Source organism: Styela clava, chromosome 1 (assembly GCF_964204865.1).
Source record: "Styela clava chromosome 1, kaStyClav1.hap1.2, whole genome shotgun sequence".
NCBI classification, from domain to species: domain Eukaryota; kingdom Metazoa; phylum Chordata; class Ascidiacea; order Stolidobranchia; family Styelidae; genus Styela; species Styela clava.
The window spans coordinates 28,567,420-28,673,754 of NC_135250.1; the positions used below are offsets into that span (position 1 = coordinate 28,567,420).

Genomic DNA, 106,335 nt, shown 5'->3' on the forward strand with positions numbered 1-106,335 from the left:
TATATATGTCAAACTTGGAAAAACGGCGACTTCGACTTTGAAGAAATTGTGTGATGTTTATGGAGATTCTTCCATGTCCAGAACAAGAGTTTTTGAATGGCACAAGCGATTTGTGGGATGCAGGGAGGATGTGGAGGATGATTCGAAGTCAGGAAGGCCTTGCACTTCCACAACTGATACCAACATCGAAAAGGTATCAGTTGTGAGTTCAGTTGTGAAAGGCAGTTGATTCGCAGCGACCGTCGCTCAACAATTCGCGTCATTGCGAAGTTGGAAAAGACCAAAAAAAAACGGTTCGCACCAGTTTGGTTGACACTTTTGGCTTGTGAAAGGTGAGTGCCAAAATGGTGCCAAGGCTGTTGACTGAGGAGCAGAAAGCTCAACGATTAAATGTTGCCCAGTTGACATGCATTTTTCCAAGTTTGACACAAAATTTAATGTTAATTCATTGCTCAATCGTCATTCTGCAATTGAACCCCCTATCGCCAAAAAACTCAATCAGATCTCGCACGGCAATTTTTTTTTCAACAAGCAATTAATCACATTCACCTATGGCTCCTAAAGAGCAAAAATAATTGCGATATTGTGTCAAAAAAGCTGTTGAACAAAGAACACATATTACACCACACTGTAAAAGTGTTGATTACCAATGGTTAATCGTGTTGCGCAATCTGTGACGTCAGTCTCGTTTCTTTTTAGCTACACCTCGTATATATATCACAAATTCTCAAATCAGAATTATGGTAACCCGAAAAATCATGGGGAAAACAAAAATAGCTCGGCATAGAAGGCAAGAACCGGTTCTTGATGTAATACGAGAGCAGGATCGGGAAATTTTATACGATTCCACCGCACTGAAGAGTAAAACTAGAGCCACAATAATTCAGAAAAATGATTCATATATACATTTTGTGTCTTGTAAATTAGATGTTGAAGTAATCTATTTGTAATCTCTGTCGACAAACCTTTTTGAGTTCTTCAAAATAGCTACTTTACAGTTTATGAACAAGTAGGTGGCGCTAGAGTATTGAGGTTGTTGAAATAGGTTAACATGTTACAATGTTACCATGGCAACAAATGGAATGTATTTATAAGAGACGAGAAGGATTAGTAAGACAATGCTACTACCTGTAAGACTATTGTGAGAAGAATGATAGGTTTTAAACAAGTAAATTGGTGATAGTGATTCGAGGTGATACACCGAATTAGCAAGCAACAACTTGAAAGACAAAAATGAATTGGCATGAATTATAGGCATTTTATTGTAATATTACCATACTCTCATGTACTTTTAATTTACAACAACTAAAGCCTTACGTACAAAATCAATTTTATGGTTAAAATAAATATGCCATGAGTATAATAAAATGGCAAATTGTTTGATGTCCCACAAAATTAGGCCACTATTAAACTCAGATACTTATCAATGTGTATATCAGATTGATACAGCATACAGATCATCATACAGTTTGTGAGTGGTCAGTTTGCAATTCAACTACTGTTCAATAAATTAAAACCGTGCGCAAAGAAGTATTTCAGGTTTCTAAATATGACAATCGGAAACTCTTATCAAAACGTGATGTAAAAAAAATTATGATCAAGTAAAACAACAACAGCAAAAATAACAACAATAATTTAACAAAATGCCTCACACATTTTGTGTCTAGTGAGTTATAAGTTAGAGTAAACGTTGTAATTTTTATCGACAACACGACAAGTCGTTTTCTTATTAATAGGTAGGTGGCGCTAGAGGATCGAAGTTGTCGAAAAAGCTTGACATGCTGCAGTGTTACCATGTCAACAAATGGGATGTGTTTAGAAGAGACGGAAAGATTAGTGAGAGAATGCTATCACATGTAAAACTATTGTGAGTAGAATAAGATGTTTTGGAACAGTTAACGAAATTGGTTGTAGTTAGTTCAAATTATACTGTGAACTAGCAAGTGACATTTTGTTGGAAAGAATAAAATGACTCGATGAATGATAGGAAATTTATTGTGATATTATTATGCCGTAGAAAGTATTTTGCAACACCTACAAAATCAATTTTTAGCTAAAATGAATAGGACATAAATATAATGAAACTTTATGAGAAATTGTTTTATGTCCCGCAAAATTTGGCCACTATTACACTCAGATGCTAATCAATGTATATGTGTATATCAGATCGATACAGCATGCAGATCATCATACAGTTTGTGTGTGGTCAGTTTGCAATTCGTCCATCAGAGAAAGATATTTCATTTCATAACCATAACAAATTAGGAAAATAAAAATAATAAAATATTTTGCATATATGAAGCTATTTTTGGAACAAAAATGTTTTTATCTCCAACTTACGTTTGGCAAAGCAGAAATGCGCCATATGAAACTGATTTTTAAATTAAAAAATTGCGCCTGTCTAACAGGAATCATTGAATTAAGTTATTTAATATTAAAGCAAAATAGATTGCCGGCAAATTCCGATTAAGTAATAAACATCTATTAACTTCGTCTTTGTGCAAACACTAAGTCTCTCGTGCCAATCATTACGCATTTGTCAACAAAAAACTGTCACGACATCATAATATAAATCACATTTGTTACGAAATAGGCTGTGTCACATTTTGACTAGTGTTTACCAGTTTGTTGTTCTATTAAGTGCCAGTATTCAAGATCGTCGCCGCTGGATATATCAACCTCAAGCCCTCATATAGAGATCAATTTTAATTGTAGCGCTGTTTCATATTTACTGAGTATCGCTTATTTGATTGACATTTGCGTCTCTTACAGTTTTGAATACATTTTTACGACTAATACAACTAATTTACGATTTGTACGATTTATAATTAACCTGAAGTAATATTTTTTCACAAATAGAAATATACTGAGGTTTAGAACTTAATCGGAATTTAGCATAAATCTATTCTAAATATTTAAACGAATTAGAAATAAATGAGCTCCTGGAAGTTCTTTTCAATTTATTTAAATCACAACTTTGTGGTGAAACTATTCAGAAGAGTTCTTGCTGTAAACCGACATAAATCTTTGGTTTTTATGTTTGTTTTTTTTAATTTTTCTCTTCTTGTCATTGTTATAAACTGCTTGTCTGAGTAAGTCTTATTTTGGTCAGACGAAATGTCGAAGAAATACATTAGTTCTATAGTGCAGCTGGACTATTGAATTGTATAGTTTTGACTGAAAGTTCCAAATTGGGTCATTTTGACCTGGTAGTCCTGGCACACTCTGAAAGTGAAACTGAAATCGAGTTTAGAAAAATTACAAAATCTAGTGTTTTCGTCGGAATTTTAGGATTTTACATTTTAGAAGTATTGATAACTGAATCGAATAAGGGGCATGTTAACGCAAAAAGCGTTGTGTAGAATTTTTGCAATTTAGAAACAGTCAAAGAATTCATCCTCTTCTAATACCACGCTTTATTTCGAAATGAAAACTCGAAATAGTGAATGCTTCAGTTATATTTAATTCGATGCTATATTTCCTAATAGTTTTTTTTCGCTATATTCCTATTAACTTGAAGGATATGTAAACACGTCTCAAGCCTGAACAAGATAAGATCGACGTTAACAATCAACTATGGTAAACTAGAAATGAGAAGATGTTATCGTAAACAAAACTGAAGTTCCAAAAAGAAAGTGAAGTAAGATTAAACGTTATATTTTTACATTTATACATGTTTAAATTTGGATTGGATGTAATGTTGGTTAGAACTTTGATGCACCACAGTGATATTCCAATTGACTACGCTTTTACATTTTGTAATTTAGTGAAAATTATATTTTTCATGATTAAAATGAATTACTACAAGAATATTTTAAAAATCAATACATTACGTTGTTTATGTACATAATCACAATTCGTGCTTCTCTCTCAAGGTTAATTTGTCTTATGTGGTACTTGTGTAAAAGAATATTTAAATAAAACATTTACTTAATTTTTCTTTTTTCTGAAAACTACAAAATTGTATATTCAACTTTCAGATAATTTATATTAGCTTCTTTTAAATCGGAATTACCGTTTTGGACATATTAAATTTTTTTTTATTTTTTCACAGATTGTACGTCGGTTTGTGAAATGGAAAACCAGGCTCAACAAGGAGAGCAACAGCCCGCCGTCATTGTACAGGGTAAAAGATTTGATTTTTTATGATCTGTCTTCTTTTCAGGAAAAGTCATATGCGGAAATTGAATTATTAAATTAAAAAATGTATATGAAAATGTACTCATGGGCGAAATTGTTATATAAATAAGCGATTTTATACATATTTCTCAAATTTGAAGAGTCAATCTCTATTTCTGAGGGGTCAAAAGTTGTGTATGTTGACTCTAGTAACATAATTATATTATTTGTATTGTTCCTGTGTTTTCTTATCCAAGTATGGTGGCGTCAGCAGATAAATGTAATAATGCCCGCCTTTCTCCGGTAAGTTTCAAATGAAAAGTTGATAAAGTATATATTTACAGAGACAAACATCACTAATTCTGAAATTGGTCATATTTCCACCCAGAGAATTAATGCCGATCATATTAGTCATGTTCACACGGATCAAGTCGTCATCTATGGTAATATATTATTTAAATATTTTGTCTGGCTCATTTCATCGTTAAACCCATATCTGATACTTAATGATTATGTAAACAACTAATAAAAAACATGAAAAAATTGTGACTTTTGAAACATATTTTATAAGTTTGGCCTTATTTAACTAATATGCAAAATTAAGAAATAAATTTGATAAATTGATCCGCCTAGAAATTCTGAAAATATGATACAATTCAATATGATATTAACTAGATAAATTTAGAAAACTTAATGTTATGAAAGTGTCAATGGATATATGACAAAATGACAGCATATATGACAGAAGGATATAACATACGATCGCTTTGTTAGCAATCCTTCTATGTAGAGCTGTGCAGGGTTAAAATTTTAATTTCGTTTTATAATTTTTTTTTTTTAAATTAGAAGGCTGGATGTATATTTCAATATTAATAGCCTAAATCAAAATTTCAATTTTGTCAAATGGACTTTGGGGTAATCTTTTAAATTGAAATGCAACATAGTTTAGAATCGCTCGAAAATATCTCCCTGCCCTATTTCAATACGTTACTTTAATCTTTTTTAGTTGTGCCACATCCACCTGGTCAGCAACCAGTACAACCAGATACTTCCGCAGGAGTGCATTCTGGTGTTTTTCATGAATCTGCCCAAGGAGCATCTTTTTTATCATCGGGTACGTAAGATCGATACCTTATTTCTTTACTCGGTTTGACCAGATACAAGGCGAGTGATAGTGGCTTATGTGGCGCAATTACTAATCTTATAATAATATAACATTCCCATTAGTATTTTCTCTTATACTAAATTACCCAAGTGCGTATTATAATACCAAATTGAAAGAAACCTTTGCTAAGTAATATTGCTCAAATGTCATCTCCGCACACTTTGAGTATGTTTGCTGATAAGATATTGGCACGGTCGGTAATATGAGGAACTGAAGAGAATTTAAATAATCAGATGTCGTGAACGTAGTCACAAAATTTTGTTTGTTTTAAATCAAGCAGCAATCATTTTCCAGTGAAAATCAACAACATTGTTTGAACAACGAATAGAATAAGGGATTCGGCGTAGATTTTTTTATTGACTAACGAATGCGCACTGAGCAAAATGTCTAGATTTAAAATTCATGATTACTACTGTTAAAAAGTTTGAACAAATCATTTGTAATATCCATGTCGCGCATTCAAAATTGATATGCCACATTGGCTTCATTGCGCTACGGTAGCATTGACATGCCACCATAAAATGTTCCTTAAAAAGTCTCTCAACTGTCATGTTGACGTCATAGACCATAAATCTAATGTTTGAAGAATGTTTCCCCATAAATGTCTATATCGCCCACTTCTGGGCCAGGAAAACGTTTTCAGGGGGGCCACAACCCTGCAAAAATATACTGGAGTTATTGATAAATTACTTAAACTTTGATTGTGATAGCAAAAATTAATGATGTTGTTTAGAAAATATGGCGCAGTACGTCGTAATGTAAGGGCCAAAAATATTTTAAGTAATCAGATATTGTTGGTTTGGTCGCGATATTTTTGTTTACCCTCAAAGATAAAATCAAGCAGCAATGACTTGAACAAAAAATAATAATTTAACGAAACATAATTTGAATTAAAACATGGTTTAGAATGCTCGAAAATATACCTTTGAATAATTTCAATTTATTACTTTTATCAGAGGTCGCAGAGGTCAGAGGGGCAGAGGTCGATTCAAGTATTCAGTTGTCGTGGGCTTAGTCACGATATTTTGTTGACCCTCAAACATAATATCAAACAGCAATCTTTTTCTCAGTCGAAATCAACAACAATATTTGAACAAAGAATAAGATACGTGATTCGGCGTTAATTTATTTGACTATCAACTGAGCACTGTCCATAATGTCTGGAATCTTTGATTGTAGTGGCAATTATTAATGATGAGGTTCAGAAAAAATTTTGCGCACTCAGTCGGTAATGTAATAACTAAAAATATTTTAGGTATTCAAAACTCGTGGGCGTAGTCACGATATGTTTGTTTACCACTAAAATAAAATCAAGCATCAATTATTTTCCCAGTTGAAATCAAACAACATTATTTAAACAAAAAATAATATTAGAATTAAAACAGAATTCGAATTAAAACATAGTTTAGAATCACTCGAAAATATAACTTTGACCAAATTCAATATATTACTTTAATCTTTTTAATTGGGCCGCGTCTCCCTGGTCACCCACAAGTAAAGCCGGATACTTCCTCGGGAGTGAATTCCGATGCTTTTTGTGAATCTGCCCAAGGAGCATCATTTTTATCATCGGGTACGTAAGGTCGATACCATATACGCTTATTTCTTTACTCGGTTTGACCAGATACAAGGCGAGTGATAGTGGCACATGACTTATCTAATAAAAGGCATCTCTTAAGCATTTTCATTAGTATTCTCTCTTATACTAACCTACCCAAGTGAAAATACTAATACCAAATTGAAGCAAAATTTTGCTAACTCCTATTGCTAAAATTTCATATCAGCACATTAATTATTAAATCGATCCAAAACTTTGCAAATGTTTGTTTAGAAGATATGGCGCAGTCGGTAATATAAGGGGCAGAGGTCGATTCAAGTATTCAGTTGTCGTGGGCGTAGTCACGTTATTTTGTTGACCCTCAAACATAATATCAAACAGCAATCTTTTTCTCAGTCGAAATCAAAAACAATATTTGAACAAAGAATAAGATACGTGATTCGGCGTTAATTTTCATTTGACTATCAACTGAGCACTATCTATAACGTCTGGAACTTTCATTAGTACTACAGTTAAAATGTTTGAAAAAAAAATTAGCAATATCCATGTCGCGCATCAAAAATTCATATGTCACATTGACTTCCTTACGCCACGTACCATTGACATGCCACAATAAAGAGCTCCCTTAACCATTGTCTCATAAATTGTATGTTTGTTGTTATAGATAGACCATAAATCTATTGTTCGAGGAATGGTTCCCAAGAAATGTCTAAATCAAGGGTCACCAAACTTTTTTGACCGCGGGCCGGGTATAACTCACTCTGTGTTGAAACGGGCCGGATGAATATTTTCGTCAATGCAATACAATAAATTCACAAAAGTTGGGAAATCCATTCAATTCATTCAACAATATATATTTTACATTTCTGAGGACTTGAATATTAAATTCTATTTATATCGCAGAATAAAGATCGAGAACATCCCAGGAAAACAAATAAACAAGATTTCTATATCTAGACAACTATGCTGAGTTTAGCTGTTATTAAAACGTTGCTGTCATGAATTAGAAATGTTACAAAATCCGCTTTTTCGCGCCAAAAAATGTACGCTACACGTCTGCCTATTACCGTTACGCCGTGTTGGAATACCGCTCATAAAAATGTCTACGGATTGCCTGCTGTATCTTGGAATTCCATGAAATTGACATAGTTTGGATAAAATAAATAACTATTATCTGGTATTTGAATTTTTCCATTAGCGCATAAATTTTCCAACATTCGGAGATTTTAAAAATTACGCTCCAGTTATACGTAGTGCAAATTAATGATATTGTCTATGGACACATATAAAATTTATATGGACGTGTGTATTTCTTGCCTAACTTGATAGTTACCAATTTTTATGAAGTTTGTAGAATCAGAACATCGTTAATTATAACCCACAATTACCACTGTTAAACTATCATGCACAACTCTTGCGACGATCTTTCGGCGGTGTCAATGACCGTTGCCAGAATAAAATCCTGGAATAGTCTCAATATACCATTGATGTGACGCACATCGAAAGATTGGTGATTGATAAGTGTTCTTTTTTCATATTTATTACAGTTCTTATCGAAAAAGTAATACAATCCTTATGGAAATAATTGGCCTGTCGGGCGGTACTAAAATTCCTATATCTCCGTTATTTCTTGACCGTTTTTATAAAACTTTTTTCTTAAACTTTTTATAAAACGTTGCGTGCCGGTAGACAATTTTAGCCTATTTTGTCACAACTATTTCCAGACTAATTTTTCATTACTATACTATTAAAACTACAACTCTTAAGGAGTCAAATGATGATTGACTTACTTGATTCATACTCCAATTTCCGAAACACAACCAAAAACTAACGAATAGCAATAAAATCCGCAAAAACGAAGTATTGTTCACAACCACGACTGAAAATCTGTCAGGGTGACAAAAGTGTCTGAGAGGATGCAAAAAGACCTATTATTACGTCACTTTTTTGCATCTTGCGGATTGGCCTTTGTTACGAAATAAACGAGGAAGACGATGATGGGGAAAATCTCCATCGGTAAAAAATTCAGCCATTTTTGCGTGTTATTGCGGGCCGGATAAATGACGCCGCGGGCCAGATCCGGCCCGTGGGCCGTAGTTTGGTAACTACTGGTCTAGATCAACATTTAACAAAAAGAGTAAACAATGTCGTTTGCAGCCATTTTCGTATGGCTGCAAATGTTGATGGCTACAAATTTCAATGAGAGCAAATGTTTTATGTGCACACATTCTTGTATGCTATCCACCATGGGTGCAAATTGTAGAAAATGTCTGTGGGTACTGAAAGTCCATGGATAGAAATTACCAGGTGCTTGATTAAGTGGTATCTGAGCGCAAATGTTTATGAATATAAAAAATTTATACCAATGTCCTGATTGCACTGTAACTGATGTAAATATAATGCAATGCGCAGATACGAAATGTTAATTAGAGCTTAAAACAAATCAGCACTCAAAGAAATCTTTGATGTTGTTGGCGAGGCCAATCACAAATCCAGTCACATATAATCCTTTTAACCTTATGATATTGTTATTGAATCCTCGTAGGATATTCAGATGTGCTAGGGCAAAAGATTCATTTAAATAAACTAAAACTTAAAAGATCTTTTGAAAGAAAAGATCATAGCTTTTCCGATATTACACAACATTGGCGAGTGTTGTATTAAGCTCTTCAAATAAATATTTTTATGCAGATATCTGATGTTAAGAGTTTTGTTGTAGGTGCGACGCAGCGAGAACAAATGTTTGTTAAAGACTCTATCAAATCTTTGTCTGTCGCGGATGGTTATCCTTGCACCGTATACGAAGAAAAAGTTTCGTCAGGTTCGTCCACAATAAATATTTATGTTTTGAATTTTTCAAATATGTTAAAGTGGCTCACCTATTCAAATCCTCATAGCCCAGTTAAAAATCATTTTTGTATACACATATCTAATAAGACTTCAAATATTTCGATTGTTATTGAAAACAGGATAAGGGACCCAAATGCATTAGTATCAATAAAATTCGTGTTAATTAAAAATTGTAACTCAAACCTTTTGTGAGTTTCAAGTTAGCTATCATATCATTTTTATGTTAAAAATTCTTGTTTTTCTATAAATCGAATTTCATTTATTATAAAATTTATTAACATGAATAATATATTATGGATCCCCGCTCTAGCATACCCTTGGAATTCGTTGTGACTGTCTGTCTGTATGTCTTTCTGTGTGTGTGTTTATCTATAGCTTTTGAACGACTGGACCGATCTAGATAAAATTTCAAATGTGGGTTAAGCTGTAACCTTGGTTATGTGCGTTCAACGGAAAGTCCAGATTGATGTTCCGTGTCTATGACATCGGTAAAAAACGCGCCGAGTGTTTTGAAATTTCTAGTTTTTTTCATATTCTGTCGCCTTCTTATCGTTTAGTCGGAAATTGAAATTACGAGATTGCTACCCTCCGCAGAAGTGAATACTCTTTCAAAAGAGCCATTTTTCATCTCGTTAATTCATAAACTGAGGAGCCCTTACTAATGTTAGTGAACATGATTAGGTATTAGCCGTAGAAAACAGCTCACGAAAAGAATACCTAAGAAACACGCGCTCAAAAGGAACTAACAGTTCCGGAACCCCGGTCACTGCAATACGCTGTTGTCATGGGTGTAATTTTACGTGGATGGTAACAGTTTATTTTTGTCCGGGTCGCTTCATGTGCCGGCGAAATTACTGGGCGCCTCCCGTTTTGTCAAACACACACAAGATTATGTATATATTTTTTTGTCCCACTTACAGTCATTACATTATCGAATTTCAGCAAATTTATTTATACTCAAACGTTACTTCTAGTTTATATTTTCAATGTTTAATTGTATCTTTTGGTGGAAAAGTATACTTGATAACAGAATAGGAACGCATGCAGCGACTTCTTAAAACAAAGTTCAGGTTCCGGATTTGTTAATGTTGTGTGAAAATGTAGAATAATGAGTATTTAGAAAAAATATCTCCCCTAAGCCTGCAGTTATAAAATCAATTTGTTAGCAGATTTTGGCCTTTGTTGCCAAAGAATATTTTGTACATTGAGAAACCGTAAATTGCATATGTTGAGTAGGTCGAAATATTTTGCTTTGAAGAGAAGATGTGCTTATGGGGTCTGGTCTGAAATCTTGTTTTAGACTTTTTTAGTTAATTTGAGCAGTAATTTTAATAAGTTGTGGAATATAATCTTTTAAATGAAACTCGAATGTTTTTTAATAATGTCTTCGGCCGAATTATTTTAATGCTAAAATAGTTGTTATTATGTTTGTTTGTGCTAATTGGAGCTACGAGAGAATTTTTTAGTTTTAATTCCAAATATTAGAATCGATTACACCAGTCTCAATTGGTCTGAGGTAATTTAATATAAAGACAAAATAAATGAGGAAATGTCTAAACGAAAATTTAATATGACTTTTATTTTTTATTTCATTCTCGTATATAAAATCTCTTATGATTTTGATTTTCGCCCAGAATCTTGAAATCGACTTGTCGCTTTAAACCGCTTTGAATTGTTCGATTTCAAAATTTAATAAATATTCTAAAACACGGATTTTTCAACAATGTTTGACACGTGACTTCACTTGGCTCAAGACTCAGATATTTATTAATTTAATTACACTACATATTTGATAATTAACTTTCTTAGATTAGAATATAACTTTAAAAATTTATCTGCAGGTTTACCGAAGAAAGTACATAGCACGATATTTGGAGGTAAACAAAATAGCTTTGTGTATTACATAAGACAATTTATACATTGTAACATTTAAATATTGTATTTTTTTCATTGATAGATACAGATAGATGTATAGATGTAGATGTTTCTTTGTTTTGTTCTTCTGTTTAATTTTTTAAAAAGACAGCACATACAAAAAAAATTTGCTTAATCTGTCCATATTAAAACGACATAATCAGAAAAGCATCTTAAAATTTTAGGAAAACACGAAAGAAATTTTGTTGAATATTTCAACAAACGAACTTTGCAGCAAACAGAAGTTAATATAACAGAAAGATATAAAGAACAGAATTTACACGAGCCAGACTTCATAGTTAATCCTCAAATTAAAAAAGTGGATCGCTTCTACCAGGGAGAAATGGCCCCTGGTGTGACCGAATATAAAATTGAATCTAGTCTTTCACTCAAACCGAACGATGTAGGAATTGGTAAATTTATTTCTTTACAAGAGTTTGCCATGGAATTAGCAAAAAAAGACTGCAATCGAATTGCTTTGATTGGTCAAGCTGGAAGCGGAAAAACCACAACCATGAAACGTCTTGTCCAAGTTCTTTATGAGATAAAACAAGACAAAAAAGGCAACTTGTTTTTAAATAAAGAATTTACTGATGACAATTTTTCTACCGAAACGCCTTCTTTGGAAACTTTTTCTGATTCGTTATCCACTTCAGAAAATTCAACTTCTGAAAACTCTTTTGTTGAAACGTCATCTATTGGGGAAATTTCACAAAAACCATCAGCTAATACCTCTCTTAGAAAAAGAAAAAAATCGAAATATTTCTTTTTATTCATATATCACATGAACATCAGAGATATTCCAAGTTTCAAAGGAAACAGTCGAGATGAAGCTATAAGTTCATGTGACTTACTTTTCGGAAGAAATAATTCTGAGCTGTCGCGTCAAGATTTGGACGGAGGCTATGAATGGTTACACAAAAACCAATCACGTTGTATTCTTCTACTTGATGGTCTAGATCAGGCAACTTGGAGTCTCCACGGGGTACATAACAAAATGGGATGCAATGATAAATCTAGCACGGGTACAATTATGTACAATTTCATAAAACTATTTCCCGATATGACCATTGTTATTTCTTCACGTGAGCATCGAGTTGCGTCCCTTCCTTATGATCTGCGACCTTCGTTGATATTCGCCCTTGCTGGTTTGAATTCAAACGACATCAAAAGACTGTTCATTGCAGTGGTGGGTGATAATGGAGAACAAACGTGGGAGAAACTAGCCATCCAATCACCTGCACTTGTTTCATTCTCTTCCGTTCCAATTTTCCTAATTTTCAATGCAATCGTTCACAAATTCAATCCCAAAAATTCACCCAGTACAATCACTGAAGTAATGCTACAAATAATTCACATCTTTATGCGATGCGACCACACATTGGAAAAACATATTGTCGAAATAATTCGAAGATTGATGAAAATGTCGTTCGAAGGCACGCAAGAGAAACGAGTGATTTTCAATATAAACGATCTCAAAAAAGTCAAACTCCATTCAGATGAAGTTCGTGACATCATCATAAAAGTACCCGGAAACAACATGCTAAGCCAACAACTGATGGAAGGAGACCATCTGATGTTTTTCAGTCATCAAATCTTACAAGAAGTGTTAACCGCTCTTTATATAGCAGACATGGAGCCCAGCAAATTCCATGAATTTATTACAAATAATATGCATTCCGATCATTGGGGCGTTGTTCTGCGTTTACTAGGTGGAGCAGTTCTAAATCCAGATATAGAACATAAATTTATACAAGATTTTTCTGATGGTAAGTTATTCCAACATTACCAGCTGATTGAAATTTTCGAGCCACTAGATACTGCTATGATGTTCAATCAATCTTCCTATATTTTTAAATGTTACTTGATTCAAATTTGTATCTAAGTAAGTAACTTTTTCAAACAAGATCGCATTGTTTTATCATCTTTATCAAATGATTCTCCTTTGGCTCCTTTTATTCCAGAAGTTTATTGTTCAATGTAGTGATGTTGCTTCTGTCTTCGGTTTTTTTTCATAACTCCTATTATCTTCAATTGTAATGAGCTTCCAATAGTTATTAATTGACGATTGTCTCAACATTGTCGAGTCCTCGTTGTCTCGTCTGCCCCACGCTTGTCTGTCACTTTTCTCACTTATTTACTAATTAGATAAATATGTTTCCTTAATTCTACCTTTTTTCGCATTTGTCCAAATTGTCCTATATTTGTCCAACTTGTCCAAAAAATGTCCCACTCAATCATTTTGTAAGGGTCTTACTTTATCTTATATAATTATAGATCAAGGATGACCTATACAATTGCCTGATTTTCACTTCAACCATTTCTCCAACAATATATTTAATTGGTAAAGGTGGGGGATTGAGACAAGTATGGACGATTTCTTTAAAAACAGAGTGACCACACAAAAAAAGAACCCATAAATATCTTAATTTTTTATGGGAAATGGAATAAATTATTGGTTTTTGTTCATACTTGAACTTGAACTATTTGTGTAGAATTGTACGAAAAAACTTCAGAAATCGAGGATGTTTCACACAAAAATTATGTTTTCTCTAATCTAATCCCCTCTTAGGCATAGGAGACAAACTTATATCCGCTGAGCAAAATTGTGAAACCCCAATTCAGTTTTTTGCTGAAGTGCCCATCCTGCTGCCTGGTTATTTAAATGGCCAATTTATTGATTACCTGGGTACAACGAAAAAGTATAGTGCCCAGCATGGGAATACATTTCCAAGCATTCATATCTGGTTCAAATTGGTTAAAAAAATATGGAGCATTATGGTACTGAAAAAGTGCTGGACATCATTTGGGCAACGAGCAGGAATTGATTGAGTTGATTAGTGGTTCCAGCAAAACAGAGACTACACTTCTTCACATTGCAAATCACTGGATAAGAAAATGATTTCAAAAAAGTTTGATCAGCAGTAAGTGTGACATTGAGTGGGCATCTCATTCGTTAGACTTGAATCTATCTGATTTTTATCTGTAGGGGAATTCGAAGGACAATGTGTTTCAGAACATTTCCCAAACAATAGGTGGACTCAAAACTGCAATTGCAACAAAAATCAAATTATTTTCATAGAGGTTTGTGTGTGTGTGAGTGATTTGACAATTTTGCGCAACGCATGCAATTCTGTCTCCTATGCTTTGTAGATGATTTGGAACATATATCGGAACATAACTTTTGAGCAAATCGTCTTAGATTTCTTATACTTTTGGGTACAATCATGCACAAACCTGGGTTGGACCACAAACAAAATCTAACGAATTTTTTGGAAATTAATCATTAATTTTGTGGGTTTCGTTTTAATTATGGATCACCATGTATAGAAGTATTGGACGAAAGTGAGGCATGAGTAACTAGGCATTTTTGAGGCACGGTATAATAATTGTGTTTTGCAAATTTAATCAAAATAACGTCTTACGAATGTATTTCCATATTATATGTCAGTGACAAGATACGAAGAAAAAAGGAATATCTTGAAAGCATTCCTGATAACACATATAAGCAAAAGTAAGTTGCCATACCAGCAGTTGAGCCTTTTTGGAACCTTATATGAAGCCAATGACGTCACCCTAATTCGCTCAGCCGTCAAAAGAATAGATTTTGTCGGCGCTACCTTAACTGTAGAAGGAATCTATGCAATGTCTTTTGTGATGCGACAATGCAGGCAACTAGATCTACTCCGCCTCGCTAAATGCGGCCTTTCTGGTGAGCTATTTCGAAGAATGGAGCAGAATTTGATTGGTTCAGAATTGAAGGTAATTGTGATTATACATAAAATCATCTTTATTTGAGTAACCGAGGAGGAAAAGTTAACATTTATGACATTCTAAAAAAGTGTTTTGAATATTTTGGTTCGATTTATTTTATTGTGGTTTTTTATTTGTAAGTATTTTTCATTTCACAGCATAGAAATATAAAAATATGACTGAATTTACATTCAATTATATTGTAAGAATATGATCATACAGGTAACAGAATTGGACATCAGCGGGAATACAATGTACAATGAATATTGCAGTGCTTTCAGTGCTTTCCTATCACATATTGAAGTTGGTAAACTCACCATGAAATATTGCAAACTAACGGTGAACGGATTTCGAGAAATGCAACAACACTCTGGATCAAAGGTTATTGAATTTATTGTTTTGTTATTTAATCCCAATACAAATTTCTGATTTATGATAAGGAAAGCGCAAAATAGATAAATGAGATTTATCCAATAAAGCCATTTTCATATAATCAATAATTAATTAAAATATTAAAATAAATAATTGAATAATATTGTAAGTGTGTTTTTCAGAAGACGTTCAGAAGACCCCCAAGTCATCATTATTTCGTATTTCATTTATTCGATAAGTTTGATAAAATCACCAATGTGACAAAATCATAATATTTTAACCTATTGTATCGTAAATGTGATTCATTTCATTTTAAGGTTCCAAACAAGTTAAATAAAATTTTGAATACATTTTTTATCTCTAATATAATGGTAAATCGAAATGCAAAATATCAAAGTTAATTCTTATACATGTCAACCTTAAGTGCATTGGGTATATTCAAATTTCGTCACTATTATTACTTATATTATTACTATTATTATTACTATTATTACTATTATTATTACTATTATTATTACTATTATTATTACTATTATTATTACTATTATTATTACTATATATTATTACTATTAAGGCTTCCCCTATGATAAAACATTTCGTTTATTTTTTCCGAATTTATTGCCTGTTTTTCAGTATAAGAAGGCAAGTTTGTGAACGATTTGAGCTTTTCGTGTAATTAATACCGAAAATGTAATTTTTTTAATTTCAGATTCACACATTGGATGTTCGATTTAATGGTGCAATGACCTTTGAACTGTATCATGCAATCGCCTCATTTGCAAAATACAGAGAAGTCGAAGAACTATTCATTGATCGATGGAATATCTTTAAAGCAAATGAAAATAAACTTTCCACAATTTTTGAATTGAATGTATTGGGCAATGTGAGAACACTACAATTTATATTTTATATTCATTCATGTGTTATGATAAAGATAGAATTAAAAGTATTTCATATTCTTCAAATATGTGAAATTTATTTTTACCATTATTTCAAAATATCCTATTTTTTTTTAGGTAAATATGTTTGATATCAGTGGCGTAAAAAATCTTGGCCCTGCTGGTTTTGCTAAAATTGGATCTGTCGTTTCGCGATGTCAACCAAAAGTTCTTCGGGCTCGGGAATGCAATTTGACATCAACGGAAATGGAGTCATTGAGACAAAACATATTTGATATAAAGGTTTGCATTTAAAATGATATTTTCAGATTTGAACAATGATATTGAAATGTATACGTCAATGCCTTGATAATCTGAAACATTATCAAATCTCGGGTATATAAAAGCTTCAATTTATTTCAAAAATTTATCTTATAACTCCTTAGTCTTAATTGTAAAGAATAGATTTGAAATATTAACTCATCGGTATTCGTTTATGCCACGAAAGATGATGTGCAATGTGATGATTGTTTTATAAGGTTAAACAAATTATTTGTTAAAAGTAAAACATGATGATGGAAGGTAAAATATCCTTTTCAAAGGTACTCAAAATTCGCATAATAATATTTACATATTTGGGTCAATGGAAAGCATATAAAAAAATGCAATACTTTTTTTTAAATAAAGTCTCAATGATGTGAACCACGGCTAACTTATTTGAATTTAAAACTGTTCATCATCTCCATTCCTAAAATTGTTTCAATTAATTTAAAATTTGTAATAGATATACAATATGTTAGAACAGATTTTCATTTTAAATATTATTGACATGACAAATCCAATTCCGCAGAACTTTTGACCAGGATAATATTTGACCTAAACTTAACTTGTCCAAAATTTAACCCAGGCTTCAAATACCTTTATTTACGAGGTAATATTAGCAAACGATATAAGATGTCAACACCTAGGGTACATATTGCGCCATAATTTGACGTAGCTATTTCTATAATGTTTGTTTGTAATGGATATTTAATATATAATTGGTTCAAGGGGATTTTTGCTTTAAAATATCACAAAGAGGTGCGTCTACACAATGGCATGTTACAACATGCTCACTGTAACCAATGTTTTACCACATTGCTTCAACCGTAATGTCTTCAATAATTAATATATCTATTCTTAATCAATGATATTGCTCATGGTATGAAATCGACACCCACCAAGTTATCCCCTGGGGTATATCAAATGAATTGCACAAGTCGGTATAAAAATATTGCAATAAATTGAAACTATAATATTGGTATGTGACAGGTTTATGAATTATATTCTGCGTTTGAAGTAAAAAGACCCACTTTCACATTTTTATGAAATCAAATAATTTTATTTATTTTCAGCTAATGGAACTGAATGTTAGTGGTAACAAAAGACTAGGAACTAATGGCTTTGGTGAAGTTGGATCAGTTGCTTCTCTGACTCAAACTAAAGTTCTTTCTGCCTGGGAATGTAATTTAACAGCGGAAGGAATTAAAGCTTTCAGGAAAAACACTAAAAATGCAACGGTAAAAAAGTTTTTGATTTTTTTATATCTTTGTATAAAGTATATTTCCCCACCTTCCTTATCCGTAATATGAACAAATGAAAAATAACCTATATATCAACCATGTTGTTGATAGTCCCCTTTCATATATATCTGTACCTGTCATACGTTTATTCAATAATGCTCTCGAGATAAATGGATTGTTTGATCAATTAAGTCATCAAGTAGAATTCTTATTCCTTCCGCGGCGTTATTTTGACGACATCGCTTTTGTTTGGATTGTAAACAAGTTACTTTTAACTGAACAAATAAACCTTTTATATTTCGTTATCTTCATAATTTCGTGAGTAAATTTATTTCGTACGTAATGTAAACAAAATAACATTTTTTAATAGTTCAAAGAACTGGTAATCGGCGGAAACACCGACCTCGGCAAAGCAGGTTTTGGCGAAATTGGTTTAGTCACTTCACAATGTAACGTAAGAAAACTGAATGCTTGCGAATGCAATATTACAGCAAGAGGAATGAAAGCTTTCAAGGAAAACACTCCCAATGCAAAGGTGACAGACACATGCTCAGTTATTTGATTTTTCGGTAGCATCAGTAAAGTAAACCTCCGGATGTTTTTAGCACATAGTAAAATAAGCATATTATTCAGAATATTTCAGTCTAATATTTATGTTCCAAGAAATAAATTAAAACCCCCAAAGACAAATTGAATTCTAATTTTTTTTTACATGTTAAGTGATATCGTACATATCTTGATATTTGTTGCTTACAAATTATATGATGATATTAATAACTACACAATTCCAAAACATTTTACAAGTTGTATTTTCCAACAAAACTATTGTTCCTCTAGTTTGGAGTATCATGATTTGACTATTTAAATTTTTACTGTAATGGCCTTTATAAGTCAATAAAAAAATGCTCGAAATATAGACGCACAACCTTATCGGTATGGTTACAACTGAGACACGAATTGCTAAAAATAAGGACAAGCGTGATAGAATAAACTGTTTTTAGAAGTAATAAAAGATTTTTGGTGCCAAAACGAAAGAACATGTTACAACGTGCAGTTCTGAAAGTTTAGAATAGATGGTGCTCCCGAAGTATGTGTACTAAGATGGCGCAACACATGAAAATAGTATGTGCACCAGGTTAGGGTTATCAGGTTGTGCGCCAAATGACGCACACCATTCTGGTGCGACGATTGGTCTGTCAATTGCGGGAAAAACTTTTTTTCGGCAATAACAACAACAACATTAACAATTAACCCCAGCAACAACAATTTAGCAAAGCAATCCAAATGCCATTTTTTTACTCTTTCAGATTAATGGAGATTTTCCTCTATCATTGAACTTGCATAGCAATATAGTCAAAATTAATTGTTTTATTTCTAAATAAATTTACATTTTTTTTATTTTTTTTATTATCAGATGGAAACTCTTGTTATCAGCGGTAACAAAAATCTGGGTACTGATGGCTTCGCCGAATTTGGCCTCGTTGTTACACAATGTCAGATCAAAAAAGTTAGTGCTCAAGAATGCGACGTGACAGCATATGATCTAAGAGCTTTTCAAGAAAATACACGTAATACCGAGGTCAGTTTGTCTGAAATATACATTAAATATCACTTTTATCGTTGAGTAAAACCCACGTTAGTCGTCGATCGATAAAGGCTGAGCATTTCAAATACCTGAAATTATTGGAAACATAGTATCCGTCACTCTAGGCAGTTCGATAAGTTGTCACTCATAATAAGAATCATTTTTTAACAATATTTCGCTAGAAATTAAAAATCCAGATGTCATAACATCGTTTTGAAAAATATATTTCTATAACAAAGTCTGGGATTCATATAGAAATAATATAATTGCAATTTGTAATTTTTGTCTCGACCGATTAGAATAATTTGTAATTAGATTCGATATTTGATTCAAAATGCCCAGTCATAGATACGACCGTTTTAACCATTTTACGCGACGAGGTCTAGACATTTTTTAGACACCTTTTTTTGCTTTTAAAAAATAATCAAATCTAGTTATCAATTGTAATTGTTGGGAACTGCAAACATTCTGCGTTGGCACACATACCCGATTTGCTATATATCACAAGGTTTCTTTCACCATTTTTTGACTTGTAAAACCAACATCTCTCAAACCTTGATCTCTCGCGCCAGTCCATGGCCCTCACATGGCTAACCCAGACAGTCCCCGAACTTGTAATAGAACTAGAATAAGGATAATCGGAATAAAATTATGGCCTAACCTGGTACACATACTACGGAAGTACATCACTGTAACCATCAATATTAAACGTGTCTATTTTTCAACGTTTTAGATAAAGAGATTGGATCTAAGCTGGAACAGCGTCGAATTAATGGGACAAGAAGGATTGTCTGCAATCAGGGATATTGTCCAGCAATGCAAAGTTGAAAAACTAGAAATGTATAATTGTGACTGGAAATTGCTCGATTTGGAAAGATTTGAAAAATCGATTGCCGACATTGATGTTAACTTCAAGCATTAGATTTTGCGCTGAAAATCCATTTTTTACGCGAATAATAGCTTCTAAATATTTATATTATAAATTTTTCTATCAAGCCAGACGGTTATGTGTCGTGTTGAATCGATGAATCAAAATTAAAATTTGGAAAAAATTATTCATTAGTCTAGACTAAAAATCATTGACTAAAAAGTTAATTGTTTCTTCATTTAAACTCAAACTCACTTTTTGAGATCGTTGCTTCAGTCCAATTTCGCCAACCTCGGGATAATAGCGCCAACACGCGGATGTTTATTTATAGATTTATTCGAGCTATTTATAAGTAAACTATTGGAAGAGATAGGAACGTCGTTATCACTATTGCATTGGTTTTGTAATATCACATTTCTTAAATATATTAGTTTTGTTCAATTAATGCTTTATTATAAAATGTTTTGTGGAGTCCCAAAAAAGTTTCATGCTTAATCTTTCGATTGCAAAGCTATATTAATTAAGTAATTATAACAACCTTGAAACTCTACACTCAGTTTTGAAATACCAATATTTCTTTAATGAATAAAATTGATTATTTTTGAATAAAAAATAATGGAATTTATTAGACGGTATGAATTTGACTCTGAATTTTAAATTTCATCGGAATAAACTCCATAGTTACACGAAAAAAACTTCAAAGTTGAACATTTTGTCTTTTTTCTCTTAATGTCTCTTTGGTTAATTTCACCTATTCAACACATGTTGTAATATTCCTCAGCACTTATATATTTGGATTCCGTGAGTTGAAAATACTTATTTCAAATATTTCATAGTTTCAAATATTTATTGTCAATTATTGTCATTTCTGAGTTTCATTTTTTGATATTATTTCAACTTTCTGGCGACCGGGCCCCTTCCAAGTTTCTGAAGTCATGCCACGGTTATCAGTTGATAAAAAGTACCTTATGTAAGATGTGGGATGTTCCAATAATAGCAATTATTTTGAGCTGTCTGTATTAACTTTTCTGGATTTGCATTAATGTTTGCTGGAGTAATTTGATCATGTTCAAATTCTTTTCCGATAACAGCAAGTACCCTACCCTATTCTCTCGTTTCGAAAAAAAAGAGATTAAGCGCGGATACAATGTGGTCAACGGTTTTATAAAACGATTGGCATATTTTTCATTTTGAATAAATGTTCAGTTTTATGATTTTATGCTTGTGAGCGTTGGTCGAGATACTTTGGTTGTAAGCAACAATTTTAACCCTTCCATGGACGGTTTCAGACCCTAAATTTGAAGCCATCTGTACGTTTGATGTTCATTCACGTCATGTGAACAAATCCTAGTGGGATATTTTACATGTAATGGTTTATCATGCCAAGTTTTAGCCTCTGCTTTTCAATTTCTTTCTTATAATTGAGTTTGAAATCTTTTGCCGTCATGTTTGCAGTTTTTTCTTACTTATGAAATTATCAATACCAATTTCCTTATATTTCCTTAATTTCCATAAATTTTTCAGTGTTACTGAAGAAACAGTCAAATCACCAATTTTTATTTTTATTTAAAAATCTCGCACGATACGCATCAAAGAATCTTATGTTTCGGTCAAGTAATTTTTCAGTCCTACTGTAGATGCATTATAACTTTTCTGAAATTGAAGCAGATATCGGTCGCCTTGACTTGAATCTAATTACAAACCTTCAGTGCTTGCTTGAGGGAGGTGTATTGTTTTTATCGTCATCGATTTTTGCGTTTTTGTATCAAATTGTCCAAATATTTTTTTATTATCATTATGCTTTATTATCAAATATACAATAAATAATATCAGCGGTGAACAAAGAAGAGCTTAAAAATGGGCGACAAATGAATACGACAAGACAAGCGTACAAGTCGATCTTAAAGTAGATTTTGGGCAACCCGCACTGCTTTATTAAATAATCCCAGCGCGCCCGCACCACTTTTCATATGCAGATGGGAGAATCACAAAATAATACATGAGTTTTTATTGAATGAGGTTAAATTTATAACAGATTAAACACAAATTAACACATTTTCGACACAACTCGACCATGCTGCAATCAATTAATATGATACTTTGCAATAACTTAACACGAGACAGCGTCTCATTGCTGATCATGACCGTCGTTCCTGAGGAATCCACTTTGGACGTTTAAGAGTATTCAATGTAGGGTTCAAGTGTTGTCCGTGAGCTAGTGAGGAATAGATTGTGAACAACGCAGAAATACGATAAAGAAGGTTTCAGCGATCCTATAAGTAATATAATATAAGTTTGGGGTGTAGGCATGAGTCATTCTAGAACAAATCGCATAATAATTGACAGTAATCAATCGAACCCGTTTCAGTTGATAAAATCTGTTACGAAAATATAATATTACAATATTAACTGAAAAATTTTAAACTTTGTGAAGTGTGAACCCAGCGGATTGGTTTTAGCACCTACCTAGTCCACACTTGGAAGATGGATTTTGAGATTATTGACTGAGTTGAACTGAAATATTACGAGGCCTCCGACCTCTTGATACAAACAAAACTCTTGAAAAGCATGACATGAAAGAAGCTGCTATTTGTAGACCGGAATCTATCCGGATCGGCTTTCTATTTATTGCAACTCTGTTGTGATAATGCAATAATTGTGTTTTTCAGCTGTCACCACAACGTAGTCTAGCGCTAGACCAAGTCATGCGATACCCACAATATCGCCCCACTCGCAAACTTTCCAAATTGCTCGTCGTCACTGAAGCACGGAAAACGCAGCGAAGTATAGATATACAACCCGCTTTTACTTGCTGTGAATTTTGTGTATAAATTGTGCCAGGAATCTGAAGCAATACCAAGGATATGCAATTAGTTTCCATAAATTACAAAAACTGTTTTGATAAATCTATCCAACCACTCTTTTGATGTTATAATATTTGAATACATTGAAAAATAACAAATAGGTTTTGTACTGTGTTCAATTTGATTCATCCTTCTACAAATCAATTCATTTGTTTATAACTATATGAACCAAAATATAAATATGTAATTTCCATTCTTTCGACAATGTCATTAATATTTTCTTCCTATATTTTTGCTCGACAGGTGATAATCACACTTTAGCGACTGAAATTTTTTTTAGTATATAAGTTACTAATAATGTGGTCAATTTGGGACATCGATTATGCAACCCATAATTATTGTTGGTTTTTCAACTTTTTTACTATGCTATTATGTGTTAAAAAGACCCAGAAACTTTCCACCATGCCCCCGAGGACTTCATTACTAGGATATGTTGTTTCACAATGTCAGATCAAAAAAGTTAGTGCTCAAGAATGCGACGTGACAGCATATGATCTAAGAGCTTTTCAAGAGAACACGCGTGATACCGAGGTAAGTTTGTCAGAAATTAACTTTAAAAATCAATTATTTCGATGAGTAAAACCCATGTTGGTCGTCGATCGATAAACACTGGACGTTTTCAAATACCTGAAATAATTGAAAACATAACATCCATCACTCTAGGCAGTTCGATAAGTTGTCACACACGATGAGAAACATTTTTTAGGTGTTGGCCGCCCCTGCTCTAGTCCATCGTTTCCCAAACTGTGAACCAAGGAACACTAGTGTTCCGCGAGCGTCTTCCGAGTGTTCCGTGGAAAGTAAATAAAAAATACGTCTTAATGGGTCGCATGGCAATAGGACTAACTAAGGTATGGTAGTGGGCAGTCGCATTTTCGTTAACCGTCGGCCTAGTGTTTTGACTGTTAAGTTCATTATCAAGTTTGCAGCAATCATTTTGATTTTGTTATAGGCAAACAGGTAGGTCTAAAGATTAAAGGCAAATGGTCAACTCTTCTTCCGCCATCTCTGCCAGGATTTACTTTCAAATGCTAAAAAAAAATACTCACGTTTGCTAACCTTGATCCAGCAGATAAATATATTGCATCTCGCGAAGTTGCTGCAGGTACTTCTATCTTCATTAGACTTAAAATTAGAGGCAAATACTACGTAATGGAAAGTAAACGACATAGAAAGGTGAAATGAATTTGTTGATTCATATACACAGCATTCAAATTAAGAAACAACAAAACATTTATAATAAATTAAATATGTAAAATATTCAATCATATTTTTCAGAAAACGAACGAAGAAGCGATTTTACATGGATATACTATCCCGAAAAATACAACGGTGCGTTTTGCTTTGATAACCAAATTTAAAGCAAATTTGAGAGAAAATAGTTGCTGCGTAAATAGTAATGTATAGTTTTATGATAAATAGAAGAAGGCATGTGAAAACTGACATCCAACTCCGTTTCCAGCCACGAATCCACGCAACTCTGGTTGGAAAAATACTGAACTCAAACTTAAGTTTTGAACTGGACAAAATTCTAATTTTAATAACAAAAGTTTTTGATATTCTCAAAGCATACACATTGAGTCGTTACTGCCGAGTTCAACCGAAAAAAAAAAAAATGATAAAGGTGGTGAATATTTTTGTCTTACATTGTGCCCTAATTAGATGTCCTTCATTTCAGGTTTGCCCTAACTACTTATGGGCAGTTAATCACGACCCAGAATATTTTGAAACCCCAGACGAATTTCGACCTGAGAGATTGATTTCTCAACCGTGACGGAAAATGTATCCAATCAAATCACGTGATCCCGTTTTCTGTCGGCCCTCGTCGCTGTTTTGGAGAACAACTTGCAAGAATGGAAATTTTCCTTTTTATAACAGTAATTTTACAGAAGTTGAAAGTCGTGCCGGATCCGGAAAATCCCCATCCCATCAATTAATGAGGGTGGTAACAGTATAGTCACATATGAGCCACCTCAATTTGAGATCCTTTTTGAGAATAGATAAAAAAAAACTTTGGTTTTTACAAATAATTCATTGTTAAAGTATATGAATGTATAATCTCACTTTTTGACTTACCAATAATAAGTTTTGATGTATTCATATGTATATGTACACGTGATAACTCCGGTTTATTGGATAGATAGAAACAACCATGTGGATATCAATAATTATGCATTTCGTTGTATGAAGTAAGCATGGTTATGAAATTTTAAAAATGTACAATTTGACTCTTTCAATTACAAAGAAATATCAATGTTGTATATTTACACGTGCTAAGTACAATTCAATATGTGGTACCCTCGCAGTATGTGAACCAAGATGGCGGACACAGGCACGTAGTATGTGTACCAGGTTAGGGTTGGGCCTTAATTTCAGGTACAAATACTACAGGGGTCGCTTGGCTAATCCCCAAACCTCATGTGATAAATTTAATTTGATATATTTACTATATGAATAAAAAAAAAAACGTCAAAATAAAACCACGTATATAGATTTGTATTTGTTTCAGATGATAGTCTGGAATTACAGAAACTTTTTGCGGTTTCAATTGAGGAGGAATTGTAAGATTTAAGACACCACACATTGAATCTGGTGTTTGAAATGTGATTCTTTTCTGGTATAAACTTAATCATGAGAAAAATTTCTATCGTCAATGTTGAGCATTTTGCTCTGAATAAAGTTATGCGGTTCCCCCTGCAGTATGCGCATGTGTTTTCCATTTTAGATAAGTTTGCATTGGTGTTGGAACTATTCAAATATCATCAGTGTTCATTTCCGTCCTGGAGATGAAATTATGGTAGCAATATTTGTACTGTATGAACAAGATTGTAATGCTCAATTATATGGACATGAAGATTTGGAATCGGTAGAGTTACCGAGAAGCTTTAGAACACTAAGTTTCTTGAAAGAATTGGCGGGCAAGTGCAATGGGGGTGTGTTTCCCCCTTATTCAAGATAAAACAGCAAAATTGTTTGTAAATTATTAGATCTCATATGATCCCTGAAGAATTTGAAAAAATGAATAACAGTAGTAGCCTTTTGGCAATTTCAATCGCCATAATTGCCTTTCTGAAATTTTTTGTTTGAAGCCATATAATTTGAATTTGAGGCACTTCGAGCACATGCACTTCCCAAGTATGCGATCCAAGATAGCGGACACTGGAACGTAGTATGTGTGCCAGATTAGGATCAAGCCATAATTTTATTCCAATTTACTTTTTTTGGTTCTATTACAAGTTCGGGGACTAGACAGGTGACTTCCGTAGTATTTGTACCTGAAATTATGGACTAACCATAATCTGGTACACATTCTACGTTCCAGTGTCCGCCATATTGGTGCACATACTTCGGGATTATCCGTTATTATGGTAAATCATTTAAATTTTAAATCATCTGCCAAATATTTTCCCAAAAATCATTAATCCTGATAAGCTATATACGCATTCAAGGAACATAGAGGGATATAAAGAGTAGGCAGATTAGAATGATGGCCTCATCAGTCTATGTATAAAAAAACATGTATAAGTCATTTCACTTCTATGTTTCATACTTAGTACACCGTCTTCACCTATTGAATTTGCCTGAAAATTAGTTTAGTTTTAAAATAGGGAAATTATTTGATAATAATAATTTACATTTTTATTTCGTCAGTTTATCATTTATTTGTATTATATTCTAGATTTCTTATTCACGTTTGATTTTGATGAAGTAAATGAACTAAATTACGAAATTCAATCTAAAAAGTTGAATTTTAGGACAAAGCATATGAATCATGAATTTCAGATTTAAATAAATTAATTAAAGATCAAAAAATTGCTTACTTCTGTCGACAATTTGCAACATCGTATATATATGATAACCGTGTATAAGGTATTCGTCTGTTCCCTATATACAGGGTGATCAGACCAAGTGTAAACAAATTTTTATTAAAATATATACAATATATATAAATGTAATAGGGGAATAGAGAAAAAAAATATTTTTCAGAAAAAGATATTTTTTCTTTCTTTCATTTATATCAATAAATTATTAATAATTATTCATTTTTAAATGAAAACAACATCAACATCAACCCTACGATTAAATTAAAGTATTTGGTACTCCCGTATTAGCTGTGCTAGGTTGTCGTCATTTTGTTCAGATTTCCCTTATTTAAGTTGTATTACGAGTTCGTAGACCGTTTGTGTTGCCCATAGGATTTTGTCCTTTTACACAACTTGATTGTAAAGTAGGCAAACAAAATTAATTATCTCCATATTGGCACACATACTTCTGGAGCGACAAATATTTAATAAATGAAGGTATTTTTCCTATAATTGGTGTTTTCATAACTTCATCCGCTGTTCCATTTTGGCATTTTGGATAAAATTCAAAGCACAACAATGTCCAAGCTAAGGTTGTGTTTGTCGTTTCTGATCCAGCATCAAGCGATTTCCGGATGTATTGAATGAGCAAGTTTATGAAATATATTGCTTTTGAGTAATATGAGTGGGCCATATATATTATGTACGATAAACAAAGAGAATGTTCGATCAATAAACAATTCTCCTTTTTTCAAATTAAAAGCTACACAAAATAATTATACCAATGAATCCTTGCTCCGACTTGAGTTGATACATCCAATATAGAAGAAATTGAAATTTCCTAGCTGATCTAAATGTGACTCTGAATTATAAATTTCAGAAAACTAAAACCCCATAATTACAGGAAGAAATTGAAAATAATATTTCAGATTAAATTAAAACACTTCAAGGTTTGAACCCTGTGTTTATTTTCTATTTTTTTTCGTTGTTTGGTTCATTTACCATTTTCAATATATGATGTAATGTTTCAGAGCCATTGTATATTATCATTCAAATATTAATCCCACATATTTCATAGCGTAAAATAGAAGTTGTCTATTGTCATTAATTACTATTATTAACATTGTTATCGTTAATTAAGTTTAATAACTAAAAACAGTTCAACCGAAACCCAACGAGAACAAACGAAAGCTTTTGTGCTTTAAACTTTTTTGAGTTTTGATTTCAGTTAACCTACTAAGTTAAGTTATGTGCAACCACTAAAATACAGCATCCTGATTGAAGTGGTGGATTTTATCGCGAGATCTTAAAGCTGCGACTCACCAATAGCACAGTTTTATATTTGGTCCCCATATATATTTCACCGATTTATCTTTCTCATTTATTCTTCAATCTACTTCAATAAGCGTGAAGTTTTATGTTTATTTTTAAATGATTCTATCATATTTCTGTCAACAAAATAAGACGCCTATCAGAGCTAACAAAAATGGGCTTTAACACCTGTATAATAATCAATAGGACAGCTTTTTATCAAAATTAAACTTTTTATTGCCAAAAGTCATAAGATTGTTGCAGCCATTGTTGTCTTTGCCTTTGTATTCCCAATGCATTATGATTGAAAATGCAAGAAATAATATCAAAAAAATCAAAATACGTTTGTTAATTTTGCAACAGGTTTGCCACTCATGTGTGACACAAGTACTCAAACAATTCAACCATTGTCAGCGTCAGCGTTTTATTTGGGCAACATTTAGTTTAGTCCTACACAAATAAGAGCTTGAATTTAAAAAGGGCACAAATGAATACGACAAGACCTGCGTACAATTCGGTCTTTCAGTAGATTATGGGCCAGCTGCACCGCTTTATGAAATTCCCAGCGCGCCCACCACCCCTTTTTTGCGCCTACAACACAATAACAAAATATTACGAACCTATTTTTTAATATTGTCGAATTTATAATAGGTTAATACAAATTGACACACTTTGATTTGGAATTTATTTTATTTAATGCATTTTAACATTCTAATGATGGATATTGGAACTCGTTTTTTGTTCTTTTTAAAGCTCGTCTTCGTGTACCTCTTACCTTATATAATGTCAATACTTAAGCAGACAGCAACTTGTGCTCAAACAATTTTGTGGGTTGTGTGTTTCGTGAGTTCAACCATGCTGCCTTGTTGAAAATGATATTATGCAAACATTGAACGAGACAGAGTCGCATTGCCGATCGTTACCGTCGTTCAAATATAGAATGGTGAAGGGAGTTTAAAGTGGATATTGTTAGCAATAAGAACTGAAGAATGAACGTTGGACGTTTAATAGTATTCACAGTAGGTATTTGGTGGTTTGCTGAGAAAGTGTGAACCTAAACCATTGGTCGTACCGCCTACACAACTGGAAGTTGGACATTGCATTTTAATGACCTAGTTGAGCTGAATTTTTTTATTGCATCCTCCTACTATTGCTAAAAACTCTGAAAAATAAATGCTTACAAGAAGCTTCTATTTGTAGACCACAATGTATCCACCACGGCATTCTATTTATTGCAACCTGGTAGTGGTATTGTAGGGTTGTGTTTTTAGGCTGTAAACACAACGTTAGATCAAGTCAAGCAGTCAATCAATCACAATGTTGTTCCACTCGCAAACATTCGAAATTGCTTGGAGTTTTTTAAGATAAGTACTTGTTTTCATTTTTGTCGTAATATCTTGCGACGAATTTGAAGCAATATAAAGTATATGCAATTAGTTATTATCGTTTATAAAAATTGTTTGAATAAATCTATCTGTCTCTTTCGATGTTATATTGTGTAAATACATTAAAAAATGACAAATAGGTTTTATACTGTGTTTAATTAGATTCATTATTCTAACATTTGTTTCTTTACCCTTCTGTTCGACAGGGGATAATTACACATTAGTGGCTGAAATTGTTTTTGGTAGATAACTTAATAATGATGTTGTCAATTCAAGACATCGATTATCCAACCTATTTTATTGGGATTTCAACATTTTTGATATGCTATTATTTGTTGAAAAGACCAAAAAACTTCCCACCTGGCCCTCGCGGACTTCCCCTGTTAGGATATGTTCCATTTTTGGGAAGCAACACTGCTGAATCTTTGCGGCAGTTGAAAGAGAAATATGGATCGGTTATGTCTATTCAATTTGGACGTGAACATTGGGTTATTTTAAACGATTTTAACGCTATCAATGAGGTGAGACAACTTTATTATTGTATAGTATTGTAGTGTGTAATAAAAATGTATTTAAACTTCGTAATATTCGAGGATTCTCAGTGAAAAATGCTAGATGAAGGCAAACTACTTCAAGGAAACATCCTGGGCCTTCACTATAGCTTATATATTAAGTTTCAAATAAATTGTAAATTCAATGAATTGTTTGTAACGACTAATATTGAGATTCAGAATTTCAAAAACAAATTCTCCTTTTTATCGACTCACCAAAACCAACAACAGTTCTCTTATACCTTAAAATGTTAGTATGTCATCTTCGAAACGCTACTATCAAGATAGTCGTCAGTATGGTATGGTCGTTTAAATTCTTAAACAAATCACAAGAAAGAATATGCTAATTACCACAAAATTCCAAGAAGCGGTTTTTGAGATACCCTTGGATCACACATCGGGTAACATCATAACATGCATTGTGTCGTCAGTAAAATATGCTTGATGGTAATATCCCGGCTTGTATAAAATTTGAATTGCTTAAACGCAACGATTAAATTTGAGTTATTTAATTTTGGGACTGGACTTTGATATTTGGCGTCAAAAATTTCCAACCGCGTAGACAATGCTACACTATGGCTGAGAATGACAGAATTGTAGATATGAATTTTTCATAAATTTATTCTCATCATTAAAGTAGAGACTTCTTTTCACAAAGAAATGACATCTATTCAACATGTAATTATTCACAGGCACTGGTAAAACAAGGACACAAGTTTTCTGGACGGCCCGTCAATTTTGTATTTGATTTGATCACTAAAGAACATGGATTCCTTTCAATGGACTACGGCCCCACATGGAAAGCTTTACAGAAATTTGGCCTCATGAAATTGAGAGGGTAAAAATTCCACTTGTAATCCCAATTATAAACATTCACATATTAAATAAAATTCTACTAGTGTATTAAAATACAGGTTCCTTCTTCTTGTCTTATTTCCATTTAGGATCCCTGTCTGGAGGTTTCAAAGACAATTATTGAACTTGAACTTTAATCATAATAAACATGAATTTTAATTTTACTGTATATTACAGAATTTTTTCATTCTTCAAGTTAATACTAATAATAAAAGTTAAATCAATAATTTATATAGTTTCATTATGCCTCCGGCAGGTATCGTGGAATAAAACAGACCTCATAACTGTCGGATAGATTATACAGTACACATTCTGAAGTGATTTGTTTATTTATAATTGAAACAAATGTAAATTTACGTAGTCTTCCACTGTTTTTTAACATTGTTTACGACGATTAGGTTACATTTCTCTTTATCAGATTTGGTGTAGGCAGAAAAGGAATGGAAGAACATATTATTGAGGAAACTCCTTACCTGATTGAAAGCTTGACCAAGGCTAAAGATTGTACTTCACAAGTAATCTTACTAAAATTTATCTTTACAATATCCCTGAGTTTGAATCAATTTTTTTCATGGTTGCTATGGATTAATTTATAGAAGACGTTAGTGATTAGATAAAGAAATTCCTAATTGACATATACAAAAAATGTTGCACCACGCTCAAGAGAAATATTTTGCTGTACCAAACTACACTATACATGGTTGTCTGTCGTACTGAAAAGATAAAAAATTACGTTTATCAAGCACCGATTTCGCAATTTCATAATCGGGGTTTAACACTTGGTACAATAGCAAACGTTACCCCATGAAAATAAATAAAACAGGAAAAATTTGGATAAAATATCAGATCTCATAGAACTCATATAGTAAATATAATAATAAATAAAAGAAATAAACTTTTAATAGAACAAAAACTTCAATTATATAAAATGTCAAAGTAAATGGACCAGTCGTAAAAGAAAACAGGTTTTTTTCACAACAACAAAAAACGAGAAATGAAAAACAGAGAACAACAACAATAAAATACTGACAACAACAACATGATAAAAAAGTTCCACAAGTTCTACGTCGTGTCCAATAAATCAACAAAACATTTTTCTAAAAAACTGTTTTAGATGAAAGTTGCACTTAGCGATATTGTTTATTATTTTTTGATTGCGTTATACTGTATTTATTACATTATGCTTCAGCCCTAAACAAAATCGGAAGCTCCATTTGTGCAACCTATACTTGAATGACTTTTTTATATGATTATAATCGTAAATCCTATTGGTTTGTCGCTATTTTCAGATGAAACTTACATTTGCCGTATCAAATATTATATGTCGTGTTGTGCTGGGATCGAGGTTTGAATACGACGACAAAAAATTTCTTCATATGATCGAAATTATACAGAGATTGTAAGTATAAGTTTTTATCTGACAATGATCATACAAAACGTTAGAAAAATATTTTTGTGAAAATAGACAGGAAGATTTTCGAATCAATTAGAATAGTTACCTTTACTCTTGCTACAGCATCCTTTCATTATACACATACGATCCACCGGCGCAAAAGCATGCAAGAATGATAAGCATTAGGTACCACAAAAACCCTTTCGACAATCACATGTAACCCATGTTGACATACCAATAGTAAGTTACTCGTTCCGGGTCAAAAACCTTCAGCATTGAAAGAGCTATTTGGCACCGTTCGCATCAAACTCAAACCTACTCGGAGCCGCAACATTTAGTCTAATGTTAGTGGCTATTGCAACTCTCGTAAAACCATTTATGATGCAATAATTCATTCAATAGTTATTACTAAGAAGAAGCAAATTGATATACGTATCACCTCAAAATGCGACCCGTTTATACCGCTCGTGGCTTATACGTTGGGAACCGCGGTGGTGTGTAATAAATTAGGCGAACACATGAATATTTTTAATCCAGGTATAACTCGCACGATCGAGGTAAAACCGCACGAGTATTGTATTGCACTTTTGTTAAAGAAGAACCCATGATACCGTAGACCAGAGATCAGAAATTTGTCTTTATGCCTTCAACTGTCAAAAAATGCTCCTAACAAAAAACTGCTGTAACCACTTCGATTTACGTGAGCTAGAGCTCCTAGAACAAAGAGCCTCACGCAGCTCCGGAGACACAGATTGCCGATTTCTGATCTAGCGTATTGAATTTTTTCCTACCGTTGCGGAGTTTGAAATAAATCCCTCCGCCCTAATATTTTTTGAAACCTTTTCGCATTTAATGAACAGGGGCACGCTATGATGTAAGAGAAATGTTTTGTTTGTCTCCAAATACAACTTTAAATTTTGTTTATGATTACAGGGTTTTGAGTGAAAATCACTATGGTGGTCTCCAAAATTTAAAATCAAAATTAAAACTATTGGTTTTCTGTCAAAACTGGGCGTTTAATATTAAGACTTCGTCTCTTGTTGAAATCGTGCCTGCGAAACAGCACAACTTCGATTGCCGACGCTTAATGAGATATCTCGATCGTTCGACGACCTATGATCCAAAAGCTCGATAATAATATAATTGGTTACCATTGGTTACCATTCTACTAGACACTCCAGGAGATATTGAGTTTGCCTGATTGTATATTAGAACTTCATCCATTTTATTGGCTGTTCCTCCTCGATGGAACAGAGGCGTGGGATTACTCATATAGTCTAGGATGACTGTGAAAGTAGTGTTTGGAACCTACTTCAGCGACTTATGTCAGAAACTATATGAGAATGATCTTAGAGTTTTAAGAGTTCTCCCTGAACAATAAAAGCCGATAAAATATTATATCAACAGCAAATAAGCAAGTTTTTATTACTAACCTCATTTTAACACCCTTTAAATTCAAAGCTCTGAAGATTCAACGCACACACATTTGTTGGCATCATTGACGTTGGCACCGATATTGAGATTTATTCCGCCGTTCCGAAATGCCGTAAAGATCACATCTGATGATGCGGACTGTTTCATGGGTAATGCATATTTTTAAACATGTGGAACAAAACGTGATATTTTGCAGAGAATCACTGACGGATATATGTGACAAAAATTTATACGTATATTTCAAATGAGAAAAAAATTCATGAAACAGCCAAAAATGTGATAAACCTCGGCCACTTGTATGCATTAACAAACAAGTCTTTGGGTTGTCATTCTGCCAGAACAAAAGTACTCAAATGAAATCAAGCATAATTTTGTATATACATGAATTGAACTCTGAGGTCCGCGCAGGTTGATCAGAGTGACATAAATCGTAATCGGTAATTGTTGATTTACTTTTCACTATGCTTAAAACAAACTTTACAAAAGCATATTTTTCATCTTTGCCCTATTTGCGGAACACAGTTTTTTAAATTTTCTAATATTTTCGTTAAATATGTCAAATATTCCATTACATTTGAACAGAATATTTACGTGAATTCGTGGAAGAACACAAATCAAACTTTGATCAAAACAACATCCGAGACTTCATTGATGCATTTCTTCTTGAAATAAAGAAAAGTCCAAAAGATGATTCTGTTTTTAATGTGAGATGCTGCCAAGCATAATATTGTATATTCAATTACATTTGTTTAATTCCATGGCCCAAAAGCTATTTTGCAAGAATATCAGCGAAATTTCTATTTTTTATTACTGGAAATTTGTACAAATGGATGGTTTTGCTCAATTCTTGTTGCTGTTGTTGGCAATTAAATGTGGCTTCTTGTGGGTAATCGCGTTTCAAGACAACAATTGACTAATTCCTAATTATTAATATATGATTGGAGAACAAAGGACAGAAATCCCATAAAAGCTTTTATTCTGGTATTACTTTGATCAGAGGCATACGGAACCCAATGTTTCATATAAAAAAAATTTTAATTCACGAAAACAATTTATAACATTTTTTTCGACTAGTCAACTATTTTGAGACAAGTTTGGTGTTGAGGTCGAAAAGTTTATAAAGCAATTTTTATCGATTTTTAATATTTTTCTCTATTCCACACAGAAATTCCAACTCATTCAATTCATAAGAGATCTCCTTGACGCTGGATCAGTAACAGTCAGCAGTACTTTGGCCTGGGCATTACTCGCCCTTGCTACTTTCCCAGAATGCCAAGAAAAAATATCTCAAGAAATTTCAGAAACATTGGGTGAGGATACATTGGCACAAGAAATATGAGTCTTTTTGCAATTGTTTTGAATGGAAAATTTAAAAGACTATCACACGTCTTAAAAAATAAAAAATCTTTGTGAATCCTTGATTTGAATATAGAAGTTTAAAGGATTCTCATGGGTGGTAATATTTATATCCATTGGTACCTTTTAGGTAATTTATAGATTCGTCCGTATACTCACAGTGAATTTTATTTTAAATATTTTAGTTTGGGCATGTTTGGAACCCCTGATTTGGAGCGATAAAACTAATCCGACGAAATGTTTTGTAATCGAAGGGCTTTATTTAAGATTTTTAATAAACAAGAGCCAGGATTTAATGACAAAATTGTAATATTTGTACCATTGATACCTAAAACATAAAAAACAAATATATATTTTCTAGGATTAGTTTGCTTTGAGTCACGAGAGCGAACTCATAAATGAAAAAAAGGGTAATCAGCGTTGTCCACTAAAATACCAAAAGCTACTGATACATTAATACAATAAAAACATCTATAGCGAGTGTTCTAAGTCAACCGATATGAAAGGTATATTTGTTTCCATTTATCAAAGCCAGCTAATAAAAACAAACTATGGAAGCTATAAATATTGTTAATATTTTTTATTTGACAATGGTATTTTTATATTAGGTGAAGACGGATTGCCAAGTATGAAGCATAGAGATGACATGCCTTACACTTGTGCCTTCATACAGGAACTGATGAGACATAGAACAGTTGTTCCAATGAGTATTTTTCGCAAAACTAACGAGGAAGCAATTTTGAACGGCTACACCATTCCTAAAAACACAACGGTAAGTTGTATAAAAGCTCGTCATAATAGTTGGCAACATCTGGAAAACAATATTTGAAGAACGACTATTAAATGAATTTAAATTTAATTTTGAGTTTTTTGGTATTTGGCGCCACATGAATAAGCCCTATTATCGGTTTTCCGCTTACCGGGATAAATATGAAAATCCTATTTTATTATCCTATTTTGCGTGTGACATAACATATCATATAGAATTAAAAATAATAAATACTTTTAAGATGAATATTACTGAAATGTTAATCATGGGGTAAATCAATCATAGTTATTGTTCAGATTACTCCAAATTTGTGGGCCGTCCATTTTGATTCCGATCACTTTGAAAACCCGCAAGAATTTCTACCTGAAAGATTTATCGATCGTGATGGAAAATTTATCAAATCAAATCATGTGATCCCGTTTTCGATCGGTCAAAGAGGTTGTATAGGGCAACAACTGGCCAAAATGGAAGTTTTCATTTTCCTAACAGGAATAGTGCAAAAATTGAAAGTGATTCCTGACCCTGAAAGGCCACTTCCATCTTTCTATATAGGTGGGAATAGTGTGGCAACATATGAGCCTCCAAAATTTGAAGTTATTTTTGAGCGACGTTAACTCAACATGTCAGCTTGCTTTCTTCGACATTGTTTAGTCAATTATAATTCAATTCAAAGACAATTCAATATTTTAATCTACCGGTATATGTTTTTGGTGATTCTGATATCAGGACGGTCTTATTTTTTACAACTAAATCATCAAAACTCTTTAGACTTGAATTCGATGATTCTGAAAATTTTCTTTGAAAAATATTTTGCTATTTAGTTACACCTGTTCAAGAAATATAGCGCAGCTTTGGAGTGCAAATTGTTATCAATGTCTTATAAATATATTAAAGTGTATTCAATTCATAGAGTGACGTTTTGGATTTACCTTTTCAAGCTTTCTTTAAAATCAATCCGATATGATCACTATAAACAAAAAATTTCGCGTTGAAAAGATTCATATTGCTATCAGAGAAACAGCAACGAAATATTCTCTGCAACAGAGATAGCGAACTTCTCATTCCTAGCAACGTTACATGTTTTTTTGCTTGGACTATCGCATTTGGGAGAACAATTTCTTTTCAGTGAACATTGAATCATAAGTTCTCCAAACAAGTCTGTTAGTGTATTTCACAAAACATTGTAAATAATGAATAAAACGCAACAACTTTCAAGTAACGTTATAATTGGAACCCAGATATAAAAAAGCCAATTTTTTTTAAATCTGTTACGCATTTTATTTATAATTATGATAAAAGTAGTATTTCTGACCTAAATCCTAAATATGTCTTCCTGATATTGAATAATATTTCACATAAGATTAATATTCCTGTAACAACCTTTTGTTTGATAAATCCCTATTTGAAATCCGAAAATATAATATCTGAATTGTTGGAATTGGAATAGAATTGAGTGAATTGATTCTTTTTTAAAATAAAAGCCTCTAAAAATGTATTTTGTATTTTTTTGCTTAGGGCCTATGTTTTTACGTGGTTAGCATGTCGTTTATTAGACATGAAATGATATGTTAGAGCCTACTATTTGTACAACCTTCCATACATTTTACCTTCGTTGAATATCGCACAGATAGATGTATTATGCTAGAACTCGCTTTAGTCGCACCGCATCTCTAACGCCATAATATAAAACAGTAAAGTATGTCTAACTAATGAAGCATAAACAGTGCCACTCCAACGACGGTAAATAAATAAGGGCTCTGCATACTAGCAACGACCTCGCTTTATATATGACAACTTCATCATTTCGGGGAATTAATGATTAGTGTGCAGCACGTATATTCAAATGCAATTTTAGCACAAGAATTGTAAACACACATTTTTTTAACTTATAATGTAGTTGAAGCAATAAATATTGAAATACTCAAATGTTCATCGAAATATTTCATTTCGATACCAAAACTTGGAAGTAAAGTTTAATTATCTTTGAATGGTCTACATGGCAATACCGGAACTGTTGAATACACATGGTAAAGCTTTATTATTACATTCCAGTGAACTTAATGTCTGTTTAGGTGTTTGTCTAAAAAAATAAACAGTAGTTCGTGTTCCCGAGGTATTATCAGTCGTTGCGGTCCATTTGCCATGATAATAAGAAGTTTGCAATTTAATAATATACCTGGCAGACTTTTGTATTAGAATTCCTACTAAATTTCAATTCCATGACAATTTCACATTTTAATATCAAAATTTTTTTTAATAAACATTATAGCGATTGCATGTGTCTATAACGAACTTATTTCTAAGAACCACAAAATCGAAATTTTCAATTTTTTATTTGTGATTTGTAACCATTCAATTGAAGACCGTTTCGCCTATTCATGTTAAGGTGTGCAGGAAATATTGTACACCTTCCGAGCACCAACTTTCATCAGTAGTAAACTCTCCAATATAGAGATATCCTATAAATATATATTCACTGTATTCAAACAATCGATCCCTTTTTTTATTTATCTCCCTTTTAAAACATACCTTAAAAGGAATCTTATATATAGGCATTTTGAAATAAATATTCTCCGTTTGAAAAATTTCTATTGCTGATAAAGAAACAGTAATAGAATAAGCTAAATATACCAGAGATGGCAAACTTTTAGCAACAAGTACACGTTAGCATTTTTTTGCAGAAACTATTGTTTTAAAAAAAACGATTTCGTTTTAGTGAACCTTGAGCCAGAAGTTTTTTAAATATGTAAGTTATTGTATTTCTCACAATTTCGTCAAATTTGAAAAATAGGCATAAAATGCAATAAAGTTACAACGAGAATATCGGTCGGAGACCGAAGACTTATCCATCGAAACTGCTGTTTCGATTCACTACTCTATAGTGACACCACGTGTCTTATCACCAATTAATTAATAACTCGCTAATTATACTATATAATTCATCCAAAATCAATAGGCTTCTGGCCCGAGATATGATGAATGCACATGCAAAATTTCAGCAGATTCAACTTCGCCTTCGTGAGATATCGCGTTCATCTAGCTGACAAACAGACATACAGACAGACAAATACCTATCAACATACTTACCGATCTTAAGATCGATAAATAATAATCTAACAGTAAAGTTATAAGCAAAACACAGTTAAGTGTAAGCCAAAAATTTTGAATTCTGTGATCAACTTTATTTTTAATAATGATAAAAATATTATTTGTGACCAAGCTTCTAAAAATGTTCCCTTAATATAATATGATATAGCGAACAACATTGATTTTCAACAATCCCCAACAATCTTTTGTTTCATAAATCCCCATGTGAAATCTTAAAATATTATGAAAATGTTTAAATTTGAATTTAGAATGAATTAGTTTTCTTTTTTTATCAATAAAATTAAGTAACGCTGCATTTTTGTCTTTCTTTTACATAGGGCCTACCCTCCATGCTTCATATCTTCGTTAAATGTCGAACAGGCGTGTTTTGTCATAACACGCTTTGGTCGCGCTACATATTCAACAGTAAAATATTAAACAGTCAAGCACGTTTAATGAGTGAAGCCTGCAGCGGGTATCGATTGAATGCAATTATAGCACAACAATTGTGAACAAACAATTTTTTTTTATGTCGACTCAATATCCCTGGTTTTCGGTCGATTTTATCTGTAGCTGAAGACTTGATTATTCATCAAATAATTGACAATATGTTACTTACCGGTGAAGATTCTAAGAATGAATTGAAAAAAAAATTAAAATTTTAGGAAAATACTAAACACGCGCCATGGATACAGCAAAATAGTAACTTATGATGCAGTTGAAGAGATAAATAGTGGAATCTAATATTTTTGTATAATTTTTATGGAAATTTTTATTTCGATTCATAAATTAAAAAAAAAAAAGTTTAATAATCTTTGAGGGGTCTGTAAGGCAATACCGGGACGGTTGAGTGAACATGGTCAAGCAGTATTAGAACATTCCAGTGAAGGCAATGCTTGTTTAAGTGTTTGTCTGAAAATAACCAGTAGTTCGTGTTCCCGAGATATTATCAGTCGTTAAGGTTAATTCGGAACGAAAATAATCAGGTTGCAATATAGGCGTATGGCGTAGACAGGCTTTTCTATTGGAGGCCAAGTATTAAGGTTGGCTCATCATAATAGGACGCTACAAGTAGTTGTTTTCAAAAAACATTTAGAATATCTGAGATAGACATTAAGTTTGGTTGTTTTTATTTTTTTAATATTCTTTCTTTGAGTGATTTTGACTTTCCGTGACCTGGTATATATTAAATGTGACAAATCGAGTTCTAGTTTCGCAATAATCAAAATGTTTATAAAGGACGCGTACGTAGGCTACGCATAGATGGGAGAGTAATCATCGAATCTTAGCGTAATATTGAGCATTTTGCTCTGCATAAAGTAATATGACGTAATTAAAACTAAAAAAAAAAGACCAATTATGTCTGCGTTCTATTAATAACGAGTTTTTCTTTAAATGTTATCGGATTTACAAGCTTATGTTTATGGTTTGCATCACACACATAATTAAGCATTTAAAACCTATCACGGTATAAACTTTTCATCTATTCAGGCATAAATTATTTATAAGTAAATTGGTGTTGTTTGTCATACGCGTGAGCTTGGTAGTTTTACATTAATAAGCGTTCCATAAGTATTTGAGCCAATATGGAAGTAACTAATATTGTTCGCCTACTTTACATCTATTTGTGTAAAGGGCCTGAAGTATATGGATGGGAGGTATGATCACTTGGCTAACGCAGACAGTCCCCGAAACTGTAACAGAACTGAAATGAAAAAAAATTTGAATATAATTATGGCCTAACCCTAACCAGGTACACAAACAACGGGAGTACCATTAAATATTCATTAGCGGCGTTGCCAATTAGCTGCGACAAATTTAGCTTATATTTGTTTTTAGTCTGTTTCTTGTAATTTAATTTTTTTTAACGAAATGATTTCATGTAGGAATGACTTTGGAAATATAGACATATACAGTAAGTAGAACTGTGTCATGAAGAATTTATACCATATCAAATAAAATTCGCGAAATACTAGTTTTCTAAATACTTTTTGTCAATTTTGATCTTTTCATCATATAGATGCAAAATATGAAGACCGAAATCTCAACAAAAGTCGTACCGTACTCGGAACATGCAGTTCAAAACATATTTCCGTTTTTGTTAAGACAATTTCAAAAGTTTGATGAAAATATATGAAATATTCTAGAAACAAAATGGCTATTTAAATATATTTGAAACAAAAGAACTCGTATTGGCACCTGTACGTTAAGGCACGAGAGCATCGAATAGTTTAAAAGGACGGCAGACGAACAATATGTAAGGGCTCAACAACAGTAGTATAGTCAGCAACATTTATTTTTTTAATCGCCTTTGCAATATACATACAACATCATGGACTAGAAAAATCAAGTAGATTTCTAGAAAAATATTTGTGATTGAGAATACTGTATGACTACAATCCATCTAAATTCAAAATCATTGGAGTTATTGCCTGAAGTATATCTTAATTAGGACGCATGCTTGTCGGAATCAGAGCACAAGTCATTACACCTCCAACACATAAGTATATTTTCGTTATACATTGTTTGCCACGAGTCTGCAATATATAATGATATACAGGCACAGTACCGACGTTTTATATAATTTTATAATTAGCTAAATGAAATTACCTAGTTGGTCTGTCTCGAACATACATGATTGAAATTTTCGTAAAAATTTGCTCAAAACGTGTTTTAAAACTTTACATTGCAATGAGCAAATAACGGAAAAGACGTTGCTAGACATTTTACATACCGATATTAATCCGCAGGCAATCACCAGAAATCTATTACAGTAGCGTTGCTAGGAATTACGGATTATGGTATATCGTTTAGTCTTGCTAACTCACATCATAACGCCCCAGGACATCATGTTGATTGTACTTGGAATACGTAATATGTATTACATACATGAGGGCTTAACAAACGTAAAATATATGAAAAATATGTTCACATATTTAAACTAAAAGTACAATGTAAATAATATTTTATGCTTGTAAAGTATTGAATCGTAAAATGTATCATATGCTTCCAGTCTCTTATTGGAGTAAATAGTGTTCCCCTCAAGTCAAAATAAAATATAAAATTGTTGAAAAAATAGCGTTTCCCATAGGAGTCAAATGGAAAGTAATATCATTCTTACGGCTACCGCAAAGAATAAAAACTGAAAATATGAAGACTATTGATTTATTAGTATCTGAAAAACGTTATTTTTACCAACAAGAACAACCGCAACAATAATCTAGCAAAACACTCCATTATTCCACTAATTACGTAATGCTCTCTATGAAATGTTGTGGCATATTTTGAACAATGTGAATAAAATTCAATACCAAAACGAAAGTCTATTGTGGTCTGAGTCCTTTTAATAGGAATTTTTCTATTAAAATCAAAATGAGAAATATTGTTTTTTAATATACCTCACAACACTTGTATACCGCCATGAAACACTTGAGTCATATTTTGGTGTTAAACTGAACACTCTGAATCTCCGCTTATACGATAAATTACTATTTATATAGTTTGATTTGGTCTCGTTTTTAAAATTGCTGTCATTCAATTTGAGTACCGTATCAAGTATTAGGTCTATAAATTTATTAAAATATTCAATTACCATCGATAACTAGAGGTGGATAATTACTAAAGAAGTGCGATTCGGTGAAACAGTTCGTTAAATTTTGAAGGTGACCTATATGAAAAAAGTATAATTATTTCACAGACTTCAACGTTCTGAGTAATTCAGGAAATAAAAGTAAATGTTTTTCAACAGGCAAACTAATAAATGTCAAAGAAAAAAAAAATAATTTCGATTTTTAGTTATTTATTGTTCGCAAGAGGTTGATAGCTGCGGCTTTAAGTATTAAGTAGGCGTTAAAACGGCCTCTGAGGTAACCCATATTTTAAAAAATGGCAGCAAATATCCATTTATTGCAAAGATTTCGTATCTTTTTCAAATAGCTTCCAAGGTAAGAGTGATCGCTTTTTAGGAATTTTTTGAGGAGAGAGTGAACATACGACTCGTGAAATATTATCACAAATGCTCAACTCTTTACGATAAAAATGTTGCATTCATAATATTGAAAATTTACTTAGGGTTTTACGGGGGATTGCAAATTGCGCTGCATTAGAATGGTTACAAGTCTTCTCTATTTTTCTCATTTTTTTAATGAAATATGAAATAACGGATAAAAGAGTAACCCAATTATATTAAATAACTCTATTATTGGAATAATTTTAGATTTCACTGTAATTAATGACGTAATTTTTACTAACCGTAAAAGTACCAGTCATTGAAATCGTTGGGCTGTACACGAAGAAGAGTGAAACGAAAGTAAATAGCGCATTGCGCATATTTTATTTATATTGTGCTAGATATTCTATTGTCTTGAATGAACTCATTTTAATTAATTTTATTATATTACAATTCCACGGGATTCATGTTATAAAAATATCTAATTCCAGATAAGTGATATTTTTGTACATGACAAAGCACCTATTATGGAAAAAAAAAAAGGGAATTTCATGTCAAATCTTAATTCCTATTTCTTTTCTCTGTGTATAGTTCTCATGAATCTTTTTCATTGAATAAAAATCAGGATGGAGCATTTAACATTTAATGGCACTATTTGAACTGATTTGGATAAGACTATTTTTAACGTGTTTTATAAATGTCAAACTATAAAAACAGACATTCAGAACTTGACCGAAAATAAATTACTGCCATTAATAAGATAAATAATGAAAATCATCTTATATTCTCAAAAGAAATGGTTGTAAATAATTACATTTTGTACAGTTTGTAGTGTTTACCTTGAAATTGCAAAATATTGACCACTTACAGCTTGCTTGTTCACTCCGCATGTTTTCACGGTATACATCATAATTATGAGATAAACATTGTCAAAATGGAAGTGCAATCAACTTGTTGCACGTTAATTTGCGTTTGATACATCCTTAAGGCGTTTTAAATATGAACTAACACATACACGCAAAACCACAATCCGCAGATCTGCGGAACGGTAATCTAACAAATATTTCTTTGAAAAGTTATTTTCATTTATTACTTAACTTAACTGATAGTTGATTAGATAAGTCTGACGAAGGCTTGTTAAAATGAGTCGAAACAAACAAAACATCATAATCCGTAGTTCTACGGAACGCTAATTTGTAAAAATACCTTTTAAACGTTTTATTTTATATCGCAATGATGAATTTGTTGTTGACTCGAGCGCAGTGATTTGAGTGATAAAAAAATTGCAAAGCAATTGTGCTTGGTACTTTAATCAAGTACAACCACAAACCGCTTTACAAAAATTCAATTTACTCTGTACTATTAGTTATACTACATGAACTTATTTTAAGCTATTATTTTAAGTTTGTCGACACCTCTTGTGTGTAATATATATTACACATTGTGTCGTACAATTAGCATAATTATGAATCGTAAGGCGTCATGATGTCAGCACGCATAAAATATATACCGTAATCTGCAGTTCTAGGAAAAGCTACTTCATTATTTTTTTGCTTGGTACTTGCAAATAACAATCTATAAGTATTTAAAAAAAATGTATATTGTTCTTTCAGGCATTTTACCTTATACTCTACCTAATATCGTTATGTAAAATTTCTAGTAACTTCATTTCATTTTTTTGCAAAATTTCGATGGAAAGTTTAAACATGTTTTGAGCAAATATTTATAAAAAAAATAATTTTGGTATTTATATATTCTATGAAATGTTTGCACTGAGTTTAAATATCTCAGACTCTTAGAAAATAACATATTAACGACTTAATATGTTCGTGTGGGAAGTGTAGTGACTTGCGCTTTGAATCTGATTGGCATGGGCCTCAATTGAAATATACTACATGCAATAACAATCGGGATTTCAATTTACATTAATTGTATGTGAATCATTTAGTATTCTAGTTTGAAAAAAAATTCTAGAAACATAGTAGATTCTGTATGCTATATTGTTTGTATATTAGAAAAGGAGAAAATTTGACTAAGTGCTGTTGAGCGCATACATATTGCTTATTTGCCGAACTTTTAAACTATTCGCGGCTCTCATACCATACCGTACAGATATCGATACAATTGGCAACTTTTTATTTTATACATATTCAAATTTCTATTTTGTTTCTAGAATATATCGTATTTTTTATCACACTTTTTGAATTTTTTTTACAAAAACGAAAAAATGTCTTGGACTGTCTCTTTCGATTATTCTACGAGTTTTGTTTGTATTTCGACGTTTATATTCTGCTTCTATATGATGAAAAGACCGAAAAGGTTTCCACCTGGTCCTTATGGACTTCCGATCGTCGGGTATATCCCTTTCATAGGAACAAATCCCGCGGCCACATTGTGGCAAATGAAGGAAAAATACGGATCGGTGATGTCTGTACAAATGGGGCAGGACGATTGGGTTATATTGAATGACTTCGACATTATTAACGAGGTACGGATTCACAGTATTTGTTGTATTTTAACGCACATTGAAAATGATAGTTCGAACCCAATGCATACAACTTCAGTGAATAGGAATACTTTGAATCTATCAAAAAGAATAGCTCGATATTTCTGAATTATAATCCATATTCAAGTTTCGCAAGTTTGTTATTTTTTTATGGTTCTTTGTCTGTTTTTAGACAATTAATAACAATTCCTAAAAATGTTGTCTTTTCGCTAACACAGTAATCAGCATTGCGTTGATCCTATGATTTTCTAATTCATTATTTCGCTCTTCTATTTATTATTTATGACGAGAATTTTATATCTTCATCACATATCATGAGCATCTTTTTTCTTGTTTTACAAGTTAATTATTCACGCCTTTGGCACCGAAGAGTATTCATACAATCAGCCTCTGATATATCCTGATATGTAACGTGTCACTTGGTCGGTCGATTTTATTACATCTTGGGTGATCTTGTGAAAATGAAATTTGAACCCGATATATGCCATATGTGATGCCAAAACATTTGAGCGTAACGCATTAAAGTTAAACGATAAGCCATCGGACCCACCAAGCTTGTTATAAAACGCAATTAAGTTTGCTATCTCTGAGAGAATGCAAACCATTATGCACTAAAATTGAACTCCGCCCAACACCATTTTGCTGTTTCTATAACTGTTTCAGAACGAAACTGAAACTCTGGGCTTCAATGTTTGTCTATTTTGTGGCCAACTAATAGGTCCAACTACCATTTTCATATTGCTAGCTCACAATTTCATTTAAAGGCACTGGTGAAACAAGCGGATAAATTTTCTGGACGCCCTGAAAATTACGTTTTCGATCTGATAACCACAGGCCGAGGTCTAACCACAAGAGATTATGGATCTATATGGAAAGAGTTGCACAAGTTTGGATTGATGACTTTGAGAGGGTAAACCTTTATACAAACATTTGCAACTTGTTCTAAACTAATTTAACTTGTGGGAAGTAATTTGAAAGCAAGAGGTTTAAATCTGCGACTCCGACACAGTCAAGTTTAAAGTTTTAACAGAAGGCAGACAAAATCTGACATCGCAGTATAACAACTGTATGATTGCCTTTGCCATTTGATGTTTACCGATATCCCGCGGAACAGAAGCTAGACACTGGTCTCAACAAAAAATAAATAAATAAGATGCGTGAGAGACTTTCTAATGAATCAGAATCTGCCTTGCAAATGGAAGTAATTTACTATAAAAATCTTTGATTCAGATTCGGAGTCGGCAAGAAAGGAATGGAGGCAAATATAATCGAGGAAACGCCTTTTTTAATTGAAAGTTTGACGACCAATAACGGGAAGAGATTGCATGTATGACATTATTGTTATTCTTAACTTTGACTGTAACAAAATAAATATGATAACATGTGATAAATTCAGGTTAATGTGGCTCATTACTGAATAAATGTTGATAATAAAAGTCGAACCAATTTGTTTTTTTGATTCAATAAAATAAAAAAATCGTGGTCAATGCAAATTTGTCATTCAAATTCGGTATTATTTGTTAAAGCGAATATCATACCGATCGAATTGCACTGCAAGAAACGAGTCATTGATTTAACAATATCGTTAATCTAATCCAATGTTTTACACTATTGGAAAATTCGTGTCCGTATATTTGAGCATCACTCTCTTTTTTCGCCCATAATTGTTTTCATTTTTTTTTACACTATAGGCAAAGCTTTTCCTTGCCGTGTCGAACATTATTAGCCGTGTAATATTGGGTTCTCGGTTTGAATATGATGACAAAAAGTTTATTCACATGATGGAAATCGTCCAGAAATAGTAAGTTTGTAATTAAGTTTAATATTGGGTGTCCATAAATTCTCCCATTTTTCAAAATTGCACAGTGAATTGTTTTGACCATCACGGATATTTTAAATAAAATAAAAAATCTAAACAATTATTGATTGAAAACAGCAAATCTGGTTAAGGTTATGGAGAACTGAATTCATGACAAAGTTGAAATTGCAAAGAGACTTTATGGACACCATGTATATAACTTTGAGCAGTAAATATTGTAATTGTTTTCATTCACGTCACTCACTCCGAAAAAGGCTTTATACCAGCATCAACCGATATGCAATGGGTGGCTATTTCAAGATTTGATCATTTTGCATCCAATCTATTTTTTGGGGGTTGAGGTGGCGGGCATGAAAGTCGAATGTGTAAGGTATTAGCTAAGATGTCAATATAGTGAATTCTAACCTCAACGCCATGACGCTTGTGTAAAGTCGTTCGGATAATTTTGAACTTATGCCAAGCTGAAACCCCAAAAGTTCTTGAACCTAACCCTTAAGTTTTAAACCCTCATTGATACAAACCAAATTCCAGAAATAAAAATAACATAATAATTAAAGAAGAAGATATGTGCAAATGGTTCTAAAATGTAGTTGAAAAATTAAATATTTTATTTATATAGTCTATATTACATGTAATTACGCTAAAAGTTTTAATAGTCTCAGTAACTTTGATACTGAAGTGATCGCCCGTAACTTTCAGAGATCGATGCATATTATTTCCGAAACAATACGTGTGGCCATAATTTGAGCAAACTCCCTATGCGTGTATATAGTCCGGCAGAAGCGGGCCTTAACATTGTTTTGGGACATAAAGTTTTTTTTATTGTTTAGATATAATGTATATGACATATATAATGATACCCAGCTGGGTGTGGAGTATAAAATGTTGAGCAATTTTTTTTAAGTGGATTTAAAGTATTCGGCCCAAAATGACGCACATCCTGAACCCTAACCTGGTGAACATACAATGTTCAGGTTGTGCGCCATCTTGGTACGAATACTTCAGGAGCGCCTTTTTGTTAAAAACAATTATTTCATAACTATATGGTTTAGTTTTGCATACATAGTAACATTGAATCTCCTTACATTGTCAGAAATTCAATTTTAGTAGAACAAATGGTAGTTTATTTCACTAATACAAGCCAGGATCCATCGACAGAATCTATCCACTTTCTATTGCGCTCTTCAAACTACATTTGCGTTGCCGCGCGCTTTTCGTTTTCCTAGTTTAAGCTTAGGGACTTGGGAAATATTTTATTTTATTAATTGGATTGGAATATTTGACCTCGTTATTCACTTCGAACAAGGGCATGTAAAACCATCCACTGGTATCTAAAGATGTGTAACGTGTTTTTTTTTTGGAAGAACCGCAGCCTTTCAGTACTGCATTGACTTTGGCAAAATTAATATATCCTTGTGGAAATAGAAGGTATGCATATGCGAAACCGAAACCTGTTATGCCAACATAGTTGAATCAAACGTTTTGAATACTATAGTACATCACACACATTTTCCTGCGTGCTTCGGTTGTACGTAGTAACGCGCACATTTTTGCGCACATGCATCAAATTCTACTTGATTATTGAGCTATAGGTTTTTGACGAGCTTTTGTGTGTGATTTCATTCCATAGAATTTGTATGCTGTTCTAAAGGATAAAATTTCAGCTTTTTCATTCATTCAAACCGCATGTTGAAAGTAAGTTTTGTAATATTGCGTGTTGGTTTCCAACATTCTTGAATCGGTGATGCCAGTAAATCTTTAATACAAAAAGATCAGTAACATCTGCAATAAAAACAGCAGTACCCACTCAAATGACAGCTGGGGGATGGATACTCTTAGTATCTGCTCCATCGCGTGCTTCTTATAGTCTTACCAGTTTACATGAGTGCCAATTGGTATCTAAGCTCAGCCAGAGACAAAAAGTTTCGGACTGCAGTTGGCGTGACGAAATGTTTTTAAATATATATTCTACAATAAGATTATTTGATTGCATACTACTGAAAGTTCCGCCTTATATGTCTTTTCCCATTGCACTATTCCTTTACTGATATTCGATAATATGACGTTCATCTGACATAGTTCTTAAAGTGTGTAGATGGGTATAATCTTTTCCACGCTGTTCAGATGGGAATGCGCGAATATATATAAGAATTGCTAATATTGGTTTGCAATGCGATGAAATCCCATCTTGACATTTCTGCCTCTCGCAATTGCTGCGTATACTTATCGGGGAAGTTCTGTGGCGTGGTTATCAAATGAAAAAAAACATGGGAGTATTTTTTGTACTTCTCTACTACTATCAAACCTTGATATTTTGTGAAAACTTTTTTCCATGCAACCCCTTTTTAAAACATCCCTAACAACCACAACTAATTCTGTTATTAAACTTCCGAAACAAACACATAAAATCATCAACAGATGCATATCACCAAGTAAATATTGCTGAATTGATCTTTATTTTACCATGTTTCATGTAATTCTTTTTGGTAAACCTGTTATCCATGGTAAATACAGCACATTTGACAATGTTGTAGTGTGACTTTTTTGGCCTCACATTTTTGATATTTGTAGTTACAGCTCTTGGGCCTCTGTCAAACAAAGTTACATACAAAATATTGGTTGTAAATTGCAAAACATGATCATGTTGTTGGAATAACTTGGGATTTTACCACCCGTATATCATTCATTGTTGAGAATATTAATAAAATCATGAAATTTAAAAATCTGTTTTTTTGAAATTTTTGTTGTAGCTGAATTCCAAGGACAGCATGACAACAGGCAAGAGAAGCACAGTCGCATCTTTTAGTTTATGACAGGGTTTCTTAAGAGGGGACCCCTTCCTGCGAATATAGGATGCGAATATATAATAACAATGTATTTTTATAGAAGAAAAGCAGCAAAACTGTTGAGAGTTTTTGGTAGCTTGGAAAGCATTGGCATGGAACATAAGAATGAACTACATTCTTTCCCAGGGATATACTATGAAATGTAGCAATTTTCTCATTCTTGTTCTCGTGATATCATTATCTTTCACTGCGTCGTCTTGATCATCCCGCTGCATAACAATTCTCGCTAACATATAATTGACTGTTCTCCACTGGGTGTATATCCACTTGAACCACTGGCGACTGCATTAGCAGGATTGTATTGTTAATTGCAACAAAAACGGGTATTTTGAAATAGTACTCTTTATTTTACGCGTATGTTTCGACAGTATTTCCATATACTGTATATGGGTCGCGACCCAAAGCTGGGCTCAACAAATACCTAAAAGTTATTGATTTTATTTCCTAGTACATTTGGTGCTTGCGTAGTTTGTGCACCAAGATTGCGCACAACCTGAACATAGTATTGTAATAGGTTATGGTTCAGGTTGTGCGTCATTATGAGGCGCAAGTTTGACGAAAAACACTAATAGAAATATCTCAACAAATACCTAAAACTTATTGATTTTATTTTCTAATAAATTTGGTGCTTGCGTAGTTTGCGCACCAAGATTGCGCACAACCTGAACATAGTATTGTAACAGGTTATGGTTCAGGTTGTGCGTCATTATGATGCACAGGTTTGACGAAAAACACCAATACAAATATTGAGCAGTAAAAAAAATTGCTCAAGGCTGCAAACTCCACACCCATGTAGAAATGATGGGCAATGACCCCAAGATGAATAATCACAAATAAAAAAAACTTTATGTCTGAAATCAAACTTGGGCCAAAAAGGTCCCCTTATCTGCCGGAATAATATACAAATTGTTTTCAACAACGAAGAATGATCAACTATTCCAAGTTGATATATGCGGATCTACTATATACAAAGCAAAATTTACATTTTGCTGTCACTGTTGAGTCAAGAGCCACTATTTTTGCATATAAATTATTTTATTTTTCGGAATCGCCTACCAAATTCATTACACCACGGTAATACTGTTATTTTAAAATCACAGTGCCGAAATCACAACACATTCCAAACTCTTGACAGCGTTGTCATTGGCCCCAATGTTACGATTCATTCCGCCATTCAAAGGAGTTGCAAAGATAACCAAAGAAGATTCAGACAGTATGTTAGGTGAGATTTGTTTTGGTATTTGGGTGATATAATTCTACTTACATCGTAAAAGTTTTAAGCTGAGCATTTACTCGGTTTGTTTTTAAAGTTTGGTAGTTCAGTTTGTGATTAATTGATCTTGCTGAAACACGCTAAGTATAGAGATACTACTATACATTGAAAGGACCGAAATCTTTCGATTTGAAATTGTCTACCAAGTTTATTATACCCCGGGCGAAGTGGTTTACGTGGGATTTATTTCTAAGAGTTTCTACATACGATAACACCTCAGATAAGTCAAAAACTCACAATCGTAGAGTATTGTACCTGATATATTGCATTGTATGGTTTTAGGATATTTACGTGAGATAGTCGAGAAGCATGAATCCAACTTTGAAAAAAACGACATCCATGACTTTATTGATGCATTTCTAGTTGAGATTGAAAAAAGCAAAAAAAACGATAAAACCTTTAACGTGAGTTGCGTTCGTTTTTATTTAACAATTCTAATTAGAAAATTTAACATTTTCTCAAAGATTAGAAAATAACAAGAACAAAACAATCATTCATATTAATTTAAAAATAAATTAATAGAAAAAAAATTATTGTTTTAAAGTAATGTTCTTTATGCAAGATAATTTTACTCGCAGCCACCAATTTTGCACGAATCTGTCTTAAAAAGAACTTTATTGGATAAATAAAACTTTATATATATTTATATTTTGTGATATATTCGTACATAATATATATGATTAAACAATATCACCTATAAACACTATATTTCAAATACTATATTCAGAAACAAATGCTCATTCAATACATTCGAGATCTGCTTGACGCTGGATCAGAAACGACGAGCACAACCTTAGGTTGGGCATTGCTGTGCTTTGGAAATTATCCAGAATGCCAGAAACAAATATCGGATGAAGTAATGAAAACATTAGGTAATAGAATAAATTCATTTTTTCAAGTTTTCAATTTAATCGTTCGGAAATCCTTATTTCGTGTTCATTCAAATCAAAGTACGTGATCCCCTTTTCAATCGGTCCAAGAAGTTGCATCGGAAAACAACTGGCCAAGATGGAGATTTTCATCTTTCTAACTGGGATAGTACAAAAGCTAAAGGTTTTGCCCAACCCGAAGAAACCCCTCCCGTCTTTTAATGACGGTGGATTCAGCTTACTCACTTACCAACCTCAGAATTTTGAAGTCATTTTTGAAAGACGCTGAATGAATTGCTTGATATCTTATACATAAGAACATTATAAAACGGGTGCTTTGACTAACCCAAGAGTGCAAAAATTTACTAAACGTATATTATAGACTTTTAGACTCGTGTAACCGTGTAACTTTTTATTAAAATACTCTGATAAAGATTGATCGAATCTCCTCTGACTAGTTACTAGATAAACTGATACATATATTTTGTAATATTATCGAATAGTCTTTTTTCGAAATTTCTTTATCATGAAACTGTCTAACGTGCTTCTGTCATTACAGTGAGCAAAAATAGAGCTGAATCTTTTATTACTCCGAAACTTGTAATTTGTTTGATGTGGGTTCAAATTTATATAAATAATTGTATAAAAATTACAAAGATTTTATTTACGAAAGTTGCAGTAACAGATATAAGTGTTTCAACTACCACTAAAATAAAGTTAACAATCATGGGAGCTCCGATGATAAACAAATTTAGATGTATATTTCGGTAATAATTTTATGCCTATTTGCAGAATCAAATAACAAAAATAGATACTCTTAAGCAGTATAAAGTATTAACGTGCCGCGCCCTATAAGTGTGTGTATCAATAGGGGGATCAATAATTTTGTTCGCGTACTATACATCAAGTTCTGTAAAGGAACTGGAACCTGTGGCGGAGGTATATCCACTTGAATAACATAGACAGTCCCCGAACTCGTAATAGAACTAAAATGGAGAAAATCGGAATAAAAGTATGGCCCCTTCCTAAGCAGGTGCACACACTACGGTAGTACCAAATTACCTATATAAAAAGTATCAATGAAATATGATAAGATTTAAATCATATATAATGATTTTATGAATAATTTTATCCCATCAGGCCTCGATTGTCTAACAATTTTCCTTCAACATATTATCTTCTTAGGGATTCAGATCTGCGAACTCATGAATTGCAATCTGTGGTTCAATATGCTTCATACTTTCAATGAGTAAAATGCCGCGTAATTTGTGCGCTGTGCAGTTTAATTCCGAAGCCATATCTGAATATTTTAAATATTTCATTTGCCTGGTAAAGGAAGACCGAAAATATAGAACTCAAATCATTTGGAACATATTTGAGATAGAACTCAACTTTTGTGCAAATCGTCCAAGATTTCTTAAATTCTGGGTGCAATATACACAATTACAAAATCAGAAAGTCAAGTTTTTCGGGGGGCACCCTGCTAATTTAAAACATCTTTATTCTACTGTGAGTTGTCATACTTGTTCAAGCACTTGTAAGGCAAGGTGAGAAGATTTCTGGATGACCTCAAAACATTGCATTCGATCTCATATCGTACAGGAGTTACAGGCTTAAACGTCTTTAGTAAGGCAGGAATTAGAATAAATATTTTTCACCAGGCAAACTGACAAATATAAAAAAGAAGATTTGATTCGTATTTATTGTTCCTATCTGTTGGCAAGGGATGTAGCATTGAATTTAAATAAGTCCTTGTTGTAGGTAATCGGACCGCCCGTGTTTTACCCAATTTTTTAAAATTGGCAGCAAATATTAATAGATTGTAAAGATGTAGTATCATTTTCCATCCGTTTCCAAGGTATTAGTGACCACTTTTCTAAAACTTGTTCGGAAAGTAAATCAAAAAACTCATAAGAGTATTAATAAAAATGGAAATCTCATTACAATCAAAATTTTACATTTATAATATTAGAACAATTACGATTTATTCTAACTAATTCAAGAGTCTTGCTGCACACTAACACAAATATTATATTTCTGTAACGATTCGTCTAACCAAGGACAGACTTTTTCAGACATACATAGTTCAAATAAAGCATAGAAGAAGGATAAGTAGTTAGTCTCGCAGAAACGAAAGCGGTAGTAATTTACGATTTACTCTTGGTTTTATGGAGGATTGACAATTGTGTTGCATAGGAATGGCTATAATTCTAATCTATTTATCTCATTTGTTTGAATAAAATATGAAATTGCGAATAGAATATACTTGCAATTATATTGGATATTCTATTATTGGAAATGTTCCAGAAATCACTGCAAGAAATGACGTAATTTTCACTAATCTTGAAAGTCAACGAGAGCGTTTATATTTTCGCAAGGGGGCAGTACATGGAGAAGAATGAAACGAAAGTAAATAGCGCATTACGCATATTCTATCTAAATCGAATACCCTTTTATAATATTATCATATAACTATATCACGCGATTCATGTTATAAAATTATTGAGTTTAAGATAAAGGATATTTTTGTATATGACAGGGCATCTGATTTAGACGAAAAATAGATTTTATTTTCACTTTGAAGTAGTTCTTTTTTGATTGATAACGTTCTATATGCGCGTTTCATACTTGCAATATTTGGATTAATTTGTGGGAGTTTATCATTGGGTTATTTCATAAATATTAAATTGTAGTAACAAACAGACATTCATGTCTTGACAAAACATAAATCACTGACAAAAATAAACATTATTTAATATTCACGTAATAAGAAGCTTTAAATAAATAAATTGTGTACATTTTGTTTTTTTTTTGAACTCCAAATGCGAAGTATATACATTTAAGAGTTAAACATTGCCTAAATGGAAGTACAATCAACACGTTATACGTCAATATGCGTTTGATGAATCCCTAAGGCGTATTAAATATGAATTTTTACATACAAAAAAATTACCATAATCCTCAGTTCGACTAAACGTTAAACTAACAAATATTTCTTTTAAAACTTTTTTTTACCAAATTTCTCATTTAATGATAGATTTGCTGTTGAATTGAGCATTCACGTATGGGCGGTTCATAAAGTTTTTAATTGAATGGAACGGAATGAAAACCGCATTACGTAAATCCAATTTCGATATACTGATCATATTTGAATATGTATTATCTTAGGTTGGTTTAAACCTCATGTACGCAATATACAAGCACTATACAACTTGACGTCGGTACAAGTCTGATGAAGCCTTCTTATGTATTACACATTGTCATGTACAATCAGCATGGTCTATGAGTCCTAAGGCGTCATGACGTAAGCACGCATAAAAGATATACCATAATCCGTATTTCTATGGAACGCTACTTTATTAAATTTTTGAAATGTGCTTGCCGATTTGAATCTTTAACAATTTGAGAAATATATTTATTGTGTGTTTCAGCATTTTCACGTCACACTATACTTATATCGTAAATGTCGAGCAACGTCATTTCAATTTTTGCGTATTGCAATGAAAAGTTTTAAAACATTGAGCAAATATTTCCGAAAATTTCAATCGTGTATATTCGAGGCAGACCAAATAACGTACACAATATAGTTAGTCAGTCAATCGTTTATTTGTCGTTACAAAAAAAAATAAAGAATAAATAAAGTAATTTAATTTAGCGATTCATAAAATTATATTAAACTTTTGCATTGAGCTTATATATCGCAGACTCAAAGAAAACAACGTATAACGAATTTATACTTATGTGTGGAAGTGTAATGACTTGCTCTTTGAACCTGGTTAGTATGAGCCTCAACTAAGGCATACTTCATGCAATACGTTTGAGATTTTTAATTCACATGGTTTGTATGTATTGCTCCAGAACTGTATATTGCTCCGGCAATGCAGAAATGGAATTAGTTTGACTACATAGTGATACCGTCGACCTCTTACATATTGCTTGTCTGCCGATCTTTTAAACTATTGCCGTACTGATACGATACTCGACATTTTGGCTTTAAATAAATTTAAGTTTCACCTTTGTTTATAAAATATATATCCTATATTTTATCGAACGATTGACGTTATCTCAACGAAAACGGATATATGTCTTGGACTGCCTCTTTCGATCACGCCACGAGTTTTGTTGGTGTTTCGACCTTTATATTCTGCTTCTATATGATGAAAAGACCAAAGGGTTTTCCACCTGGTCCATATGGACTTCCGATCGTCGGTTATATCCCATTCATTGGATTAAATCCCGCAGAAACTTTGCGACAGTTGAAGGAAAAATATGGATCTGTGATGTCTGTACAAATGGGGCGAGACGATTGGGTTATATTAAATGACTTCGACACTATTAAACGAGGTAAGAATTGACAGTATTTGTTTTATTTGAACGCAGATTAAAAATTGAAAGTTCGAACTCCATGCAAACAACGTCGGTAAATGGGGTTATTTTGAATATGTCGAAACGAGTAGTATGATGTTTGTAAATTATAATTCATTTTTGAATCTTCCAGTTGCGCAAGTTTCTCATTTGCCGAAGATTGTTTAGCCACTTTCAGACCAGGGGTCGGCAACCTACGACCCACGGGACGGATTCGGCCCGCGACGCTTCTCTGAAGTATAGTAACAAAACAGCTGTTTTGATGATTATATTCATTACGTAACAGAATTTATTGTTAGACACAGTAGACTAAATTATATAATACCCTGACAAATAGATAATTCACAATTACTCGTTTAATGAGCCTATAATTTAATTAGAATTAGACAAATGAGAACAACACGCAGAAAAGTGCAAAGGGTTCAATGGCGCCAGAAATATTCTAATGGAATTTTTTGAGATGTATTGCAGTGGGGAAATAAATCTATATTCTATTCTAGAGATTTATCACTGATTGTTTTCTATTGTAAAACATATCACGCGTCGGTTTCCAACTTTCTAAAAATATGTGTGGCCCGCCAATGACTTGCAACCCTTAATTATGGCCCACGAGCTACAAAAGATTGCCGACCTCTGTTTTAGACATACAGCAATTCAAAAAAATTTTGTTGAATACGCTATTCGACCTGAGAAGAAACATTGGGTTGATTCTACGATTTTTTACTTCATTTTATCACTCCTCTATGCCAGGGCTACTCAACTATTTTCACCAAAGGTCCGTTTAAAAAAAAACCAAAATACTGGGGTCCGGATATTACAGAAAATTTATTTCATCAAATAAGCAAAGTTTTTAATGCAATATTAATTAAATACAAGAGCAATGAATGGCTCACAACTATGGATACACATGCGGCACATCGGCACCACTACGGCAACTGTATGGATGTTTCCCCGAGCATCGTTTTGCTCGTTTATATCCGTAACAATGACCAATCAGCAAAAAGTCAACAATGACGTGTAACAATTAAATTTTTCGAAGTCGCTCAGACAGTTCGTTCGCTCAGAGAGATATTCGAGTTTTTACGGATTCGAGTCCCAGGGAAGCTGAAATAGACTATGCTTAAATGAGCGTGTAAGCGGCACGCGGTTGTATATTTTTGGACACTTAGTAGACATAGCGATCGTTTCAATATTATGTTCTTGTTGTTATAATTCTTTTTGTTCTTGTTCTTTGACACATTTTTAAAAAGTCGTTTTTCTCTTTGATTACTGGACCAATTGCTTTTAAATTTTCAGTTACTAAAGATTTTTTTTGCTAGAGGGCTATTACTTTTATTTTTTGCTATGACGTCATCAAAATTATGTGGTGCTACGTGTCCATATATTTGAGCATAGCTATCTTGTTATAAAAATAAAGGTTTTGAGCATGTAAATCAGTTTGTAAATGTCAACTATCTGAAACACTCGCAAAATACGCGTCCAAAATTTTGCAATAACAAAGGATAGGGAAAATGTTTTCGAGGTCAAAGGTCAGGGAAACATCCTATGGATCTTCCCATAATGTGTATGTAAATGGTATCAAAATCATCTGAAACTATAAAACGATACTTGTGCTGCCAAAATAAACAAGCAGACGCGGTCCAAATTGAATGGTCAAGAGGTCCGGATTCGGACAGCGGTCCGCCAGTTGAGTAGCCCTGCTCTATGCAACGTTTCTGACAAGAATTTTAGTTCTTTATTACATATCTTAGGTAGATTTTTTTATGATTTACATGTCGATTATTCACGCCTTCCGCCCCAAAGAGTATTTATAAAATTAGCCACCGATATCTCACGATATGTAAATTGTTACTTGGTCCGTCGATGCCCACCCTATTAATTACATCTTGAGTGATCTTGTGGAAATGAGATTTGAACCCGATATAAATCATTTGTGATGCCAAATCATTGGTGTAACGCTTTAAACAATAAGCTATCGCGTTATACAAGCCTGTTGTAAAACACAGGTAAGTTTGCAATCTCCGAAAGAATGCGAACCAATATGCATTCAAATTTGACCCTGCCCAACATCACGTGCTCCTTACGACTATTTTGATACTAACCGGAAACGCTGGGCTTCAATCTTCTCGATTATATGGCCAAAACGCTATTGCTGACACATCACACTTTCTTTTTACAGGCACTGGTAAAACAAGGCGATAAATGTTCTGGACGACCAGAAAATTATGTTTTTGATCTCATAACAACAGGCCGAGGTCTAACCACAAGAGATTATGGATCTATATGGAAAGATTTGCATAAGTTTGGATTGATGACTTTAAGAGGGTAAACCTTTATACAAACTATTTGATATTGTATGACAATTTTCGACTGATTTTTACATGACATTACACGTCTTTCATTTTGAACAATTATTTAATCCTTCACTCATTCCATAAGAGGTGAATTTCAATATTTTATTTAGGCCGCAGTTTTTCGGTTCGGCATCGCTCACCTAAATTTTTCCAATTTATGGGTAATATATTGAAACGGAGATATTTTAATCTGCGATGGCGACAAAGTTACGTTTACGTTTAACGACAAAAGCATCAGTCGCATAATTTGGTAACTTTGCCAATTAATGTTCACCTGTATCCCGCTGAAAATCAGCTAGACATCGGTCTCTCCAGAAGGTAAATACATGAGATGTATAAGAGTCTTTCTGAAAAATCTAAATTTGTCCTTCGAACGGAAGCAATTTACTATAAATTTTTTTTTTTCAGATTCGGAGTCGGCAAGAAAGGAATGGAGGCAAATGTAATCGAAGAGACACCTTTTCTGATTGAAAATTTAACAAGTAAAAACGGACAAAGATTGCATGTATGATACTATTGTTATACCTAATCCTTGATAAATATGATAAAATTTCAAATGTAAATGTGATATTTTAATAAATAAATGTTGATAAAAGTCAAAACAAATTCCTTTAATTCAATGAAATATAAAAATCAGAGCCACTATTTGGTCATTTGAAATTAAATAAATCGACGTTATTCAATTTTTATAACGATTATCTTACTTATCAAAATATACTGAAAAAATAAGGTATCATTATAACAATACTAGGGGAACTTGGATATTTTGTATTGAACTGCAGGTCCATTCTCCTTGATTACACTCAACTTCAGATCCGTATGTAAAATGATTAGATTAGATTAAATTAAAAATATTTCAAAAATACTTTTATTTCAATCCAATCTAATTTATTTACACGATTTGAATCTCCGTGTCCATATATGTGAGCATCACTATCTTTCTTTCTTTATATTTGTTTTCAATAATCTTATTTATTAAATTTTAGGCGAAGCTTTTTCTAGCCGTGTCAAATATTATTTGTCGAGTCATATTGGGTTCGAGGTTTGAATATGATGACAAAACATTCAATCACATGATGGAAATCGTTCAGAAATAGTGGGAATACTAATTTTGTTTATATAATTTTATTTGTAAATTTTTTGAATTTTTTGACACTCACTTCATTGACCTCAAAACGCCGTATACTGAAACTCATTGTCAATGAGCTACTATTTAAGGATTCCGCCATTACCTATACCCAGTCTAGTGCCAGTTGGATTGCGTAGCGGGCATGAGAGTTGAAGACGTGAGGTATTACTTTTGGTGACAACATAGTGAATTCTAACGCATTGACCATTACGCCATGACAATAATAGGAAGTTGTTCAGCTAATTTCTAACTCATGCCAAGCTGTAATTCCTGTCGGGAACCCCAGAAGTTCTTGGAAATTGTTAACTTAATCGATGATTGAAAGATGATATGTCCTAATGTCGCTGAAATGTACTAAAATTGTAAATGGTGTAGAAAACGCCAAATTAATCAGTTTATTTTATATATATAGATTATACATATATTTTTCTCATAGTATTTATAGTCTCATTAGCTTTGGTCCTGAAGTGATTGCCCGTAACTTTTAGAGATCGATGCATATCATCTTCGTTTGGGTGCGCGTGACCATGATTTGTGCGAATGTTCATGTACATGTCGTTCATGTACTTTAAACCTAATATTAACAACGAAGAACCATAAAATGTTCATAGTAAAATAGTAAAGAGTATCCATTGATACGCGGAGAACTACTAAATACAACGCAAAAAACGACAATCTACTAGCAGTCACTGCTAAGACATGGTCACTATTTTTGCAGTACAAATTGTTTTAATTTTACCATCGCCTACCAAATTCATTAGACCCCGGTAATACTGTTATTTTCCCCTGACAGTTCCGAAAACACAACGCATTCCAAACTATTGACAGCGTTGTCATTTGCCCCAATGTTACGATTCTTCCGGCCATTCAAAGGAGTTGCAAAGATTACCAAAGATGATTCAGACAGTATGTTAGGTGAGATTTATTTTGGTATTAGGGTGCAATATTTCTACTTGCACCGTGGAAGTCCTAAGCTGAGCTCTTACTCGTTTCGTCACAAATTGGTAGTTCAATTAGTCATCAATTGAATTCGAGAAACACGGTTGGGCGTATCACTCGTTCCATATATATTAGATAATATATAACCTATGATTTTGCAATAGACAAAATTGTCTAGTACCTCTTTTTTGGTATGAAATGTTGATATATCTATACACTGAAATATTTTAATAAACTGTGAAAGAGTAGATACATTTCGTATTGATCTGGTAAAACTAAGTTATTTTATACGATCATCAAGGTATACTGTGCAATCATCAACTGCTAGGTATTGAGCTATTTTATATTAAAAGGACCGAAACTTTCCAGTTTGACATTGTCTACCAAATTTATAACACCCTGGATGAGGTGGTTGGCATGGAATTTGATTTCACGACTTTCCATAAACCATAGCAACTAGTTAAGTCAAAAACTCACAATCGTAGAATATTGCACCTGATATAACGCATTGTACGGTTTTAGGATATATACGTGAGATAGTCGAGAAGCATAAATCCAACTTTAAAGAAAACGACATCCATGACTTCATCGATGCATTTCTAGTTGAGATTGAAAAAAGCAAAAAAAACGATAAAACCTTTAACGTGAGTTGCGTTCGTTTTTATTTAAATATTCTAATTAAAAAATTAAACATTCGTTTTGAAGATTTTCTATTTACTGATAAGTACTTAGATAATACCAAGAATAAAACAATCATTTATATTAATTTCAAACTGAAACTTTGAGCATGCAAAATGTAAAAAATTTATTGAGTTAATGTAATCTCGATTACAATGGTATTTTATGCAAGATAATTTTAGACGCGGCTACCAATTTTGTCACGAAGCTGACTTAAAAAAAACTTTATTTGATGGTTAAAACCTTTATATGAATATTTATATTTGGTATATTCGTACATAATATATATGGTTTAATAATATTATCTATAAGCACTATATTTCAAATACTGTATTCAGAAACAAATGCTCATTCAATACATTCGAGATCTATTCGACGCTGGATCAGAAACGACGAGCACAACCTTAGGTTGGGCATTGCTGTGCTTTGAAAATTATCCAGAATGTCAAGAACGAATAGCGGATGAAGTTAAAAAAACATTAGGTAATAAAAAAATTTCATTTTTTCAAGGTTTTAATTTAATCGTATGGAAAGCTTGATTTCGTGTTCATTTAAATGTGGCATTAGTTAATTATAGCAACAGTCGAAAATAACAAACAAAAACCGGTTACCATATAATGTTATAACTAGGGATGTAAGTTTCAGAATTCCGAATCGAAGCGATTCGAATCAACATCAATTCGAAGCGATTCGAAGCAATTTAAGAAAAAGAACCTTTTTAAAATTTAAATTCTATTTAAAAAAGAATTTTATAGATAACACAAAGCAATTGCACGACACAGCGGCGCTGCCATGATATCGACCAAGAGCGTTTTTTTCCTTACATTTACACTGTTTAGCTTTAGAGCTTCCCTTCCCAAGGTTTTAATTTAATCGTATGGAAAGCTTGATTTCGTATTCATTCAAATGTGGCATTAGTTAATTATAGCAACAGTCGAAAATAACAAACAAAAACCGGTTACCATATAATGTTATAACTAGGGATGTGTGTTTCAGAATTCCGAATCGAAGCGATTCGAATCAACATCAATTCGAAGCGATTCGAAGCAATTTAATAAAAAGAGGCTTTTTAAAATTTAAATTCTATTTAAAAAAGAATTTTATAGATAACACAAAGCAATTGCACGACACAGCGGCGCTGCCATCGACTAAAAGCGTTTTTTTCCTTACATTTACACTGTTTAGCTTTAGAGCTTCCCAAAGCCGCGACAGTCCCAGAGCCGTTATATTTCATATTCAGATATTCGTAGCAGCTTTTGAGGGACTAATGGTTTGAGTGGAAGTGGTGACTCCTCTACGGCCCATGGGCCGCAGCCACGGCCCGTCAAATTGGGACTCGGACCATCAAGTTGTATAAAGGGACTATTCACTTGGCTAACACAGACAGTCCCCGAACTCATAATAGAACTATAATGTGAAAAATATGAACGGAATTTTGTCCTAACCCTTACCTGGTACACATGCTACAGAAGAATCCTTTTCTGGTATTTTGCTTTATTTCTATATAAAGGCTTATCTTAAGAAAAAAATTTGGTGAAATCCCGTGATTTTTTTGGTTCGAATATTGACAATTTTGAAAAAATTGAAAATTTGGGTAGTATAATTGTATTTTTCCTGATTAGGCCGCGGCCTATAGATTGAGTGGCCACGACCCATGTGGCATAATTGGATGGGCTGTGGCTCCGGCCCATGGGTCACAGAGGAGTCACCACCCCTGTAGAATGGTTTCGCTTAATTTTGTTCAACTACAAAGTTTCACAAATATTTTATTATATAAACGTTTCTTCAAATTATCTGCATAAAAATATTATAATAAAACATCATTGTTTCAAACCTTATTAAAAACATGTCTGCGATGCTTTATTTCTATATAAAGGCTTATCTTAAGAAAAAAATTTGGTGAAATCCCGTGATTTTTTTGGTTCGAATATTGACAATTTTGAAAAAATTGAAAATTTGGGTAGTATAATTGTATTTTTCCTGATTAGGCCGCGGCCTATAGATTGAGTGGCCACGACCCATGTGGCATAATTGGATGGGCTGTGGCTCCGGCCCATGGGTCACAGAGGAGTCACCACCCCTGTAGAATGGTTTCGCTTAATTTTGTTCAACTACAAAGTTTCACAAATATTTTATTATATAAACGTTTCTTCAAATTATCTGCATAAAAATATTATAATAAAACATCATTGTTTCAAACCTTATTAAAAACATGTCTGCGATGCTTCTCTCGTTAACATTGCTTCTTTAAAATCATGGCGCACGCGGTACTAACTGGCGTTTATTATTTGGATGAATTTTGGTGGTCAATTTTAATAATAATAATAAACAATCGCTGCTATACATCCGGCATTATTGCAAACGTAATTGTATGTAAGTAAATATGTAAATGAGTATACCTTTATGTAACAAAACAAAAATCTCGTCCGTAATATATTTGGTAGTTGATACATCCATGCAATGTGTTTTTCTAGTAACTTTCTTCATTCTTTAAGCTCATTATTGTTATTTTATCAAAATGTATGCTATATTTCTTCCAAATTTGAGGAAAGGTAACGTATATGATAATATACTAAATAGAATCAGATTCGGAAATATTCGAATCGAAACATTGTGATTCGAAATTTCATTCGAAAATAAAATATTCGAAACCTGCTTTGAGAGGCTTCTGATCACTTTTACGATGGGATGTACTATTTTAGTTTATTCAGTTTACCTAAATCAAACTCGAAAAATAAATTCAGAATAATAAACAATATATTGGTAAACTGGAGAATTAATTGGGAAAATTAATATTTGTTAAATAAAGTTAGCTTATTTTTAAACTTAACAACAAATTTTCACGATTATTTAACGGGTGAAGACGGTTTACCAAGTATGAAACATCAAAAAGACATGCCTTATACATGTGCTTTTATACATGAACTTATGAAACATCGAACGTTGGTCCCATTGAGTGTATATCACAAGACCAACGAAGAAGCGACTCTCGATGGATACATAATTCCTAAAAGCACGACGGTATGTAAATAAAAAATGTTGTGTATAAAACTGTACATTTCAAGAAGAAACTAAAACTATGATTTTATGCATGTTAATGATGTGGTTGCTAAATATAAATCCTAAAATAAGTTTAATGATATTTACGTTGGCAACAAATATTAAAGAAATTTGGAGCCATAAGCTGGCCTACCTTTATATTCCAAATATTAAAGAAATGTGGAGCCATAAGCTGGCCTACCTTTATATTCCTTTATGTTCATTAAATTCGTATAAAGCTTTTTTACAATGAAATATTTTTTTGGAAAATATTTCATTGATGTACTTAAATGCTTCACAACCCTTATATTGGTATCATTTCACATTGTACTGGCCGCTAGATGCCAAGCTTTGAGTAAATAGTACAAAATATATATAAATATGCTCAGAAGCACATTTTAAATATGAGCTATAAAAATGCCGGAACAGCATATATAATATTTTCAACAAGAACTATTTCTATACAAAACAAGCTTGTCAAAGAAATTGACTTATACTAGAATCATTACTTTTTCAGGTCGCTCCAAATTTATGGGCAGTTCATTTTGACCCTAAACACTTTGCAAACCCGGAAGAATTTCGACCTGAGAGATTTCTCGATCGTGAGGGAAAATTCATAAAATCAAATTACGTGATCCCTTTTTCAATAGGTCCTAGAAGTTGGATCGGAAAACAACTGGCCAAGATGGAGATTTTTATCTTTCTAACTGGGATAGTACAAAAGCTAAAGGTTTTGCCCAACTCGAAGAAACCCCTCCCGTCCTTTCATGACGGTGGATTCAGCTTAATCAGTTACCAACCTCAGAATTTTGAAGTCATTTTTGAAAAACGCTGAACAAATTTTGTTATATCTTGTACATAAGAACATTATAAAACGGGTGCTTTAACTAACCCAAAAGTGCGAAACTTGGAAAATTTACTAAACGTATATTACAGACCTTTAGACTCGTGTAACCGTGTAACTTTATATTAAAATACTCTGATAAAGATTGATCGAATCCCTGACTAGATACTAGATAAAAGGATACTTATTTTTTTGTAATATTTTTGAATAGTCTTTTTTTGAAATATCTTTATCATGAAACTATATAACGTGCTTCTGCCATTACAGTGAGTAAAAATAGAGCTGAATCGTTTATTACTCCGAAACTTGAAATTTGTTTGATGTGGGTTCAAATGTATAGGAATAACTGTATGAAAATTACAAAGATTTTATTTACGAAAGTTGCAGAAACTGACAAAGCTCCGATAATAAACAAACTTAGATGTATATTTCGGTATTAATTTTATGCATATTTGCAGAATTAAATAGATAAATACTCTTAAGGAGTATAAAGAAAAAAATTGCCGCCGCCCTAGAAGTGATAATTTTGTTTGCGTACTATACTTCAAGTTGTGTAGACGGACTGGAACCTGTGGCAGAGGTATATCCACTTGGCTATCACAGACAGTCTCTGAACTCGTAATATAACTAAAATAAGGAAAATCGGAATAAAATTATGGCCCATTCCTAAGCAGGTGCACACACTACGGGAGTACCAAATTGCCTATATAAAAAGTATCAATGAAATATGATAAGATTTAAATCATATATAATGATTTTATGAATAATTTTATCCCATCAGGCCTCGATTGTCTAACAATTTTTCTTCAACTTATAATCTTCTTAGGGATTCAGATCTGCGAAACCATGAAGTGCAATCTGCGGCTCGAGATGTTTTATACTTTCAGCACAATGAGTAAAAATCCGCGTAATTTGTGCGTTGTACAGTCAAATTCCGAAGCCATATCTGAATATTTTAAATACTTCATATGCCTGGTAAAGGAAGACCGAAAATATGGAACTTAGATCATTTGGAACATATTTGAGATAGAACTAAACTTTTGTGCAAATCATCCAAGATTTCTTAAACTTTTTGGTGCAATATACACAATTAAAAAATCAGAAATTCAAGTTTTTCGGGGGGCACCCTGCTAACTTAAAATAAATTTATTCTACTGTGTCTTGTCATAATTATTCAAGCACTTGTAAGGCAAGGTGAGAAGATTTCTGGATGACCTCAAAACATTGCATTCGATCTCATATCGTACAGGAGTTACATACAGGCTTTAACGTCTTGTGTAAGGCAGGAATTAGAATTAAATATTTTCCATCAGGCAAACTAACAAATATCGAAAAGAAGAAATAATTCGGAATTATTGTTCCAATCTGTTGGCAAGGGATTAGCAGTTGTAGCATTGAATTCAAATAGGTCTTTGTTGTAGTTGATCAAACCGCCCGTGTTTTACCCAGATTGTAAAAATTTGTAGCAAATATCAATTTATTGTAAAGATGTCGTATCATTTTCCATTTGTTTCCAAGGTATTACTGACCGCTTTGAGTATTAATATTTTCATTAATAAAAATGGTAATCTCATTACAATCAAAATTTTACATTTATAATATTAGAACATATACGATTTATCCTAAATGATTCAAGAGTCTTGCTGCACACTATAACATCAATATATTTCTGTAACGTTTCGTCTGATCAAGGTTAGACTTCTTCAGACATACATAGTTCAAAAAAAGCATAGAAGAAAGATAAGTAGTTATTCTCGCAGAAACCAAAGCGATAGTATTAATTTACGATTTGCTCTTGGTTTTATGGAGGAATGTCAATTGTGTTGGATTGGAATGGCTATACGTCTTATCTATTTATCTCATTTGTTTGAATGGAATATGAAATTGCGAATAGAATTTTTTGCAATTATATTGGATAATTAATATTGGAAATGTTCTAGATATCACTGTAAGAAATGACGTAATCCTAAAAGTCAACGAGAGCGTTTATATTCACGCAAGGGGGCAGTACATAAAGTAGAATGAAACGAAAGTAAATAGCGCATTACGCAAATTCTATCTGCATCAATTGAAACTTATTCATTATTATCATATTACGATATCACGTGATTCATGTTATAAACTATATCGAGTTATTCTTATGTAGTACACGTTTTCATGTACAATCAACATGGTCTATGAGTCGTAAGCCGTCATGACGTGAGCACGCATAAAAGATATACCATAATCCGTATTTCTAAGGAACGCTACTTTATTACTTATCAATTTTAATTGGTAAGTATGTTGCTAGGTATTTGTCTGTCTGTCTGTCTGTCTGTCTGTCTGTCTGTCTGTCTGTCTGTCTGTCTGTCTGTCTGTCTGTCTGTCTGTCTGTCTGTCTGTCTGTCTGTCTGTCTGTCTGTCTGTCTGTCTGTCTGTCTGTCTGTCTGTCTGTCTGTCTGTCTGTCTGTCTGTCTGTCTGTCTGTCTGTCTGTCTGTCTGTCTGTCTGTCTGTCTGTCTGTCTGTCTGTCTGTCTGTCTGTCTGTCTGTCTGTCTGTCTGTCTGTCTGTCTGTCTGTCTGTCTGTCTGCGTGCGTGCGTGCGTGCGTTCGTGTGTGTTGTATGTATGTATGTATGTATGTATGTATGTATGTATGTATGTATGTATGTATGTATGTATGTATGTATGTATGTATGTATGTATGTATGTATGTATGTATGTATGTATGTATGTATGTATGTATGTATGTATGTATGTATGTATGTATGTATGTATGTATGTATGTATGTATGTATGCACGCGATATCTCACTAAAGCGAGATTGAATCTGCTCCAGATTTTGCATGTGCATTCATCATATGTCGGACCAGAAGCCTTTTGATTTTGAATGAATTATGTCGTATAATTAGCGAGTTATTAATTAATTAGTGATGGTACACAAGGTGTCATTATGGAGTAAGAGCGCTTTTTTGGTGGGATCCCCTAACTTTCGATCGATAAATCTTCGGTCTCTGACCGATATTCTCGTTAAATTTTGGAAGGTGCTTGCCGATTTCAATCTTTAACAATTTGAGAAAAATGTTTATTGTGCGTTTCAGCATTTTCACGTCAGACTATACTTATATCGTAAATGTCGAGCAAAGTTTTAAAACATGTATTGAACAAATATTTACGAAAATTTGAACCGTGTATATTCGAGGCAGACCAAATAACGCACACAATATACTCAGTCAGTCAATCGTTTATTTGTCGTCACAAAAAAAAAAATTAATAAAGTTATTTAATTTAGCGATTCGTAAAATTATATAAAACGTTTGCATTGAACTTATATATCGCAGACTCAGAGGAAACAACGTATAACAAATTTATACTTATGTGTGAAAGTGTAATGACTTGCGCTTTGAACCTGATTAGTATGATATTCAACTAAGACATACTTAAGGCAATACGTTGGAGATTTTTAATTCACATGGATTGTATGTATTTCTCTAGAACTGTATATTTCTCCGACAATGCAGAAATGATAATTAGTTTGACTACGTAGTGATACTGTCGTCCTCTACCTATTGATTGTCTGCCGATCTTATGAACTATTCGGGGCTTTCAGGCCTTATCGTACTGTTACGAAACGCGACTATTTGCTTTATATATATTTAAGTTTTACCTTTGTTCATAGAATATATCGTATATTTTATCGAAGGATTGACGTTATCTTAACGAAAACGAAAATATGTCTTGGACTGCCTCTTTCGATTACGCTACGAGTTTTGTTGGTGTTTCGACCTTTATATTCTGCTTCTATATGATGAAAAGACCAAAGGGTTTCCCACCTGGTCCTTATGGACTTCCAATTGTCGGGTATATCCCATTCATTGGAATAAATCCCGGAGAAACTTTGCGACAATTGAAGGAAAAATATGGATCTGTGATGTCTGTACAAATGGGGCGAGATGATTGGGTTATATTGAATGACTTCGACACTATTAACGAGGTAAGAATTGACAGTATTTGTTTTATTTGAACGCAGATTAAAAATTGAAAGTTCGAACTACATGCAAACAACGTCGGTAAATGGGATTATTTTGAATATGTCGAAACGAGTAGTATGACGTTTGTAAATTATAATTCACTTTCTTTTTACAGGCACTCGTGAAACAAGGAGATAAATTTTCTGGACGTCCAGAAAATTATGTTTTTGATCTTATAACAACAGGTCGTGCTCTAGTCACTAGAGATTTTGGATCTATTTGGAAAGAGTTGCATAAGTTTGGATTGATGACTTTAAAAGGGTAAATATTTATACAAACTATTATTGTAGAACAATTTTCGACTGATTTTTACATGACATTACACGTCTTTCATTTTCACGACTGATTTTTACATGACATTTTCTCACGCTTTTGATTCTGATTATGTAATCCCACACTCATTCCTGAAAAATGAAGTTCAATATTTCATTGGGGCTGCAGTTTTTCGGTTCACCATGGCTTACCCACATTTTTGCAAACTGATCCCAACTTGTGGGGAGTAAATTGAAACCGATATATTTTAATCTGCGATTGAGACCAAATCAAGTTAACGCTTTAACAAAGTTAAAAACAGTGATCGCATAAATCGCTAATTTTGCCGATTTATGTTCACCGGTATCCCGCCGAAAAGCAGCTAGACATCGGTCTCCCCAAAAAGTGAATAAATGAGAGGGATAAGACCCTTTCTAATAAATCAAAATCTGTCTTCCGAACATAAGCAGTTCACTATGAAAAAAAATTCAGATTTGGTGTCGGCAAGAAAGGAATGGAGGCAAATGTTATCGAAGAAACACCTTTTCTAATAGAAAATTTGACAAGTAAAAACGGACAAAGATTGCATGTATGATACTATTGTCATACTTAATCCTTGATAAATATGATAAAATGTAGGAAATAAATGTGAATTTGATTTTTTTTGATAAATGAATGTTGATAATAGTCAATCAAAATTCTTTTTTAATTTAATAAAATATAAAAGTTGGAGTCACTATTTGGTCATTTGAATTCAATTTTCAAAACGATTATCTTACTTATCAAAAAGTACTACAAAAACGAGATATCAATTAAACAATACCTTTAATCTAGTATAATATTTTTAAAACGATGTGAGTCATCGTGTTCCAATATGTGAGCATCACTCACTTTCTTCCTTTAAATTTGTATTCAATTTTCTTGTTTATATTTTAGGCGAAGCTATTTCTAGCTGTGTCAAATATTATTTGCCGAGTCATATTAGGTTCGAGGTTTGAATATAATGACAAAAAATTCAATCACATGCTGGAAATCGTTCAGAAATAGTAAGTTTATACTAATTTTGTTTATATAATTTTTGTTGTAAATTTCGGATTTTTTTACATCCACGTCATTTGCCTCAAAATGTCCGCAAACTGAAATTCATTGATAAGTTATGAGCTGCTATCATATGATTCCGTCATAGGATTTCCAATCTATTACAATCCGGGTGGGGAGCAGGGATGAGAATTTAACGCGTGAGATATTACATGTGCTGCCAACATAGCAAAGTCTGTCGCATTGTACGCTTGGCCATTGCGCTAATGTAACGTTTAGTGTTGATCAGGTAATTTTGAATTCATGCCGATCTATATGACCTGCCGGGAACCCCGGAAGTTCTTAAAGTTGTAAACTTTACCAATACAAATGACATTCCTGATCTAAAATTAACATAAATAAGAAGATGATATGTTCAAATGGTGGAAAAATGTAGTTAGAAATATAAAATGCCAAATTAATTCTCTTAAAAGTGATTCAAGAGTCTTACTTCACACTAACACAAATATATTTCTGTAACGTTTCGTCTGACCAAGGTCAGACTTCCTAAGCTTACATAGTTCTTTATTTATATATATAGTTTATACATATATTTCGCTCTAAGTATTTATAGTCTTATAACTTTGGTACTAAAGTGATCGCCCGTAACTTTCAGAGATCGATGCATAATATCTCCGATAGTGTGTGCGTGACCATGATTTGTGCGAATTTTCACATACATGTTCATATAACTAATTTTTAACAATGAAGAACGATAAAAATATGATAGTATCCATTGATATGCGGGGAACTACTAAATACAACGCAAAAAACATCCCTCTACTAGCAGTCACTGCTAAGTCCGGGGCCCCTATTTTAGCAGTAAGATTTATTATATATATGCAACATCGCCTATCAAATTTATTACACCCCGGTAATACTGTAATTATTACATCTACAGTGCCGAAAACACAACGCATTCCAAACTCTTGACAGCGTTGTCATTGGCCCCACTGTTACGATTCTTCCCGCCATTCAAAGGAGTTGCAAAGATTACCAAAGATGATTCAAACAGTATGTTAGGTAAGATATATTTTAGTATTTGGTTGAAATAATTCTATTTGCATCTTGAATTCAAACGTTGATCTAGCATTCACTCGGTTCTTCACAATTTAGTGGACAATTTGTGATCAACGGAATTCACTGAAACACGGTTGAGCTTGTCACTCGTCCCACATGTATAGGATTGTACACTACCTATAATTTTGACATACACGAAAATGTGCGAGACTTGTTCTTTATTTTTGGTATAAATTGTTGTTATATCCAGACACTGAAATATTGTAATAAACTGTGAAAGAGCAGATAAATTACCTATTAATATGGCAAAACTGAGTTGTTTTATACGACCTTTTATTCAAGGTATACGGTACAATCATTCACTGCTAAGTATTGAGCTAGTTTATTCTAAAAGAACCAAAACCTTCCGGTTTGAAATTGTCCACAAAATTTCTTACACCCTGGGTGAGGTGATGGAAACGGGATTTGATTCCCAGATTTTCGATCTAAAATACCAACTTAGTTTAGTCGAAAGCCTACAGTCTTAGGACATCGCACCGAATTTAACACATTGTGTGGTTTTAGGTTACTTACGTGAGATAGTCGAGAAGCACGAATCCAACTTTGACGAAAACGACATTCATGACTTCATTGATGCCTTTCTAGTTGAGATGAAAAGAAGCAAAACGAACAATAAAAGCTTCAATGTGAGTTGTGTTCGCTCTAATTCAAGTATTCTAATAAAAACATTCGTCATTTGTTTGCTCGAATCTTTATCTACGGCCGATCGGTGATTGATGAAAATACCAAAGAAAAATATTTATATATATTTGTTTGAAATTTAAGATTTGAGCATGAAAAAACTTAAAAATATTTTTGCGTAAATGTAATCTCAATTAGATTGGTTCATGATGCAAGAAAATTTCTTTCTCGAAACACCAAACTTGTCATGACTGACTTAAAAAAATCTGATCGATCGTTTAAAATTTTATTTGTATATTCTTTCATATAATATATAGTCCAAACATATTACCAACAATCACTAGTTTTTAAATATTATATTTAGAAACAAATGCTCATTCAATTCATTCGAGATCTTTTTGACGCTGGATCAGAAACAACAAGCACAACCTTAGCATGGGCACTGTTGTGCTTTGGAAATTATCCAGAACGCCAAGAACGAATAGCAGATGAAGTTATGAAAACACTGGGTAGGAAGAAAAACTTTTAGCCAAATTTTCCATTTAATCACAGATTGTGTTCATTTAAATTCAAAAATTCCATTAAAATTTAATGTGAAATTCATTCGAACATTAATTTATCATAGCTACGATTATAAGGAACGGACAAATACTTATTGAGATATTACCCTACCAATGTTAACGGAATGGTATTCTAAACTTTTTGATCTTTAATAAATTGCTTTAGTACCTAGTACTCATGCTTCGTATTCAAATACTTTATCTTGAAATCGAAGATTGAGGCAATATCTTATGGCAATCTTTTTATCGAGGGTCTTAATTTAGTTTATCTACTTAATCGAAAACAAATGTGAGAAAGAAATCTAGAATAGAAAACAATAAAATGATGAACTGGCGGAATAATTATGAAAATTATCATTTGTTAAATAGTGTTTGCTTATTTTAATACTAAACAAAATTTCACCATCATTCAACAGGTGAAGACGGTGTACCAAGTATGAAACATCAAAATGAAATGCCTTATACATGTGCTTTCATACATGAATTAATGAGACATCGAACGTTAGCCCCATTGAGTGTATATCACAAGACCAACGAAGAAGCGACTCTTGATGGATACACAATTCCTAAAAACACGACGGTATGTAGTGGATAAAAAAATTCCTTCAAAAGTGTTTACCTCAAAAAGACTACATTAATGATGCTATGCACGCAAATGATGTGGTTGCTGAATTTAAATCTTAGAATAAGTCTCGTGATATTCAAGTTGGCAACAAATATTATACAGAACAGTGGAACCAATCAACTGCGTACAATGAAAATTTTTTGTAAAATATTTGGCAGATGATGTAAATGATGAACAACTATTATATGTGTATAATTTCGCATTTTATTGACTGCTAAAGGTCTTGCTTTGATAAAATTCTACGAAATATAAATAAAAACCACATTTAGAATATAGAATATAAAATTGGTGAAATAGAAAATATAATTGTAACGTTGAAACAATTACAACAAAAACTATTTATACATGAAATAAGCTTGTCAATCGTTAGTGACTTATATTGAACTTATTATTAATTTTTCAGGTCGCTCCCAATCTATGGGCTGTGCATTTTGATCCCAAACACTTCGAAAACCCGGAAGAATTTCGACCTGAGAGATTTCTCGACCGTGACGGAAAATTCGTCAAATCAAATCACGTGATCCCCTTTTCAATCGGCCCTAGAAGTTGCCTAGGAATACAACTGGCCAAGATGGAGATTTTCATCTTTCTAACTGGAATAGTTCAAAAGCTGAAGGTTTTGCCCGACCCAAAGAAACCCCTCCCGTCCTTCCATGACGGTGGTTTCAGCCTAGTCACTTACCAACCGCGTGATTTTGAAGTTATTTTTGAAAGACGCTAAATGACTTGCGATATATATCTTGTACATAAGAACATTATAAATCGGATGCTTTAGTCCAGAGGGTCGTAACTTGAACAATTTAGTAAACGTTTATCACAGATTCCTAGAATCCTGTAACTTTTCATTAAAATCAGTGATGAATATTGCTCCAATCTCTGACTAGTTAGATACCAGCAGCTTTACCAGCAGAAATTTTTTATATTCTTTTAAATAGTCTTATTTTTAAATTCCTACATTCGTCCACTTGCTTTATTCTTTCATTACCCTGAGCAAAACAGAACTTGAATTTTAATTACTCCACAACTTGTGATTTGTTTGATGTGGTTTCAAATGTATATATTTCACTGTATGAAAATTATGAATATTTTATTTACAAAAGTTTAACTTTGACTTTGAAATAACTGGTGTTTCACTTAGATAAAATTGACATTGAAGAAAGCTCCGGTGATAAACGAATTCAGATGTATGATTCGGTATTCATTAAAAAATAAATTCCCTTAGGTAGTATATAAAATTGATAGTTGTATCATGAAATGACATTCCAACAATTTTTTGAGAAATCAAAACAGGTCAAATTTTGGAATTTGGCAATAAACTGTACATATTTATGTAAACATGGATGCAAGTAGACTAAATAAATATGTTTTCAGCATTTACCGTCAACGCAAATTAATGCACTACATTTTGCAGACGTCAAACTAACATATGTGATTAACTGTTGACCTCCGCCCTTGCCGGGCCGTCAACAAGTTCTGAACAATTTTCCAAACAAAGTAATGTTCTGTGTTGCAATACCTACATTTTTTTTTGCAGCAAAACTTCTTACAGCAAAACTTGATACATATCAATAATTTATAAATACCAATTTTATTTAATTAACTAATATCATGGTGTATGAAGTCAGAAAATATAACTATGTTGTTGGAAATTGAAATATGTAATGTGGCTCATTCAAAATCAAACGAAACTTAGTTATTGCAAATACATAGAATCAAAATGAAATCAAAATGTTTCAAAACGAAATGGAATCGAGTACATTTACGAGTATTGTAAATACTATTGATACCATCATGAATTCGTAACAAATAAAGTCGAAGTTCACGACTCAGCAACCCTTTGCTTTATTTACCTAATTTATGTCGTTGAAGTATGGAGTGACCCCAAAGAAAACAGAATCCATAAATTTCCTAATTATAACAACAAAAATGAAGAAAATTGACTTATAACTCAAACTTTTGTTAGTGTATAAATTCAGTAATCTTGAATTGTTTGCAAAAAAGGGGATTTTTTCTATGGAATATATTTTATATGGCCTAATCAGGTCCGTTTTGTTTTTAAATTTCACGATCGATCGATTGGATAATACGTACGAAAATAATTCCTATAATAAGATATGCGACTAAATGTCGACACATTGTATTTTGTTAGCAATTTTTCTTTAACCATCCATACTTTCAAAGTGTTCAAATACTTTTTTTATATAGGAATTGTTGTTAAACCACGACAATGCACGAATGAACAATTCAAAATAAGATAATTACTAATTTTGAACCTTCAAATAGCCGTCATGTTCTTCGATGTTTTGCAAAAATAGTGATGCAAACTTGTTTTAAACAAGAATTGAACAACATTACTCATTGTTAGTATTCACATATAATCTTGACAATTTGCATAGAATTTTAATTTTTGTTTTTCAATCAATCTATTGTTAGTATTTAGTAGTTGATAAAAGCCAAACTAAAGCTAATTCTTGATTTTAGATATGACCTTGAGCTAAATACTTGAATAAATTTTGAGGTCATTTATTTTGATTGAGTTTAATGATTTTTTCTAAACATTAAATATCTTGATATCAATTTACTGCTATTGCTTTGTAAGATGCTATTGACGTTTTGAGGAATATTTTAAGGATTTTAGTTTTACTGTAAATTCGTTTATCGAGTGCAAGTAACTATCCTGTTCAATATATAAAAGAAACTGGCACTTTTTCTGTTGAAAAAAATTAAAATTGAAATGGGAAGTAATGTAAAAAGTATTAAATGTTTCATTTGCAAAAAAATATATTTGTCATTTGAAATTGTGCAACATTACATTACTTTTTGTGAATGATAAATAGCGACCTCTCGTGACGGTTAGGTATCAAATTTGAGCAACATTTTCATGGAGGATTTTGGCCATCATTCTCATGGAATCCAATAATACATCTAATAATATTAAATTATTGAACTATTTGAAAACTGATATTGGAATTTTAACGACATCGCCCATTGTTATTAGTTGGATAGTACGGATGAGATGGGAATTAGGGAAAACACAGTTTTGTAGGTTTTGTAGGTTCTGGAAATAAAAAGACATCCAACACAAATGTGACCATTTCATTCCTGCGCATTGATCCATAAAACTTTGGAAGCAATGATTTCACCTAATCTTGGAAGTTAAGCTGCTAATGTCTGGTCCACACGTAACGTAGCAATATATTATTTGGTACTATCGCACTGTGTGTACCAGATAGGCTTAAATCATAATTTTATTCCGATTTTCCTTATTTTAGTTCTAGGATTAAATCGAAAGTTTGGCTCCAAAGTGACTTTGAAAAAACTGGAAAAAGTGTTTTAACTGCCACTTAGATAAAATTAACAATAAGGAAAGCTCCGATGATAAACAAATTCAAACATATAATTCGGTATTCAATAACAAGTAAATTCCTTTTGGTAGTATATAAAACTGATTATTGTATCATGAAATGGCATTCCAACAGTTTATTGAGAAATCAAAATTGGTCACAGATTTTGGCATTTGGAAATAAACTGTACACATTCATGTAAACATGGGTGCAAGTAGACTAAATAAATCTTTTTTCAACATTTACCTTCACGCGAATTTATGCACTACATTTTGCAGACGTCAAACTAACATGTGTTATTAGTTGTTGACATCCGTCCTTGCCGGGCCCTCAACAAGGGCTTATTGAGGTTCTGAATATGTTTCGTGTTGCAATACCTTCCAAACTTTGCTTTTTGCAGCAAAACGATTTACTGCTAAACCTAATAAATATTAATATTTTATAAATCACAATTATATTTAAATAAATAATTTCATGGTGCAAGATGTCAGAAATATATAAATATGTTGTTGGATATTGAAATCTGTAACGTTGTTCATTTTTCTTTAAACTAATTACGGCGCTGCAGAAGTGTGTGTACCAATATGGAGGAAACAAATTTTATTCGCCTACTTTACATCAAGTTATGTAAAGCGACTGTAGCCTATGGGCAGTGGGTATATTCACTTGGCTAACACAGACACATCTCTAACTCGTAATAGAACTAAAATAAGAAAAATCAGAATAAACTTAGGGCCTAAACCTAATCTGGTACACACACTACGGGGGTGCCTTAATTCCCACTGGTTTAGTAAAAAGTATAAAAAGCTTAGCAAACTGCAAAGTAATTGCAGCAATTCCAGAAGCTACCCAAAAATTACCGCAAATCTTCAATGCAAAACGCATGAAATCAAAATGAAAAAAAAAATGTTTGAAAATACCCAACTGAAATCGAATACCTATACAAATGGAGTAAGATTGTAACCCTCATGAATTAGTAACAACCAATGAAAAAATATCCGACTCAATAACCTTTTGTTTTATTCATTTAGTTTATATCGTTGAAGTATTGGGTGACCCAAAAAATATTTAGTGAATTACCCAATTACTTCACAAACATTAATAATATTTTTTTTATAACTCTAGCTTCAGTAATCTAGGATGCTTTACATATGAGCTCTAATTTTTTTTTTTACGATCGATCGGTTGTATGAACCTAGAAGAATACTCGCGATAATTATTTGCGACTAAATGTCGACTCATTGTATTTTGTCATCATTTATTCCGTGAGCATTCATATTTTCAGATTTGAGGCTTTTATTTCAAACCACGACATTGCACGAATAAACAACTTATATCAAAATAATTGATGATTTTAAATGTACAAACAGTCTCCATGTTGTGCGATATTTTGCAGAAATAGTTAGGCAGACTTGATTTAAACAAGAGTTGAACAACCTGACTCAAATTCCAAAAAACACATAAACTGGACAATTAGCATGGATTTAGATTTTTTTTTTCGATTCATTCATTGTTTGTATTTAGTAGTTGATAAGATCCAAACTAAAACTACTTTGATTTTATTTGTGCTGTTGGGTTTGGTGTAAAAGTTTTTTTTTTGCTTTTTTTTAATATTGGAACAAATTTTGAGATCAATTATGTTAATTGAGTTGAATGACTTTCTCTGTATAGTAAATATAATAATCTCAATTTAATGTTATTACTTTGCTAGTAATTTTAATTTTGTTAGATGCTCATGACGTTTTGAATAAGTAATAAGTATCATCGTCAATTCATTTATCGAGGGCGCGAAACTTTCCCGTCCAATATGTAGAAAAAACTAGCGCTTCTCTCTAGACAAAATTACCAAATTCCTATTTAAAATTCAGTTTAACGTGACAAATTTGAATTTTCTATCTACAAAAAAAAAATCTAGAATTTTTGGATAAAATTATAAGTAAATATTTTTCATTTTATGTTGCGTAACGTTATGTATTAAAATTTATGTTAGGATTTTAAAATTTTGTTACACTGATAAATAACGACTTCTCGTGATGATTAGTTGTCCAAGATTGTCCAATACTCAACATTTTTATGACGGATCTAGGGCATCATTAATTCGTTTTCATTGAGATGATAAAATACGAGTGTTAAGATTCAATGATAAAATTAGAGTGCCAAATAGCTAATTTGACAACATTTTGACAATATATCTCATTTGCATAATAACCCTAGACATGAGCAAATTCTATATTGCAACTATATGAAAACTTATATTGAAATTTGAACGTCATCGGCCATAATTATTAGTTGGATAAGACGAATGAGATGGGGATTACTGGGAATACCCAGTTTTGAAGGTTTCATCGATTTATCACAACCATAGCCATGTTTTGTTGTACAGTCTCATAAACTTGGATTATTTGGGTATTACAATTCAAAAGACATTCAAAACTAATGTGACCATTTCCATTTTGCGCATTGATCCATAAAACGTAGCAAGCAGCGATCTCCCCTGATCTTCGAAGTTAAGCGGATAATGTACTGGTCTATACCTATCCGAGCAATAGATTATTTGGTACTTCCGTAGTGTGTGTCACAGGTTAAGCTTAAGGCATAATTTCATTCTGATGTTTCCTATTTTAGTTCTATTACGAGTTCGGGACTGTCTGTGTCAGTCAAGTGAATATACCACTTGCCCATAGGTTTAAGTCCCTTTACACAACTTGATGTAGGCGAACATAATTTATTACCTCGATATTGGTACACACACTTCTTGAGTGCTTATCGTGCTTGAGTGATTATTCTTTGTGGTTCGAGTTATAAATTCATGTGCCATGTTTGCACTTGTTGTTTGCATGTCTGCCATAGCAGAATAAGCAAATATACCAGCTTGCATAAGCTGAACAATATCGTGTCTCCGTCTGCATTTGTTGCGAGGAATTTTTAAAAGTCATTGTTGGGTTAATTCAATGTACTATAAATGGTGTGTAGAGCATTAGAATTTAAAATCGAATGGTTTTAAAATTTATTCATTTTTAGGTATGTTTGAAGACCTGAAACTACTATATGAACAGTAGTGATAGTAGAGTTAGTATCGAGCAGAGACTTGGTTTTATACAGTATCGAGATTCAATGCTTTAAAACAAGTTGTTTTTGGTATAGAACTTGCTAACAATACGTTCTCTCATTTCATATAACTCATGCCGAAATAAAAAATGATCTTAAAAACAAGTTCGCTGATTAGAACGACATTCAAAGAATTCGCGTGAACCTTTGCTACCCCGTTTGATCCCAGGGCCGTTTATATTTATAAATAAATTGATCGCTTGACAGAAACATCAGTGGATGAGTATTGAGTCAAATTTTACGAAGAGAGAGTAGTTTAAATATTATCTTACCTGATGCCTGATGCGTATCTATTAGAAATAGATATATATCATTAATATCCCACGTTTGAATTTTATCCAGGTTTTGATAATCTATAATCAAAAGAGATATAGATTACTAGAAAACAAGATGTGGACTGAACTATTTGAATATCCAAGCGTTTTAGCTGGGCTTGCAGCCTTCATATTTTGGTGCTATTTACAAAGGAAACCAAAAAACTTTCCACCTGGTCCTCGAGGTCTGCCTCTTGTTGGTTACATTCCGTTCATGGCAAAGAATCCTGCAGAAACTTTGATGAAATTGAAAGAGAAATACGGATCAGTTGTCTCGGTTCAATTTGGACAAGAGGATTGGGTCATTCTGAATGATTATGACACCATTAACGAGGTCTGTAAAGAATATCTCAAATGTAGCTCAATTCAAATAAATCAACATAAGATTCAAAATAACTCGAGTAAAAACTTTTATGTTCTAAAACAATTGTTGCCAACCACCTGTCCAGAAATAAAATTTCTAAATTTATCACTATTAATTTTATGAGCAATCGTCGCTCGTGTAATTTGTTTTATAACACTGGAAAGCAAGCTGCGTCTACTATATTATAGAAAATAGTGATAAGAATATATACAAATATAACAAAATGCATGAATCTCAAAATAACAAATCTGAAAACAAGGACGGTGTGGAAGCTCTGACAATAACCAATAAACCTAACATCTAATATGCCTACTTCATGACAACTTTATGCAAATTCTTTAATTAAACCAAATATTAATGTTTTTTTTTCGTTGTAGGCATTTGTAAAACAAGGAGAAAAATTTTCCGGGCGACCCTACAATCTTTCATTCGAGTTGATAACCAAAGGACGCGGGTTCTTGACGCTGGATTATGGATCCACATGGAAAGCTCTGAGGAAATTTGGCCACGTTACACTAAGAGAGTAATAAATTATAAAAATATAAATTTATATTAAAAGTTTATGAACATATCTGCAAACACTTATTTTTTTATATTTATTGTTTTTAACGCTTCCACTTTGAAAAAGGTTTTTCGCAAGTGCAAGTGAACTATACTATATTTATGGAAATACCTTGGTGTTTATAACTTGTAATCACCAGCCTAATTTATTTCGGTACTCTTGTAGTACGTGAACCAAGATGGCGGACACATGAACGTAGTATATGTGTCAGGTTCGGGTTAGGCCATAGTTTCAGTTACAAATACTACGGGAGTCACTTGGCTATTCTCCTATCTCGTAATAGAACTAAAATGAGAAAAATTGAAATAAAATTATGACCTAACCCTAACCTTGGTACGCATACACTACGTTCTGTTGCCCATCATCGTAGTTCACATAATACGGGAGCGCCTTTATTTCATACCTTCATAAAAGTATATGTAAATTTGTATTTCAATGGTGTTAGCGTTTTGTTACGCATCCAATCTAAACAAGTCTCTGTACAATTTCCCGATGCTAAGTAAAGACTTGGATTTTTCATGTTCCGCATTGCCTACCTAATTTACTACGCACTGACTGAGTGACATGGTGTGCATTGGATTAAAATATTATCGATTTTATTAGTTTATATTTTGACATTGTTTATTTCAGAATTGGGATGGGAAAGAAAAATATGGAAACAAATGTAGTCGAAGAAACGAAATTCTTGATTGAAAATTTGGCAACGAGGAACGGAGAGAGTATTAATGTAATATTTCAATACTTCAACATATAAAAATATATGCTACCGTAGCGTGGATGGCGGACACCTGAACATAGTATGTGTACCAGTTTTGAGCTAGGCCATATTCCAATTTTCCATATTTTAGTTCTATTACGAGTTCGGGCACTAGCCAAGTAACTCTCGTAGTATTTGTAACTGAAATAATGGCCCAACCCTTACCTGATACACATACTACGTTCCGGTGTCCGCCATCTTGTTGCACGTACTACGGGAGTAGCTAAAATTGGAATATCTTCCAAGCGCTTTTGATAAAGAGGGTTGCCCTGAACAATTCATATGAATTACTGGACACAAGGCATACATATAAATTATTTTGCCAAATTGTTGTAGTTGCTCTTTTTGTAGTGATACTTATTGTAATTTTTCAATATCAACTGAGAATCTTTGCTGTTTTATTTTTATTCATAGAAACACTTGCTAATATAATATGGAAAATTTTTACGACACGCTAGGCTACCGATTTTTTTTGTTAGAAAACTCCGTGTTCAACTACAGTTTAATATTGTTATTGCCGCTCCTTTGATTCATAATTATTTTGGGATCACTACTTTGTTTCTTCCAGATGAAATTAAATCTTGCATTATCCAATATCGTTTGTCGAATAGTGTTTGGTACAAGGCTCAAATACCATGGAAGTAAATTAAAGCATATGGTCGAAATATTTACAAAGAAGTAAGTTTATTTCAGCACATGCTCTTCTTCTCATTGTACAGTGATTTTGCGACTTTTTTATGAAAACAAATCCTGCAAAATCGGACATCCCGAATAAGAAATATTTACTATATTTAGGTTATCCTGAAGATATACTGACACCAGATAAAAATACGTTAGTAAAAAATGTGTTAGTGAACACCGACTGACGTGAGCCTTGAAATATCATTTATAAAAAATTTGGTCTTACATCCGGACGCTACCTTACATTTTTAGCGTAAAATCCCAGATTTTAATCTGTCAAAGATGCTTTTACATTGATAACAAAAATGAATATATCCCGAATCGTGCTGTGTATGCTGTGTATGTGTATGCGATTCTGGTAAGGTACTGGAAAATGGCTATGATGTACTATATTGCTCAAAGTCATATTTAAGAATTTTGATGCTTTTCATGATTTTTTGTTCGAAGCAAGTTCTTTAATTGATATGTAAACATAATCACCTATTGAAATATACCTGATCACAGCACTGGCACTATTTGAATCCAAAACAAAACTTTAAAGTTATATCGATCTTTAACTTAACTTAAGTCTTACTGAAGATCCTAGCTCTGACTCACAAATTCAACCACATACTATTTCGTTATTTGGAAATTTGCTTACTTTTTTATACCAACAGCTTTGAAGACAATCCCCATTCTCGCATGTTATCCACGGTTAGCTTGGCTCCAATTTTACGTTTTGTCCCACCGTTCAGCAATGTTGTAAAAGTTACCTCTGATGAAGCAGATTGCTTTATAGGTAAGAATATCCGATATATTCTCAACAAATTAGTCGCCCATTTATCATAACCGATGCTAGACATCATCTTCCATATTTATTTATAGGACATGTAGTGGACCTATGGATTGTCTTAGTATTTTCATTGTTGTTCTTGTTGTTTTTCTTCATCATTACAATATCGTTTTTCTTTACGAATACTGGACCAATTGTTTTTAAATTTTCAGTGGTGAAAGATTGATTATTTTGTCGGAAGGCTATTACTTTTATTTCTTCCTCAATTCTCTATGAATCCTATGAGATTTAATATTTGATCCAAAATTTCGCTGTATTACTTTTTAATTGTGGGAAAACGGTCTTAATCCGCTAAGCGTGACGGCTGATTCTAGCTATTCGAAACTCGGAAGTTTTATGAGGTTACCGGTACCGATAATGTTAAAGGTATGGTAAACTACTCCAGTGAGTACTGCTTTCATTGAGTCTTAAGTGGTTATATATTTTAGCTTTCTCGTCCATCTTCAATATTGATACGACAAAAGTAAATTATATTTTAGCATATCTACGCGAATTTGTAGAAGAACACGATTCGAACTTTGATGATTCAGACATCCGGGATTTTATTGATGCTTTTCTGAATGAAATGAAGAAACGAGAAAAAGATGATGATGTCTTCAATGTAAAATTTGATATTTCATATCAGGGCCGTGGTGTTAGATTCGGAGTCGAGAGTCGTATATTTTATACTTCCCGAAGTTCAGATTTCGAAATTGCAGTCTTTCAGTAGTGATATGATCAATTGTGATTTTCCATGGAAACTCAAAGTACATTAGTTTTACTATACATTAACAATAGTTTAACAAAGTGAGGGATAGCATAAGTCGTATAATTTTTTTTATTATTTTTTTAGTTCGGAACTGGAGTTGAAGTCGAATTTTATTACAAATTTTCTCGTAATTAAAAACCCTATTTAATATGAATTGTATAAATTATTCGAATCAGCAAATTGTATTTTTATTTTCAATTCAGAAAATCCAACTGGTCAGGTACGTGCGTGACCTGTTCAATGCGGGATCAGCCACAACTAGCAGCACTTTGTCGTGGGCTTTCCTCGCTCTGGTCTCTTACCCAGAATGCCAAGAAAAAATTGTAGGGGAAATTCTGACAACCTTTGGTAAGATATAGATTTAATTTTATATATTTGAAAGTAGTATAGTACTTTGTGGTTATCGATAGTGTGGCGTATACGTGACAAGAACTCTTAACGGCCAAGGCCAATAACTGAGATTCTTTGGAGTTCTGAAATTAGCGTTTGAATCTCCAAGTTTGGCGATCTCCACTCGTTTTTCAACTCAGAGCACTTACAGTAAACAAATAGGAGCTCAGCTCTCATCCAAGCGAGTACGACGACTGAAAACTGTTCTCGGAGAATTTGTACCAGGACATGTTTATCACTATGAGTGAATATAGTGAATAAATATGGCATTGATTTGTGTAGCAAGACATACATAATCGATTCAACAACTTCATAAGTTTGCATACAGTTGTTTAATTTCAATTCGAATAACGAGAATGTACATAGTTCCTATTACAAGGAAACCGATGTAATTCCTAATTACATTTAAATAAAATTTACTATATGAACCATATTGGACACGAATTGTATCTCAAAATCACTTTGATAAATTCTCATTGTAATTATTTTTGTTTTTATTGTAGTCCTTATAAAAAATTATAGAACAAACTTTCATTACGTCACCGTTTCCGTCAGTAACACTTGTCCTTACGTATTTTCATATATATTTCAGCATTTCTCTTGTCATCATTTAATTTTAATTGAATTTTTTATAATACTGTCTCTAACATTCTTCTTTTAATCTAACAGGCGAAGACGGAGTCCCGTCAATGAAACATCGACATGAAATGCCTTACACTTGTGCCTTCATACAAGAACTGATGAGACATAGGACTCTATTCCCACTAAGTGCCTTTCATAAAACGAACGAAGATTCGACGCTGAATGGATACAATATTCCAATAAATACGACGGTAGGTTTTGCAAATATATTGATTACTATTTTGCGGTTTGTATTACAGCGTCCTTAAAAGATAAATATGACGATTTATGGAAATAGCTTTTAGATGTATTTTTAAGTTGCAACTCATAGAACTGCATTACGACGTTGAGCTGTCAGCAATCTTTTTGCAAATAACCAGCAAAGTATCCTTGCACGACAGCAAATTAGTTTAAATGTTAGATGTTGACATCGCTTGTAGGAATTCCCTGGTAGAAAAGAATAGGGCAAATAATCCACAAAATTTTACACCCATATATTATAAACTCTCTAAACAAAAACTGAAATTTTTTCATGATAAGTTCTTCTAAAACAAGACTCCGTAAAAGTATCCACCGATAAGTTAAAAAAAAATTATTTCGTTCGTCTTTCCCTAAACAATTTCAAATCAACCCGGGTTAGGTCGCACGCATTGAATTCCAAAATAATTTTTCAACTGAAATGCCAACAGGGTTAAGTTCATCGAGTTAACCCTTCGTTTATACCATCACTCGCACAAGTAAGAAATTAATTAATAAAAATTCATATTGATTCAGCATTAATATTATAAATCTGTATTACAGATCGTTCCGAACATTTGGGCAGTTCATTACGACCCCAAATATTTCAAAAATCCGAGAGAATTTCTACCAGATAGATTTCTCGACCGTGACGGAAAATTCATCAGTTCTAATCACGTGATTCCGTTTTCGATCGGTCCTCGACATTGTCTGGGAGAACAACTTGCAAGAATGGATATTTTTGTATTTCTAACGGGAATATTACAAAAGTTAAAAGTGCTTCCGCGCACTGGAAAACCCCTTCCTTCATTCAATGTTGGTGTGTTCTGCATGGTCACATACGAGCCACCCCAGTTTGACGTTGTTTTTGAACGACGATAATTGTATTTTGTGATTTAAAAAATCAGCTTTATATAATTGGAAGCAATACCATAATAATGATTAAAATTATTACAATACAAAGTGTCCTTGTACATAGAAGATCAGCAAATAAGACATATTATATTCAAAAACTGTATTTTTAACGATAGCACTTGACAAAAAATAATTTTCTGTAATAAAACAAACATTTACAGATAAAAAAATCTAACTGTAACTTCTATTTATTCGTTTAATTCATCTATGACTCTCTTTTAACGCTGCTAACAGGACGGAACAGGAATTGTTTGGCAATTACGACAAAATATCCATATAAGTTTATTTTGATTTTTGAATATTTATGAATCAACTTTCAGGTAAGAAGTATATAAATTCCTTAGCCGATAAGAAAATGTTTTTATGTTTTGCATCGTTATGAAGAAATTTTCTCAAAAAACAATTACCAAGGACATAAAAAATGATATCGATGTATAATATTTGGAGTACAATTGCATGTAATAATCTTTAATAAAAATGAAATTTCCAACAAAACAATAATGTATTTCGTATCATCTCATGGTGTAATAAAATGGGTAGGAAATGACAAACTTGATTGGTTACCGTTTCTTCATAGTATCGACACAAGTATCAGTGGAAGTTTGTACTATTATCCGACGATTTTAACGCCTTTCAGCTCAAAAGAAAGTTACTCTAAGCAATCGCGTAAATCACTCAAGGTTTGAAATTTTCAAGGTTTTAATTCGTCAAAAAAGAATGATTGTATTTCATATTACTTTTCGCATTTCTCACTGCAAAAAATGCCTTACACAAGAAGTCACTGATGGGATCAGAAAGTTGCTATTTTTAATATTTCTAGGTTTAACATCTAACCCTTGTTTGGGGTGAGGGCATGAAAGGCTTTTAGCAAACAGATCTGCAGCTTTTTGTCAAGTTGTTTAAACAAAATGCCGCAATCATATTTTTGCAGCGTCTAGGTAAACATCCTTAACCGCAGACGAGACGAATGTATTGACAAAAAGTGTTCTACATATATAGGTCATTACTTACGTGAGCAAATTCTAAGCGCTTACAAAATTGTATATATTTCATGCTCACGTTGCAAACTTAAAATAAATGTTTCTTGTCAAACAGATGTCGCAATACTTCGTCTAAGTAAAACACAAAATGTCTCAAGGGAAATTTCCGTGAAAAATTATACTTTTTGCTAAGAATATATTTCAACTAAGTCTTGCTCTTCTACAATGTCTCGATATAAGTGGGCAATACTTCTAAGACTGTGCAACTGAAGTCATATTCCGGAGAGGGTTTTTATCGTTTTCGTCCGAGCCGTAGGAGTTAAATTTTGAATTTCTCGTTGTCGCTTTGTGAACCTGAATTTTAAACTCCTAATGGTAATAATAAAAGTTAAACATTCCTAAACAAAAGCAAAATATTTCTAAATATATCTTTATTTTTCCACGGTCAATTTAAAAAAGACGTGCGTGCGCCAACTATTTAGTAATATAATTTGAAATTTTGATTTGGAGCTGAGTTGAGTTAAAAATTCCGATCAAACTGACGTAGTTACCGGAGTTGAAATCAAAAAATTTTCAATTTGGTGTCGAAATGAAAATTGTAGATATTTTTTGTGTCAATGAAAATCACAACATATTAATGCTTTATACGGAAGCAGCTGGTCAAAAACACGACACATTTTTAATAAACATATTTAAAGACCCATAACGATTGCGACGACCAAGCCTGTTTTTTCCTTTGATCATGAAAAAACTATGTATCTGCTAAAATATTTTTAATTTCCTGCTGAAAATTTTGCAAAAAAAAATAAAACTGTATTCCATACGATAAAATATTTATGAGCGAAAATATCTTATTATGTTGTCTTGCGTCACTGAAAATTTACAAACCGAGACGATGCGATTAGCGGGCCAGATTTGGGTCCGTTTAATTAAGTCGGTTCAAAAAAGGACTAAAAATCAGCAATAGCACTAAACATATATAGTCTTAAGAGTGAATTAAAAATCAAGCTTCATCAAACTATATTCCCGGGTATGTAATTGGCCAGCAGCTCAAGAATGAAGCTCCGTAATCCCTCAATTTTATAATCAGTTCCACGCTATAGGTGAGGTAAAATGTTATGTAATATGTAACTCGAATGTATGAATGTACAAGCTTGATAGTGGAAGAAGGTTACCTCATTTATTGGTTGGCAAATTTATTGGTTATATTTGGTGTTCTCTTTGTACATGATTGAGGTAGAAAATCTGCAAATGTACAAAAGTCGAATATTTGCAATGTCATGTTGTTGTGTGTCAGATCATGTTGTGAGTAAGCGTTTCCGGGTGAAAGAGTAACATACCCTTTGGGGCCGTCTTCTATTTAAAATGTGACATTTTCTCGGCGAACCTCAGTTGGCCATGATCATAAACTAGAATTCATAGAGCTTTCGAAAGCCTAAATGCTGGGGTAAATGTTGAATAGCATAGAATTCTCCTATTCATCCGGAGTGAGAGAGAAAATCCAATAAGACAGCTTATTGCTAACTACGCCATTTCGTCCAGTGCAACCAGATATCCGTCTAAGAATCATGTACAATATTTTATATATCCAACAGTGTCATATTAATGAATAACTTATTTGGTAAATGCGGACTGTGGATGTTGTGAAATTGCAAAAAACCTAAAAATATTTACCACAAAGTATACTTTTTTGATAAATACGGCACTGATGTAGCAAACAAATATTTATGCATTCTTTTCAGGCTTCCACTCCTTTCCACTGCTTTGTATAAAAAAACACTAGAATGTGAAGAAGCGAAGCTGATTACGAAAGAATAGAAGAATCTTTTTGAATTGAAATCGCCGCACAAATTTATTTCCTTTATTGCCTACATATCGTCTAACATTGTAGCTGTTTGTGGAAATCATTTTTCTAAGCGACATTGAATTAAAATACCGTTTTAAATGCAGAATTTAATTATTGCAAGCTCATGTAAAATTAAACTCGTTGATATTGTTGAGAGCCTTTCAACATGACTGCTTTCGAATATATCGACTATCCAACGGTTTTCTCTGGTGTGGCAGCGTTTATGCTATGCTGCTACTTACAAAAAAGACCAAAGAATTTTCCACCGGGTCCTCATGGTCTCCCTCTTGTTGGGTATATTCCGTTTTTTGGAAAAAATCCTGCGGAGACTTTGAGACAAATGAAAGAGAAATATGGATCGGTTATGTCTGTTCCATTTGGACGTGAAAATTGGGTGGTTCTGAACGACTTTGACGTCATTCATGAGGTGAGAAAACGTTTAATAATTATTTCAAGATATGTTATAAGTGAAGAGCATATCACGGTGTAAAAGAATTACCATTGATATATAATAAGTTTAAATATATATAATCGTTTATAAAGATCACATCGATTGTCTAATAATTGTCATTCGACTTATAATCCACCAAGACCTGCAAACCCCCAAAATGCAACCTGCGGCGCAATGCTTCGTACTTTCAGCACAGAGAGTAAATTGACGCGTAATTTGTGCGTTGAGCAGCCAATACCAAATCTCAAAGCCATATTTCGATTCTTTTATTTGATTAGCTTATTATTAGCTGAGGGGTACTCAAAACGAGAACTCATGTCACTTGAAAAATATTTTAGAATCTAGATAGATAATAACTTTTGTGCAAATCGTTCAAGATTACTTACACCTTGGGTTCAATATACGCAAACAGAAAGTCAAGGCTTGATTAGATTTTCTTCACTTTTGCGAATAATTAAAAAAAATCATGATTTTTCTTCCGGTCACCCTGCTGACTTGAAATAATTCTAATCTTCTGTGATATGTTATACCTGTTCAGGCACTAGTGAAGCAGAGTGAAAAGTTTTCTGGACGACCTCATAACATTGCATACGAGCTTATATCTAAAGGTGGAGGTTTTCTGAACTTGGATTACGGCCCAATATGGAAAGCTTTGCACAAATTTGGTGGTTTGACTTTAAGAGGGTAAGTACTCTGAAGCAATGAATTATTAATATTATTTCATTATTATTTCAATGCATCACTTAATTTCCTAATTTCCACGCTTCAGTATTTAGATATAGTAGCAGTCACTAGACGTGTATTACTTTTAGTTTGATTATTAATTTCTGCGCGATATTTCAACCCAAAATAGCATTTTTTGATATTATCGCTGACCTTCAAGTGAGCCCGGAGATCTGTTTGAATAACCCGGTACTTAGCTAAAGTATTACCGGCACATATGGCGCAATGGCAGTTTATTTGAATATTTATTATTTGTTATAATTTTACTGACATGTTATAATTTTTTATAACAGGGTTGGAGTCGGCAAAAAAGAAATGGAAGAAAATGTTGTCGAAGAAACGAAGTTTTTGATAGAAACTTTGGCAACACAAAATGGACAGCCATTTCAAGTAAAGTTTCATGCTATTAACTCTATTTACAGAATCGTTTAAAACAGTGGTTTTTGGACTTTTTGATGGAATTGAACTCCATTGAAACAATCCATGGACTCGAGGAACCTCTGTGCAATAGTTCATTGTCTTAATTGGTATAAATATATATGAAAAAATACTGCCAAAATAAAGCTATATTTAAAGTGTAGCGCATTTGATAATAGTAACAAGTCTATTGTCATAAAACAAAACCCGTGTTACTTGAAACATATTTTAGCGAGAACATAGTTTTTATTCAAGATGTCAAAGATTACGGAAATTTACACACGCAATCAAACATTCGAGTTTTCATCTTTTGTGTTTTTTACAAATCAATGTTAGGCGCATCGTGCATTATATTTTTTCGGAAGGCTAAATTCCAAACGACGAGGCATTTACCACTTGAGCAGTCACTGATATTTAACGATATTTATTTGGGCTAGCTGATGAAAAACACACCACATTTAGTACAAGTAACAGTTCTGTATTTTGCCCATATATTTTTGGTTTGCTTATTTATTTGAAGATATCAGAAATTTCACAAGTATGAATATTAATCACCGAATATAGCATCGTAAATTAGTACATTATACTATTTTACATAGTTTAATTTGGTCTTTCTTATTTCTTTCAGATGAAATTGACCCCGGCGGTTTTGAATATTATTAGTCGTATAATATTGGGTTCAAGATTTGAATACAACGACCAAATGATGAAACAAATAATTGAAATATTGAGAAAAAAGTAAGTATTATTTTAAATACATGAGAGCAATGATCAAATATATTGGCACGACATATGCTCAACAATAGCTAGAGATAGATTACAGATTGAATAAATAAGACGTTTCACGCATAGTGAGACGCATAGCGAGAGAGTTCTGTATAAAAAAATATTACACGATTTGTCTAACTGAAATAGATCCTCCGGATACGATGGCAATCCTTGTTCATAGCGAGAGTATGGAAAAGTAAATAAAATGGAAATTATAATAAAAATATCTCCATCAAATGAAAAAAGTATATGTCGTCTTTTACGGTTACAAAATAAAGCTGAATATCAATTCAAAGAGAAAAATTTTGGATTGATATGTATATGTACGACAAAATTATCAAAAACCTAAATCACTTAAATTTAAAACTGCCAGCTACACACCAAAAATTCTGGAATATCAAATAAAATCGAACAAGAGAAGAGACCAAATAAAGGTGATCAATTTTACATTAATTTTTGATATTTTTAATCTTTTTTCAAAATTCACAGTTTTGAAAATTCGCCTCATTCGCGTATGATGGGTACGCTTTCATTGGCTCCTATATTGAGGTTTATCCCTCCATTCCGCAATATTGCAAAGGTTACGGCTGATGATGCGGACTTCTTGATTGGTGAGAATTATTGCATATATTTGTCTATAGTTTAAAATATTTTGGCTTATATAGTATTGTGGCAACGTATGCAAATGTGTATCTAGATTCGCTTGGATTAATACTGTTTCAGGCGATCTTGTGTAGAGAAGCAATACTTTCCAGGAAAAAAATTCACAATTTTGAAAGATCATATTACGATAGGGTGGAAAAAGGTATAAACAATAAATTTACAGATAATATAATTAAATTCTTTTTTAAATTTACTATTTTTTGGAAAAGTATTTTTTAGGACGATTATCCCCCCTATTTGCTCTGATTATAAGTTTACAGAAATGTTGAACTGGTAATTTAAAAATGAAAATAAATATTTCTTCAAAACAACCTTTTTTTTTTATTTCTCCTATTATAAGAGGTTTATTCATGTCCTTGGCTCCGAACAATGACCTGTAAAAGAACCACTGATATCAAACGACATGTAATTTCTGAATCTCAATTTTACTCCAGAAAAATAGATACCACCAAGTATTTAAATTTCAATACTTTTAAGATGTAAAATCAATATCTAGCAATTCTCCAACACAAAATGAATTAAAATGAATTAAAAATTTAATATAAAAAACCTTTAAGTTTTCTGCTGAAAAAACAATTGACCTAAGAGTAGTTTCAGTCCACCAATAGGTCGAGTAACAATGAAATGTTACGATACTATGTGATGATGGAAATATCTGAACCGAGATATGTGATCTGCAATAACAACATATAGTCAAATCTAACGCTTCAGCACTAGGCAATCTTATCAGTGCTCCCGAAGTATGTGAACCAAGATGGCGGACACCGGAACGTGGTATGTTCAGCAGGTTAGGGATAGTTCATAATTTTATTCCAATTTTTCTATTCATTTTTAATAAGAATTTGGGGAAAAGTGACTCCCGTAGTGTTTATACCTAAAATTATGGCCCAACTCTGACCTGATACACATACTGCGTTCCAATTTTCGCCATCTTATCACCTGAAATTATGGCCTACCTCTAACCTGGTACACACACTGCGTTTCAATTTCCGCCATCTTGGTTCACATAATTCGGGAGTACCCTCGTATCTATTATATATTTGATGATAATAATTTTTAAATTGACATGTATCTTGAATTGGTTTCTAGAATACATACGTGATACTATCAACGAACACGAAGCGAAACTTGACGAGCTGGACATCCGAGACTTCACTGATGCATTTCTCAGTGAGATTAGAAAAAGTCATAAAGATGACAGTGCTTTTAATGTAAGTTCTTTGATATGTTGAGCAATATTAGTTTAAAATTGTACACAGAGTGACAATACAAATCTTGTTGTTTATACGTCTCTCTTACTGTTCTCTCCAAGAAAATAAAATTGTAATACAAGTGTCATTGCTATGATAAATAATGGTTTTCATATTTATCCCAGAGAGAAAAAAAAACAAAAGAGCCAGCTTAATTTATATATTCATATGACGAATCACAATCCTCCAGAATGTTGAACGTCCAGGTCGCTTATGAGTTTAGAAAATTATTTATGTGTTTCATATTCAGGAACTTGTTACTTTTTTTCCCATAAAATTTTCAGAACCAAAATGAAAATAAAAATAAAACACTAACTGGTGATGCAATGTCGATGAAATGGCTGAGCATACATGATAATATATTCGAGTACATTCCATTTAAATTATATTTTTTCTTCAAATTTATTTTCAGAAAGACCAACTCATCTATTTTGTTCGAGATCTGTTCAACGCCGGAACAACAACTACAAGCAGCACTTTGACATGGGCTTTCTTAGCTTTTGCGCATTATCCCAAGTATCAAGAGAAAATTGCGGAAGAAATTCAGGAAACTTTGGGTAAGAGTGTAAATTTTGATTTTTTTTTGAATACAGGCTTCTGCTTTTCTTGGATATAACTGTCAAAAGACTGAGTTTTTAGACACATGTTAGAATAGATCACATTTTGATTTTGAGAAACGAAATTGAAAAAAAAAATCATACCTAATGTAAACTTAATCATATTTTTTTTGAAAGTGCAAAAAATTTGATTTAACCAATTTAGTAACAGTTTTAAGCTTATTGGACTAAACAGGAGATTATCGAAAAAAATGTACTTGAATATATGTTTTGATAACAATGTATTTGGCTCGAAACACAAAATTACGAATATGGAATTGGTGCAATTTAGCAAATTAATAGTTTGTAAAAAAAAATCGATAAATAGTTTCATGACTTATACTCATTAAATAAAAAGTTTCATTTTTAAAACATATAGCACGATTATTTCGATGAATAACGTGATTTATATTGTATAAATTCGTATATACTATATTCATCTGCAAATTCCGAAGTAAAACGAAATTTTGAATTTCTTTCCCTTTTGCTGTTTACGTTCAGACTTTTGACATACTTTCAAAAACACAGCAATTTTACCTTTGTTTTCATTTTTTGTGATATCTTGCAGGCGAGGACGGAATTACGTCAATGAAACATCGAAATGAAATGCCATTTACTTGTGCTTTCATACAAGAACTAATGAGACATAGATTGTTGGCTCCAATGAGCGTGATTCACAAGACCACCGAAGAAGCGACTTTGAATGGATACACTATTCCGAAAGACACGAACGTAAGTTGGCTAATGAATAGATTTCGTTATTCCGGTATTTGGAATTGCATGATTTTCAGTTTAAACAAGACTTAAGACAGGCAGCTACTTTATAGTTAGTTGTACTACAAAAACGGCGATGCAGACTCCACAAAGGGGTCGTGTTGAAGTATTAGTTTTGTATTGACATAAAACATTTTTGACAGGATACATGTTCATGATTGAACGTGGTCATATACGATCGGCCGCATTCCATTACATGTAATATTTCAACTAACGTGCTTACTTAGGAATTTCAGTTTTTCCCGACGCGATGACATTGTGTTAAAGCGTTAAAATTTACGTTGTTGGCATAGCAGATTATTTATCACTGTTTAAAATTCTCTACACTCTTACTCCACCCAAGATGCATTAATCAATGAATCGTTAGATATCAATACTTTTGTACAATACCATCATTTTCCGTTCAAAAAAAAGTGATGGGTATTGAAAATTGTAATCACACGCGCTTATTTGTGCCAAACTTTATATTTACAGGGCAAGATTGTATTATAAAACCGTTTGTTTATTTAAAAACAATGTTCAGCTTTATAATGTAAACTTTCGCCAAATGCAACTTCAAATTCAACTTCAAAACCTATTTAGCCATTGACGTATTCGAAAGAAAGCCAAATAAACACTATATAGGCGTACAATAGATGTGCAGTGTGTAAAGTCTGTAAATAATATTGAAAGTTCAACAAACCGTAGGGAAATTTGTTTACAATAGTTTCGAATTCACGCACCGAATAATCAGTTTATCAATGTGCAAATAACTGATCACCTTATCGAACGTGCACAAAATTAATTTCACAATATTTTAAAGAAAATCAGCCGTCTTACAATCGTTGTAGTTAAATAAATTTACGTTTGTGCTGGAGCAGGCATTTAATCGCATCCAATGTGCGAAACATCTAATACCAAATAATTTTGGCGAGATTGAGCATAATATATATATATCAAAATTAATGCTTTATTCAAATATTTTTTCAGGTCGCTCCAAATCTCTGGGCGGTTCATTTTGACCCGGAACACTTCGAAAACCCGGAAGAATTTCAACCTGAGAGATTTCTCGACCGTGACGGTAAATTCATCAAATCCAATCACGTGATCCCGTTTTCAATCGGTCCTCGACACTGCATTGGCGAACAACTTGCAAGGATGGAAATTTTCATTTTTCTGACCGGAATCGTACAAAAGCTTAAAGTGGTGCCCGATCAAGAAAAACCATTACCATCTTTCTTTGGTGGGGGATACGGCATGATAACATACGAACCTCCACCCTTTGATGTTATTTTTGAACGCCGCTAAATGTTTTCGTTAATGTCTTTAATACAGGTCAAGTTTACGTCGTTACTTTATGATGGGAAATAGTAATTTCTTATTCTCCTAAAACAAAAAGCTGAAATCATCACGATGAAATTTGATAGTTAAATTTTTTGATATCATATTTTCAAAGAAAATAACTCTTGAATAATTATAGTTTGCCAAAAATAAACCACCGCGTATTTATTATAAATTAATACACGATATGATAGAGATTTTTGACTGATGTCTGATATTCTTACTTTATTACCTACTTCACGAAATTGTAAAGTTTCACTCCTCTTTAAATCAGGCAAATTGGGAAAAGTGAGACAGGCTTTTCCTCGATTACAAGCAAAAACCTGCACCTATTCTTCGCTTCCCAATATATATGTATGAAATTATTAAAAAGATAATTATATTATTGTTCATCAATCAGATGCATATTATAGAGTAAAATGATGTGTACTTGACCTTGTAATTTCAATAATTTGAACGCATTTGGTGTAAAAAATTAAAAAAGTTCGATATATTGGTGATATCTTTTGCCATTAAGTTTGAATTGTACATATTAAGTGTTTGTCCAATTTTTTTTTTCTTCACAGTTTCTTTGCATGTCAGTATTTTAGGGTTTTTAAATATGTTTTTATATATGATTCATGAAGATACCCTACCCCGAACAATGTGGCTAACAATTTAGGACAATAACAACTTTTTTGTAAGGCTGTATCAAATTTTGACGGCCACCACTCCATGTGAACTGTTTAACTAATTTTGATTCAAAATAGAATTTAAAACAAATAGAGATCAATGTAAAATATTTTGTTGTAAATATTCAAATGTTCATTTTGAACTTCATTCATTGCTATAAATTTCTCTGTTATACATTTTGATGCAAACTGGTTCAAAATCTCGTAAGAAAATTTTTCAAAAAATCACGATTCATTAAATCACGATGTTATGTTGCTATCACGAAGCCACAGTTAAACAAAATTTAAAAAAAATTTAATCATTTTTTCTGATTAGTGGCATTGGGCTTCTTATTGCTTGGTTTTAGTTTAACAGCCTTGAAGCCCTTGATCATACATAAATTTTTTGGTGCTCCCGAAGTATGCGAACCAAGATGGCGGACATCGGAACGAAACATGGGTAAAAGGTTAGGGTTAGGCCATAATTTTTTTTCCAATTTTCCTTATTTTAGTCCTATTATCAGTTCGAAGACTAGCCAACAGCCTCCCGTAGTATTTATACCTAAAATTATGGCCTAACCCTAACCTAGTACTTAGTAGTACACATATTACATTCCGATGTCCGCCATCTTGGTTCGCATACTTCGGGAGCCCCAATTTTTTATGACGACTTTAAGTTTGTATATATATATATGATTTTATAATAATTGTATTCGTTGTTTGCTCAATATATTTGATTAATTATATAAAAATATGATTGTTCATCAAATTAGAGGTAGCTGTAGTACGCGACTTTGTTTTAAATTGGCACTAAACGAGCACTTGCGGAAGGTATGTAGGCGAGAAATTCAGATTTCGCTATACTAAACTTGAAAGGAAAATGGCAGAGAGCAGTGTAAGTTACCCCCAGAATAAACCGAACTAAAGTATAGTTTCCCAACTTATTATAAAAGAATTCGCATACTAATTATGAAACCTGCCGCTATTGTTTGTTATGGTCTTACATGAAATGCAGTTCATCAGAGGCTTGATAAGGATTGTGATTAGTTAGATGACAACAAATTTCGAACTACCACAGGTGGCGTTGTCAAAGACTATTATTAACAGTGGTAATCATATCTAGAAATTCTCATCAACCAAAGTTTTCCATGTGGTCCAATTTTTACGTTCTTACTAACATTCCTAAACGCTGCTCTATACGGAGTTCAGCAAAATTTGGAATAGAAGGGCACACCATAATAAGAACAGATAAAACTAATAAAACTTGTTATCTAAGCTAAGGGATCTTTTCCCCTATTATTATTTTACGGCTTACGCATTTTTCTGGCACGGTGGGTCGTCATTATATGAACATTTATTTTTGTTTTTTGAATATTTGAATTTTTCAATAAAAAGGTAATATAATTTCAAATATTTAAAATGTTGTAATTGATTTGAAAACTTTTGCGTAGATGAATCGGCTTTACAAATTTATTGCTTTTAATAAAAAGGCGTGGTCAGTCGTGATGAAAATATTTAGTTATCTCCAGCATCAAGTTAAATACGTTTTTTTAAAGATGTGTATGAGGTAGTCCAGCAAAAGTAAAACCACGGAAACAGCCACCTTACCCATCTCCATTACGAGAAGAAACTTTTTTTATCAAATTTAAAAATACACAAATTGATTTAACACGGTATGAACGATATGAATTTATAGATCATTCGTCGTTTTACATGATAGGTGGGCGATCAGCGTATTTTAGATATGTGTCTTTAGCAAGCCCAGGACAGTCAGTACCTTATGGAAAACGAAAATGTTAGTTTAAGATGAGTTGTACTAGTCACTACATGCAAAACCAATTGAGAGCAAAGTGGAGCTAGTGTGCTAATATTCGAATACATATGTCTGTAATTTTGCTCACTATTTTTATTTGCCATAGTTCAATTCAGTAATCATATTGTACCAAGGACAAATAATTGTAGTACATAATCATAATCGTAACTTTATACCGAGGTTAGCATATTATTCCCCCTACTCCCTACCGCTTCATCCTACCTAGACAAGTTATTGTTATTTCATTACTGACCGTGTATTAGGCATTTACCAAAATAATTATGCAATCTTCCTCCGCACCCCTCCTGTCAAACTGAAATCTTTCTCGCGAAGATCAATAATAAAAAGTATCAGTATTATTTGGGGTTTCAAAATTTCCTTACCTTACGTTAATCATGATAACTGGCGCTTGCTTTATTTTCTTTTTGTAAGATTAGCACCGATGCGGATGCCATGAACAAGAATACCGCTCCAGACGTAGCGATAATAATGATCGCCGCTGTTTTAACCGAGATCATTTCATCATCAGCTGCGTCATCAGTGTCGTCGCTATGGTGATGATGGCTATGAGTGGACTGGGACTCGCCCATTTCGTACTCCATGTGATATTGCAGTGAATTTAGGAGATTCTTTAGATTTCTCACTACTGGATTTGCCAGTTGAGCTGATGTTTCATCACTGGTTTCAAAAAGACGCATATTTAGATGATAAAATTATGGACTTTCATGACCGAGACTCGTGTTCCTATCTGCTACGTTTTATTGAGTTATGTGTTTATGGCTAGTATGTACAGAAACGTTAGAAAATACAATTCGTAATGAAGGCGTGACACAACCTATTTGGACAACTTCAATCTAGTAAAAAATGTCAGCAAAAAAAATAGTTAGTTACAAGATTAGAATTTGTTCATATTTAAAGTAAAAGCTTCCAATGATTACTTGTTACTTGTACTGAGGAATATGCCACATCATGCTTCAGATATCTTCTATTGTGGACACTCCTTGCTCATGAAGTATCGGTTACCGATAGCATAATTGAAAGTCTAAAAATAACAACAGAGCAAAACTTAATTGTATGAACTCGAAAATCGCACAACGGTACAGGTACAGAAAAACCTTAAATTATCAAATTTCATGAAAAGATCGGAAGAAAGGCGTGACGAAGCGTTTGATTGCGACAGAGTAAAAAAGAAACAAATGAAAATTTTAAGTCGATTGAACATTCGATTAAAACAAAAGCGATTTTCTAAACAACCATGTTGCATTACGCATACCATTCTCTCCTTTAGCCCTGTTGGACAGGAAGTGTATATATGAATAATTTGTAATTTTTTTGCTGTTATTGTTTTCCTTATACAAAAAGTACAATAGAAGAACTAAGAGTTAACTCGATGAACTTAACACTGTTGGCATTTCAGTTTGAAATTAATTTTTAAATTGAAGGTGCGTGTAGTTTACCCGGGGTGTTTTGAAAATGCTTTGAAAGTCACGAACGATAAATTATTTCTTGACTTATCGATCGACACTTTCCCGGAGTTTTGTTTTGAAAAACGCCTCATAAAAAACTTAAGTTTTTATTTTTGAGAGGATGAAAGGTTTATAATATATAAGTGTGAATTTTTATGAATTTTTTGACCCCTCTTTTCTACCAAAGAAGTCCTACTTGCAATGTCAACATCTAATGTTTAAACCAATCTGCTGTCGTTTCCGAATACTTTCGATGGTTATGTGCAAGAAGATTGCTGACTGCTCAACGTCGTAATGCAGTTCTATGGGTTGCAATTTAGAAATACTTCTAAAAGCTATTTCCATAAATCGTCATAACTTATCTTTTGTTAAAGACCTCTGGAATATAAACCACAAAATAGTAACCAATGGATATTTTATTCATTCAGTGTCGCATTTTCGATATTTCATTCTTCATTCTATCATGCGCACAAGTAGGAAATAAATTATTGAAAACTAATATTCATTTAACAATAATATTATATTTCTGTATTTCAAGTCGTTCAGAACATTTGGGCAGTTCATTATAACCCAAAATATTGCGAAAACCCGAGAGAATTTCGACCAGAGAGACATTGTCTAGGAGAATAACTTGCATAAATGGATCTTTATATATTTTTAACGGGGTTAATACAAAAGTTAAAAGTGTTTCGCACCCTGGCAAGTCCCTTCCTTCATTCAATGACGGCGTGTTCTGCATGGTTATATACGAGCCACCCAGTTTGATGTTGTTTTATTTTGTGATTGCGAAAAATCACCTATATATAATTGTAAGCAATAACAGACAAACAGACAAACAGACAAACAGACAAACAGACAAACAGACAAACAGACAAACAGACAAACGGACGAACGGACGAACGGACGAACGGACGAACGGACGAACGGACGAACGGACGAACGGACGAACGGACGAACGGACGAACGGACGAACGGACGAACGGACGAACGGACGAACGGACGAACGGACGAACGGACGAACGGACGAACGGACGAACGGACGAACGGACGAACGGACGAATCGGACGAATCGGACGAACGGACGAACGGACGAAAAGCCCAGGACAGTCAGTACCTTATGGAAAACGAAAATGTTAGTTTAAGATGAGTTGTACTAGTCACTACATGCAAAACCAATTGAGAGCAAAGTGGAGCTAGTGTGCTAATATTCGAATACATATGTCTGTAATTTTGCTCACTATTTTTATTTGCCATAGTTCAATTCAGTAATCATATTGTACCAAGGACAAATAATTGTAGTACATAATCATAATCGTAACTTTATACCGAGGTTAGCATATTATTCCCCCTACTCCCTACCGCTTCATCCTACCTAGACAAGTTATTGTTATTTCATTACTGACCGTGTATTAGGCATTTACCAAAATTATTATGCAATCTTCCTCCGCACCCCTCCTGTCAAACTGAAATCTTTCTCGCGAAGATCAATAATAAAAAGTATCAGTATTATTTGGGGTTTCAAAATTTCCTTACCTTACGTTAATCATGATAACTGGCGCTTGCTTTATTTTCTTTTTGTAAGATTAGCACCGATGCGGATGCCATGAACAAGAATACCGCTCCAGACGTAGCGATAATAATGATCGCCGCTGTTTTAACCGAGATCATTTCATCATCAGCTGCGTCATCAGTGTCGTCGCTATGGTGATGATGGCTATGTGTGGACTGGGACTCGCCCATTTCGTACTCCATGTGATATTGCAGTGAATTTAGGAGATTCTTTAGATTTCTCACTACTGGATTTGCCAGTTGAGCTGATGTTTCATCACTGGTTTCAAAAAGACGCATATTTAGATGATAAAATTATGGACTTTCATGACTGAGACTCGTGTTCCTATCTGCTACGTTTTATTGAGTTATGTGTTTATGGCTAGTATGTACAGAAACGTTAGAAAATACAATTCGTAATGAAGGCGTGACACAACCTATTTGGACAACTTCAATCTAGTAAAAAATGTCAGCAAAAAAAATAGTTAGTTACAAGATTAGGATTTGTTCATATTTAAAGTAAAAGCTTCCAATGATTACTTGTTACTTGTACTGAGGAATATGCCACATCATGCTTCAGATATCTGCTATTGTGGACACTCCTTGCTCATGAAGTATCGGTTACCGATAGCATAATTGAAAGTCTAAAAATAACAACAGAGCAAAACTTAATTGTATGAACTCGAAAATCGCACAACGGTACAGGTACAGAAAAACCTTAAATTATCAAATTTCATGAAAAGATCGGAAGAAAGGCGTGACGAAGCGTTTGATTGCGACAGAGTAAAAAAGAAAAAAATGAAAATTTTAAGTCGATTGAACATTCGATTAAAACAAAAGCGATTTTCTAAACAACCATGTTGCATTACGCATACCATTCTCTCCTTTAGCCCTGTTGGACAGGAAGTGTATATATGAATAATTTGTGATTTTTTTGCTGTTATTGTTTTCCTTATACAAAAAGTACAATAGAAGAACTAAGAGTTAACTCGATGAACTTAACACTGTTGGCATTTCAGTTTGAAATTAATTTTTAAATTGAAGGTGCGTGTAGTTTACCCGGGGTGTTTTGAAAATGCTTTGAAAGTCACGAACGATAAATTATTTCTTGACTTATCGATCGACACTTTCCCGGAGTTTTGTTTTGAAAAACGCCTCATAAAAAACTTAAGTTTTTATTTTTGAGAGGATGAAAGGTTTATAATATATAAGTGTGAATTTTTATGAATTTTTTGACCCCTCTTTTCTACCAAAGAAGTCCTACTTGCAATGTCAACATCTAATGTTTAAACCAATCTGCTGTCGTTTCCGAATACTTTCGATGGTTATGTGCAAGAAGATTGCTGACTGCTCAACGTCGTAATGCAGTTCTATGGGTTGCAATTTAGAAATACTTCTAAAAGCTATTTCCATAAATCGTCATAACTTATCTTTTGTTAAAGACCTCTGGAATATAAACCACAAAATAGTAACCAATGGATATTTTATTCATTCAGTGTCGCATTTTCGATATTTCATTCTTCATTCTATCATGCGCACAAGTAGGAAATAAATTATTGAAAACTAATATTCATTTAACAATAATATTATATTTCTGTATTTCAAGTCGTTCAGAACATTTGGGCAGTTCATTATAACCCAAAATATTGCGAAAACCCGAGAGAATTTCGACCAGAGAGACATTGTCTAGGAGAATAACTTGCATAAATGGATCTTTATATATTTTTAACGGGGATAATACAAAAGTTAAAAGTGTTTCGCACCCTGGCAAGTCCCTTCCTTCATTCAATGACGGCGTGTTCTGCATGGTTATATACGAGCCACCCAGTTTGATGTCGTTTTATTTTGTGATTGAGAAAAATCACCTATATATAATTGTAAGCAATAACAGACAAACAGACAAACAGACAAACAGACAAACAGACAAACAGACAAACAGACAAACAGACAAACAGACAAACGGACAAACGGACGAACGGACGAACGGACGAACGGACGAACGGACGAACGGACGAACGGACGAACGGACGAACGGACGGACGGACGAACGGACGAACGGACGAACGGACGAACGGACGAACGGACGAACGGACGAACGGACGAACGGACGAACGGACGAACGGACGAACGGACGAACGGACGAACGGACGAACTGACGAACGGACGAACGGACGAACGGACGAATCGGACGAACGGACGAAAAGCCCAGGACAGTCAGTACCTTATGGAAAACGAAAATGTTAGTTTAAGATGAGTTGTACTAGTCACTACATGCAAAACCAATTGAGAGCAAAGTGGAGCTAGTGTGCTAATATTCGAATACATATGTCTGTAATTTTGCTCACTATTTTTATTTGCCATAGTTCAATTCAGTAATCATATTGTACCAAGGACAAATAATTGTAGTACATAATCATAATCGTAACTTTATACCGAGGTTAGCATATTATTCCCCCTACTCCCTACCGCTTCATCCTACCTAGACAAGTTATTGTTATTTCATTACTGACCGTGTATTAGGCATTTACCAAAATTATTATGCAATCTTCCTCCGCACCCCTCCTGTCAAACTGAAATCTTTCTCGCGAAGATCAATAATAAAAAGTATCAGTATTATTTGGGGTTTCAAAATTTCCTTACCTTACGTTAATCATGATAACTGGCGCTTGCTTTATTTTCTTTTTGTAAGATTAGCACCGATGCGGATTAAAACTGCCATGAACAAGAATACCGCTCCAGACGTAGCGATAATAATGATCGCCGCTGTTTTAACCGAGATCATTTCATCATCAGCTGCGTCATCAGTGTCGTCGCTATGGTGATGATGGCTATGAGTGGACTGGGATTCGCCCATTTCGTACTCCATGTGATATTGCAGTGAATTTAGGAGATTCTTTAGATTTCTCACTACTGGATTTGCCAGTTGAGCTGATGTTTCATCACTGGTTTCAAAAAGACGCATATTTAGATGATAAAATTATGGACTTTCATGACCGAGACTCGTGTTCCTATCTGCTACGTTTTATTGAGTTATGTGTTTATGGCTAGTATGTACAGAAACGTTAGAAAATACAATTCGTAATGAAGGCGTGACACAACCTATTTGGACAACTTCAATCTAGTAAAAAATGTCAGCAAAAAAAATAGTTAGTTACAAGATTAGGATTTGTTCATATTTAAAGTAAAAGCTTCCAATGATTACTTGTTACTTGTACTGAGGAATATGCCACATCATGCTTCAGATATCTTCTATTGTGAACACTCCTTGCTCATGAAGTATCGGTTACCGATAGCATAATTGAAAGTCTAAAAATAACAACAGAGCAAAACTTAATTGTATGAACTCGAAAATCGCACAACGGTACAGGTACAGAAAAACCTTAAATTATCAAATTTCATGAAAAGATCGGAAGAAAGGCGTGACGAAGCGTTTGATTGCGACAGAGTAAAAAAGAAAAAAATGAAAATTTTAAGTCGATTGAACATTCGATTAAAACAAAAGCGATTTTCTAAACAACCATGTTGCATTACGAATACCATTCTCTCCTTTAGCCCTGTTGGACAGGAAGTGTATATATGAATAATTTGTAATTTTTTTGCTGTTATTGTTTTCCTTATACAAAAAGTACAATAGAAGAACTAAGAGTTAACTCGATGAACTTAACACTGTTGGCATTTCAGTTTGAAATTAATTTTTAAATTGAAGGTGCGTGTAGTTTACCCGGGGTGTTTTGAAAATGCTTTGAAAGTCACGAACGATAAATTATTTCTTGACTTATCGATCGACACTTTCCCGGAGTTTTGTTTTGAAAAACGCCTCATAAAAAACTTAAGTTTTTATTTTTGAGAGGATGAAAGGTTTATAATATATAAGTGTGAATTTTTATGAATTTTTTGACCCCTCTTTTCTACCAAAGAAGTCCTACTTGCAA

At 32.9% G+C, this 106,335-nt stretch overlaps 6 protein-coding genes across 6 annotated transcripts; all 6 read left to right on the forward strand.

Moving 5' to 3' along the window:
- The first annotated feature begins 30,197 nt into the window (after positions 1–30,197).
- LOC120326418 (cytochrome P450 2U1-like) lies at positions 30,198–37,807 on the forward strand. Its single transcript, XM_039392709.2, has 9 exons — positions 30,198–30,508; positions 31,231–31,376; positions 31,812–31,908; positions 32,683–32,792; positions 34,248–34,369; positions 34,803–34,924; positions 35,386–35,530; positions 36,185–36,348; positions 36,642–37,807. Exons 1-9 carry the CDS (start codon positions 30,245–30,247, stop codon positions 36,957–36,959), a joined length of 1,488 nt encoding a protein of 495 aa, XP_039248643.2. The 5' UTR covers positions 30,198–30,244; the 3' UTR covers positions 36,960–37,807.
- Positions 37,808–45,558: 7,751 nt separating this feature from the next.
- On the forward strand, positions 45,559–55,096 carry LOC120326541 (cytochrome P450 2J5-like). Its single transcript, XM_078115762.1, has 8 exons — positions 45,559–45,869; positions 46,652–46,797; positions 47,118–47,214; positions 47,579–47,688; positions 51,653–51,774; positions 52,108–52,229; positions 52,553–52,697; positions 54,954–55,096. Exons 1-8 carry the CDS (start codon positions 45,609–45,611, stop codon positions 55,094–55,096), a joined length of 1,146 nt encoding a protein of 381 aa, XP_077971888.1. The 5' UTR covers positions 45,559–45,608.
- Positions 55,097–56,746: 1,650 nt separating this feature from the next.
- Positions 56,747–66,087, forward strand: LOC120326699 (cytochrome P450 2U1-like). Its single transcript, XM_078115767.1, has 6 exons — positions 56,747–57,038; positions 59,239–59,384; positions 59,822–59,918; positions 62,498–62,642; positions 65,023–65,180; positions 65,716–66,087. Exons 1-6 carry the CDS (start codon positions 57,015–57,017, stop codon positions 66,031–66,033), a joined length of 888 nt encoding a protein of 295 aa, XP_077971893.1. The 5' UTR covers positions 56,747–57,014; the 3' UTR covers positions 66,034–66,087.
- A 3,615-nt stretch (positions 66,088–69,702) lies between these two features.
- LOC120326694 (cytochrome P450 2U1-like) lies at positions 69,703–76,842 on the forward strand. Its single transcript, XM_078113289.1, has 9 exons — positions 69,703–70,013; positions 70,166–70,311; positions 70,795–70,891; positions 71,239–71,348; positions 72,281–72,402; positions 72,964–73,085; positions 73,445–73,589; positions 74,057–74,220; positions 74,669–76,842. Exons 1-9 carry the CDS (start codon positions 69,753–69,755, stop codon positions 74,984–74,986), a joined length of 1,485 nt encoding a protein of 494 aa, XP_077969415.1. The 5' UTR covers positions 69,703–69,752; the 3' UTR covers positions 74,987–76,842.
- A 4,213-nt stretch (positions 76,843–81,055) lies between these two features.
- Positions 81,056–87,122, forward strand: LOC120335017 (cytochrome P450 2U1-like). Its single transcript, XM_039402524.2, has 9 exons — positions 81,056–81,365; positions 81,773–81,918; positions 82,588–82,684; positions 83,283–83,392; positions 84,052–84,173; positions 84,707–84,828; positions 85,179–85,323; positions 86,035–86,198; positions 86,788–87,122. The coding sequence occupies exons 1-9, from the start codon at positions 81,108–81,110 to the stop codon at positions 87,103–87,105; spliced, it is 1,482 nt and encodes a 493-aa protein (XP_039258458.2). The 5' UTR covers positions 81,056–81,107; the 3' UTR covers positions 87,106–87,122.
- Positions 87,123–90,052: 2,930 nt separating this feature from the next.
- On the forward strand, positions 90,053–98,316 carry LOC120326335 (vitamin D 25-hydroxylase-like). The gene is made up of 9 exons (XM_039392609.2): positions 90,053–90,391; positions 90,954–91,099; positions 91,432–91,528; positions 92,184–92,293; positions 92,813–92,934; positions 94,076–94,197; positions 94,649–94,793; positions 95,401–95,564; positions 96,576–98,316. Exons 1-9 carry the CDS (start codon positions 90,131–90,133, stop codon positions 96,891–96,893), a joined length of 1,485 nt encoding a protein of 494 aa, XP_039248543.2. The 5' UTR covers positions 90,053–90,130; the 3' UTR covers positions 96,894–98,316.
- Positions 98,317–106,335: the final 8,019 nt, after the last annotated feature.

Excerpts from the sequence above, each read along its gene's own strand:
- LOC120335017 (XM_039402524.2), top strand. The coding sequence starts at position 81,108 with ATGTGGACTGAACTATTTGAATATCCAAGCGTTTTAGCTGGGCTTGCA. Across the intron at positions 84,829-85,178 it reads AAGATGATGATGTCTTCAAT|AAAATCCAACTGGTCAGGTA; the intron begins GTAAAATTTGAT and ends TTTTCAATTCAG. Across the intron at positions 85,324-86,034 it reads GGAAATTCTGACAACCTTTG|GCGAAGACGGAGTCCCGTCA; the intron begins GTAAGATATAGA and ends TTAATCTAACAG.
- LOC120326541 (XM_078115762.1), top strand. The coding sequence starts at position 45,609 with ATGTCTTGGACTGTCTCTTTCGATTATTCTACGAGTTTTGTTTGTATT. Across the intron at positions 45,870-46,651 it reads ACTTCGACATTATTAACGAG|GCACTGGTGAAACAAGCGGA; the intron begins GTACGGATTCAC and ends TTTCATTTAAAG. Across the intron at positions 52,698-54,953 it reads TGAAGTAATGAAAACATTAG|AATATACTTGCAATTATATT; the intron begins GTAATAGAATAA and ends AATTGCGAATAG.
- LOC120326335 (XM_039392609.2), top strand. The coding sequence starts at position 90,131 with ATGACTGCTTTCGAATATATCGACTATCCAACGGTTTTCTCTGGTGTG. Across the intron at positions 90,392-90,953 it reads ACTTTGACGTCATTCATGAG|GCACTAGTGAAGCAGAGTGA; the intron begins GTGAGAAAACGT and ends ATACCTGTTCAG. Across the intron at positions 92,935-94,075 it reads TGATGCGGACTTCTTGATTG|AATACATACGTGATACTATC; the intron begins GTGAGAATTATT and ends ATTGGTTTCTAG.
- LOC120326694 (XM_078113289.1), top strand. The coding sequence starts at position 69,753 with ATGTCTTGGACTGCCTCTTTCGATTACGCTACGAGTTTTGTTGGTGTT. Across the intron at positions 70,014-70,165 it reads ACTTCGACACTATTAACGAG|GCACTCGTGAAACAAGGAGA; the intron begins GTAAGAATTGAC and ends TTCTTTTTACAG. Across the intron at positions 74,221-74,668 it reads CAATTCCTAAAAACACGACG|GTCGCTCCCAATCTATGGGC; the intron begins GTATGTAGTGGA and ends TTAATTTTTCAG.
- LOC120326699 (XM_078115767.1), top strand. The coding sequence starts at position 57,015 with ATGACTTCGACACTATTAAACGAG. Across the intron at positions 57,039-59,238 it reads CTTCGACACTATTAAACGAG|GCACTGGTAAAACAAGGCGA; the intron begins GTAAGAATTGAC and ends TTCTTTTTACAG. Across the intron at positions 62,643-65,022 it reads TGAAGTTAAAAAAACATTAG|ACGGTTTACCAAGTATGAAA; the intron begins GTAATAAAAAAA and ends TAACGGGTGAAG.
- LOC120326418 (XM_039392709.2), top strand. The coding sequence starts at position 30,245 with ATGATGTTGTCAATTCAAGACATCGATTATCCAACCTATTTTATTGGG. Across the intron at positions 30,509-31,230 it reads ATTTTAACGCTATCAATGAG|GCACTGGTAAAACAAGGACA; the intron begins GTGAGACAACTT and ends AATTATTCACAG. Across the intron at positions 34,925-35,385 it reads AAGATGATTCTGTTTTTAAT|AAATTCCAACTCATTCAATT; the intron begins GTGAGATGCTGC and ends TATTCCACACAG.